The 121,896-nt window shown below is 39.9% G+C and overlaps 1 protein-coding gene and 1 non-coding gene across 6 annotated transcripts; both read left to right on the top strand.

The window, feature by feature from the left end:
- The first annotated feature begins 51,610 nt into the window (after positions 1-51,610).
- ESRP1 (epithelial splicing regulatory protein 1) lies at positions 51,611-116,745 on the top strand. 5 transcript variants are annotated; one of them, XM_047841875.1, is made up of 16 exons: positions 51,611-52,968; positions 53,481-53,609; positions 54,863-54,976; positions 57,994-58,108; positions 70,921-71,019; positions 71,157-71,211; positions 72,882-72,992; positions 73,102-73,234; positions 73,329-73,371; positions 75,516-75,817; positions 79,162-79,380; positions 81,599-81,785; positions 85,898-86,066; positions 101,798-101,948; positions 106,350-106,459; positions 116,216-116,745. In XM_047841875.1, the coding sequence occupies exons 1-15, from the start codon at positions 52,837-52,839 to the stop codon at positions 106,422-106,424; spliced, it is 2,034 nt and encodes a 677-aa protein (XP_047697831.1). In that variant the 5' UTR covers positions 51,611-52,836; the 3' UTR covers positions 106,425-106,459; positions 116,216-116,745. The 5 variants fall into 5 exon arrangements, with proteins under 5 accessions (XP_047697831.1, XP_047697834.1, XP_047697835.1 ...); XM_047841874.1 differs by having other exon boundaries at positions 51,614-52,968; positions 81,599-81,797; XM_047841878.1 differs by lacking the exon at positions 101,798-101,948 and having other exon boundaries at positions 81,599-81,797.
- A 4,723-nt stretch (positions 116,746-121,468) lies between these two features.
- LOC125156797 (U2 spliceosomal RNA) lies at positions 121,469-121,652 on the top strand. The gene has a single exon (XR_007148781.1). It is a non-coding gene; the product is annotated as a U2 spliceosomal RNA (small nuclear RNA).
- The last annotated feature ends 244 nt before the right edge of the window (positions 121,653-121,896 follow it).

The raw sequence follows: 121,896 nt of genomic DNA on the forward strand, positions 1-121,896 counted from the left end.
ATGCTCTATTCCAGTCCATCCCCTAGGGTGACAGATACAGATTTGACTAGCTTATTCCCTAGATTAAATGCAGATCTGGAAAGAGAGCATTTAGAAAAACTTAAGTGTTTAGAATCCTTGAAAATTTTGGTTTGCTTTGATTTTGGTCTTCAGATTATAATGCTTTCTTGGGGCATCTGGGTGATTCAGTCAGTTGAGCATTCAACTCTTGATTTTGCCTCAAGTCATGATCCCAGGGTCATGGGATCGAGGCCTGTGAGGAGCTCACATCAGACTCTGCACTGAGCATGGAGCCTGCTTGGGATTCTCTCTCTCCCTCTCCCTCTCTCTCCCTCTGCCCCTCTCCCCTGCTTGTGCTCTCACAAATAAAAATAAAACAGATATTATGCTTCCATGCTTCTAATCATGCTCTATGTCTCTCTATGTAGCTGTTGTCTACTTTGCCAGCTAATCCTCTATACACCTTTGAGAACTTGGGAAAATTTCCCTGACCACCACACCCAATACAAGCAAGGGGCGGGTATATGCTTTTATTGTACACTTTATTACATCATTTATTTCTGCATTGTAATTAACTTTAGCTTTAGAAACTGTAAAACCCTTGAGGCACCTGGCTGGCTCAGTTCGCAGAGCAAGTGACTCTTGATCTCAGAGTTGTGAGTTCAAGCCCTATATTGGGCATGGAGCCTACTTAAAAAAAGAAAAGAAAAACAAACCATAAACCTCTTGAAGAAAGGAACTACACCATTGTCATGGTTGTATTTCCATGCCTAATATTACCTGAACACAATAAGTGCTCTCTTTATGTATTTGTTGAATGAATGAATAAATGAGAATTGGGGTGGTCAGTTGATCTTCATGGACATAGAATTTGAACTAAATTCTGAAGGACATAAGAATGAGATGGCCAGAGCAATCTCAATCGAAATAACACCAGCATTCTTCACAGAGCTAGAACAAACAATCCTAAAACTCGTATGGAACCAGAAAAGACCCCAAATAGCCAAAGCAATCGTAGGTTTGAGCCCTGCGTCCAGCTCTGTGCTGACAGCTTGGAGCCTGGAATCTGCTTCAGATTCTGTCTCCCTCTCTCTGCCCGCTTGTGCTTTCTCTCTCTTTCTCTCTCTCTCAAGAATAAACATTATTTTTAAAAAAACAACAGTGGTCTCCTATGATGAGCATAAGTGCATGCAGCTTATCATTTACTGATTGTTTGACACTGTAAAATCCTGGTCGGTACCAATGACAGAAATAAAGATGGGACAAGATGATGACACGATGAATCCATCTGGTTCCTAAAGTATACTGCTGTTATTATTTAAATATAAAAAGTTATGTTGAAAATTAAAATCTCAGGCAAAAGATTTTACATTTTGAACCCCAAGGACTAGTTACAATATCTACTGCCACCTGCTGGCAGAGGTACAGTGACTATAGTCTCTTAATTGTGAAACCTGCAAGTTATGGTTAACATTATATAATCATCTAAATGTCAAGCATCTGGATGGTAATAGGAGTTTCTGTTCTTTATTATATACACCAATAGCCATATCAGTACCAGCTCAAGGAGCCCTATGGATCTGCTACTGACTGATCAAGCTTGATGCCTTATCCCATTTTCATTTGACTATTCGTGAATGGTTTTAGGATTTCCTTAGATTAACAATGTCCTCACTTCTAAGACTAAAATAGTAAAGCATTGCTAGTTACTTTTACAATGTCGTAAAAAAGAATGAAGAAAAAAAAAGCATTGAAAAGTAAGGATGTTTTTCTTTTGTTTGTACCAGGCATCTGTTTTGTTCTACAAATTGATTTTTTTTTAACATTTATTTATTTTTTGAGACAGAGACAGAGCATGAACGGGGGAGGGGCAGAGAGAGAGGGAGACACAGAATCGGAAGCAGGCTCCAGGCTCTGAGCTGTCAGCACAGAGCCCGACGTGAGGCTCGAACTCCCAGACCGTGAGATCGTGACCTGAGCTGAAGTTGGACGCTTAACTGACTGAGCCACCCAAGGGCCCCTACAAATTGATTTTTTAAGAACTTCGATTCAGTACCTTAAAGTTTTTATTCTTGCCACGTTGTAGTAATATATTTTAAAATATACTAGTGTGAGGCACTTGGTTGGCTCAGTCGGTTGAGCGACTGACTCAATTTCAGGGTCATGAGATCAAGCCTTGAGTTAGGCTCCTAAGATTCTGCTTAATGTCCTCTCTGTCCCTCTCCCCTGCTCACACTCTTTCTCTAAAGTAAAAAAGAAAGAAAGAAAAGAAAAGAAATCAACGTAAAAATTTATAAATAAATAAAATATACTAGAGTGATCCTACGTTTAAATGAATATTGGTAGGTTGATATTAGTAATACTGGATCTAAACACATATCCATAAAAGATTCATGCCCTTTGACCCAATACTTTTCATTTTGGAAGTTTATCTTAAGGATGTAATCACAAAATGGTAAAATCAGCTTTATTTACAAAACATGTATCACATCATGTGTAATAACAAGAAATTAGACATGTTAAATGTCCAATAAAATAGTAGTAATTTTAAACAATGTTATAATCATAAAGTGAAGTGTTTTACAGCCATCAAAATATTTATGAATAACTTAGAATCACATAGGAAATGTATAATTACAGCTATGTAAAACTAAACAAAATTTTAATAATCCATGAATATAAAAAAGCTAGAAACAAATATACCAAGAGGGGTGTTTCACAATGAATCTCATTTTAATTTTTTTCTATATTCTAATTTTTTAATGTTTATTTTCAAGAGAGAGGGGGGTGGGGGAGGGGCAGAGAGCGACAGAGACAGAATCTGAGGCAGGCTCCAAGCATTGAGCTGTCAGCAGCACAGAGCCCAACTCGGGGTTTGAACTCACAAGCAGTGAGATCATGACCTGAGCCGAAGTGGCTATTCCCTGAGAGTATCTGCAAGAAAAAAGTACCTCTCTGTTACTACAAGTGTGCAATTCTCTGTTATATGAATGTTATGATTATTATGCTTTGTTATATTGAGACAGTACTATGCTGTAGGGATGAAGCTACATTCTTGCAGGTCTCCCAGGAAGGGTAAGGTCACTTCTGATGTCAGATATGAGGGAGGAAGTGTGTTTTTCAGATAGAAACTTGAAACAAAGAGGGAAGTCCAAGATAAATAGTTAAGGTGGTTTTGCTGAATGAAGGGTTAAATGCCTAGGAACTAAAAGATGTTATCAAGAAAGTGAAAGGGTAATTTACAGAACAGGAGAAAATACTTGTAAATCATATACCTAATAAGGGCTACAATCTAGAATATATAAAGAACTTTTATAGCTCAACAACAAAAAGACACTTTAATTAAAACGTCCAACTTTAGTTAAGCGTCCAACTCTTCTTGATTTCAGTTCTGGTCATGATCTTGAGGTTCATGGGTTAAAACCCCCATGTTGGGCTTTGCACTGATGGCTCAGAGTCTGTTTGGGATTCTCTCTTTCCCTCTCCTCTTTGCTCCTCCCCCACTCCCTCATGTGCATGCATGTGCACATGTTCTCTGTCTCTTTCAAAATACATAAACACTAAAAAGAAAAAAAAATGGGCAAAGGACTTTATAGATATTTCTCCAAAGCAGATATGCAAATAATCAACAAACACATGAAACGATGCTCAACATCATTAGTCATTAGGGAAATGCAAATCAGAACTACAGTGGAAAAAAAGAAAAGAACTACATGAAGAGGGGAGGGGTGGAGATATGAATTAAATAGATGGGGATTAAGAAGTGCACTTGTCACGATGAGCACCGGGTGATGTATGGAATTGTTGAATCACTGAACTCTACACCTGAAACTAATATAATCACTATATTGTACACCTGAAGCACTATATTGGACACTTGAAACTGATATAACTAATATAAGAATTAAAATAAAAACTTTTAAAAACCAAAAAAAAAAAAAAACTACAATGAAATACTGCTTCACACCCAGTAACATGGCTATAATGAACAAAATATAATTAACAGGTGTTGGTTAGGATGTGAAGCAATTAAATGTAACTGGTGCATCTATTGTGGAAAACACTTTGGTCATTCCTCAAAAAGTTAATCACAGAATTACCATGTGATCCAGAAATTCCATTCATAGGCATACACCCAAAGAAATGGAAATAGAGACTGAAATATTTGTATGTTCAGCAGTATTCACAGTAGCTCCAAAATGGAAACAACTCAAGTGTCCATCAACTGATAAATTGATTAATTGTAATGTATCATACAACAGGCTATTAATCAGCCGTAAAAGGAAATGAACTCCTAACATATGCTGTAGTATGAACGAACATTGAAAATATTATGCTAAGTGAAAGAAGCCAGGCACAGAAGACCACATATTGTATGATTCCATTTATATTAAATATCCAGAATAGGTAAATCCACAAAAGTAGCAAATTGGTAGTTGCCAGGGACTGAGGACAGGGTGGGAAGGGACATAACTGCTTAATGGGCACAGGGTTTTTTGAGGGAAGATGAAAATGTTTTGAGGGTAATAAAATGTGGTTGTGCAACACTGTAAATGTACTAAGTGTAAATGTAATTGTTCACTTTACCTTTTTTTTTTTTTTTAGAGAATGAGAGAGAATGCATATGCACGAATGGGGTAGGGGCAGAGGGAGAGGGAGAGAGCTAATCTCAAGCAGGCTACACCCCCAGCGAAGAGGAGCCCTACTCGGGGCTCAGTCTCACGAATTGTGAGATCTTGACCTGAGCGGAAGTCAAGCTTAACTGATTGAGCCACCCAGTTGCCCCTGAATTGTTCACTTGTAAGTGATTAGTTTTAGGGGCACCTGCGTGGCTTGTCAGTTAAGGGTCTGACTCGATCTTGGCTAAGGTCATGATCTCTTGGTTTATGGGATGGAGCCCCACCTCGGGGTCTCTGCTGACTGTGAGGAACCTGTTTGGGATTCTCTGTCTCTCCCTTGCTCTCTGCCCCTCCCCTGCTCATGCGCACAAGTGCACTCTCTCTCTCTCTCTCTCTCTCTCTCTCTCTCTCTCTCTCTCAAAATAAATAAACTTTAAAAAATAATTAATTAATTTTATATTATGTGAATTTTGCCTAAAAATAAATAAATAAAACCAAAACACCTAGGAAGTTGCTTCTGGGTATTAAATGAAGACAGCTTCTTCCACGGAGAGAAAAGGGAGGAGCCAGGAGGTGAGGGACCTAAGCAGGCTACTTTGGGCCAACTCTTTGGAGCCACAGTGAAAATATCTCAAAAAGGCAGTAGAATGACAACTGTGCCAACTGTGGAAACTTCTTTGTAAAACAGACTTTTATAATGCTTCCAATTTTTATATTTATTTCCCATAATTTTGAGTAAAATTGTTTGGAAAATTTGAAACTCTTAGACTGAGCTTCTTCAAAATCAAGAACTGTCATATTTTTGAACCCTTCTTTCCTGGTACAGAGTAGGTTCTATAAATGCTGATTTGATGACATTGGAGCAGGAGGGTTTGTTTACACTTATACAGGAGCGTAAAAATGAGAACAGCACACTTTTGGAACATCGTTGTCATAGCAACAATAAACAATTACAGATCCCAAGGGAAAGTGAAACTCTGAAAGTCAACTTCAAGAGGAGGGGAGAGAGGAGTCAATCTTCCTTCTATGGTTAAATAGGTATTTATTTTCTTAAAAGGGTCTGCAAACCTTTATAGTGTATGTCTGACTATGGTAAGCAAACTCTCATCAGTTAGTAGGAATTTCATCACAAATAATAGAAAACCAAACTTAACTGGCTTAACAATAAAGGAAATCTATTGGGTTGTACATAAGATGTCCAGAGGCAGGGCTAGCAAGCTCCACGTTCCCTGAGGACCAGTTTCTCACTGTACACTCTGCCTTCTTTGTTCTTGCCTTCGTCTTAAAGCTGGCTCTCTGCATTTCCAGGATGATAGCCTAAAGTTCCTGTGATGGCTTACTTTCGTACATCCAACAGGAAAAAGCCGGCACAATTCTCCCAACATGAATTTCCAAGAAAATTCTGATTGGATTGGTTTCGCTATCTGCCCACCCCTGAACCCATCACTGTAGTCTGTTGGATGGAACACACTGAATGGGATTAGCCTAGGTCATATGTTTCATCCCTGGATTGAGGGGCAGAATCAGCCTCCCTAGAATCTTAGGATCTCAAAATGGAAACTGAGGGTTGCAAGAAGGGAGAAGAGGAAAATGTTGCTAGGAAGGCAACTGACAAAAATGCTTACATAAACTGTCTCAAAACCACATTGTAAAATCCATCTTTTCTGGTTAAATGTTAGTCCTATGGGATGCTCCTCAAAAACAAAACAAAACCAAAAAAGGAAAAAAAAAGTCCTATGATCAAATGCATTTGACAAATAGTATATACTGTAACCTCCTCTTAGAGGTTCCCATTGCACATTAATATAGTGAAGGCTTTAAGAAATGCTTCAGCAGAGAGAGTGTTGAATTTTGTGTAGTCAATTGTTTCAACAACTTCTTTGGAGAAACTTTTTTCTGAGGAACACCTTTAATAGCCTTGGAACATGTTTTGGAAAAGACTGTGTCAAGGCAAACATCTGACGTCTTCAGACTTGGCTGTCTCTGGTGGTTGGAACTGGTCTGTACTTAGTTACCAAGTCAACAATTACAGAGCCATACTAATGTAACATTGTATGTCAAATATCCTCAAATTTAAAGAAACAATGTAAAACCAAACAAACAAAAAATTACAGAACCAGGAGTGAATTTAGCAACCATAAGATTAAATGCCATTTTATAATTTTTTAGCAATATGAAGTGATTGTTTCATAATTTCACTAGACTTTTGTCTGCCAAAGAGTTCTGTGCCAAATCTTTTTGTAACTGGTTTTGTTACTGTGGTTAGAAATAAATGAATCAACATTAAATAGTTATCTCTGGGAATGGCAAATTGTTAAGGGCACTGTCACAGTGTAAATTTTAGAATCTAAATGCACAAGAGCTCTAAAATCACAGGAGAATGGCACCCATACTTTCTAATATTTCCAGAAAATGTTCCCTATTAAAAATCATCTTTGGAGCACCTGGGTGGACTCAGTTAAATGTCCAACTTCGGCTCAGGTCATGATCTCTTGGTTTGTGGGTTTGAGCCCAGCTGTGCTGACAGATCAGCGCCTGGAGCCTGCTTCGGATTCTGTGTCTCCCTCTCTCTCTCTCTCTGCCCCTCCCCTGCTTGTGCTCGCTCTCTCTCTCTCTCTCTCTCTCTCAAAAATAAACTTAAAAAAAAAAGTCTTTAATCCACCTTATCCCTATTTCACAAAATGAAGAGGTCTCATACGTGTCTTTGTAAAAAATCCTGTGGGAATCTTTTTAAAATTAAACTTAACATGTGTTTAAAAAAAAATTCAACTGAGTAAAATTTAAAGATCTAATTGGCTTTACTCAATGAGTCATGAATCAGGCAGCATCCCATATAGCAAATAGAAAGGCACAGCTTGTCCAAACTGCTGCACAAAAGGGGAGACTTCTACAGGCAGAATGGGGCGGGGACAAAGAAAGAGTGGATTACTCATCTTTCTTTGGGGGGATGAAAGGGGTCTATTAAGTGAATTACCTCACTACCGCAGACCAGGAAATTCCAGACTGACCAGTTAAAATTATATTCCTGGGGGAGGTTGAAACTGCAAAGTAGGTTAGGTATTAAGTTTCAGTTTGGTGATATAGTCTTAGCACAAGTGACTCCATTTTGATGCTGTTGTCTTTTTTTTTTTTTTTTTTTTTTTAACATTTGCCATTACCATTTGAAAACTTCTTCCCCAAATATCTCATTGATTTAGAGGGCACTGGAGAAAAAAATCTGGGAAGTGAGTAATGTATAAAAGAAATGTGAAAACCATGATTCTCCATCAAAAACCAGAAGAGGGGCCCCTGGGTGGCTCAGTCAATTAAGCATCTGACTCTTGGTTTCACCTCAAGTCATTATCTCACCGTTCATGGGTTTGAGCCCCGCATCAGGCTCCATATTATTATCGGGATCTTTGGGATTCTTCCTCTGCCCCTCCCCCGCTTGTGCCTCTCTCTCTCTCTCTCTCTCTCTCTCTCTCTCTCTCTCTCTCTTAAAATAAATAAACTTAAAAAAAAAAAAGCAGAAGCAATGTGGGCACAGATGAAATTCCCTTTGAATATCCATCAAAGAGATTGAATGGTGTCAGCTTCCCAGTGTGATGGTGGGTAATAACCTCAGATGGTCTGAGGCCTTTATTTTCTTCCTGCCTTTATTCCCTAGCTGTCGTAGTTCTCTCCATCACTATACTTTGGTCTTCAGTTGTATATTTGTATCAAATGTCCAGTTTCACACGAAACTCTGGTTTCAGAAATTTTTCAAAACATATCATAACAGGCCAATCAACAAGTGCCCAGCTAGGTATGTGGTTTTTTATAGACAACGACAGCTGCTGATTTGCTTATTTCCTCCACTAAACATTGCTTAGTTGATAGGTCATCTGGCTTTAGTTGTTTTATTGCAATGGTGATTGAATCAATCCTTTAAAATCTATTTTCTTATTCATATCTCCATGATCCAGGAAGAGCAAAGTGTGAGAAGGATCAATAATATTTGTGGAATGAGTTATGATCATGTTAGGCAGATTTTCCAGTTTCTCTTATTTAGCAGCATATATATTCTTGCTGTATTTTGCATATTTGTGAAATTATTGCCTGGAACTCCAATATGCATGATGAACAGTTTCAGATACTAAAATTCTAGTTATATAATGCATTTAGTATTTTTGGCATATGTCTCAATCATTAAAATTTATGTAATAAGCATAAATTTATGTAATAACTAGGGGTGCCTGGGTGGTTCAGTCAGCTAAGTGTTTGACTCTTGATTTCAGCTCCGTTCATGATCTCACAGTTCATTGGATCGATCCCTGCATCAGGCTCTATACTGACAGCACAGAGCCTGCTTGGGATTCTCTCTCTCCTCCTGTATCTGCCCCTCTTCTGCTCGTGCTCTATCTCTCTCAAAATAAATAAAATAAACTTAAATAAATTAATAACTACAATGAACTCTGGAATTTTTTTAAAAAAATCACCACTTGTTTTAAAACCCCAGAAAATCCAAAGATTGAAACTACAAATTAGGGATACCTGAATGGCTCAGTCGGTTAGGCATCTAACTTTGGCTCGGGTCATGATCTCAAGGTTTGTGAGTTTGAGCCCTGTGGGAGGCTCTCTGCTGTCAGCACAGACCCACTTCAGACCCTCTGTCCTCATCTCTCTCTGCCCCTCTCTTGCTCTCTCTTTCAAAAATAAATAAACATTTTTTAAAAAAACCTCCAAATTTAACTAAATTTTTTAGTGACTGATAAATTACAAAACTGGATGAAATTCATATGAAATATATCTTTCAAAATGCATATTAAGCATGATATGATTTAATCTTTGTTCCTTTGAACCACTGGAGCATGACTTCCTTTTAGTTAAATTTTTACCTTTTTAAAAAAAATTTTTATGTCTGTGTCTTCATTAGGATAAATAGGCTATTTGGGCCAGAAAGGATCACAGAATGTTGAATCTCTATACAAATAATCTAAACATTAAGAAGGGTATTCAGACTGAAATTTTTACGTTATCAATGTGAAAAACCCACAAATGATAAACTTATCCCTGAATTATTGAGTGCCACTTCATATGTTTTTCTTTCTGTTTCAGTAGACTATGATTTTGTTAAGAAAAGAAATTTGGGGGGTCTCCTGGCTGGCTCAGTGGGTAGAGCATGTAATTCTTTATCTTGGGGTCTTGAGTTCAAGCCCCACATTGAGCATAGAGCTTGCTTAAAAAGAAAGAAAAGAAAAGAAATTTTTGTATTCCTTTCCTAGACTTAGTATAATTAGGTGGTTAGTTGGTGTTTACTTAGCACTGGTTAAAAGAACAATGAGTTTTAAGGGCACACACACATACACACACACGCACACACAAGTGAAAATGAACATTGGTCAGAGCCTTTCAGAGGTAAAGAGAGATTTAGGTCATTTGAATCTGGGGCAGCTGTTGATACATTAAGAATTGAAGAAGTACCAAAACAGCTTGTAAGAATTGTGGTATATTTTTCAATGCTTATATTTAACACATTAATGCTTTTTAATACAAAATATAGAATGCAATATAATTAATTACATAAATCACAAAGTAATTAGGGGGGGTTAGTTAAGAAATATGTATAGTATCCCCTAGGCTGTATGGTCTGGTAATAGGACAGGAATTTCAAGTTCCATGACAAATCTCTTCTGTCCTTGTAACAGTATCTCTCTGTAGGAATCATCCCCATTGGGCAGGTTGAGCCCCACTGTGAATCTGTGGTCAGCGCCAGGAAAGACCTGCTGGAACTACCTGCGAAAGAACACTTTGATATTAGAGAATCAAAAGATGGCCTTCATCATAACCATCACAACCAACCACAAAGAACAGTCGAACTACATGAAATTGCAGCTGTTTGACACTTTTTGACCTGAAACATCCACAGTTTTAGCCTAAAAGTATGCCCTATGAGCCGAGTTGCTGAGGACTCAAGGAGGTACAAGACATGTATACAGCCCTCTGGGGCACTGGGGTAACTGGATTAGAATGAAGGTTCTGTCTCCCTCCACAGAATCTAGCCTAGGTTTGACAAGGAGTAGAGACTCCCAACAGGAGAAGGGCAGCTGGATCTCGTTGCCTCCAGTCTTGTTGACCTCACATCATGTTCCCCTGGATATCTTCAGTGCTAGCCTTCAGGTGCACTCCTTGAAAACTCTGACCCCTTCGCAGACACGCTCCCTTCCTCCTAACTCTCGGTGACAATTACAGATGTCTTCCTTTTATTCACAGAGGTAGCTAAACTTCTGCGAGTTTGAGACCCACCTTGGGTGTAGAGATTACTAAAACAACAACAACAATAACAACAACAACAGCAAGGCAGGAATTAGTGAATTAGGGGCAAAAGACCAGGGAGAAGAGGGGAGATTAGGAGACAAGAGTTGGGGTGGGCTGGGACATACCTAGCATTTTTGACACCATGGGTAGATCATTTTTAATAATCAAGAAATTTATGGGGCACCTGGGTGGCTCAGTAAATTGAGTGTCTGACTTCGGCTCCGGTCATGATCTCACAGCTTGTGAGTTTGAGCCCCATGTCGGGCTCTATGCTGACAGCTCACAGCCTGGAGCCTGCTTCAGATTCTGTGTCTCCCTCTCTCTCTGCCCTTCGCCTGCTCACATTCTGTCTCTCAAGGTCTCTCAAAATTGAATAAACATTAAAAAAAATTTTTTTAAGTGCAGACCACACACTGCTTTATTACAAACAGAAATAATAATAATACAATTTCAACTTGTTTGCTCTGTTGTATAGTTAAGGTACTATTCACTATAAAGTCTTTTCTAAAGATTTAAAAGCAACAATCGAGAAATCAAGTAGAATATGCACAACTAGAGAATGTAATCTACAAAATCTCTCTCAAGTGCACAGTACACACCTGTGTAGTTCAGGCTCTGCCTGCTGTGGACTGAATTGTGTGTCCCCTCACCCCCTGAAAATTCATATGTTGAAGTCCTAACCTCCAATGTAATTGTATTTGGAGATAGGGCCTATAAGGATATAATTAAAGTTAAATGCGGTCAGAAGAGTGGGATCCTAATCCACCCGGTTGTAATTCTGAAAATTACTGTACTGACTCCATGTGGCCACCAGAGGGAGTCAAACTATTGAGGCTCTGTCTATCACCAGAGGCATTAAATGTGATCTATGCCTTAGACTTGCTCCAACCCAAACATAGATCTAAATTAGGGGATCAAATTGCAAAAGGCAGTCCAGTCCTGTTTTCCTCATATAAAAGCCTGGGAGATTTTCTATGTATTTACTGCTCCACCAAAGTAGTTAAGGGGCCAGTGTGACAAAGTAAAAGTTCTAAACGAAAGTGTGGTCCTACAGATCCAAATCCTAACCACTACTTGCATGAAGACATTGTTAAATTCAAAGAGGTTATAGAAGTTTATGTATATATACACACATACAGATAAAACAGTTTATACATATACATACAGATATACATATGTATACATACATGATACATATATATGATATAGATGAAATGTAAATAATTGAAAGGATATACACCAAAATGTTACAGTTATCTCTCTTTGGATAATGGGATCATAGGTGATTTTTATTTCCTGGTTACCTTTTTTTTTTTTTTTCCTGGTTACCTTTGTTTTCCAATTTTTAAATATTTTTAATTTATTTTTAATGTTTATTTATTTTTGAGAGAGAGCACAAGCAGGAAGGGGCAGAGAGAGAGGGAGACACAGAATTCAAAGCAGGCTCCAGGCTCCGAGCTGTCAGCACAGAGCCCGATGTGGAGCTTGAACTCACAGACTGGGAGACCATGACCTGAGCCAGAGTCAGATGCTCAACCAACTGAGCCACCCGGGTGCCCCTAAATTTTTATTATAATAACCAGAAGTTATTTTTGTAATTAAAAGTAAAAGTTTGGATTTTTTTAAAAAAAATTTTAACGTTTATTTATTATTGAGAGACAGAGAGAGACAGAGCATGAGCATGGGAGGGGCAGAGAGAGGAGGAAACACAGAATCCAAGGCAAGGTCCAGGCTCTGAGCTGTCAGCACAGAACCTGACGTGGGGCTCGAACTCACAAACCACAAGATCATGACCTGAACCAAAGTCAGACGTTCAACCGACTGCGCCACCCAGACACCCCTAAAAGTAAAAGTTTGGATTAAAAAATTTTTTTAATCTACAATATATTACCTCTAGAGAAGTCCCATATAATTACCAGTTACAATGCACACAGTTCTGGGTTTTTCCCAAAGTCCTAATTTTTTTATTAAATAGCGTTTTCGTTTTCTAGGGGTTGCTCCATTTAGTAATAGTAATTCCCACTACAGGCAGAGGTTTGGGAAGACAGATTCAATCTCTTGTAGGTCCTTGAAGTTGAAGCAAACACAGAGCTGGTTCTGAAAGCCTAGAGATGGCCCTTGTTAGGAAGAGGTATTTAAGCAGAATCTGGGCTGGCCAGATTTGTGTGTGTGTGTGTGGCAAAATATACATGACATACAATTTACCTTGTAATAATTTTTAAGTATACAATTCAGTGGCATTAAGTAAGTACATTAACAATGTTGTACAACCATCACCACTATCCATTTCCAGAACTTTTCCATCTCCAAGAACCCAGTAACCACTTTTCTGTCTCCATAAATTGATGACTCACGTAAATGGAATCATACAATATTTGTCCTTTTGTGTCTGGTTTATTTCACTTAGCATAATGTTTTCAAGGTTCATCCATGTGGTAGCATGTGTCAGAATTTCATTCCTTTTTACAGCTGAGTAATATTTCATTGTATGTGTGTTCCACATTTTGTTTATCCACTCATCAGTTGATGAACACTTGGGTTGTTTCCATATATTAGCCATTGTGAATAATAGTATTACAAACATTGGCATACAAGAATCTGTTCAAGTCTCCGCCTTTTAATTCTCTGGGGTATATATCTAGGAGTAGAATTCCTGGGTCATAGAGTAACTCTATATTTAACACTTTGAGGAACTATCAAACTATTTTCCATAACAGCTGTAACCACTTTACCTTCCCTTCAGCAATGCACGAGGGTGCTCACTTCTCCACATCTTTGTTGTTTCCAGTTTTGCTTTTTTTTTCTTTTCATTATAGTCACCCCACTGGGTGTGAGACCCACTCACATTTTCTATGCCTTATATATCCTTAGCAGGCACACTACCAATAAACAATTATGCTTGTTGGTTAAGATTTGTCACACTAAGTGTTATTTGACCCAGGGAATTTAAAAAGCAAAGTTTACTGTTTGCTTTCCCACCCCTAGACACCTCCTAAACACTTTGTATAGGAAAACAAGCATGGAACCAGAGAGCCATAGGAAGCATCACAATTGAGGGCAGGAAGAGTCTGAGGGAAACATGGAAGAAGGCAAACATGGAGCCCAGGAGAACCAAGAAAGCCAAAGGATGTGACACAGAGATAAAAGATAAGAAGAAAAGAGAAAGATTACAGAGTTAAGGGGGAGGAGCAAGGAGAACGAAAATTCAAAGGAAGATTTTACCCAAACAGAAATATCACTAACTGTCACTCATCCGGACCAAGCCTGCCTCCAGAAAAGCCAGTTTGGCAGCTTGGAAAGAGGAGAGGGTAAAAGTCAAAGTTTCAGATTTGAGCGTTAAAAAACATATCTGGACACGACCCTTTTACATTTTCATCTTTTTTGGTTACTTTGCTAATCCCCACCCTACTTTGAGTGATTTCTGAAATTAACCTGGGCATTACATAATCACAAAATTATTCAGGCATCTACAATGAAACCCCTTCCACTAGTTTTTGGAAATAGATGTCTGGGTGTGGCAATCAGGTAATTACCAAACTTGCATGTCTCTTAATGCCATTCTATCTCATAAAAGCATTTGGTGGATCAACAACACACTTTACATTTTAAAAGATTAAAAATTTTTTTGCATTTCCTAATGTTTTGCCAGAATTGTTAGATTTTAACAGAAGCCTTCTGTTTTAACTGTAAAGAATTAACTTCTGGTGGGGCACCTGGCTGGCTCAGTCCCTGGAGCGTGAGACCTCGATATCAGGATTGTAAGTTTGAGCCTCATGTCGGGTGTAGAGTTTACTTAAAAATAAAATCTTAAAAAAAGAAAAAAATAATTAACCTCTGGGGCACCTGGGTGGTGCAGTCAGTAGAGTGTGCAACTCTTGATCTTGGGGTCATGAGTTTGAGCCCTAAATTGGGTAGAGATTATTTTAAAAGAAAGAAAGAAAGAAAGAAAGAAAGAAAGAAAGAAAGAAAGAAAGAAAGAAAGAAAATGGGCTCCTGGGTGGCTCAGTCGGTTGAGCGACCGACCTTGGCTCAGGTCATGATCTCACAGTTTGTGAGTTCCAGCCCCTCGTTGGGTTCTGTGCTGACAGCTCAGAGCCTGGAGCCTGTTTTTGATTCTGTGTCCCCCCCTCTCTCTCTGCTCCTCCCCCTCTCATGCCCTGTCTCTCTCTGTCTCAGAAATGAATAAACATTAAAAAAATAATTAACTTCTAAGCCTCAAATACAGTAAAAATATATGTAATATATTCTGTTGCAAAAATTAACTCCTATTCCTAATGACTCACTTCCTCTGTTTCATATTTGAACTTGGTGGTCTCAAAAGAGATTTTTTTAATCTTAAAATTAAAACATTTATGAAAAATATTTTAAATTCTTTTGAAATATTTGTCACGGGGGGAAAAAAACTAAATACAAAATAGAAAGATTCTAAATGGAGCCCTGATCTTGTATGCTATTCTCCCAAACTAATTTCTTTTCTAGACATGACTAACTGGACATCTTTGGAGTCCTTCAGGAAAACCTAGTGTGCTCAAGGACATAATACAAGTGATTTAGTAAGACAAAAATCCCTTCTGAGTTGGCACTGGGACAATATTGTTTATACTTAAAAAGATACATAAGACATAATCTCAGGCTGAAATTTTAAGGTGCCAAGTAAGCATTATCTCATCTATTACTATGTGACATTTCACAACATATTTATTTATAACTCATTCTCTCTTTCTTAGTCTCTGCTGAGGGTACTTTTTTATATCATCTGCCAGTTTCTCTGTACCAGAGAATCAATCAAACACTACTCATTGAGCCTCTTTCATAAACATCACACTGGCAGACATTGTGAGGGATGGAAATGAGGGAAAGTATAACTTTTGGTGCTTAGAGAAGTGACTTTTTTTGTTTGTTTGTTTTGTTTTAATATTTCACAAGAGCTGGGAAACTGGGTGGCTCACTCTGTTGAGCACATGACTCTTGATTTCGGCTCAGGTCATGATTCCAGGGTCATGGGATGAGCCCCACGTTGGGCTTCCACTGAGCATGGGTCCTACTTGAGTTTCTCTCTCTCCCTCCTTCTGCCCCCCTTCCCCACTCGTGCTCTCTCTTTCTCTCTCTCAAAATAAGATAAGTTATTAAAGGAATATTAAATATTTCACAAGAGCTATGTAGCCTGTGTTTGTGTATGTTTTGCCTTCTGTTATATTTAGTTATTTAAATGCCTGTCTCTCCAAATAGAATCTACATGTAAATTCCTGAAGACAAGAATAAAAACTGTCCAGAAAGCAGGTTTTATTCTTCCATGAAGTCCTCACAGTGAAGCCCTCATAGTACAGGGAATATTTGTTGATATATAGAAACAGATGGGCCACAACTTACAATATCATGATGTTCTATAACTTATTAGTTAGTTTTAGGGACTCAGCGTTAGATTTCTAACAGAAACTTTTAAAATTGGTGGTTCAATGGCCAAACTGGTAAAGATGGGAGTTTAGTGGCCAAACACACAACACTGAAAATTGAATTTTAAAACTATACAGGTCTTCCTTCTAAATTGTAAAAGTATCGGGGCGCCTGGGTGGCGCAGTCGGTTAAGCGTCCGACTTCAGCCAGGTCACGATCTCGCGGTCCGTGAGTTCGAGCCCCGCGTCGGGCTCTGGGCTGATGGCTCAGAGCCTGGAGCCTGTTTCCGATTCTGTGTCTCCCTCTCTCTCTGCCCCTCCCCCGTTCATGCTCTGTCTCTCTCTGTCCCAAAAATAAATAAACGTTGAAAAAAAATTAAAAAAAATAAATAAAATAAATTGTAAAAGTATAGCCCTAAATTAAGATAATCATATACTTCAATAAATAAATAAAATGTAAAATGTAGGAGAGCAGAAAACGTGTCTGTCTTGGTGTATCTGTAAGGATGCTTTTGCTACAAACAGTAGGAATCAACTCTAGGGAGCCTGATGTGTAAAGGAATGTAATCAGTGAAGAAGTGTGACAGAGGAACACAGAAGGTACTAGAAGAGTACAAGATGGGAGAGGCATGTGGAAAGTTTCCAAGAGGCGTTGTTTCATTTAAGGTGAATCTTAGAGAACAAACACATTCCTAGGCAAACAAGAGAGGAAAGACCACCCAAACGGAGGTGGCAGCCCATGCAAAGGTCAGGGAGAAAGAGGTCAACTGAGACATCCAGTGAATGGCTGCAGTTTAGTAAGGCAGGAAATAAAGCTTTCAAGTATTCATTCATTGCTTTACATTAATATGTTTATTGAGTGCTTCCCATGTGTCAGTGTAATGAATGTCTTTTTAGCTACCATGTATCCATTTGTCCTATCTAACATTATTTTATTCCTTTCAAGAAATTACCTCACCTCTATTGGCCAGTTATATGGGACTTCATCAGGGACCTTTCTGTCATGGCTAGGGATGGGCATAGCTATAATTGGGTAATCCTTTCTTTTTTTTTAATATTTTAATTTATTTTTGAGAGAGACAGAGAGGGTGAACAGGGAGGGGCAGAAAGAGAGGGAGACAAAGGATCTGAAGTGGGCTCCACACTGACATCAGCAAGCCGAATGCAGGGCTTGAACTCATGAGTTGTGAGATCATGACCTGAGCCACCCAGGTGCCCCCAGGTATTCCTTTCTTGAAGTCTGCCCAGCCAAAGAGACAAAAAATGGTTGGAGTCCATTTAGTTTGCTCCAGTTACAAGATTTTCTCTCCACCTCTGTTTCCTATCTCTTAAGAACAGCCCTAAGCCCTTCCTACTTCCAAATTGACTCTTCCCATTGAGTCTGTGAACTGATATCCCTCCTCTAAATCCCTTTTGGTTTACGTTGATCAGAGTCAGGCTTCCACGGTCAATAGAAGACCCTCACCAATACAGCCAGTCTCTGTGTTAGCAATGAAAAGATACTACTAAAAAAGATGTGGGTCTTATTCAGAAGGAAGCGTATTTTCCAGAATGGAATGGGGGGAGTAGTGAGGATTATATAACCAATATAATTGAGTTATGTAAAAGATATAATGGGAGCAAAAGAGAACAATCCTAAGACCCTCTGAGAAAATCAAAGTAGGCTTCAAAGCAGAGGAAGCTCTTGTGCTTTCTCCTAAGGGAGAAGTAGGAATTTATGGATAGAGAAGTGTAGAAGGACTACCAAAAAAAAAAAAAAAAAAAAAAAAAAGAACCATATGCAGGAAGGAAAAATCATGACTAATCTGATGACTAATCTGGGGGGACTGAAAGGATATTTTGGAATGTGGAGAAGATTCTGTATAGGATTCAGATATGCCTGGAATTTATCTCATAAACAGTGACAGGTCATTCGAGAATTTTAGGCAGAATTATATGACCTGATTTTTATTTAGAAAAATAACTCTGCAGACCACTGAGGATAGAGTGAGAGAAGGTAGGAGATGAGAAGGTGGGAGAAGAGTGTGAGGAGGAAGGCAGTGATAGAGAGGAGGGAAACATTAGACTGGAAACAGAGTCTAGAGAAGCAAAAGCGTTACTTACATGAGAAATGGCAAGGGCACAAACTCAAAAAATTGCAGCGGGAAGGACTGAGTCCAGCGATATTTCAAAAAGTAACTGATAGATGGGGCGCCTGGGTGGCTTAGTAGGTTAAGCATCCGACTCTTGATCTCAGCTCAGGTCTTCATCTCAAGGTCATGAGTTCAAGCCCCGCATTGGGAAAAAAAAAAAAAAAAGGTAATTGATAGACTTGAAATCTGTTGGCTGTAAGAATTGAGGGAGAGGTGAGGGTGATAGTCTAAGATGAACGATAAATCACTGGGTAATTGGTAATAACTAAGATAGGGTATACAGGGAAGGAGCATCTTTGGGAAAAGATAATGTGGCTCCTTTAAGAGGTGATACCTGTATGTCAAGCCTTGAGCTCAGGAGATAGGGATGTGGGAGTCATCATGAGCCAGTAATTAAAGGAAAAAAAGTAGGTGAACTTTCCTGGGAGAGTATGTATAATGAGAAGGAAAAAGGGCCCCAACAGAAGCCTGATGTGTTGCAAGTCTTCAAAGGTGGCCCCAAACTGCCTAGGTGGCTCAGTCGGTTGAGTGGCTGACTTCAGCTCAGGGCATGACCTCATGATCCATGAGTTCGAGCCCTGCGTCAAGCTCTGTGCTGACAGCTCAGAGCCTGGAGCAGCCTGCTTTAGATTCTGTGTCTCCCTCTCTCCCTGCCTCTCCCCTGCTCATTCTCTCTCTCTCTCTCTCTCTCTCTCTCTCTCTCAAAAATAAATAAACATTAAGTTAAAAAAAAATTACTAGAATAAATTTGAAATATTGTACCGGTTAACTTGAGATTTCACTAGACTGTTTACAGAACTGGCCGAAAGTACACAGCAGTTTTTAGAGAAATAAAAAGTCATGCCTTGCTAGAACTGACCAATCTTGAGTGATTTTGTGACCTGATTGTACAATTTGTGCTGTACAACTAAAAGATGAGCCTCCAGCCCCAAGACCTTTCAATTAACGGTTTCCTGGAGTCTGATGGCCCTAACCGATGAACTTCTTATACTGAAAAAAAAGTATAGTGAACTAGTGACTGAAGGTGAGTTATTTCATTATCTCAATTTTAAAGTTTTTTATGTCTCCTAAAATATAAAGTGACACAACCACCTTGGAAAACTGGCTCGCTCTTTCTTTCTTTCTTTCTTTCTTTCTTTCTTTCTTTTATGTATATTTATTTTGGGGAGAGAGAGACAGAGACAGAGCAGGAGCGAGGGAGGGGTAGAGAGAGCAGGAGACACAGAATCCAAAGCAGACTCCAGTCTCAGAGGTGACAGCAGAGAGCCCTACGTGGAGCTCGAACTCATGACTTGAGGCGAAGTCTGATACTGAACCGATTGAGCCACCCAGGGGCCCTAGAAAACTGACACTTTTTAATAAACTCAAATATTTGCCCTATGACCCAGCAAATTCTGTTTCTAAGTAATTTTCCAAGAAAAATTAAAACATAACATCCGTGGGACGCCTGGATGGCTCAGTCGGTTTTGTGTCCGACTTCGGCTCAGGTCATGATCTCACGGTTCAGGGGTTCAAGTCCCGCGTCAGGCTCTGTGCTGACAGCTCGGAGCCTGGATCCTGCTTCGGATTCTGCGTCTCCCTCTCTCTCTGCTCCTCCCCTGCTCTCACTCTGTCTCTCTCTCTCTCTCAAAAATAAATAAAGATTTTTTAAAAATTAAAAAAAAACCCATAACATCCGTGAAGAGCTGTACACAAGTGTTCATAGTAGCTTTATTTATTTATAATAGCCTGAAAAGATCTGGAAGCAGTCTGAACATCCATCAACAGGAGAATGGATAAAGAAATTATGCTATGTCCATACAATGGAATTCTACTGAGCAATAAAAAGAACTATTAGATGCAATAACATGGATAAATCTCAAAAATAATCTGAATGAGGGGCACCTGGTTTGGCTCAGGCAAAGCATGTGACTTTTGATCTCGGGGTCGTATTTTCAAGCCCCACGTTGGGTGTAGAGATTACTGAAAAAAAAGGTTAAATGAAAGAAGCCAGAGGCTCCCCCCCATACATATTGTATAATTCCATTATATGAAGTTCAACAACAGACAAATCTAACCTATAGTAATAGTCAAAATTCAGTTTATCTCTGGAGAGTAAAAAAAAAATTATCCTTCCCAGGATGGTTTAGGAAATTACATGTTATAAATCCCTTAGTTTGATTAATTTTTATGAATAGGAAATTAGTTTCTCTTCATCCTCACTAAATAAATGTTGAACACTTACAGAATATCTGTTAATTTGAAGAGTTACCAAATTCTCATTTCAGCCCTGAGAGCTCCCTGTCGTGAACAAGGGACACGGAGGAGAAAAGGGAATATACCATTGATGGGGTGATGGGGGTAATTCTGAATACAGAAATAGCTTGACTGTCACCAGGACACAGAGAGAGCCAGTTCTCCTGAACCCCCTTGAGTGGAGAGATTCTCCAGCAATTGGGTTCTTCTGGGAATGGAAGCTAGCTGCTCTAGAAATAGGAGTGCTGTGGTTTCCATCCGAGATGTGTTTCCAATTTCAGCTACTAGGGGGCAGAACTGCAGCAGCGGGAATGGTGGAATGGTTCCAGAAATGGAGAAGCTGGAGGCAAAATTAGGCATCTAGCCAGTAAAAAAGCAAGAAAAGGTATAGGCCAGAAAAGGCACAGGAAATATGGGCTCAGCTGAGCTGGTAAGCAAGAATGAGGGTGTGGACAGACCAGGAACATCACGCTGAGGTGGCAATAGGCTACTGAAAACTGCTGAGGTGCAAGGTGGACAAAGATCACCTGACCCCCAGAACCTGACATTGCCTCTGAGAAGAGTACCCAAGGTGTAGCTACTGCAAACAAGAATCTGTAAGCTCGGATGTTCAAACATCTATTAATGTTGGGGTGGGGGGTGTGGAATTCAACTAGGGAAGAACAGTTTTCTGAGGGAACCTCCCAGGAAAGTTGGAGGGGATCCAGAAGCAAGTACAGACATTAAACAGGGGTGGCCTATAAAAATAGAGGTATGATTTTTCAGGGGAGTGGTGAAGAAATTCTCCTCAGTCAGTAAATTGATAATTAAAATCTTACCAGCTTGCTTTTTTCCTGATCTTAAAGCTTTGAGCCCAATTAAAATGTAATGCCCAAGAAAAATGGAGTACTTGAAGCATTTGTCAGACATTTACACTCTGGTGTGAATAAGTGATCTATTAAGCAAATGTTAACTGAACATCTACTTTGTGGAGCTAGAGCTTGCATTCCAATGGGGCTGGACCAGCAATAAGCAAGTAAACAAATACGTAAATAAGAATTTCAGAGAGGGAAAGGGCATTGGAGAAAAGCAGTCAGGTAACGACAAAGCGAAAGACAGGGCAGGTTGAGAGTCTTCAGAAAAGTATCTCTTAGGGTGATATTCAAGCCAATACCTAAATGTTGAGGAGTCCATAATGCAAAGATCTCTGGGAAGAATCTTCCAAGCAGAGGGGAGAGCAGTACGAGGGTTCAGGGCTGTGTTGTTTAAACTTTGTAAGCTCCAAAATAAGGAGTTGGATCTTATTCAATTTGCAGTGAAAAGTCATTAGAATTTTATTTTTTTATTTTTTATTTTTTTTTAATTTTTTTTTTCAACGTTTATTTATTTTTGGGACAGAGAGAGGCAGAGCATGAACGGGGGAGGCAGAGAGAGAGGGAGACACAGAATCGGAAACAGGCTCCAGGCTCCGAGCCATCAGCCCAGAGCCTGACGCGGGGCTCGAACTCACTGACCGCGAGATCGTGACCTGGCTGAAGTCGGATGCTTAACCGACTGCGCCACCCAGGCGCCCCGAAAAGTCATTAGAATTTTAAATGAGAGAGTGGTCTGACCTCATTTACATTTTTAATAGTGTTCGGTAGAACATCAACTCAATGGAAGCAGAGAGACCAATTAGGGAGCAATTGCAATCACTGCTGAGAGATCATGGTGGCATGGTCAGAGAAGTAGCTGAGAGACAGTAAGTGGAGAGGTTCTGATGGGATTTTGTAGGTGGATGGAGAGGTAAGCAGAAGCACAGATGACTGCTAGATGTTTACCTTGAACAACTGCCTGGATAGTGGGGCTATAACATGACAGGAGTAAGGCTGCAGAAATAGCGGTGGTGTTGGGGGTGGTCAAGAGTTCTCTTTTGGACATGTTAAGGTTGAGATGCCTAGTAGATCACCAATGGAAGTGTTGAGCTCTGGTAGAAGATCAGCTGCGGAACTGATCCCCCAAAGGGAACACAACAGATGAATGGTATTGAAAGCCATCTGCCTAACTGGGATCACATAGGGACAGAATGCAGGCCAGGCAGAAAAGGGAGGCCATCAGGAGCTCTAGGAAAGGGAACTGGAGGAGTGAGGCATGGGAGGTGGAGCCTGCAAAGGAGCTGAGAGGGAAGAATCTGAGAGGTAGGACAGCCCAACATGGCAGAAATCAAAAGGTGAAAGTATTTCAAGCCAAGAGGGTGTGCCACCAAGTTAAAAGCTGCTGAGTTGTTGAGGAAGAAAAAGAAGTGATAATGACCTTGACAAAGGTAGTTCCAGGGAGTGAGGTTGAAAACCAACCAGAAACCAGCTTTCGATAAAAAGGAAAACTTTTGCGAGGACAGATCTTCCAGGAGAGAGGAAGACCCAGGGATATCAGAAAAAGTCCGTAAGAGGCATGAGAAATAGAGGAGGTTCTCAACCTGGCTGAATGTCAGAATCATCCAGGAACTTAAAAAATAAAACAAAGGGCACCTGGGTGGCTCAGTCGGTTAAGCATCCGACTTCAGCTCAGGTCACGATCTCGCGGTCCATGAGTTCGAGCCCCACGTCAGGCTCTGGGCTGATGGCTCAGAGCCTGGAGCCTGCTTCCGATTCTGTGTCTCCCTCTCTCTCTGACCCTCCCCCGTTCATGCTCTGTGTCTCTCTGTCTCAAAAATAAATAAACGTTAAAAAAATTAAAAATAAAATAAAATAGGGGCGCCTGGGTGGCGCAGTCGGTTAAGCGTCCGACTTCAGCCAGGTCACGATCTCGCGGTCTGTGAGTTCGAGCCCCGCGTCAGGCTCTGGGCTGATGGCTCAGAGCCTGGAGCCTGTTTCCGATTCTGTGTCTCCCTCTCTCTCTGCCCCTCCCCCGTTCATGCTCTGTCTCTCTCTGTCCCAAAAATAAATAAACGTTGAAAAAAAAATTAAAAAAAAAAAAGCTTTTAAAAAAATAAAATAAAATAAAACAAGTTTTGGGGTGCCTGGGGGGCTCAGTCGGTTAAGTGTCTGACTTCGGCTCGGGTCATGATCTTACAATTCGTGAGTTCGAGCACGGCATCAGCCTCTGTTCCTACAGTACAGAGCCTACTTGGGATTCTCTGTCTCGCTCTCTGCCCCTCCCCCACTCACTCTCTCTCTCTCTCTCTCTCTCTCTCTCTCTCTCTCTCTCTGTCTCTTCTCAAAAATACATAAGCCTAAAAAAATAAATTAATTTAAATAAATAAAACAGGTTTCTGGTCCCCTCCCAGATTTACTAAATTAATAGGAGTGGGAGTTGAAATACATATATATATAGATTATAATACATATATACATATATACATATACATATATATACATACATAAATACATATATATAGATTATAAATACATATATATGTAGATTATCTTTTATTGCCATTTAATTTTTTAAATGTTTATTTATTTTTGAGAGAGAGAGAGTGCAAGCAGGGGAGGGGCAGAGAGAGAGACACACACACAGACCCTGAAGCAGGCTGCACACTGAGCTGTCAGCACAGAGCCCGATCCAGGGCTCAAACCCCCAACCATGACATGGTGATTTGAGCCAAAATCAAGACTCGGACACTGAACTGCTTAACCGACTGAGCCACCCAGGTGCCCCTATTGTCATTAGATTTGAATTTAGTTTTTACTAATGGAATCTATATATTTCTTTAATTTTTTTTTTGTTTTTAATTGAGGTATAATTGACATTGAGTCTATATATTTTTTAAAACTCCTTCAGTAATTCTGATTTAGCTAAATAGAGTAGAGGTGAGATGTGCAAGAATATTCCCCCAAAACAAAAGAAATACCTTCTGAGGGGAGAGGTTAATAGGAAGAACTTTCAAGTTTTAAGTTTACCTCCCCTAGGGGGTGCCTGGGTGGCTCAATCAGTTAAGCGACAGACTTGGGCTCAGGTCACTATCTAGTGGTTCCTGAGTTTGAGCCCCACATCCAGCTCTGTGCTAACAGCTTGGAGCCTAGGGCCTGCTTAGGATTCTGTGTCAGTCTCTCTCTCTGCCCCTCCCCTGCTCACACTCTGTCTCTCTCTCTCTCTTAAAAAAATAAACACTTGAAAAAGAAAATAAAATAGTTTATCTCCCCTAAACTTTTCACAACCTTTAGAGCTTGATATCACTTGTCTTCTGCTGAGCTTCGAACACAAAATGAGTATTAACAGAAAGACTTAGAAACAGGCAGCCAGGCTTAGATATCCTGCTCTTTTTCAGGGATATGAGGGCTCATGACTGTGATTTTATACTGCATATACAGAATTAAGTGTATTTTCTTCTGCCATTGAAATTGGTTCTTGTATTGGATCCCGGAGCTGTTTTTAGCAATTTTGGCAGCGTTTTGCAAATTGCTAGTAGATTTTGAGGTACTCTGTCATCAGAACAGGTTTGAGAATGCTTCAAAAGAGCCCTGAAAGCTTCATGCACTCTCCTTCTCCCTCTTCCTCTCTCTCTAAGCCTCTCTCTCCCTCCCTCCTCCTCTTCCCCACCTCTCTCTCTCTCTCTCTCTCTCTCTCTGTCTCTCTCTCCCTTGTTCCCTCCCCACCCTACCACCTCTCTCCTTCTCTGCTCAGGTTAGCAATTTCCTCAAGGGAGGGCTGAAAGTTGAACTTGAGTCCCCCTTGAGTTCAGCTGGCAGGAAGAAAATCCCAAAATGGGAGTAATTTGATATGTCTGGAAGCAGGAAAAACAAAATTTAAAATAGAAGCTTCCTTCCAAGAGGCGATTATAATAATGTCTCACATGTATACATCACTTTACAGTTCACAATACACTGTTGTGTCCATTACTTTATTTGATCTTAGTATCAGTCCTGAGAGAAGCTCTGCTCTTATCAACTTCACACCATTAAAAAAAAAAAAAAAAAGACAGATGAATACATGGAGGCTTAGAAGGGTTAAGACCATTTCCAAGGTCCCTCAGGTAGAAAAGTATAAACTTCTTTTTTTTAATACTTATTAATGTTTATTTATTTTTGAAAGAGAGAGAGAGAGAGAGAGAGAGAGAGAGAGAGAGAGAGAGAGCACAAGTGGGGGAGGGGCAGAGAGCGAGAAGGAGACACAGAATCTGAAGCAGGTGCCAGGCTCTGAGCTGTCAGCACAGAGCCCTGTGCGAGGCAGCTCGAACCATGAGATCATGACCTGAACTGAAGTCTGATGCTTAACAGACTGAGCCACCCAAGTGCCCCAAAAAGTATAAACTTCTAAGTGACTTGTTCACTATCACAGAGTAAAAAAGTAAATGAACTCAACAATGAAAAGGAACCGACTACTGATACTTGAAACAATTTGGATGACTTCCCAAGGACTTATGCTGGGTGAAAAAAGCCAAGCCCCTAAAGTTTACATCCTCTTTGGTTTCATTTATATAAAATTCTTAAAATAATAAAGTTTTAGAAACACGACAATGGTTGCCAGGTTGCTATTCAATATCTACACTACGATGGTGGATACAGGAAACTTCATGTGTGAGAAAATTGCATAGATCTAAATACAAGTGAAGCAGGAGAAGTCTAAATAAATGAACTACACGAATGTCGATATCCTGGTTCTGATGTTTTACCATAGTTGTGCAAAATGTTCCCAATGGGAGAAACTAGGTAAAGGATAGACAGGAGCTCTCTGCTTAATTTCTTACAACTGCCGATGAATGTATAATTATCTCAATAAAAACTTCAATTTAAAAAAGTGAATGAGTCAGGATGTGTCTCTGCTTCTTGCTTGTGCGTTATTTACCTTCCCACAGTGTAATGGAATGAGAGATGACCTTGCTCTTGGGATCCCCAGTTTGATTCGATACTCTGTGAGTGAGTGAGTTGGAGATGGGGGTATATCCAAATTTGACCCCGATTATTAAATTAGGTAAGGGAATAGTGTCCCCAGAACGTTTCCTACATTGAGAGTCAGGGGAAGCTTAATTCTGTACCAAGCACTGAAATGTGTTAATTTATCTGAGTCACCTATTCCAGCACACACACTCTTAAGTCTTTCCTGGCTTTTTGGTCTCACCTGCTGATGGGGGGCAACGTTAAGGGTAGAGAAAGGAGGGAATGGGAACAGAGCCTCAGACCTGTGGGGTGGGGCAGTGGGGTTGCTGGTAGGGTTAGTGATGTTCTCTCGGTGATTGTGCATGCAGAGCCAGAAGCTGAGGGTCACCTCTGATGCCTATCCATTCCACGCCTCAGATTTTGTTTACCCTTTCCTTCTCCTGTTCTCTTCCTGTCATTTAATTTTAGCTGCTTCTCTCTACCCTGCCCCCACCCCTGCTGTCTTTTTGTGTCTCTTTCTCTTGATTTTTCTTTCTCTTTTTTACTATATTTTTCTACTATGGTCACATTTTATTATTTTTTTTAATGTTTTTTTTAAAAAGAACTTATTCTAAATTTTTTTTTTTGTTAATGCTTATTTATTTTTGATATATAGAGAGAGACAGAGTGCAAGCAGGGGAGGAGCAGAGAGAGAGGGAGACACAGAATCTGAAGCAGGCTCCAGGCTCTGAGCTGTCAGCACAGAGCCCGATGCAGGGCTTGAACTCATGAACCGTGAGATCATAACCTGAGCCGAAGTCAGATGCTTAACCGACTGAGCCACCTAGATACCCCATGTTTATTTATTTTTGAGAGAGAGAGAGCAGGGGAGGGACAGAGAGAGAGGGAGACAAGAGGATCTGAAGCGGGCTCCGTATGCAGGGCTTGGACTCACAAACAGTGAGATCATGACCTGAGCTGAAGTCAGTGGCACAACTGACAGAGCCAACAGGCACCCTGACTGTATTTTAATTAGTACACAATTTTATTTTATCTTATTTAAAAAAAATTTTTTTCAACGTTTATTTATTTTTGAGACAGAGAGAGACAGAGCGTGAACAGGGGAGGGGCAGAGACAGAGGGAGACACAGAATCCAAAACAGGCTGCAGGCTCTGAGCGGTCAGCACAGACCCCGATGCGGGGATCAAGCCCACGAACCGTGAGATCATGACCTGAGCCGAAGTCGGACGCTTAACCGACCAAGCCACCCAGGCGCCCCTAGTACACAATTCTAAAATATTAACTAAAAAATATCAAGAAAGTCAGTGTAACCTAGTACAGGTCTTGCTGTAAAAGCCACATGACTACAACTCAAGTCCAGAGGAGTCTCTACTAAGACACAGCTTCCTGGTGCAGGAGTGCTTTTTGCAGGGTAAGAAAACCCAAATTAAGGTCTGGGTTCCACCACTGACTTTCATTTGATCTACCACAGTTTGTTTCCTCAGCCACAAAACAAAAGGGACAGACTCAAAATTCCCTCCCTAAATCCCTGCAAGGTTTGTCCGAGTCTAGAGAAACAAGCCTTCCTGGCCAGGCGTGGTGGAATGCTAAAAAAACAAAAATTAAAAACTGGTGAATCTAGGTAGAGAGCGAGATGTTCGAAGATTGCTTCATTTGGAGGCTTTCCCAGAGGCTGGGTATTCCAATGGGCCCGGAAGTTGTGATCCAACCAGGTGCCATCAACCCAAGGCTGTGCAGGCCAACACTGTAATTACGCTAAGGCCTCAGTAGCAGGCAAGGCCTGTGGGCATTGGACCACAGAGAGGGGTGGGTTAATCAAGAGAAGAGGAGGGATCTGGCCTGAGCAGAATGAATGTCTAACTAGAAAGGGAAGAGGTGAAAAAAAAAAGAAAAAAAGAAAGGGAGGAGGTGATTTGGTTCATGCATCTGGGCAAAGATTTGGGTAGGGTGATTCAAACAGTGGCAAGGAGAAGAGAGAGCTGGCTCTGGTGAGGGTCAGAGTGGAGAATAGAAAGTGTAAATAAAGGGGAGCCTGGGTGGCTCAGTCGGTTGAGCATCTGACTTTGGCTCAGGTCATGATCTCAGTTTGATACCTGCGTGGGGCTCGGTGCTGACAGCTCAGATCCCAGAGCCTGCTTCGGATTCTGTGTCTCCCTCGCTCCCTCTCCTACTCTCACTCTGTCTCTCTCTCTCAAAATACATAAACATTTAAAATGTTTTTTTTTTTTTAAATGTAAATAGAGTCAAGCAGTGGAAAACATTGAAGAAAAAGAAACTACTATTCCCAAGGCAACAACAACCCATAACCACTAGGCTCTCACAGGTTAGGGTCAAGGTGGAGAAGGAATTTTTATCACTGGGGCAAGGTAGATATTTGTTGTGATCTTAGTATGTGCCAGGCACTTTCACGGGTGCTACCTGCCTTGATCTTCACAGCAGTTCTACTAAGTATTAATATCTCCATTTTATACCTAAGGAAACTGACCTTCAGGGAGGTTAAGTCCCAAAGTAGGACCTTGGGGAGAGCCAGCATGAAAGCTGGGTTTGTCTGAGTCCCAAACCTAACTCCCAGGATTACTGAATGCTTTTTTTCACGTTTTTTAAAAAAATTTATTTGTTTATTTTGAGGGTAAGGGAGGGGCAGAGAGGGAGGAAGAGAGAACCCCAAGCAGGCTCTGGCACCAGAGAGCAGAGCCCGACGTGGGGCTCAAACTCACGATCATGACCTGAGCCGAAATCAAGAGGCGGACACTTCACAGACGGAGTCACCCAAGCACCCTTCGGGTGCTTTTTTGGAGCCGCTGAAGTCCCCAGTGTCACTTTGCCACTGACCACATGCGCTCGTGTGCTAACAATAACACCAAGAATGCTGTGTTATCTAGCAGTGGGCAGGGAGCTGTGGCCCTGATTTTGAGTCAGAAAATCCTGCATTTGAATCCTGACTCTGCTAACCTGTGCCTGGGGGCAAGATAAAAACTTCACGAAACCTCAATATTAATTTCTTTAAAGTTTTTTTTTTTTTCAACGTTTATTTATTTTTGAGACAGAGAGAGACAGAGCATGAACGGGGGAGGGGCAGAGAGAGAGGGAAACTGGCTCCAGGCTCTGAGCCATCAGCCCAGAGCCTGACGCGGGGCTCGAACTCCTGGACCACGAGATCGTGACCTGGCTGAAGTCGGACGCTTAACCGACTGCGCCACCCAGGCGCCCCAATATTAATTTCTTTAAAGCGGGAGTAACAATACTAAAGTTCTAGAGTTGTTGCAAAGATTATATGTAAATGTAAATGAGAAGTTCAATGCTTGGCACATTATAAATGCTTCATAAATGATAGCTATTAAATTATATTAGCGTGAGCCGAGGCAGTGGGCTTCCAGCTTGGGTTGCACGTTGGAATCACCTGGGGAGCTCTAAAAACACTGAGGCCTGGGCTGGCTCCACCCCCCAGGGATTCTAGTTTAATGGGTCTGAGGTGCAGTCTGGGTGTGGGAATTTACAGACTCTCCAGGTGATTCTAATGTGTGTGGTTTGCAAGACTTCAGCACGTGCATCAGAATCACCTGGAGGGCGTGTTACAACAGAGATTCCTGGGGTCCCGTCCCCGTCTGAAACCTTAAATCTTTCAGGAAACCTCCAAACTTTCCAGCTGCCTTCATGAAAATAACATTTTTATTGAATACCCATCATATGCTGGATGGTGATGCTAACTGCTTTACGGGTAGTATGTCTCATTTCATCCTCACAACAACCCTGTGATTATTTTTCGTTTTACAGGTGAAGAGTCTGAGGCTCAGAGGTTAAGTGATTTGTCCCAAGTCCCATAGCTGCTAAGTGGATAGGGCCAGTTTGGACTCCCAAGTGCATCCTCTTAATCGAGACCTTGCAGGGCTGCTTTTCCTCTTAAAGCCCTGTTCTTTGATCTTACTGAGACCTCCAGGCCTTAGCCCCTTTTTTCTCAGTCTCTCAGCTATCATCCTTCCATCCTTCCCTTTCTAACTTCTAGCTGTGCCAACGGTGGAGCCTGAGAAGTTGCTTTTCCAAGTTCCTAAGGTAATGGTGATGCTGCTGGCCAGGGGACCACGCTTTGAGAACAACTAGCCTAGAAGAAGTGGGGAGGGATTGAAAGGAGGAAGAGCACTTGTTTTAAAATCTCACACCCAGGAATCACAGTAGGTCTTGAGTGACTCACAAATTATTTGCTTCCAAGAGCAGAACAGGGTTCCAAGCCTGGATTTCATTGCCTGATAAATGTGTTGGACACTGTTGTTGGGAGATGTGGTTAAAGTGTGCAGGACCTGGTAGGTGGCATTGAGTGGGCAACTGACATCTGTTGTATGTGGCAGAAAGGGCCACCTTTGCCCTAAGACCCAATATCTGTAGAACAGATGGTCCAACCAGGAAATAAAATGTTCTTACAAATTCTTCACACATTCCTAGACAAACACTCATGCCTTCAGCACAGTTTTCCTTTAGTGCTCCCATTCAGGGAATCCCACACAATGGCTTTCTCTCCAACTCTATACAACAGGCATAGTGGGTTTACTCTATTATCCCTCCCTGGAATGTTTGCAATTTAAAAGAGGTCGATAGAGAGTATGAAGTTAATCACAAAGAACTCAGTTACTATTAGATGCAAACGTCTAGAACTAATAAAAATGCCTTTCATGATGGAGAAAGAGAGCTGAGCAAGAAGCCTTCAGTCTGTACCACCGGTGCACTGGTCCTTCCTTTGTTGACTCAGAATCACTGTAGGGTTTAGAGACAAGGTGACCCAGCCAGAGTAGTGTTTTAGGGAGGTCACTGGAGCGCAGTGGGATTTAAGAGGGCAAACCTGGAGCTCCTGAGGTCAACCCAGAGGCACCTAGAGTATTGAGATGAGCATACAGAAGGCCTGCACCAGACAAGAGGAAGCAGAAATAAAGAGGAGTCGCTGGGCAGGAGATTTTAAGGAACAAGAATATGCAGGGCCTTGTGATACATTGAATAAGAGGAGCGCCAGGGAAGGAAAAAATTCTAGGCATGGTGCAGGATTCTAACTAGCGTGGCCCAGGAGGGACTTTAGAAGGATGAGTGGATTTATAGGTAGAGAAAGTAATCCGTTTACTTTGGAACATATGGAATTTTTGTCTGTGTTTGGAATAGCTGAGTGGAGATGCCACGTAGCTAACATTTATTGATCAAATATGATAGATACTGTGATAAGTGCTTTACAAACTTATTTCTCAACTGTTTGGAGAGGTACTCTTGTTTTCAGATGAGACAAAGAATTAATGGATTAAACAAATGGCCTAAGGTAGATGGTAGAGTGAGGACTGAAGCCCAGCCTCCAACCTAACGGATATTAGCATTGTGAGGAAAGGTCTGCATGGAAGACCAGAGACTTGAGGGTCATCAACAGAGTATAGCTAGAGCCATGGCAGTGGAGAGAGGTGCTGTGCAGAGGAGAAGAAAGCCACACAGGCCATCAAGAAGGCCTGGTCAGAGAGCTAGAAGGAAAATTAGGATAGGCTGTTTCCTTAGAAACCAAACAAAAGGCAGTAATACACCATGTGAAATGCCATGTAGGAAGGGACAAAACAGTGGCCTTGGGGTTTAGCAACATCTCATTGGTGACCTTTGCTAAGGTAAGTTTCAACAATGTGTGGGTACCTAAAGCTACAAGATTATTGCTAGGTTGAAAGAGGGACTGGGAAAGGAGGAGGAAGATGCTGTTTTTTTGAGATACTGGCTTAGAAGAGCAGGAAAGAGCAAATGCTTTATCTTGAGGAGACCCAAGAAAAGGTTTCCTTAATGAGAGGGAAAGTTTGAAAATACAAAAAAAAAAAAAATTATATATATATATATATATATATATAAAGTTTGAAAATACAATTAAAAAATATAAAATTATATAAATTATATAAATATATTATCTTTATTAATATTAATATATTACATTTATATCGTTTTAGTCAATGTATATATAATATATATTATATAGAATTATATATTATATATATAACAATATATAAAACAAATATATATATAAAACAAAAATATAAATAAATATATATATAATTTTAGTCATCTAATCTTTTGTATTTTTTTTTTCAATTTTTAAAAAAATTTTGGGGCACCTGGGTGGCTCAGTCAGTTAAATGTCTGACTCTTGGTTTCAGCTCAGGCCATGGTCTCAAGGTTCCTGAGTTTGAGCCCCGAATTGGGCTCTGCACTGACAGTGCAGAGCCTGCTTGGGGTTCTCTCTCTCTCCCTCTCCCTCACTTGTGTGTGTGCACATGCTCTCTCTCTCTCTCACTCTCTCAAAATAAATAAACTCAAAAAAATTTTTTTAAATTTTATTTTAAGTAGACTCCACACCCAATGTGGGACTCAAACTCACAACCTTGAGATCAAGAGTCACATGCTCTACCTACTAAGCCAGCCAGGCATCCCCTAATCTTTTGTATTTTGAAATACAGAGCATAATGATGTAAGGAACATCAGTGCATCCTCCACCCACCTTTATCATATCTTAATGTTTTGCCACATTTTATATGCATATATACATTTTATATTAAAAAAAAATAATAACCACATCAGGGCTGCCTTGGTGGCTCAGTTGGTTGACCCTTGATTTCGGCTGGGGTCATAATATTGAGGTTTCATGGGTTTGAGTCCCTTGGGCTTTGCGCTGGCAGTGAGGAGCCTGCTTGAGATTCTCTCTCTCTCCCTCTTTCTGCCCCTCCCCCACTCTCACTGTCTCGGTCTCTCTCAAAAGAAATAAATTAAAAAAAAATAATAACCACATCACGCTTAAGTTTTCAAATGGTATTATTATCTGCCTTCTTAGAGTCCACTGAGATAATGATCTGATTTATTTTCACTCCTTAAGTGCAGTGGCCCCTTGCCTTTTGCAACGCTTGTGGTACAAGCCTGCTTAGACAGTGTGGGGAGGGCTCAGCTATGTCTGTGTAGCAGAGTTCGATTACACCCATATTCAAAAACAGGATTAACCAGTACATTTTTTTCTTTCTGGTTATTCTTCTCAAGTTTTTAGAGTTAAAACCACACTAGCCTCAGAGTGACCAAAGTGTACCAAAGTACAAACTTTCAGTTATATGATAAATAATTTACAGCATGGTCACTATAGTAATAATAATACACTACATACTTGAAGTTTACTAAGAGTACATCTCAAGTGTTTTCACTACACACACACACACACACACACACACACACACACACAGTAGTAACCATGTGAGGTGATGGATAGGCTATTAGCTTCATTGTAGTATCATTTCAAAACGTCGTGTTGTACACCTTAAAAATATTGCCTTTATGTATTTGTCATACATCAATAAAACTGGGGAAAATAAAAATTTAAAAAATGCATTAATTTCATAAAAGAAGCAAAATTGTAAAACATGTCCTTATCTTTTTGTTAAAAAAAGATAGTATGTAATGTAATGTAATATGGGGATTGTACAGTTTTTTTTTTTTTTTTTTTTTAAATTTTTTTTTTTTTTCAACGTTTTTTATTTATTTTTGGGACAGAGAGAGACAGAGCATGAATGGGGGAGGGGCAGAGAGAGATGGAGACACAGAATCGGAAACAGGCTCCAGGCTCTGAGCCATCAGCCCAGAGCCCGATGCGGGGCTCGAACTCACGGACCGCGAGATCGTGACCTGGCTGAAGTCGGACGCTTAACCGACTGCGCCACCCAGGCGCCCCGCAGTTTTTTAAAATTTGGAAAAGTCTTCTAAGAGTCTTTCAAGTGATCCTTTTTCCCCTAACAGAAATACCTTCATTGACTTTACCAATTTTAGTCACCGTAAAAAAATCAATTAGAAATGCTTTAAGTAAAAGGGAAGACTTCATTCATATCTCATTCACTAGAGATAACACTATTAAACAGTTTCATATACATCTCCTTAGCCTTTTTTTTCTTTTTAAATTAGGTTATATGTGCATACCTTCTATAACCTGCATTTTTCTTTTATCAATAGATTTTGGTCATCATTTACGTCAAAACATAGAAAATTATACTGTTTCTACACCACATCAAATTAAGATAGTTGCTAAAGTTTTATTCTTTTTTTAAAAAATGTTTTATTTATTTTTTGAGAGAGAGAGCATGAGTAGGGGAGAGGGATAGAAGGAGAAAACAAGACAGAGAGAGAGAGAGAGAGAGAGAGAGAGAGAGAGAATCTCTAGCAGACTCCATATTCACCGTGGAGCCCAATGCAGGGCTCTATCCCACGACCCTGGGGTCATGACCTGAGCCAAAATCAAGAGCTGGACGCTCAACAGACTGAGCCACTCGGGCACCCCCTAAATTTTTATTCTTAAAAATATTCTGTGGTGTGGGGCGCCTGGGTGGCTGGGTAGATGGACTGTGCGACTCTTGATCTTGGGGTTTAAGTTTGAGCCCTATGTTGGGTGTAGAGATTACTTAAAAATAAAATCTTTTAAAAAATAAAAATTATGTGTGATGAGCAATCTCTCTTTTGAAACATTCATATTTAAACATTTCTTCAGTAAAACTTTCTAATGTACAATTGCTGGGTCAAATGGTAACCACAAAAAAACTGTGATATGTCTAAATGGTACTCCAGAAAAAAATTTCTATTCCCAGCAATAGTGTATGAAATGGTCACCCTTTTTGTTGTTGCTCTATTAATAATTTGTTAAGTACCTATTTGTTTCTCTGCTGTATGTATCTTCCTGGTTTCTTTCTGTGACCCCCTTGAGTTTGGTGTCCTTACAGTATCATCAGCTGGTCTTCTCTTCCTCTTCTTTAGCATATTCTATAACCTTGTGGCATAATATAACATTACTGTCGGGGCGCCTGGGTGGTGCAGTCGGTTAGGCGTCCGACTTCAGCCAGGTCACCATCTCGCAGTCTGTGAGTTCGAGCCCCGCGTCGGGCTCTGGGCTGATGGCTCAGAGCCTGGAGCCTGTTTCCGATTCTGTGCCTCCCTCTCTCTCTGCCCCTCCCCCGTTCATGCTCTGTCTCTCTCTGTCCCAAAAATAAATAAACGTTGAAAAAAAAAATTTATAAAAAAAAACCATTACTGTCATTAAAAAATATGTTCGAGTTATGAGACCTTTTTTCTGTCCCTGATTCTGTTACTTCGAATTTTTCTTTTATTAACTAATCTGGTGGTTTCTCATTTTTCCCCCAAGGCAAACTGTTGATTTGTCATCAGTTATAAAATAAACACAAAAAAACCCCACAGTTATAAAACAAACACAAAAGTTGGTGGAGCATGCAACTCTTGATCTCAGAGTTGTGAGTTCTAGCCCCACGTTGGGTATAGATATTACTTAAAATCTTTAAAAATAGGGGCGCCTGGGTGACTCAGACATTTAAGGGTCCGACTTGGGCTCAGGTCATGATCTTGCGGTTCATGAGTTTGAGCCTCATGTTGGGCTCTGTGCCCAGAGCCTGAAGCCTGCTTTGGATTCTGTGTCTCCCTCTCTCTGTGCACCTCTCCTGCTTGCGCTCTGTCTGTCTCTCTCTCTCTCAAAACGAAACATTACGGGGCCCCTGGGTGGCGCAGTCGGTTAAGCGTCCGACTTCAGCCAGGTCACGATCTCGCGGTCCGTGAGTTCGAGCCCCGTGTCAGGCTCTGGGCTGATGGCTCAGAGCCTGGAGCCTGTTTCCGATTCTGTGTCTCCCTGTCTCTCTGCCCCTCCCCCGTTCATGCTTTGTCTCTCTCTGTTCCAAAAATAAATAAACATTGAAAAAAAAATTAAAAAAAAAACAAAAAAAATGAAACATTAAAAAAAACTTTTTTAATCTTTAAAAATAAAATAAAATTGGGGTGCCTGGGTCGTTCAGTTGCTTCAGCATCCAATTCTTCATCTCCGCTCAGGTCTTGATCTCAGGGTCTTGAGTTCAAGCCATGCTGGGTGTGGAGACTACCTACCTACCTACCTACCTACCTACCTAAATGAATAAATAAAGAAATAAGTAGGGGTGCCTGGGTGACTCAGTTGGTTGAATGTCTGACTCTTGATTCTGGCTCAGGTTGTGGTCTTGGGGTCATGGGATCAAGCCCTGTGCCCAGCTCTGTGCTGAGCATGGAACCTGCTTGAGATTCTCTTTCTCTCCCTCTGCCCCTCTCCTCTGCTTACACTCTTTCTCTCTAAAATACAATTTTTTAAAGTTAGTTTAATTAATTAATTAATTAAAATACAGACAAAAAATAAAATTGATAAGCAAACCAATATAATTCTTTAAAAATTAACAGAACATGGGAGCCTGGGCTTAGTTACTTGAGTGACCTGCTGACTGACTCTTGATTTCGGCTCAGGTCATGATTTCAGCTTTGTGGGACTGAGCCCTGCATTGGGCTCAGTCTGGACAGCACGGAGCCTGCTTGGGATTCTCTCTCTCCCTCTCTCTCTCTCTGCCCCTCCCTTGCTCACACTGTCTTTCTCTCAAAATAAATAAATAAATAAACTTTAAAAAAATTAACAGGGGCGCCTGGGTGGCTCGGTCGGTTAAGCGTCTGAATACAGCTCAGGTCACGATCTTGCGGTCTGTGAGTTTGAGCCCCATGTCTGGCTCTGGGCTGATGGCTCAGAGCCTGGAGCCTGCTCCTGATTCTGTGTCTTCCTCTCTCTCTGCCCCTCCCCCGTTCATGCTCTGTCTCTCTGTCTCAAAAATAAAAAATAAAAAATAAAATTAACAGAACCGATTTTTCAAACCTGTAATTTCATATAAAATATGGCAAAATGTTAAGATACAACAGAACTGGACTGTAAAGAAATACTGTTTCTTTTCATAGTCTTTAGAGAAAGACTTAATTTATCATGCTTCTTTCTTAAATTTTTCTCTTTTTGCTACGGGGCGCCTGGGTGGCTCAGTCAGTTGAGCATTCTACTCTTGATTTTGGCTCAGGTCATGATCCCAGGATTATGGGATTGAGTCCTGAGTTGGGCTCTGCATGGAGCATGGAGTCTGTTTAGGATTCTCTCTTTCCCTCTGCCCCAGTTCCCCACTTGCACTCTTTCTCTTAAAAAGAAATTATTTTGCTACTATAAGCATTTAAGAGCAAAGAGGTTTTCTACCAAATACTGACTTAATAAATGATATGTGTATTTTAATTTTGTTGTTTAGAAAACTGATTATAGTGTGAGCTGGTTTTGCTTTATGACTTAGGTTTTATTTAAGAGTATATGCAGGGTGCCTAGCTGGCTCAGTCCTTAGAACATGTGAGTCTTGATCTCTTGGTCATGGGTTTGTGAGTTTGAGCTTCATGTTGGGGGTAGATATTACTTAAAAAAAAAGTCAAAAGTATATGTGTGGTGTATGTGTATATATATACAGATACATATACATGTTCATGTGTTTATTTTAAAAGATATTACATTAAGAATGTATTTAAAATTTTGTTTCATCATTGTCAAAGAATACCATATATAGAAATAATATCTTGAAGGGTGCCTGGGTGGCTCAGGTGGTTAAGTGTCTGCCTTCAGCTCAGGTCATGATCTCATGGTTCGTGAGTTTGAGCCCCACATCAGGCTCTCTGCTGTCAGTGCAGAACCTCCCTCAGATCCTCTGTCCTCCTCTCTCTCTGCCCCGGCTCTGCTCTTTCTTTTCTCTCTCTCTTTCTCTTTCTCAAAAATAAATAAACTTAAAAAAAAAAAGAAATAATATCTTGAGATATTAACTATGTGTATCTTTGTCCTGTAATACAGGATCAGATTATATGAATCTTACAACTGCATCAAATAGAGTGTGTTCCCCAAATTCTACCAGTAAGATATTTTCACATGTAAAGTCTACCACAAATTTTCTAGTTCTGTAGTTTCCTTAGTTCTTTTGGTATTATGGGACAGATGTATTAACTTTTCAAATATACTTTAGTGTTACGGTTCCTTTTCATCTTTCACTGTCATATTTCAAAATGGGTTTGGTAGCTCTGTGATTTGGCTCATCCAGGCAGTGGGAACAATGTGCACAAAGGAAAAGTGCTATACCACACACCAGGTGGGTTGCTATGAGTGGTTTGGTGTGGCTGGAGGATAGAGAGTAAAGAAAGGAAAAGTGACGGCCAGCAGAAAGGGAAAAAAAGGAAACCAAGGCTTCTGAGTTCTCAGTAAGATCAAAGAACAGTTGCTTTAGGAGGAAAAGAGGCTCTTCAGGGTCTCCATTAAGAGGACGTACTTGGGATCCCAAACTGGCTCCGTCTACTTACCAGCTACGGGACTTGGAACAAGTCACTTAACCTCTCTGAGCCCCAGATTCGCCATGTGTTAAATGAAAAATACTCACAGGGTTCTTGTGAGGATTAAATGAGATATAGGACCTATAAAGCAGTTAGCACAGTGTTCAGTACGTAATAGCTAGTCAATAAAATGTTATTTTCTATAATTAAAAAAATGCTTATTTATTTTGAGAGAGAAAGCTTGAGCAGGGAAGGGGCAGAGAGGAAGGAAGAGAGAAAATCCCAAGGGGGCACCATGCTCAGCTCAGAGCCCAGCTGGGGGCTTGATGTGGGGCTCCATCCCACGACTGTGAGGTCATGACTTGAGACAAAATCAAGAGTCGGACGCTTAACCAACTGAGCCACCCAGGTGCCCCAAATATTATTTTCATTAAGAGAGCTGGAAAGCTTGGAGGTTGTCAGAAAGATTTAAGATTTTAATGTAGAATTATCTTTATAAGTGATTGTTTCCTAACTCTGGTTCTTAAGCAAACTTCCATTATCATTATAGCCCTTGCCCATTATAGCATGTATTTACATTGTATTCTAATTATTTGCTTCCCTATGTAGACAAGGGGCCCTGAAAGCTGGGGTGGGGCCTCACTTCTGTTTATATTCTCAGTGCACCAGTCATTTTGTCATTCCCACAACATTTGTTGAATTGAATTTGGAAATCATTCCCAAAGAGGCCAATAGCTGACATAAATGAGAAATATCTCTAGGAGAGAACTTTGGGTCAGGAACTACACACTTAGCTAGGGTTTGATTTCTGTTCTCACTAATTACGCACTTACAAGTCTTACAGAAACATATTTTCACAATGTCCCCATCTGCTGGGTTCATTATTTTGCTTCTCAATGGCTGCTTGTTTATACAATTGACAACAAGCACAGTGATGGTTTATTAAAAATTTAAAAAGAGGGGTGCCTGGCTGTCTCAGTCAGAAGAGCATGTGACTCTTGATCTTGGGGTGGTGAGCTCAAGCCCCACATTGGGTGTAGATATTACTTAAACTTAAAAAAAATTTAAGGGGTGCCTGGGTGGTTCAGTCAGTTGAGCGTCTGACTTCAGCTGAGGTCATGATCTCATGGTTCATGAGTTCGAGCCCCATGTCGGCTCTGTGCTGATGGCTCAGAGCCTGGACCCTGCTTCGGATTCTGTGTCTCCCTCTCTCTCTGCCCCTCCCAAGCTCACACTCTGTCTCTGTCTCTAAAAAATAAATAAACATTAAAAAAATTAAAAACTCAAAGGGAACAGTTCTCTACCGCCTTATTTACACACAGAGTGAGGTAGCTGCCTCCTAGGAAGTCAGACCTTCCTGTCCCAGTAAGGGGTGATAGAAAAAGCAACCAATCAGAAGGAAGAGCTGAGTTCCCAAGCCAGCTTTGTTGCTTACTAGCTGTGTGACCTTGAAGGAAATCATCTAACCTACCTAAATCTCATTTGTGTCATCTGCAAAATGAAGATAATATTTGCCCTACCCTTTTTTCTTTTTAATAGATTTGAGTATAAAATGGAATCTTGCATGTGAAATCCTTAAATACTATATGGTTCTATTCAAATACAAGATAGTATCTTGCATTCACTAGAACTGGTTTTTTAATCTTTCTAAAATATTGCTACTAATAGTCCAATAGAAAGGCTTCAGCCCAACATTGGATACTATACACATATTAACATAGTTTACTTATTTGCTGCTATATCCAGCGCCTGGCATAACACCTGGCACAAAGTAAGTGCTTGATAAATATTTGCTGAATGAAGGAATGAAAGAAGGAAGGAAAGAAGCTGGGCAGACAGGTGCGAACAGTAGGTTTTTGGCTTTAGAACTGTGTGAAAGTAGGGCAGAGTAGTTGTGTGAAAGAAGCATGATGATCACCTGGGCTTTCAAAGCAGGCTTTCCAGTGTGGCCAGAGCTGGTCGTGACAGCCAACGATAAAAATGTTTTCCTCCTCTGTTTTGCTCTAATTGGAGCACTCTCCCTTGTAGGTTTTGAGTAAACTAATGGAGTAGGAAAAGGCATAGGGAACAAGTAAATGAGACCTAAGAACTGGCCTTTGGTTTCAAATATTTAATTTGTTTCTATAAACCTTAATAAAAACAGTAGATCAAAAATCAAAAAGAAAAGAAAAAAAAAGAAGAAAAGGTGTAAGGGAGAACGGTTGAATCAGCATTTTGTTTGAAAATACTTTTCATTAGCAAAACACCACCAATTAGCCAAAATATTGAAGGACAATTAAAAATGGCACATGTTTGGGGCCACCTGGGTGGCTCAGTTGGTTAAGCTTCCAACTTCGCCTCAGGTCATGATCTCATGGTTTGTGGGTTTGAGCCCCTCATGGGGCTCTGTGCTGACAGCTCAGAGCCTGGAGCCTGCTTCGGATTCTGTGTCTCCCTCTCTCTCTCTGCCCTTCCCCTGCTCACTCTCTCTCTCTCTCAGCAATAAACATTAAAAATTTAGGGGGAAAAATGTTTTGGGGCACCTGGGTGGCTCGGTCAGCTAAGCATCCAACTCTTGATTGTGGCTCAGGTCATAATCTCATGGTCCGTGAGTTTGAGCCCTGTATCAGGCTCTGCCCTGATAGGGTGCAGTCTGTTTGGGATTCTCTCTCTCCCCGTCTCTCTGCCCACTTACACACTCTATTTCAAAATAAGTAAATAAACTTAAAAAAATGGTACGTGTTTACTAGGTAGTACCACCCTTACCACCCATATCTGGACAGCTTCCTTTTCTATGTCTCCTAGCCAGATGGGATTTCAGGTTGCCCAAACTCGGTGCCTTTTCTTCTCTATACCTCTGCCCAGCCACCAATAATCTTTTCATCCCCACTGCCTGTCGAAGTCTTAAACTTCTTTCAAAGATGTCAGTGAATGAATTATTGATCAACAGGTATTTATTATTTTCACTGAGTACCTACAATATGTAAGGATGAAGGGAGTTCATAGTCTAATTCCAGTAGGAGGACAAATACATAGAAAGACATAATTTTAATGTTATATGATAGGCTTTTTTATATAACAGCTTTATTGACATGTAATTCACACACCATAAAATTCATCCTTTTACAGCATGCAGTCCAGTGGGTTTTAGTGTATCACAGAGTTATAAAACCAACATTACTATCTAAATTTCATTGTCCTCAAAAGAAACTCCATGTTTTTTGTTTTTTGTGTTTTTTTGAAACTCCAAATTTATTAACAGAAATTAGCCATTTCTTTCTCTTTCCCAATCCCTAGAAACCACTAATCTACTTTGTGTCTCTATGGATTTGCCTATTCTGGGCATTTCATATAAATAGGATCATATAATATGTGGCCTTTTGTGACTGGCTTCTTTCATTTAACATAATGTTTTCACGTTTCACTTAGATCGTGGCATGTATCAGTACTCCACTCATTTTCATGTCCTTCATTCGAGATCATGTCCTATGTATCTGTAACTTCTATAGAGAGATTTACTGATATCAAAAGAATGCACCCGTTAAACTTTCTTTGGACAGCTTTATATTTTTTTTTTATAAAGTTTATTTGTTTATTTATTTAGAGTACACGAGCAGGGGAGGGGAAGAGAGAGAGGAAGAGAGAGAATTCCAGGCAGGTTCTGCACTGTCAGATCTGAGCCAAAATCAAGAGTCGGTTGCTTAACTGAGCCACTCAAGCACCTCTGGACAGTTTTAAACTAAAAATGGCTCTAGGGGCACCTGGGTGGCTCAGTCGGTTAAGTGTCCGGCTTTGGCCCAGGTCATGATCTCACAGTTCGTGGGTTCGAGCCCCGCATCGGGCTCTGTGCTGACAGCTCAGAGCCTGGAGCCTGCTTCAATTCTGTGTCTCCCTCTCTCTCTGCCCCTCGCTTGCTCACACTCTGTCTCTCTCTCTCTCAAAAATAAATAAACATTAAAAAATTAAAAAAAAAATAAGAATGTCTCATTCAGGGGCTCCTGGGTGGCTCAGTTGGTTAAACATCCAACTTCAGCTCAGGCCACAATTTCAATGTCCGTGAATTTGACCCCATGTCAGGCTCTGTGCCAACAGCTTGGAGTCTGAAGCCTGCTTTAGATTCTATGTCTCCCTCTTCTCTTTAGATTCTATGTCTCCCCATTCACACACTCTCCCTCTCAAAAATAAAACAAAAGTATAAAAAAAAAAAAAAAGAATACTTCATCCAGGGATGCCTAGGTGGCTCAGTTGGTTGAGCACTTAACTTCGGCTCAGGTCATGGTCTGGCATTTTGTGGGTTTGAGCCCAGCATGGGGCTCTGTGATGTCAGAGTGGAGCCTGCTTTGGATCCTGTCTCCCTCTCTCTCTGCCCCTTCCCCATTCATGCTCTCTCTCTCAAAAATAAACATTAAAAAAAAAAAGAAAAAAGAATGGCTCATCCACCCCCCACCTGCTCTCTCCCCACCAAAACTCTTCTAAATTCTCAATCCATAGGCAGTAACTATGGAATCAGACTCCAGGACAGCAAGTAGACATGAGTCAGCATCAGACACTCAAGTCTCTCTCTCTCTTTTTTTTTTAAATGTTTATTTATTTTGAGAGAGAGAGAGAGAGTATGCACAGGTGCATGAGCAGGGAAGGGGCAGAGAGAGAGAGAGAGAGAGAGAGAGAGAGAGAGAGAATCCCAAGCAGGCTCTGTGCTGATGGCACAGAACCCCACCTGGAGCTGGAACTCACAAACTGTGAGATCATGACCTGAGCCAAAACCAAGAGTCAAATGCTTAACTGACTGAGCCACTCAAGCACCCCTCAAGGCCTCTTTCTATCCCCTAAGTTGCAACCAAGATGTCTTTTCCCTACCAAAACCTTAACGATAAAGGTCATTTTCACCAAAACCAGCTACACAGACATTTCTGAGTCCCATCTAGAAAGCCTATCATATTCTCAGAGGGAGCACACTTTCTGGGTAGTCATGGACACAACAGGGAAAGAGCATTGGGCTAGGAGCCAGGAGACCTGAGCTCTGAGTACAGCCCTTCTGCTAATTAGCTATGTCACCTTTGTTGGGCAAGTCACTTACTTCTTTGGCCTCTTGTGAAAAGGAGTTGGAACAAAATTTACAAAAGTCTCTTCCAAATATGAAAATAATAAGCCTTGATGACAGATTTAATGCTTGTTTTAACTACCATGTTATTTATAACTGTTGTAGAATATTATATCCTCGATTGGTCTCAAGTATACTTCATAATACATGGTTATTTTGCAAGCAAGCTGAGGTATAAAATGCGGGCTATTTTATAAAATTTAAGGTGTGATATTACTAAAACTATTAAATCAGCTTACCGTAGCTTTGTTTTTGTGGCTTCTTATTGGCCATGTGTATGTGTTATAACCCAGTTTTCACAGGGAGATAGGTTTTACTTTGTGACAGTCTGCTTTATTTTAGTTTATTAATAAAATTTCTAAAGTACAAATGTGGTTCGTGTTAAGTACAGAGTAGTAGCTAAATGTAGTCTCTGGTGTCAGACTACCTAGGTATAAATCCCAGCTCTGCCAGTGCCCCCCATGCTGTTTTCACCAAGTTCTTTTTTTTTTTTTAAGTTTATTTATTTATTTTAAGGGGGTGATGCAGAGAGAGAGGGAGACAGAGAATCCCAAGCAGGCTCTGCATTGTCAGCACAGAACCTAACGCAGGGCTCAAACCCATGAACAAGATCATGACCTGAGTCAAAAATCAAGAGTTGGACGGTTTAACTGACTGAGCCACCCAGGCTCCCCACCAGGTTATTCTCAACCTCTGGTTTCATCAGTTGTAAAGTGGGGGATTAAAAAAAAATGTACTTTTACCTTATTTGGTTGTTGTGAGAATCACATGAGATAATATATATAGTGTCAATTTAATACATAAAAGCTATTTTATTGTCATTTATGTTTATTAAGAGAAAGATCTTCCTCCTGCCCCCTTTCCCATCATGTCCACTATTTACAAGGAGTAAGTGCTAATGCTGTTTTTTTGTGTGTTGCCTTTCAGCATGATGATCTGATTCAAAATATTGTTTGCAAAAATGGATGCTGATTTAAATAGATTCTAAAGCAGAAATACAGATTTGAACAGGAAAGGGATGTCCTATTGCTGAGAGCAGTGCTTCCATTTTGGAAATGTTATTCTTCTAAGGCCAGCATAATTGATGGGTACCCTCACCAAACATCTTTCCCAAGTTCAAAGCATGAGCAAGTTCTCCAGGTTGTTACAGTGCATAGAGGGATGACAGTCTGGCTCAGTCAGAAGAGCATGTGACTCTTGGTCTTGGGGTCATGAGTTTGAGCCCCACGTTGGATACAGAGATTACTGGAAAACAAACTTAAAAAAAAATAGAGTGCACATAAAGAGTTTAATAAATGGGAATAAAACCACCCATCCAGTGACCATTGAGAGTCTAGAATTTTAAGAAAAGAAAGCCATTGCCTACTTGAAATAAATAATTTGGACAGAATTTTAAGTATATATTCTATTGTGGTAATCACTGAGGGCTTGACTCTGGGAAGCATCATAGATGGATTTGAGATTTCAGTTAAATAATATACAATTTATCCCATACTTCTAATTTAATTTGAAAAGAGAAGCAACAAGATTGAACTAGGCTTCGACCTTTCTGAGTCAGGTGGCCTGAGCTGGTGGGACTGTGCCGAGGTGCTTAAAAGCCTTATTAAAAATGTTGCGATCCCTATGAAGCTCTACTACACCCAAGTTTACCAGGAGATTTGGGTAGCATGAGGTTGATGGGCTTCATGACTTATAAAATCAGGGTTACTGATTTAAAAAAAAAAAAAAAAGTAAAGCTTTGAAAGCTCTGAGTCCTGCACCTGCTCACAGTCATCTTTAATCAGCTTTACTTGAAGTACACATCAGAGGGACTATCAGCCTGACTGTAAACTTCAGGAAGCTCTGTTGGATGGGAACATGGAACATCATGTGTACACTTGTAGGAGTGTTGTTCCCTTTGTGGCATGAACAAATGTACCTGTGAGATACACTTAAAAAAAAAAAAGATTGAAGTAGGATTTTAGACTAAATTTATTTGTTTGTTTATTTATTTATTTATTTATTTATTTATTTATTTATTTATTTATTTTAGTATTAGTACGTGCATGTTATTTGTAAATGAGGAGGTCACAAGAACAGAAAACAGCTGGAAGTCGGTAGTGGCTGCCTCTGGGAAGCAGGAATCAGAATTCAGGGAGAGACAGGTAACTGCAGTTTTTTTGTTATAAACATGTAGAAGGATTAGACTTATAAAATGACATATTTGGTTTTTTTTAATGTTTGTTTTTGAGAAAGAGACAGAGCGTGAGCAGGGGAAGGGCAGAGAGAGAGGGAGACACAGAATCTGAAGCAGGCTCCAGGCTCTGAGCTGTCAGCACAGAGCCTGATGCGGGGCTCGAACTCACGAACTGTGAGATCATGACCTGAGGCGAAGTCGGACACTTAACCGACTAAGTCACCCAGGTGCCCCTAAGGTGACATATTTGAATTACTTTAAATATATATTAATTTTAAAAACACATGAGTTTTAGGGAAAAGTTTTTTAGTACACTCAATGTACTAAACTCACGACCCAGAGATAAAGAGTTGCTGGCTTCACTCACTGAGGTAGCCAAGTGCCCTAGAAAATCAATTCGTTGATAATTTTCAGAAGGGATGGAGGCAGTGACTTCAAAACCCTGGTATATGACTTTTTCCTATAGGAGATTCAATGAGACAAAAAAGGACCATGTGGAGGGGTGCCTAGCTGGCTCAGTCGATGGAGTGTGCCACTCTTGATCTCAGGGTTTTAAGTTCAAGCCCCACGTTGGGTTGAACTTAAAATATTTAAACAACCACTCCTGTCAACCCAACTTGACTTAAAAGATAAGGTTTGCTGCTATGCTTCCCTCTCTAACAGGATTTTGGGAGGGACAGGGATGTGCTTCTGGGCAAACGGCATGAGGCCAGGAGTAGGGAGGAATTCTCTAGGTGGCATAATTCCCTTGTATGCCAAGTTGAATCTGTTGTTCCCAAGGAGAAGGTTCATCTCGTCTAGATTCATGGAGTATTTCCCTGCATATAATTTTTCTGTGTATTTCCCTATGGCATGGGAGTCAGTAAAGTCTTGTTTAAATGTTTCAGCCTGCCTTCAAGGCTAGGGTTAGAAGGTTAAGGCCTTTGTGGTTGTCTGAAGACACCCCCATCCCACCTGGATATTGCTCTTGAGTAGTAAACTTCCTGGTACTCATGTTTGTCTTCTTTAAGGAAGACACTTCTTTTTAAATTTTATTATTATTTTTTTATGTTTATTTTTGAGAGAGACAGAGACAAAGACAGAGACAGAGCAGGGGAGGGGCAGAGAGAGAGAGGGAGGCACAGAATCTGAAGCAGGCTCTGAGCTGTCAGCCACAGAGCCCAATGAGGGCTCAAACCCATCAGCCTCAAGATCATGACCTGAGCCGAAGTGGGATGCTTAACCAACTGAGCCACCCAGGCACCCCTAAGGAAGACACTTCTTTATACATTTCCTCTAAACTATGAAGTGTACATTGTCATCATCCCAATTTTTACAGGCAAAAAACTGTATCCTTGTCAAGCTAAGGAACACATTCAAGGGCAGGAGGTAGCAAATGGCAGGGCCAATTAATAAACCCATACTTTTTCCATACAGACCATCTATAATAGTTGCTATAATAAAGGTTCAGACCAGTAATTTGTTTAAATATGTGATGCACAGAGTAATTCACAGGAAATTATAATGTATCTAATTACCTTGACCATCACTTCCTCTTACCGCTCTATTTCAGAGAGGTTGGATTTGTCCATGGAATATAAAATGTGATCTTTTACAACTGTCTCTAAAACAAATAACTAGGAAATATCAATGGCTTGTGGTAGCCTCAGAACACAGGCTTTTACTTTAATTTGCTTTTAAAAAAACTGAGATATAGGGGCATCTGGGTGGCATAGTCAGTTAAATGTCTGACTCTTGGTTTTGGCTCAGGTCATGATCTCAGGGTGGAGATCTCAGGTTCAGTGAGATTGAGCACTATTTCCGGCTCCACACTGAGCATGGAGCCTGCTTGAGATTCTCTCTCCCTCTCTCTCTCTCTAAAAATTAAAATAAATTTTAAAAACACATATAATTCATATGCCATAATGTTCATTTTCAAGTGTACAATCCAGTGGTTTTTAGTATATTTACATGTTTGTGCAACCATCACCATTATCTAACTCAAGAACATTTGTTTCACTTTTTTTTTTTTACCATTACAAAAGTTTATTTTACAAAAAGGTTCAATATGAAAATGCACATGACCTGATTTTTATATCGTAGGAAAACAGGTGCTATGGAGAGGGGAAATGTAGAAGCAGAAATCAACTGATTTCTTCCAGTGAACACACCCATTGTTTATACTTGTTCCAAAGCTCTAACATGATACTATTTCTTCATATCATCACCATTCCAATATTGTTCTGTTGCCCACTGGTTGACATCTCCACACATTTCATCTGTCACAAGATTTATAAAGGGATCGAACCCCCGCAATATTTTTTGGACACGTCTGCCAACCTTTCATTTTTTTTTTTTTTTTTAAAGTTCTCCACACCCAGCATAGAACCCAATGTGGGGCTCAAACTCACAACCCTGAGATCAAGATCTGAGCAGAGATCAAGAGTCAGATGCTTAACAGACAGCCACACAGGTGCCCCTGCCACCATTTAATCTCAATGATAAGTTCTTGTACATAAATTTTTCAACTCAGATGGGTGAGCTTTGCTGTGGTACCTATTTGTTAGCTCAAAGATCCATACTTTGATTCACTTTTGAAGGCTCTATTCTAACACATGCAAGAGAACAACTAGGTATGTGCAACTGAGAACTCCAAGAAAGATCTAGAGATCTCAAACAAAACTGGAGCCAGCAAATGTAATGCTACTGTAGTCTTAAAAAGGGAATTGTATGACAAGTTATAAGAATATGACATATAGATACCACTGTGTCAAAGGTCAGGCCATGGTAGACACATTTGAATTTTGTCTAGTTCAAGAGCGGCTCTTTAAAAGTGATAAAAGGAAAAGGGTCCAAGGAGTATAATGAAGATCATTAAAAGAAGAAAAGTAAGATTCACAATGAAAGCTTTAAAGAGCTTGGAGTAATTCAGTCTAGGAAAACTATTTAAGAACAAACTTGGGGCGCCTGGGTGGCTCATTAGGTTAAATGTCCAACTTCAACTTCAGCTCAGGTCATAATCTCAACAGTTGGGTTCGTGGGCTGGAGCCCTGCGTCGGGCTCTGTGCTGACAGGTTAGAGCATGGAGCCTGCTTCAGATTCTGTCTCCCTCTCTGCCCCTCCCCTGCTTTCTCTGACTCTCAAAAATAAATAAACATTAAAAAAAAATTCTTTAAGAACAACCTTAAAGTATATAAGAGGATTGTTATACAAAAAATGTGATGACCTTTATTTCCTTCTTTCACTAAGGAAAAGACAAAGAAAATGGATTCATTCTACAGGAGGAAGGATTAGGTTAGCATAGAAAGTCATCAGAGCCTTATTAAACACCAAATGGTAGTTGCAGCAAAAAGTCCTCCGAAATTTTTTTAAAAAGTTTTAAAAGTTAAAGGATAGTATAAAAAATTCCTTCACCCAGATTCACCAATGTTATCATTTTGCCACATTTGCTTTATCATTTTCTCTCTTCTGTATGTATATTTACAATCATTTGAGAGTAAAATTATTTATATGAATCCCCCTTTATCCCTAAATACTGGGTATTTCCTAACACAAAGCACATTCTCCTGCCAAGCCACAGTAGTATAAAAATCAGGAATTTAACAGATACAATACTATTTTTTAATCTATAGCCCTTATTCAAATTTTCCCTATTGTCTTAATAATGTCTATTAAATTAAGAAAAAAAGAAGTTTTCAGGTCCAGGGTCCATGTTGCATATAGTTGTCATGTCTCATAAATTTCTTTAACCTGAAATTTAAAGACTGAGTTCTTCAGTCTTTGTTCTTCCCTTAATACTGGCAAGTTATGTAGCCTGTCTTGCAATTGGGTCTCTGCTGCTTTAAAAAACAAAAACAAAAGAAACAGATTCTCATTTGTTTTGGGAGTTTTAGGTGTGGTCTTGAGTGAAGATCACAGGTAAATGAGCCATTCAAGGCTCCTTCCAGCCATTTCCTACTGCTTATTGTTACTAAGCCAGAATTATTCTAGATGGTGGGGATAGACAATAAAACATATTTGTATTCAGAGCTGCAATGTATTTCGTAGATTTTGTTTCCTCGGCATGCCTGTATTTTATGAGAGTTTAATGTCTTTAACAAAATTAGGTTTGGTGAAGAATTAGCACCTACTCTTTTTAAACACTTGAGACTTAAATTCCCGGTAGACTACCATTTTCAGAATTTCACCTTCGCAGTGATGAACTATGCCCTCGCTAGGAAACAAGAGCTGCAAAGATGGGTGGGTGTCACTCATTAAAATCTTTCAACAAATATTTGTTGAGTGCCTCGTAGGTGTCCAGCTCTGTTCCAACCCTGGGAATACATTAGAGAGCAAAACAAAACAAAATCCCTGCCCTTGTAACCTAATTGTCCAAATTTAAATTAAAAAAATCAGAGCCCAGGCACCCGACTTCCTTAAACAGGAAGAAGCCAAGCTCTGAAAAGGGGCAGTTCGGTGATTCAAATCGAATATGGATAACGCCGCGGAATCCCCGACAAACGCGCGGATATTTAGTAAAGTTCCCAGTTTATCCAAACGCGCTATACAAATGATTAATCCGAAGACCAGAGGCCACAGAGGACAGGCGGAGCAGGACTTCAGACCCGTTCTAACCACTTTCTCAGCCACAGTCCGCCGTCCCGCCTTGGGCCTCCGGGCGGTCGCGGCTCGCGCTCGGGTCCGCCCCGCAGGGGCCACGCACCCAGCCCCGCGTCCCCTCCAGGCGGCACCTCCCGGCCCAGGCAGAGCCCAGCACCTGGGAACCGCGCATCGAGAACGCCCCGCGGGGAGGCGGCTCGGGGGAACCGGCTCCTCCGGCGGCCTCGCCCACTGCAATGCAATCTGGGTGGTTTTTCCAGGTCCCTCCCTGTCTTGTTCCGCGCCCAGTCCCTGCCCCCGCAGCGCCTGCGGGCCGGGGAGCGCGGCTCGGGGATCGGGGGTGAGGGGCGAGCCCGCCGAGAACCGCGGGGGGCGCCTTCCCCACCACGCGCTCTGCGGTCCAGGAACTGAAAGCACTCGCCGCTGGAGCTCGAGCTGCGGACGAGGATGGCCCCGAGCACTCTCGTGGGCCGGTGAAGCGCTACCTAGCCCCAGCCTCCGCCCGCTCTCTGGGGACGCGAGCTGCTACCTGCGCCGCGGGCGGCAGCGCCTCCGCCCGCACAGTCCTGCCGGGAAACGCAGCGGCGCGGCCCTGGGCTCCTCAGACTCCCTCCTCCCTGCCCCCGGAACGCTCAGCCGCTCCCCACTGTGTCCGCGCTGCCTCGCGACGGGGAAAGTGCGCTCTCCCGCCTTCCCGGACACGCATCCCGACAGGTTCTCAGATCTGTACCCGGAGCGGGTTCCGGCAGTGACTATATATATGCTTGCCTGATTTCACACCATGAACACAAAGGGCTGGACACCTTGGGCCCAACTAAGTAATACTTCGGACCGATTTCGGTTCTCCAATAATAGATAAGTTGGAAACATAAAACTCCAGGAAACGTCACCTCTGGCTCTTTCCTTTCCCACGTCAACAGGTCCCAACCACATTGCCTTCTGACTTGGTGGCTGGGTGGCGATAGTGGGCGCATAAGCCTCTGTGCAGACCTAGCTTAGCTAGAGAAGGGAAACTGCTCGCAAAGTTGGCCAAATCGACACATAAGTACAAAGGCAAAGGTATGAGGAGGGACGTAGGGGTCAGAACTGGGAACTGAGGGAAAATTTGCTTTGGCCTGATTTAGGAAAACATTAGTGTGTATGTTTTATTTAGGGCCCAGAGCAAAACAAAGTTTGTGGGCCCAGCCATGGAGAAGGTTCTAGTCTCAAGCTAGCAGCCAGAACCAAACAAGACGTGGCAATTAAGAAGTAGAAGAGAGACAAGGAAGTGGGGTCCATTGTGCCTAAATTTCTTCGCGGGGACTCCCTGCTCCGTAGCGCGCAACCTCTGCGCCTTTGGGCGAAACTTGGTGGCTGGGCGTGTTGCCCCGGGCGTCTGGCTGTGTCTCCAGAAGGTGGGTAGCGTCCCGGGGTTTGGAGGAGCTCAGGCCTGGGCTCTGGCCGGGAAAGAGGGAGGGCCCACAAGGTTTCACCTACTGTTTGCACTTAAAGGTGTGTTGGGCTCAGGAGCGGCTTTCCCGGTGCTTGGCAATTGCCCCTGCCGCTTCCCGGCTATGGTTGGCCGGTGCCTCCCTCCGCGGTTCGCCCTCTTGGGGCGCCGCGCCCTGAGCAGCTCCGCACCCCAGGCTTCACCTCTGGCCTCTTTTCTCCTTCCTGCGCCAGGCCTTCTCCCTTGACCCTTTAGAACCCCCGGCTTAGTTCCCCCACAGTCGACATTTTTCCATGCCCCCCATCCCTCTCGATTACCTCCAAAGGGGTGACCCCCACAAGCGACTCCGGCCCTCCCCTCCGCGCCCTTCACCCCTCACCCTTTTCCCGTCTGGCCTCGGCTACCCTTCGGGTGGCAACCGCCTCTTCCCCGCCCCTCACGTCTCCCCCTCCTTCCTTCTCGCCCTCCCGTCTCCATTCATCCAGCCATTGTCTCCCGCCCCCTCCTCCCCTTTCCCCAGGCGGCCTCCACCCCCACCTCTGCCACGTCGTGGTTTGAAGGAGCCAATGGGCCGGCGCCGCCAGGTGTCTCTTACCTGCACCACGTGGGGGAGGGGGAAGGGGCGGGCAGGTAGAGCCACATCCCAAAACAGAAAAGCTTTCAGCCATTGCGCGCTCCACCCGGGGTGCAGCCCAGCTCCTGGCTTTTTGCATAGACTCACGGGCAATTGAATACAAAAAGGGCAGGCCTCCTGCGCCCTCCTTCCCACCCCCTTCCTGCCCAGGGTGTGGAGCACCGACCAGGTGTGGGCTAGGGTGGTTGGTTACCGCCTTTTGCACCGGCGGCGGCGAGGAGGGGGGGGCGGGCGCTCTTTCTTCTTTTTCTCTTGGAAGAGGTTTTAGCACGGGTTTTCTCGTTCTCACTTCCACCCCGCCTCACCGCCTCCCGACCCCCCTCTCCCCCTCCCCACCTATCGTCATGACGGCGTCTCCGGATTACTTGGTGGTGCTTTTTGGGATCACTGCTGGGGCCACCGGGGCCAAGCTGGGCTCGGATGAGAAGGAGCTGATCCTGCTGTTATGGAAAGTCGTGGATCTGGCCAACAAGAAGGTATTCCTCCAGATTTCTGTCCAATTGATAGGTGTGGGGCAAGAAGTTTATTGTAGAAGTTTGGAGAGTCGGTAAACAAGTGCTCTCGTTTAGCCACTTATGAGGCTGGACCCGAGGCCTACAGAATCCAGAGTAAAACCAAACTTGTTGGCCAACGGCCTGGGAACCGTTTCAGTAATCTGAAATCTGGCTCAGGTGGAGCGGCCGGGCGCAGCCGAGCCAGGTTCTCTGCCCGTCGGGGGACGCCCCGCGGAGCCGGGGTGAGATCCTTGGGGCTCGGGTTCCCACTTCTGGGCCTTTCCGACCTGATCCGGGTGGGGGTGGGGCCGGAGGCAGGGCCGTGCCGACCTCTCTGCCACCGGAGTCGCTCGCGACGAGTGAGCTTTGATTCTGTGGCCAGACCCCTGCAGCAGCGCTGGCCGCCCCAGCAGGAGAGCGAGGAAGGAGGGTGAATATGGGGGCTTCCAAATTGAGGAAGGGGAAACTGACCCCAGTTTCTTTCCGCCCTGGAGGTGGGACAGTTGCATGAAGTGCTAGTTAGACCGGATCAGTTGGAGCTGACGGAGGATTGTAAAGAAGAAACGAAGATCGACGCGGAAAGCCTGTCCTCCGCGCCGCAGCTGGACCAAGCCCTTCGACAGGTGACAGCCTTGGGCCGCGCGGTCCACCTTTATCCAGGCCACTCCGGCGTCCCCCGCAAGGCAGCCCAGCCACACCAGGTCCCACGCCCTCGCCGGCCGGTCCACGCACATCCCCGGGGCAGAATGGCAAGACGCCCAACCGCGTGGGTGGAAACCCGGCCTTGGAGGCCGAGGTGGACCTCTTGGGAGGAGGTCGCTGCTCCTCCAAGCCTCCCAGCCCCTAGCGTCGTGGGCCCAAACTCGCTAGTTTTCGAGTCTTTCCTGGGGCTTCAGGAGCAGTCGGGTTTTACCAATTGAGGAGCAGAGGTTGAATCCTAGCGCCCCCATCCCGAGGCCCAGACGCCCGACGCGCCTGTCCTCTGCGGGGCTTTGGGTGTGTGGCTCAACGCTAGGACAGAGGGCGCTGTAGTGTAGATGAGCGGGTGGGCCCCGCGAGGCGTGCCAGAGGCGGCCCCAGTTCGGTGGGAAGCTGAGGGTGCCTGCTTGGCTTCAAGCTTCTGAACTCCTAAAGGCTCGGTTTGGGTTCCCTTATTACTTCTTCAGTGGCTTTGATCCTAGCTGGGGAGGGCTTGCAGACCCGAAGACGTAGGGCTGATCGTTGGGTCACTGTGAAACTGGTGGAACCCCCTTAACAGAATTGAGATGACCTAAAAACCTGCTGCTTCCTGGTTCTGACGGGTACTGGATCAGGGATAGGGCGGGGCGCTAAACACCTGTGCACAGGTGTGTGTCCGGTGCTCTCTTGGCCTGTGCGCCAGGACACGAGGTGCGAATTAATAGGGGAAAGTTATCATTTGGGATTGTGTTCCAGGGAAAGTGTTGCCAGACTTCCCAGAGGTCTGTATACCCATTAACCGCCTTTGCTTATCAGAAACTGGCATCTTTCTTAATCTTGAAACATCCGAACATAAAATAACACCAGGGAATGATGTAATCTGAAGGCAACCTGCTGATGAAACGAGACCCGACTTAAAAGTCTTGAATGTGGATTTAGCGCAAAAGTAGATGGGGGCACTGAAGGGAGAATGTCTATACTAAATTCTCCTGCGGGTGAACTGTGGGTTGATTGGAAAGCTTGTCAATCCAAAGGATTCTAGATAGCTTGTGGGAACGGAGCCTTTCTTTCTAATATTGCCCCAGCACTGGTGTCCTCTTTTATGGCAGCGTGGTTTTCGTTGGTTACCAACACGTGGGGCCACTTTGCCGGAGTTTGTAAATCCTGCTTAAGTTGCATCCCTGTGTCTTGTTTACAGTTTAACCAGTCAGTAAGCAATGAACTGAATATTGGGGTTGGAACTTCCTTCTGTCTGTGTACTGACGGGCAGCTTCATGTCAGGCAAATCTTGCATCCTGAGGCTTCCAAGAAGGTAAGAGTGCTGGCTTCTCGGAGAATGATTGGACCTTCCTTTGGGGGTGACTGGAGGCTTTTTTTTTTTTTTCCCCATGGTTTATCCAAGTTTCTCCATTTTAAAAAGATGTGTGTCGGGAGTTATTGTTTCCTGACAGAATTTCAGTTTGAGAAGATAACAAAGGAATAGTGGTAATGGTTTCACAACAGTGTGAGATGTAGTTAATGCCACTGAACCGTAAATATTGTGTTGTGTATATTATTGAATGTTAAAATGGTAAATATTATGTATATGTTACCACAAAAAATCATGACCCTTTAATAGAGATCTTTGAGATTGCAGTAATTTTATAGATACCCTCTGGTGACTTAACAAAAGTTTCTCTTTTTGTTTTATGTTAAGTTTTTGAGATGGTTGACGTTCCCCCTTTTCTAAGCATATTAGCTGAATTTTGACGTTTAAAGTAACAGCAAGTAGGCAGGAGAGAACATTTACTTTTAAATTTTAAGACATTGTAATATTCCCTTCTGTAGAAAATGCTTTATCCTAGAAAGGAAGGAGCAAAGAAAAATAGTTTAATTAAACCTTGTTAATCGTAACTAATTTCATTAAAGAGCTTTGTACTGTGTAAAGACCTAGTCATATAACTAGTGAAACATTAATTATAGCATACTGCACTTTGACTTAAAGTAAATATTCAAAACTGATTAAATACTGTATCATAACAGTAGGGTCAGCCTTCATCTTTTACCTTTGCTGGTCTTTCTGACATAGAAAAGGGTATGGAGTGAAAAAAACATAATCTTACTGTAAAAATGTGACTCCTCTCTGGGAAGAATACTGAGGGGCTGTGGGGAAATGGAGACAGCAGAGGGCAGCCCCAACGTAGCCAATCATTGCTAATATAGTTGATCTTATCAACTTAATTAGTTTGAGCTGTAACTTTTTATTGTGGTAGGCAAATACTGAACTTGAAAAGATGAAGTATTTTCAGGAAACTGGATGAAGCAAGTCTTCAAAGAAAGATTCAGACTGACAATTGATGTCCCAAGTATAGTGACTAGTCAGTACAGATTTTTCTTTTTACCTCACTAGGGAAATGGAAAGAAAGGAGTTAAATATATGATGACAATTTCAAAAATTCAAGGGAGAAACTCAAGTTCCTAGATCTTAAAGGTTGAGAAAATCACTCCTCTTATAGCAACTTTTGTAATAACTTGGCTAAAGGGGTGGGCATGGGGAATGTTTTTTGTTAATTAAATGTTAGACCAGTTGCTATCCCCTTGATCCAGAAATAGACATATGAGGATTTTTTTTTTTTTTTCCCCTTTCAAATTCTTTTGGAGAGGGATAAAACTTGATACTTTCCCTATTTGGCTTGAGGAAAACAGCTGTTTTTGTTATTTTAGATGGGCTGCTTTAAAATGTGGGGAAACCTCCAGAGAACAATTGAGACATTTTCCTGAATCACTTCTATTAGGATTTTCATAAAGAAACCTGAACCAACTTAGTATCCTAAAACCAGAAACTAATTTAGTATCATAAAGGAATTCTATTCATGGCAGGGGGGAAGGGGGAGAGAAAATGGTAAAACATAATAATCCTGCCATTCAGAAAACAATATTATTATTTTTCTCTAATATAAACATATTTGAAAATATTCTTCCAGGTTTTTGTAGAAAAGCCTCATTTTTACAAGGAGCATTCATACTACACACACTTTTTAGCCTATTTTATAATTAGTATAACATCAATATCTTTTGTAGGAATTAAATGTTAAGTATTTTTAAGTGGATACAGCTATTTAAAATCTTTTATTGTAAAATGTGAGTTATCAACAGGTTTTAAATGAACATTTTTGTAGATAATCCTGAAGATTTCACCATTTTTTTAAGTAACTGTTTTGAAAACTCTGACCATGGTACAATGATATCTATTTCATTTTTTTAAAGATTTTATTTATTTTTTTGTGAATCTCTACACCCAACATGGGGCTTGAACTCACAATCTTGAGATCGAGTTGTAGGCTCTACCAATTGAATCAGCCAGGTGCCCCTGCCAGACATCTATTTTAATTACAGCATGAGCAGGTGTACATCTGATAGATCCAATGAGGAAATCTGAATAGAAAGAGACATTGTATAAATGTTATGGTTGCAAACATTAAGTCTTTATTTCCTTGACTTTCTAATGTATAAGTAGGTAGAAATTCCCAGTAAATCAACAAACTATTTTGAAATTGTAAGAAAAATCTAAATTAAGTTTTAAAAAATTCATCTTTGACAGTTATTTGATGGGGCTTTTTTCTACTAAGGGAAACAAAAATGCATTAGTACAATATCTGCCCAGACAGTTGAACTTGCTTAATAAGTACGAGAGTAGTACTAGTAGCTAAGAACAGTAGGTAACTATTTCTTCTTTACCCTTGAGATTTGTGATATCTTTTTTTTTTTTTTTGAGTCTAATTTGAGTTCTCAGGTATAGCTAGAATATTGGTCACAAAACTAATGTGGGACTATAATTTGGCACAAAATCATCCTTTTTAGGTAATCAGGAATTTACTATCTTGCTCTGATTTTAGTATAAAAATATGAGTATTATATGAGCCTAGTATTTAACTATGTTTTGTAACTGAATCCTGTATCTGGGTAGACACTGTAAATATAAGCATCTTTATGAGAACTGAGAGGGCTAATGTTGCTGCCTGAAAATATAGACTGTATGAAATGATTATGGCTGAAAAGAGTGTAATTTTATCAATTGGAAAATGTATGACAGCCCAAATATAGCTTCAGAAGTGTTTTGAATGGAATGTGTAATGGAACACAAATGTAATCTATTGCCTTAAAATAAGATAATTTTTTTCCATGACACTTGTATATAGGATATAATACAGTACTAGAAAATAGTCACTCTTATATTTAATTTAAAAAATTAATTTTGGTAAAATATACTCCATGCAATTCTTAGGTTCCTAATTATTAGAGAAACATTAAATTCATTGAGTTAACAGTGTCTACCTTGTCCTTCCTCAGAATGTATTATTGCCTGAATGCTTCTATTCCTTTTTTGATCTTCGAAAAGAATTCAAGAAGTGTTGCCCTGGTTCACCTGATATTGATAAACTGGATGTTGCAGCAATGACAGAGTGTATCCTTTAAGTGATTACCCAAGAATCCTTTGAAAAGGTAGCTCCAGATAAAATGGCAATTCAGGAAACTTTAAAATCCTTTTGTTAGTGTATGAATGAAATTGACCTGTCCAAAATTTGTCTACTGTGCTAGGAAGAACTAATAGTACAGTTATAGGCATCTTTCAAAGTAGCTTTTATTTTTATTTTATTTTTTTTTAGAGAGCGCACCTGCATGAGCAGGGGAGAGGGGCAGAGGGAAAGAGAGAATAAGAATCTTAAGCAGGCTCCCTGCTCATCACGGAGCCTGATACAGGGCTCGATCCCATGATCCAGGGATCATGACCTGAGCTGAAATCAAGACCCCGATGCTCAACCAGCTGAGTCACCCAGGCGTCCCTCAAAGTTATGATTTAATTAATTTAAATATTGATTTAGTGTGATGGATTTAGAGTTGGATTTTTGTGAGTTGAACATATCTAAACTAGTTTTCAATTTCACATTATGGGAGTGTTTTTGGTTTTTTGGTTGATGAAGAATGTGAAGACTACCTTCTTTGATAACTGATTCCAAGGCCACTTATTCTTGATTATCTTTGTTTTAGGGCTTATTTTGACACCTTTCAAATGGATATGCATTTTTTTAAATAGCGGAATATATGCTCTTTACAAACGTTTCATTGGTATTTCTTTTAACCCTCCTTGGGTTTCTCAAATACATATGGTGATTATAATGAGTCCTCTTTTGAGATGATACAATGAGGTGGGGACTTTACCCCAAAATCCTTTCATTACCAAAATAGCATATTTGATGCAATATGTATCTTAAAAGTAAATTTTATAATCACAAATCTTGTAGTCATGAATGACTGACTTGTCATCTTTCATCCAGTAAGTTTTAAAAGTGCTAACTAATAAGCAGTCATGTGCTAACATCAGATGTGAAATTGAGTAATAGAAAGGTTGGGCAACTCACCCAAAGCCACTATGAGAACCAACTTAAAATTGCATTTAAGTTCTTTCAGGAACCTGTGGGTCATAGATGTTTATTCGTAAACTTTCTCATTTTTTAGGAGCCAAAGCCTGATTCTTGTTTTATTTCAGAATTTCCTTTCCTGATTGGAAAATGTTTGCATGTTTTTCTTAACCCCTTGTAAGCAGGTCAAACCCATTATGTCTACCTTCTTTCTGGAAGTAGTTAGCTGGAAATTTGCTTTAGCGTCCCTAGTAGTGCTGGGAGATGGATGTAGTAAGCTCATTTTGAGGGAACTTTTGTAAGAATTAAAAGGTTTGGACACCAGAAAAATTCTTACTGATTGTTTTGTTGGTTTGAATGCTGTATTAGCCTGCTAGGGCTACCATGACAAATACTATATAGACTATGTGGCTTAAACAACAGAAATTTTATTTGCTCACAGTTTTGGAGTTTGGGAAGTCTAAGGTAGACAAAAAGAGATCCAAAAAATCAATAGATGGAGGGAAAGTCTAATAAAGTTATCTTAATTTAGAAAAAGACAATTTGAGTAGAAAAGGCAGTATATTAAGAATTGTTTATCCTTGACAATTCAGTATCCTCTTTTAGCAAAGAAAATCTTCCCCTAGTGATTATAGGGCACATGGTAGTAAAAATTTCCACAGCTACAAGCAAGAGATGCTTATATTTGGGTTTTTTGGTTTTTCTCAGTGTGTTGACAGTTCAGGGAAAATTTATTAAAAGTTCATCCTTTTTTTTTTTTTTTTTTTTTCCTCCTTGGCTTCTTGTGACCTTCACATGTATAAAATTTGGGGCTATTAGTAAGCATTTTCATTGTGGTGATCTGGACTTTTTACTTGCTTTCTGCTTTGCAGTGGTATATAGTACTTTTTAAAATAAAATTGAATTATCTGACATTAAATTTTTTTTTGTTTTTATATTTGAGAGAGAGAGCATGAGCAGGGGAGGGACAGAGAGAGAGAGAGAGAGGGAAACACAGAATCCAAACCAGGCTCTAGGCTCTGAGCTGTTAGCACAGAACCCTATGTGGGGCTTGAACCCACCAACCTGAAGATCATGACCTGGGCCGAAGTTGGATGCTCAACCAACTGAGCCACTCAGGCACCCCTGAATTATCTGACATTTAAGTGAATAGATATAGGATGCTATGACAATTATTGTTGTTTTCTTGTCATTCATATTAATCCTAGCTCTAAAACTGTTGTTGGTGGTTCTTTTTCAAGTGCCATGAAGATGAAAATGAGAAATATTTGACTATAGTAAACAAAGAAATTGTGAATAAAGCAAACTTGGACTCCATTTCAGACATATCGCACTTGGAGTATGATCTCATGGCCCTTTAGTAATGCATTCATTGGAAAAACTAAGGTATTTTCTTTTTTCTTTTTTTAAGTTTATTTATTTTGAGAGAGAGTATGTTCAAGTGCATGAGCAGGGGAGAAGCAGAGAAAGAGGGAGAGAGAGAATCCTAAGTAGGCTCCACACTGTCAGCACAGAGCCTGATGCTGGGCTCGATCCCATAAGTCATGAGATCATGACCTGAGCCAAAACCAAGAGTCAGCTCAACCAACTGAGTCACCCAGGCACCCCACTATTTTCTGTTTCTTAAATAGCTTAATTATACCCTACTTCCTTTGGGCTTACATTGGAAAAGTCTTAGATTTATAGTTTTATTACCAATCAGAAAATTGATTTTAATCTTAAATGTTCTTTTTTATCTGCATATTTTTTCCCCACTTAATGGGTAAGAAACCTTAAGCTTTCCTAACAGTGGTTTTTATTTTACGTTGCAGCTGTGACGAGTTATTTTATGACTCCTATTCAGAGGAATCATTATTTCCTTGACTAGACCACCAAAGTCCCCAGCTCAAAAGTCATAATGGGGCTTCCGGGTAGCTCCGTCAGTTAAGCATCGACTCTTGATTTTGATTCAGGTCATGATCTCATGGTTCGTGCTTGGGTTTCTCTCTCTCTTTCTCTTTGCCCTTGCACTGCTCATGCTCTCTCTCTCAAATAAATAAACTAAAAAACACAAACAATCATACCAAATATGACTATCTACTTGTCCTTATCTATGCATAGGATTTCTACAATGTCTGGACCAAAGAGTTCTTTCAGTTCACTAAATATTTCCCTTTCTAATATGGAAATGACACTGGCTTTGGAAACCTAAAGATGGTCATTACACATCCTTGATGGTTTTGCCAAGTAGATGGAGAGTCATTTGCTCCTGAGGGAATGAATACCTGTTGGACCAGGTAAACCAGCAAGGGAGGGAGAGGCTCTTGCCAACCCTTGGAAAGGAGCAAGTAAGAGAATATGTAGCTTTACTTTCCTGGGAAAGTTACTTACCTTCTCCAAGCTTTACTTTCATCTCAGGTATTCCCAAATGAAAGCTTTGTAAACCACTAGGAGCTATGTAAATGAAAAAGTATGACCACTTTGATAAAAGAAAGGGTTTAGGAACTTCTTGAGTGCGGTTCTCGTCCTTATTTTAGTGCTTATTTCCCTCTTTTGTCTTTGTGTTGGTTCTGAGACCACTTCTGGTGTTAGTTGTTGGGTCTCTCTGAGTTCTTCAAGTTGCAGTTTTGTTACCTGCTTTTTAAATTATGCAGTCTCAGCAGACAAAAAGACCTCATTTAGCAGATGAATGATGGGTAGCATTTTGTAAGCTTTTTATTTAATCGGGTGAGGTGGTGAGGGTGTGAAATAGGGATTGAGGCCTCAATTTTTATTTTTTGTTTTTGGAAGGAATTATCTTAGATTTTTTTGGAAATTAATAGTTTTCTCCTGTGGAAAAGACCTTTCGATTATGGGACTATTTGTATAAATGACTTCTTTTATCCATTTAAAAAAAAGAACCCTATTTTCCCCCCAGTGGTGGATGGAATTACTTCCTCTTGGTTTCTTAACCTATTTTTTCTTTGCTTTGTTGTTCATTAATTTATTTTCATTAATCAAGACCTCTCCCATTTTGTTTATTGTACTTAGCCTTTGGCAAGAACTTTTTAATGAAGTCTGGCCTTGTAAGGAGAGCAGTGAGCACTTGTGAATTAAGTGCTTACTGTATGCGCCTCCAGCAGCCTCATAACCAGTGGGGGAGTGTCGCCCCCTTTTTACAGCTGGGAAAACTGAGGCTTAGAGTTAGAAGTGTCAGCATTTGAGCCAGAGTCCTTCTGAGGTAAAAACCGTGCTCCTTAACTAGGGGGTAATATTCTAGAATTTACAGAGCTCACTTGAGGGTGGTGTTACATGTTTAAATAGATGATCTCCCTTGTAAGTTTATATTCTGTTTCCTGAGCACGTGTTGAACTATTCGGCAAGAAAGAGGAGTGAATAGAAATTTTGAAAAATTTTTATCCATTTGGATCTGTAGGTGCCGTTTATTATTAGCAAATGCCATTTCACTAGTACAGCTTTCTATTATCAGGATAAAAAAAAAAAAAAGTCACTAAACCACTCTTGTCTGCCTGTCCAAGGGTTAGTAGGGGTGTGTGTGTTTCACCACTTATTTATTTTTTTAATAAATATGTCATACTCCTGTTCTCCCAATCACTTTTTTTTAAATGTTTGTTTATTTTAGAGAGAGAAAGAGACACAGCACAAGCAGGGGAGAGGCAGAGAGAGAGGGAGACACAGAATCCAAAACAGGTTCTAGGCTCTGAGCTGTCAGCACGGAGTCCAGTGCTGGCTTGAACTCATGAACCCCAAGATATGACCTGAGCTAAAGTTGGATGCTTAACCAACTGAGCCACCCGGGTGCCCCTGTTTCACTACTTCTTGATGAGGGTGAAGGATTGTATGTGTGTATGCATGTGCTAACACAGTGATATTGGCCTGTTTTCCCATATATTAAAGATCAAGATAAAGCCTTACAAGCAGAATGGTTGAGAACACAAGCTCTCAAGTCAGATTTATTGGGGGTGAATTTACTATACCTCTTAGCTTCATTTTCCCCATCTTAAAATGGCCATGCCTATTATAAGGAATAAGAGGGGCACCTGGATGGCTCAGTTGGATGAGTGTCTGACTCTTGGTTTCTGCTCAGGTCATGACCTCCTGGTCCAGGGGATTGAACTCTGTGTCAGGCTCTGTGCTGGTGGCAGAGAGTCTTCTTGGGATATCCTCTCTCTCTCCCCCTCTCCCCCTCCTTCCCTCCCTCCCCCCCACCTCTGACCCTATCCTGCTCATGCTCTCTCTCTCAAAATAAATACACATTAAAAAAAAAAAAGAGAAGAAGAAGATAGTATATGCAAACACGTAGCCAGTGCCTGGTCTCCCACACACTTTCCAATGTTGCTGTGATTATTCGAACCTCACCAGGTTGTTGGGGATGAAGAAAAACAGCTTCAAAGGACTTCCTTGTTGATTTAAGACCTTATTTAAACTATTTTACACTTAAAACATTTTTTTTAACTTTGAGCGAGTTTGGATATAGACCTTTTAAAGCCTCAGGTACATGTTAGTACAGCTAATCTTCAAGGTTCACTTAGCTTCTCCAGTTGTAAATAGTGTGTGTGGTTCATTCTGCACTTACTCGCTTATTCTGATAAATCCAACAATTGCATAAACCTTCATTGCCCTTCTTAAAAGGGGGAGGGAAGTACCAAATCCTCCTTGGTACTTTTTTGCGTATGAAAAGGATTTTACATATCCCCAAGTGTACAGTTAAGCTAGGTTAGTAGTTGACCTTGTTCACTGGAGGGGGAAAATTATCTTTGGCATCTCATCGGCATGATATGAGCCAAATCCGCAAATACTCTGGTTTGTGGTCTGTAGTAAGTGACTAGAAATACTGTATATTCTTGGCCAGCACTCAGAGTTATGTTAATTTTGTGTGGTTATTTTAATTATAAAATAATTTACTTTTAAAATCGGAGTTTGGGAATTTCAGGATAATTTTTTTGGTTTGTTTTAGATGGCGTTAGAAGACTTTGTTACCATAGAGTCTCTCTTTTCCTAATTTGTTTATCCCACATACGTGTCTTTTTCTAAAGTAGACATTTTCACTCCTTTGTGGCATTAGCCCATACTTCTATTTTATTTCTTTGAGATTACAATTGAATCATCAGTTTTGTGTTTTGTTAAAATAATACCTCCTGAAGTAATATTCGTTAGGATCGGTCTTATTTTTTCCCTTCTTGGAAAGAGTAAGCTTCTGGGAAATACAGTTAGAAAACTATGGGTTTTTAGATTCTTTTTCCAGCATTTTATTACTGTTATGAAAAAGGTTTTGTTGCCTTGGCTGTTAGTTCTGTTTGACAGTGGCATTCTTGATTTGCTTTTTTCAAAATTTTTTTTATGTTTATTTATTTTTGAGACAGAGACAGAGCATGAATGGGGGAGGGTCAGAGAGAGGGAGACAAAGAATCTGAAACAGGCTCCAGGCTCTGAGCTGTCAGCACAGAGCCCGACGCGGGGCTCGAACTCACGGACCGCGAAATCATGACCTGAGCTGAAGTCGACTGAGCCACCCAGGCGCCCCACTGATTTGCTTTTTTCAAAGCCTACTTTAGTATGAAAGGTTACTTACAGAACCTATTTTTTTAATTATGGAACTCAAGGGTAATTTATCACTTGCTTTTTCCCTTCTTTCCTTCACATAATTGTAGGAAATTCAGTTCTTTGTTGGAATACTAATCCAACTTTTCTCTTGCCATATTGTTATTCTTTTTGTTCATTAGCATAGGTATTTTATTGTAATATGTCTGGCAATTAGGCAATTGGTGTTTTAAATCAAAGAGTAAGAATAGAATGGGAGGAAACAAACTTGTCTTCTGAAGGGTCTATGACAGGAAAAAATGGCGTGGGGTTGGAATTTCTAATTGGGATGCAATTATAATGTAGCTTTAGCTTAAAAAAGAGGTTACTTAAAAGTGAAAATTAATAACCAAATGAGTATTTTTAAGCAGTCAGAAAAGGTAACTTTTTGGCTGGATAAGCTAATAGTGGCGAGTTTTTGGTGATTCACCCCGCCCCGAGAGAGTTAGCTAATATTGATGAACTCTAAAATCTCACACTGAATTCCACCTTCAGCTATGGTATAAGTTTGGGTCAAATCCTGAAATCTGTTTCACTGAAAAGAGTGCTAAGGAAAATGTTCCCCCCACTCAGATGAAGGCAACAGCTGGACTTCTGTAAGCTCAGTGTAAATGCAGCACTTTGCTCAGTTGTAGCCCGAAATGTTAGTTTTGTTCCCACCATGTCTGGCTTTACCCTTCCTCATTTCCTCATGGCATTTCTCATTTGTAAAGCTGGCTGAGCCTGTTCGTGCTGTTGTGGTTGCCTCGAGGGCAGAGTGAGTAAGTTGCATGATGAGCCATAAATCAAGGGGCATAGACTCATCTTTCCTTTCCTCAAGATCAGACGTGCAGCAAGTAATTCAATATATAATTATGAATTGATAGAGGAAAGAATTGGTACTAAAGCATTTTTTTTTTTTTTTTTTTTTTTGCTATTCTTTATTTGTTATTCATGTTAAATTCTGGTAAGGATTATGGACTGAGCAAGCCTTTTGAAGAGAGGGTGTCTGTGTGTGTAAGTGTGTGTGAGTTTTGGTTTAGGTTTGGGCATGCAGGAGGTTGGGTGACTTTTAAAAGTTGTCGGGAGCTTAGAGCTGCTGATCCTTGGTGTGTGATGTCTTGAAGGGAAACATGTTGGGACGTGTTATGTGGAACCAAGTTAGCCAAATGTCTAGAACATATTCCTACTTTAAATGTAGAATTCAGTAAATAATCCTTCATCTACCAGTCTTTGTCTACACAGACAGAATACTTTACATTTTTACTTTTGATCTTTTTTCATTTGACTTTGATATATACATTTAGAAAATCTCTCATAAAGTATTGCTTAAAATGAATTAAGCAAAGCTGCTTCTCTTGGTTCAGGGAATTATGTACACATAGTCAGATCAGAGCTGTATTGTAATCCCAGCTCTCTTACAGATGAGCTAGTGGACTGGGTAAGTTATGGAACTTCTCTAAATCCTAGTTTCTTCATCTGTTTGGTTTTACTCTTCTCTATCTGGTAGGGCTATTGCAAAAACTGGAGGAAACAGTGTGTGTGGGGTGTGAAATGTTTAATAAATGTCATCATTTATGTCACTAGATTCTGGGAAATGATAGGTGCTGTGATAGATGGATAGAGAACAGAAGGAGGTAGGGGCCTGTGCTTAGGAAATATACAGTACAGTTGAGGACAGAAATATTTTATGCGAATGGTAATATCTAATCAACTCTTAAATTGACGGTTGCAGCCTAGAGCAGTTAGGGAGGGTATTGGTGCTGGGTAGGAGTTACCTATGGTCTAATTTGGTTAGGGGATTAGAATGATAAGAGAGCTTCATAGACTAGTTAACTGAGGAAAGGTGGGAAGGCTAGAAACCTCTTTATAGAAGAGAGAAAACAGTGGTTTGAATGGAATATACTCTCCCCATTCCTATTCCTTCAAAGCCTGATTTCCAACCAATATTCTGTTTGGGGATAGAATGTTGTGATGTGGTAAACATTCCTGTGCTGTTCTGCTTTTTGGCCATCTTCAAGCAATCGCTTTTCCTTTAGGCCAGAGGTCAGCAAACTTTTTCAGTAAAGGTCCAGATAGTCAATAGTTTATACTTTTTGTAGGCCACATATGGTCTCTGCTCATATTTTTCTTTTTATAATCCTAAAAATGTAAAATCCATTTTTCTGTTTTTGATCGTCCAAAAACAGGCTGACCATCAAGGGTTGACTTTGCAATGTTTTTCTTTCATTTCCTAAGATTGTGTGTGTGTGTGTGTGTGTGTGTGTGTGTGTGTGTGTATGTATGTGTATGTGTATTTACTGATAGGGGTTTTGATACAGCACTGTACAGGTCCTTACATGGGATTTTTTTAGCCAATTTTCTTGAAACTCTGTTCAGTAATGATCTCCTATATTATAAAAACTTTCTAGGGGTGCCTGTGTGGCTCAGTCGGTTAAGCATCCAACTTTGGCTCAGGTTATAATCTCAGAGTTTTTGGGTTCAAGCCCAACATCAGGCTCTGTGCTGACAGCTCAGAGCCTGGAACTGGCTTTAGATTCTGTGTCTCCCTCCCTGCCCCTCTTCTGGTCATGCTCTGTCTCTTTCTCAAAAATAAATGTTTAAAAAAAAAAAAACAAAAAAACTTTCTTTGATCATTCAGTGGATGGTGAGGGGTGAAGTTGGAACAATTGGGAACCATTAGCCTATACGAGTGGTTCTCAACCCGGAGTGATTTTTGCCCACTTGGGGACATTTGGCAATGCCTGGAGATATTTTTAGCCAGAACTCAGGTGGGTAGAGGCCAGCATGCCAGTAAAAATCCTAGAGTACACAGGATCCCCACCCTATGCACACCACCCACCCACCCCAAACAAAGAATTGTCTTGGCCAATAGTGCCAAGGTTGAAATAAAAGTGATTTATACAGTGGGATTGGTCTCCATTTCTTGGATACTTTTCTCTTGATTCCATCGTAGCCCCTGACAAGGCCAAAAGCAATTATTCTAATTGCAGGGTTCCAGGGGTGCCTGGGTGGCTCAGTTGGCTAAGTGTCTAATTCTTGAGTTTGGCTCAGGTCCATGATCTCACAGTTCATGGGATCAAGCCCTGAGTTGGGATTCTCTCTCTCCTCTTCATCTTCCCTGCCCCAGTTCGCATGTGTGCGCTCTCTCTCAAAATAAATAAACGTTAAAAAAAAAAAAAAAAAAAAAGAATTGTAGGGGTGTGTGGGTGGCTCAGTTCGTTAAACATCCAACTTTTGGTTTTGGCTCAGGTCGTGGTCTCCCATCTCATGAGTTCAAGCTCCGCATCTGGGATCTGGGCTCCATGCACTCAGTGCAGAGCCTGCTTGAGATCATCTCTCTCCCTTTCTCTCTGCCCCTCCCCCTCTCACTGTCTCTCTTGAAATGAATAAATAAACTTAAATATTAAAAAAGAATTGCAAGGTTTCCAGGGACTGTTCAGTGGCAGGGTTTGCGTGGTAAACTATGGCTAGTCACAGCTAGTCCTTAGTTCTGTAAGGATTCTTAAAGTACCCCTCCTCACCCCTCCCTTGCCTTCCCAGAAAATTTAGGGCAGTTGTCTCCCCAGAGTATCTTCATCATTTGTTTCTACTGTTTCTGTCCTGTCGTACTTTTTGAAAACAACACTGGATTAATACTTACTGTATACCTCCCATGGATAATCATTTCATCTTATTTTTAAGATTTTATTTTTAAGTAATCTCTACACCCAACATGGGGCTCCAACTTACAGCCCCACGATCAAGTGTCACATGCTCTACTGAGCCAAGCAGGTGCCCTGATAATCATTTTAATGACCCATTCCATGGTCATTGCTCAGGTGGAAGCATCTCCTGGGATTGATTTTCTAATTCCTGAGGGGTCAGCACATTTATTTCATCACTAGATGATGTAAACGGTGGGATTAGGGGGTGGGGAGTGTAGAAATTATCTACCATTTCAGCTTGATGATTATCCTGTGAGTATACAAATAGGCATCTGGTGAGTTCAGAATTTTGGTCATAAATGTGACTCTCAAAGTGTGATTATTGTGGGTTATGAAAGTTGGTTACCCAAGGGTTCTAGGATGAGGGGGAGGACATCGCTTTTTATAATGCCTGCTTTGTGCCCTGGACTTGTTTTATCTCATTTAATCTTCACAAAAATGCCCAGGGAGGTAAAGATTATCACAGCTTTGGCTTTTCAGATAAGCTGAAGTTTAGTAGGGTTAAGTAATTTGCCAAGGAACATATGCCTGCATTTCTACATGTAGTATATTTAACTGCAGAGAAATGTAGCCGGATGAGGGGCAACACAAAGTGAATTTGTGCAGCACTGTGGGAAAACAACGTCTCTTTAGTGGAGAAAGAAAGGAGGAAGGGGGGGGTGGAGCTTGTGGAAGGATGAAATGGAAAGGGATTTTTAATTGAATGGAAAAGGATATTTATTGCTCATTGAATTAACTCCTCAGATGATTGGTTATAATGCTTGGTGGAAGTTAGGCTCTCTGAACTGTTTGAATCTTGTATCCTCTTTGATTGCTGTGAAGTAGTGCTTTGAAGTTTTTCTTAATGTCTGTCTTCATTTTTTACCCTTATTATAAAGTACCAGTTAGAAAACTAAAATAAAGGCAAACAACAACCCAGATTGCTGTTTTCATTTCAAATTGGAGGAAAGATAGGTCCCACAGTGTTATCTATTGTATATGTTGTGTACTATATTATGAAATTTATGCAAATTTATACATAATACAAAGTATGACTGTGGTATTGAAACTTAGAAATAACAAAATTAAACATTTTAATAACTTCTTAAGCAACCATTTTGTCAAAGATACATGCTTCTTTTAGAGAGATTATAAATTTGTAAAACTTGATGTAAATCTCTTCTGGTCCCACTCCCCAACCCAACTTAAGCCACGCATTTCTCAAAATCCATGTATCCTGGCTTGCTCAAAGCATGTATTCACTTGATTGAGAGGCATATTAGCCATTGTTTGTTAGCTCTGAGTATTTGAATTCTTTCTACAAATTTACTCTCAAAGGACAAGCATTTGCTGCCATCTAAGAAGGCTATACTATATGGCTCTATAAATCTAGTAGGGAAGTTCTGAGTAAAGGTGGCATAGAAATAGTGTCATCACTAATCTGAAGTTGTTTTTTTTTTTTTCAAACAGCCTTAAAAAGCCTTTTGATGCGTCATGATCTTGACTGATGTAACTATCTTTTTTTTTTTTTTCCTTTGAAAAAGAGAAAGAATCTAGCAGGCTCCATGCCCCGTGCAGAGCCTGATGTGGAGCTTGATCTCACAACCATGAGATCATGACCTGAGCTGAAACTGAGTCAGACACTTAACTGATTGAGCCACCCAGGCACCTGCCTATCTATCTACCTACCTACCTACCTACCTACCTACCTACCCATCCATCCATTCATTCATTTGAGAGAGAGTGGGGGATATTTACTTATTGAGAGAGTGAGAGAGATGTAACCATATCTTTAAATTTTTTTTAATGTTTATTTGAGAGAAAAACAGGGGCGCCTGGGTGGCTCAGTCGGTTAAGCGGCTGACTTCGGCTCAGGTCATGATTTCGCAGTCCATGAGTTCGAGCCCTGCGTCGGGCTCTGTGCTGACAGCTCAGAGCCTGGAGCCTGTTTCAGATTCTGTGTCTCCCTCTCTCTGACCCTCCCCCGTTCATGCTCTTTCTCTGTCTCAAAAACAAATAAAGGTTAAAAAAAAAAAAAAAGAAAAACAGAGCTCATGTGGGGGAGGGGCAAAGAGAGAGGGAGACACAGAATCCAAAGCAAGCTCCAACCTCTGAGCTGTCAGCACAGAGCTGGACGCAGGGCTCGAACTCAGGAACCATGAGATCATGACCTAAGCCGAAGCTAGATGCTTAACCGACTGAGCCACCCAGGCATCTCTAGATGTAACCATATCTTTAAGTCAGTATGATCACTGCCTTGGATGTGCTATAATGATAATAGGATGAAGAGGTTTACTAACTTTGGTGTATACTAGGTAGTTTGAAACTAAACGAAAGTGCTTAGTATTCATGCCTTTGCTACTACTCAATAAATAGAAATTTTATTACTAGTAGTGCCTCAGGATAGGATTGATTAGGCCACTTTTTAATATATTTGCCCAAGAGGGAAATTGGAGACTCCAAAAAGTGTGGGTGAAGTCCAGACTGACAGGAAGCATCTATTCTGTGATTTCAAATAATTCTTGATCTCAGATGTGTTTTACTTGGCTTCTTGGCTCTGTGTAAGTTTAATTTGGGGTTAGAAGCAACCTCATGTTACTTCCTCAAAATGTTTCCTTAACTTAATATCCCAGGTTTAAACTTTGAGAAGAATAGTTCAGTCTCCCGGTATGGAGCCTCTCAAGTTGAAGATATGGGGAATATAATTTTAGCAATGATTTCAGAGCCTTATAGTAAGTATTGCTGTTTTAACAGTTGCAGACGTAGAGTTTGATCCTGCCATTTTTCCCTCATGTATACTTTTAAATCTCCTGCCATATCTTTGTCTTCCTAATAGGTAAAATGATGACTTCTGTTTTCTCGTTTTTAGATCATAGGTTTTCAGATCCAGAGAGAGTAAATTACAAATTTGAAAGTGGCACTTGGTAAGTACTAGAGTGGTATTCAGTTTGAGCCTTTTCATTTGTTTTATTCATATTGTGATATTTAACTCTTCTTGTAACTTCACTAAACCTTTTGGCTATCCATTGTTAAAAATATTATGTTATTTATAAAAGAAAGTTGTATCAGGGCGCCTGGGTGGCTCGGTTGGTTAAGCGTCCGACTTCGGCTCAGGTCATGATCTCGCGGTCCGTGAGTTCAAGCCCCGCATCGGTCTCTGTGCTGACTGCTCAGAGCCCGGAGCCTGTTTCAGATTCTGTGTCTCCCTCTCTCTCTGACCCTCCCCCGTTCATGCTCTGTCTCTGTCTCAAAAATAAATAAACGTTATAAAAAAAAAAAAAAAGGAAGTTGTATCTTAAAGTGAGCTTGGATGTTGGCATTACACTTAAGTGGAATATTTGTATCTTTAGTCACTATGACCCATAGGTGTTGTATCTGTGACTCTTGCTTTAGCCTCTCAGAACTATTCATCCTCTCACCAGAGAACTTCCAAAGGAAAAATCATAGGCTTTAAAAGAGTTCACAAGGCCCTTACGGAGATAATTTTAAGTATGTTCTATCAACTTCGACTTTAAAGCAAAGGAAATAACTGACAAGAAGTATGAAATGGTGGGATCTCATTCTGATGACAGAACTGTTTGTAAATCACAGCAGTGAATCCCTGAGATTGCCTGCTGCCTGAAATGAGCAAAAACTTTGGACATCTTTGCCCAGCGAGAGACTTTGAGGCCTATTTAGTTGGGGAGAAAGTGACTCATTCTGAAAGTGTCCTAGGACTATTAGAAATATGAATATGGGAGGAATAGCACATCAAAAGGTGTTAAAATATATAATAGGTGATTTGCAAATGACTCAGTAAGGTGTGGGAACTCCCATGCATTTCCATAAACACTCTGATGGCTCCCCTGTTTGATAGGGGAGATATTGTAATGGCAGTATTCTGACTGCATGCACACATTCCTGATGTGGGTTAATTGTCAGCTTTATGCAGATCTTAACTTTTGCTGTCAAACTGGATTTAAACTCCACTGGTATACTGGCCGGATCTCATAATAAATTTAAACGTATTCTTCTTGGTTCTAGGAACTTACTGGCTATCAGGGTATTGGGAGAACTTTGCTTTCTGTGACTTGATCCTAGGTCTTTTTGAGTTTATGGCAAGCAGGCAAGCAACTCCACTGATAGATGGTTTGTTGAGTGAGCTACCCATGTAGGACCTGCTTTGGCACTTTCCTTTCTATAGTGAACCACCTAAAGAATACTTTGTGCCCAGATAATTTGTTTTTAATATTTTTATTTATTTTTGAGACAAAAAGAGACAGAGCATGAGCAGGGGAGGGGCACAGAGAGAGGGGGACACAGAATCTGAAGCAGGCTCCAGGCTCTGAGCTGTCAGCACAGAGCCTGACGCGGGGCTCGAACTCACCAACCGTGAGATCATGACCTGAGCTGAAGGTGGATGCTTAACCGACTGAGCCACCCAGGCGCCTTGAGTGCCCAGATAATTTTTGAGGTTCTGAAATAAATGAGGCAGTATTACAAGTCTGTCTGAACACCAAACAATACCTTATGTGTAACTAGGAAAATGGTGGGAGGGAATAGTTTGGACTCCCTAGTGCTAATTATGCAAACTGAAGTTTTGCTTGACCCACAGCAGCAAGATGGAACTTATTGATGACAACACCATAGTCCGGGCAAGAGGTTTACCATGGCAGTCTTCAGATCAAGACATTGCAAGATTCTTCAAAGGACTCAATATTGCCAAGTTGGTTTTCTTTAATTCTATTTTGTTTAGTAATCCCAAAGGGATAATGCGTGTCCTATCATTTTTCCTCACTGTGTTTTTCCCCCACTGCTGTCTGTCCTTTTCAAAGGGGAGGTGCAGCACTTTGTCTGAATGCCCAGGGTCGAAGGAACGGAGAAGCTCTGGTTAGGTTTGTAAGTGAGGAACACAGAGACCTAGCATTACAGAGGCACAAACATCACATGGGGACCCGGTACATTGAGGTACGTCCTCACAATCTGAGATCCTTGGCATCTTGAATGAATATTAATGTTGGAAGGCTCAGAAACTGTATTTAATTCCCCTTTCTTTTCTTAGGTTTACAAAGCAACAGGTGAAGATTTTCTTAAAATTGCTGGTGGTGAGTGCTTTTTATATAATGTGGCTATAAGAAGAATCTAAAATTTATTTAAATACTAGAATAAATAAGTAGGGTCATGAATGGTTTCTATTGCCTAAAGAAACAAAGGAATTGACTTTTTTTTTTTTTTTTATAAGTTGGAAACAAGACCCATATGGTATCAGTGACTAAATGTATACACTCACCCTAAGGCTTGAGTCAACCAACTGTAGTTAAATAGCCATTAACAATAGTAACATAAGGGAGAGTCTGGCTGGCTCAGTCAGTAGACCATGTGACTCTTGATCTTGGGGCTGTGAGTTCAAGCCCCATCTTGGGTGTAGAGATCATTTAAAAATAAAACCTTTAAAAACAAAATAGTATCATAAAAAGGTGAAAGGGTCATTGTAAAGTCTTGTACTTCTTGAAAGAAATTAAATAGTCTGAAAACTACTTTGAAACAATCACAGAATACCACACCAGAATACCTGGAATTGTTGCATATCTGCTTATGGTTTTTCTCTCAAGCTTCCTTAACTCATCAATGACCAAAAACATAGTACTTTTCTTGCTCTAATATGTTTGAGTATGTAGTGTTTTGTTTGCAGTACTATGGTCAAAAATGGGAACAGATATTTATCTAATTATTGAGTAATTTGTTACTTTAAAAGCTGTAAGTAATGAATAAAAAATGTTAACTATGGTTTGTCTGACAGATTTTTTCTATACATAAAACTACTTTGTAAGTTTCTGTTGCTCTGTTCATACAGCTTTATAACTTTCTCCTTTTAGTATATTATAAATATTTTCCCATGTAACTAAATATTACATGTTAATTACTATACAATATTAAGTACCATACATTATTTTAAAAACACCCCTGTTGGGCATTTAAAGCTTATTTCCAATTTTTCATGCTAAGTATGTTGCAGTGAATATTTTTGTGTCTCCGAATATACCACTCATTAAGATACCTCTCTAAAATTAGGATGGCTGAATCAAAGAATGTAGGTAGACCTTTTAAGAGGCTTTTGAAAATCTTCTATTGCCAAATATATACTAGGATGACTTTTACTTAAATATAGAGAACTTTTGTATCTCTGCATTATATAGCCCTGGTTAAAATCCTTGCAACTGTTGAACTTGTAGTAAAAACATCCTGTTTTCAATTTGCTGGTATATTTCTATTCTGGCACTTATTCCTTTAGACAAATGAAGGCTTCCAAATTCAGAGCTTCAAATTTAATAGTGCTTCCAGAATCTCAAAGTGATGTTTGATACTGGTTGGTGATAAAATACATTTGGAGTTGCTATGGCTCTGAGGTTCCATGATAGCTAATACTGTAAATTGAAGAAGCAAAGTTAACTAATACGTTCATGCCTGGGATTTCATGGCTTGTAGGTAGTATGATAGTTTGCTCTTAAAGGAAAATGTTCCTGGGGCACCTGGCTGGCTCAGCCAGTAAAGCATGTGACTCTTGTTCTAGGGCTTGTGAATTACTGCTCCATGTTGGTGGTAGATGTGCATTTGAATATTTGCTACGTGGCAATATTGTACAAAATGCTTTATGTCAGGCAGAATGTTGATAAATCTTGAAATTAGCTGCCATGTATGTTCATTATACTCCCCTTAACTTGATTATTTTTGAAACTTTCTTAATAAAACAGTCAGGAAAATAATAACAAAAGTCACCAAAGTGCTTCATGTATAGTAACTTATTTAATTACCATAATTTATGAAGTAGGTAATTTTACCTCCACTTTTAGATGAGGATACTAAAAGATAGAGGTTAAACTTGACTAAAGTCATAACCTAGTAAACGGCAAAGTCAAGATTGGGCCCAGACATTCTAGCTCCCTGACCTGTGCCCTTACCTATCACAATGACTTACTGCCTCTCTGTGAGAAGAATACAGTGGTTGGTGCATGATTTAACTGTCTGGCCACCTTCCTAAGTTAACAGGTATTTTATGAAAATGGTAGGGGAAAAGTTTCAAACTTGTGGGAAGAGAATTCTGATTCCTGGGATGTTGTCATGAATTCAGTGGGAGTGTGAATTTTAATTAAAAACTCAAGACATTGCCAAGAATTTTGCCATTTTAAATTTGGTAAAGTTGATGTCTTAACCATTTCTCCCCATGTTTCCTGGTATTTGTGTTCCCTAGGTACGTCCAATGAGGTAGCCCAATTTCTCTCCAAAGAAAATCAAGTCATTGTCCGCATGCGGGGGCTCCCTTTCACGGCCACAGCTGATGAAGTGGTGGCCTTCTTTGGACAGCATTGCCCCATCACTGGGGGGAAGGAAGGCATCCTTTTCGTTACCTACCCAGATGGTAGGCCAACAGGGGATGCTTTTGTTCTCTTTGCCTGTGAGGAATATGCACAGAATGCATTGAGGAAGCATAAGGACTTGTTGGGTAAAAGATACATTGAACTCTTCAGAAGCACAGCAGCTGAAGTCCAGCAGGTTGGTTTTTTAAGAACATTTTGGTGCTTAGTGTGATTTATTATTTATTTCCAAGAACAAGACTACATTATTTATTGTGCTAAAATAAAACTTGAGAAATATAGAAAGTGTAAGTGCATTTAAAAAATTTTTCATTCCATGATTAAAAGATAACCACTGTTATTTTCTATACGCATAGGAAAAATACTATGTTTTTATATAACTGGAATACTGCTGTATATCTACTTTATATTCTGTTTAAAACCTATGTTTAAAACCTACATATCTTGAGGAGTCTGAGTGGCTCAGTTGGTTAAGTGTCCAACTCTGAATTTTGGCTCAGGTCATGATCTTCCGGTCCATGGAATTTAGTCCCCCAAGTCAGGCTCTGTGCTGACAAGTCAGAGCCTGCTTGGGATTCTCTCTCCCTCTCTCTCTGCCCTTCCCCCGCTCACACGTGTGCTCTCCCTCTCTGTCTCAAAATAAATAAGCTTAAAAAAACCAAAAAAAGAAAAAAGAAAAAAAACTTCCATATCTTGGAAGTTTACCCATGTCTAAAAAGTTCCATTTTTGATATGTCTCAAAGGTACATGATTTATTTAGAGAACCCATTGTACATTTAGGTTGGGGTTTTTTTCTCCTATAAGAAATTTCTATATAAACATGCTTATAAAACTCAACTTCCGGTTGATTTCTTTAGAACTGGATGGTGTGAGCTTTTAATGTTTTTAATAACTTACCAAATTTATTTCCCAAAAGGCTTATTCAGTTCCATACTGCTGGTGACAGCATGAAGTGCCCTTTTGTCCTGTTATTGCCTTCCAGAATTCAGAGTTGTTTTTGAGGCACAAATGGGACAATTGTTTGCCCCACATGGTCCAGACATGAAGCCATCTGCAGGGTTTCAAGCATTTTGACTATTCTTGACTTACCAGCTGAATGGTCTTCAAGGGTCTGTTCATTTTTCCTTGTATCTGAGATCATGTGGAGTGCCTCACACATGGCTCTTCCAACTTCTTTTACTTGGGTCCCATAGTAGAATAGAGTCACTTTAATGATTCATTTTTGTCCTCTTTACAAGCAATTAGGACACTGACTCCACTATTATTTCTATGAGTTCATAAAATGATTTTGTCTAGCTTTTTTCTGCAAAGCCCATTGTGTATTGTGGTTTGACATCATTGCCCAAAGTTGAAAAGAACGTTTCACCTGGTAGAATACCAACATGTTTTTATACCTACAGTGAACAGAGGTGACATTCTGAGCTAGTTCTGCATCCTGATGTCCTCCTGTTCTTGAACCCTAATCTATGAACATACTTCTACTTTAAGTAATTCTGTACCTTGTTGAAAATTAGAATCATAAACTCTGAATTTCTAAAATATGCTAAATGTGCTTGAGGCTTCACATGTTACATTCATCAGTGCCAAACCAGAGGAGGTGAAAATGAGACTTTAGGTCTTTAATTGGAAGAAAAGTTTTATGGAAATCTTGGCCTAGAACAGACTACTCCAGGGCCTTGGCTACTGTATGTTGATTGGTTTGGGTATAGAGTATGCTGCCTCTGTATGACTTTAATGTGGTTTTGGTTATAGATGAGCTTCCTCTCTAACCCCATCCTACTGACTTATTTAAGAAATGCTGAAGTAATCATATGCTCTGCACTGTCATCTTCTCATTACTCATACAAGTAATCATTTCATTCAATAACTATTTGCTCACCTCCTATTTGGCAGTTATTGGAAGGTGCCTGACCGTGTCCTGTCCTGAGTTTGTCTACAACTATATTTATTTTCATGTTCATCCTGTAATGTTTGTTCTATGTCTAGATTATTTGTATAATTTCTTTTTATTTTATTTTTTTCTTTTTAAATCTTGCTGTCTCTTTAAAGTTTATTTGGCTGTGTTTGTATTTATTTTTGTCACCTCTTAGATAGCAACCAGACAGGGTGTGAGTGAGAAAATCAGGACAATTTTTGGGGGAGGGTTTTGATTCTATATTTCCAGTTTATAGGATGATGAAGGCTACCGTAGTAAGTTCAGAAAACCTAGGGATGTCACACATTGTTGCACAAGGACCTTCTAGTATTATAAACAAGTAGGCATGTTCTAAACTAAAACAAAAGTAGACCAGAACCTTACAATAAGGTTTTGCCTGGCAGTAATCCTTTCTCCTAAATATACCTGACCTCTCATTCATTGTCAAGATAGCTGAATTCCATGACTTTAAAAGATAGTCAAGGGGCACCTGAGTGGCTCGGTCAGTTGAGCATCTGACTTTGGCTCAGGTCATGATCTCGCAGTTCATGAGTTCAAGTCCTGCATCGGGCTCACTGCTGTCCATGCAGAGCCTGCTTCAGATCCTCTGTCCACCTCTCTCCTTCCCCACCCCTGCTTGCTCTCGCACACACTCTCTCTCAAAAATAAACATCAAAAAAAAAAAAAAAAAGATAGTCAAGATGTTCTGTCTTGCTACTATCACAAATTCACATGACAACTGATTATTTTGATGGTCACCAAATGATTTTTTTCTTTCATTTTTACATTACCAGTTATTCTGTTTTGGGCTTTATATGTTATTATAAATGTGGCGTTATATAATCCAGAGTCATTGTTTGACCTGTGGTTCCTTTATTATGTCATTCTCTTGCTTGAGTTTGGAGGTAGAATGTGATAACAGTATTAAGGGAAACACTGTGTCTGGTGAAATGAAATCTAATAGATTGCTACAACTGTCCACATTTAGCAATATGTCTGGTTTTTATAAAAGCAGTATACTTTCGGGGCGCCTGGGTGGCTCAGTCGGTTAAGCATCCGACTTCAGCTCAGGTCACGATCTTGCAGTCCGTGAGTTCGAGCCCCGCGTCAGGCTCTGGGCTGATGGCTCAGAGCCTGGAGCCTGCTTCCGATTCTGTGTCTCCCTCTCTCTCTGACCCTCCCCCGTTCATGCTCTGTCTCTCTCTGTCTCAAAAATAAATAAACTTAAAAAAAAAAATTAAAAAAAAGCTGTATACTTTCAGGATATGTGTCCTGAGACAGAGATGTACTTGTCCAGTAGACAAGTCCTTAATCTAAGCGTGTTGTATTGTGTGTGGCACATGCCTCAGCAGGCATCTGACAAAAGTAGGGATCATGCTTTCCCAGCTGAAAAGCATGGATCCCTTTCTCCATAAGTGCTTCTCAAGCTTTAATATGCTTATGAATTACCTGGGGATCTTGTTAAAATGCAGGTTCATATTTACGAGGTCTGGGTTGGAGCTGAGGAGACACATTTTTAACAGACTCCACAGCGCTGCTGGTGCTGGTTTGCAGACCATGTTGGAAGAGTAAGGCTCTAAATCACTTCTCTTTTGCTTTGAGTATAGGTGCTGAATCGATTCTCTTCGGCCCCTCTTATTCCACTTCCAACCCCTCCCATTATTCCAGTACTACCTCAGCAATTTGTGCCCCCTACAAATGTTAGAGACTGTATACGCCTTCGAGGTCTTCCCTATGCGGCTACAATTGAGGACATCCTGGACTTTCTGGGGGAGTTTTCCACAGATATTCGAACTCATGGGGTTCACATGGTATTGAATCACCAGGTAAGAAAGTTACTTTCGAACGCTGACTTGCTTATTTTTATGATCAAAGGCTCTCTTCCAGTAAAAAAAAAAAAAGAAAAGAAAAAAAGTACAAATGTTCATCAGCTGTGTAGTAAGTCTTTAAGGAAAGATTTAACTGTAAATGGAGGAGGTCTTTAAAATGGACTCCAGAAAGAATGCTATCATTAGCCTGGTAATTTAAATTCAGCTCTGATTCCATCATTATTTATATCGGTCAAATTATTTGCCTCAGGAAGGAGACAAATACATTATTAGTCTAATACAACATTTTTCTGAGCTCTGCTGTTGTAGTGTGAAAGCGATTATAGACTGTATATAAACCAATGAGCATGTCTGTGCATCAGAGTATTTTATATTTATAGACTGTTTAGAAATGGCTTATTTTATATGTATGACCTCAAATGACATTTAGTAAAATGCGAAGTTAGTAAGGATTTGTATCTGTACCACCTGGAACAGTATGTGATCATAACAGGTGCTCAAATGTATTAATGAATTGTGAGAAGTCTCCATCAAAGTGGAACCAAATTCTAACTGTATACAAGTATACTTATGAGTATATTAGCAGTAGTTCCTGGCTTGGTGTCCTTTGATTTTTGGTTAAATAAAATTAGTCCTATTTGTTGCTGAATAATTTACCAGCATTGTGTGCTATTATAAGCAGGACAAAATTTCTAAAAACCCCCAAGCCAAGCAATTCTAATTAAAATTTTGGAACTCTATTAAAAGCAAAGTTGAATTTTTGAAAATGTTTTCTTAGTATTATGGTTTAAATCTAGATTTGTATTGGAAGTTCCAACATTTTTCTAAATTGCTAGTCTCTGGCTTTCTCTTCTCATGTGGAGATTTGGTCACATTCATAACCATAATCCTGTCCCACTGGAAAGTACATCCCTCTGGGGATGAGGAAGCAGAAAACATCCTGAGCCTCTGGCTTGGGTTTCCACACCAGCACATGCTCATTCTTACTCGTATGTCAATATTAAGCTACGCAACTTTTTATCTTACACATCCTCAGCATGCTTCACTGTGGGAGTCGTTTTAAATAAAACCTCCCCACAATTCAGCATCACCAGGGGATTATTTTGTTTCTCTTCGAGCACCATTTCTAATAACCTAGGGGCTATTATAATTCTTTGATTAACCACAGTAGACCTATTTGTCTCTTATTGACCCACATGACCTATTATGATTGCACTTGGGAGAAATGCTTCTTTAATGATGAACAAGCTTTTAGCTGCCTCAAAGATGTTAGGTTTCCATCTTGGACTGGGTTTCCATGGTATCCCTAATTTCCCTGGTATGGTAACTCTTATGGTAACTTGCATGGTTATAATTTGCACTACATAGTCCCTTAGAGATTTTTAAAGAAATCCATAAAAAAGGAATCTTAAAAACTGACTGTGTCTTTTTCTCCCCCACAAAATGTCCATGTTAAATAAAGCCAAGGTGTTCTGGTTCTGTGAAACAGAAATCTAGTGTGGTTTTAAACAGGATTTTTAGCAAGCTATTAGTAATAGAGGAAGTGTCTATAAACACCTGTCTGACCAAGGTTTAAGATGGAGGTGCCAGGGAAGAGATGAAAGAAGGGCTCCCACGCAAGACTTTTAGTACAGCTTTCACCAACCCCCACGGTGCTTTGCATCTCCCGTTTCCTTATCCCCCTTCTCTATTCCTAAGCCCACTTCACCACCTAGGCTTCAGGGAGAAGGGAAAGGGATGTTGCAGGTCAATGATAGACAACTGAGAGCCAAAAGAGAACACTGGTTTACTCAGCTTCTTGTAGGAGGATACATAAAGCTCTTATACTGGTTCTATTCCTAGCTTTTCTCAATCAAATAAGATTTAATCAGGTTTCTCAGAAATGCAAAACCCAATGTACAATCCTATACTTTGAAACCACAGTTACAAGGAGACCCTTTCAAAACCCTGTAAATCTGATACTAACTAATAGAAATAAGAAAGGATCACTTTTAGCTACAAGCCCTCAAAACTGTTTCCAAGGTTTTGTGGGCCATTCTGGTGATTAGGTGATGAAATGCGAATCAGATTTCAGTAGACAACACTTGTCACCCAGATTTTGTGGCTAAAACGTCTGTACTATGGGTGATTGTCACTTTGCATGTTTTGTAAGCAACCATTTCCTTGTTGAAGGAGACAGTCTCCTTTTGTTTTTATTCTTCCCCCACACGCTCAGGGCCGCCCATCAGGAGATGCCTTTATCCAGATGAAGTCTGCGGACAGAGCATTTATGGCTGCACAGAAGTGTCATAAAAAAACCATGAAGGACAGATATGTTGAAGTCTTTCAGTGTTCAGCTGAGGAGATGAACTTTGTGTTAATGGGGGGCACTTTAAATCGAAATGGCTTATCCCCACCGCCATGTAAGTTACCATGTAAGTTTTTCTTGGGTCTTGGCGCTATTCTACGCTATATGCTGGTAGGTGCTTAAGCTGCTTTCATAACTTTCTGTGCCCCTGGTTCTTTCTAAGGCAGGTGAGATGGTTACATAAGGCTTTCCCATCTGAAATCGGTAGTATCTGGTAATCATTTAAGACCTTGGTTGTGGACACCCATAATTAGAGATGCTACGAATACCTCCTTTCAAATTATATTCTTGCTTTTCCAGTGATAAGCACTTGATTTCTGAAGCTTAGTGTGCTCAAGATAAGCACTGACTCTGAGAGGCAACCTGGCTATGTAGATATTTTAATACGCATTTAAAGGTAAAATAAATATGGCTGGATCCTTTTTCTTTTCCTTCTGCTTTTTTTTTTTTTTTTTTTTTTTAGAAGGGTGATTGATGCCCATTTTGCATTTTTAATTTTTTGAGCATTAAGTATGTCTTTGCAAAGGACAACCTGGGGAGCATTTCTCTTGCTTTCCAGGATATCTGTAATGAGTAAGTTAGTAAAAAAAAAAAAAAAAATATATATATATATATGTATATATATATATGTGTATATATATATATACGTATATATATATATGTATATATACACACACACATAAATGCGTAAATAAATTAGCCAAAGTTTCCATTGGATCGCAGGATCAGTGCTTAATTTCAAGCCATGCTCTTGCTCATTGGCACCTGGGTGCAAGCCATCTGGAATCCTGTTTGAGAGGAATAAGCCCTTTAGTCTGGAAACCACGTTCTGGATAGTGAGGGACATTTGGGGATCTTATGTTAAAACTTGAATCTTTTTGACACAGTTTTCACTTTTGAATAAGACATACCTTGTTAGGAGTCATACTGGGTATGTTCAAAGAATGTAGCACTTGGAATGTAGTTCAAAGATGACTGAGAAAGCAAACTGGATTATGTGCTTGATCCCAATAAAATGAGGAGTGTTAGGACATTGCTTTCTAATAAAGAGTATCTTTACCAATGAAACTATTTGATAAAGTATTTTTCATAGAAGATTCGGTGGGGCTTAATCCTTTTTTTCCCCCTTGGACTTCCTAAATGCTAATATTCCATTTACCTGCTGCTTGCTGTTGGTGAATAGGAGTTGATGACTAATGGCTATCAAGTTTTGAAAACTTGTGATTGGGTTTAAGCAGTATCTTAAAGTAATCTTAGTCCTATGTATCCTGTCCATAAACCACTGATAATATCAGTAACTTTCAATTTCCTTTAGTGATAATGTTATCAAACATTGTGAGATAAGGGAATTTCTTCGTGATGTATAACCCAAATTATTCTGCTGTGGTATCCTTTTACTTCTCTCTTCCTAGTGGAAAACTGGTCAATACAGACTTTCTTCTTAAGACTTCATTTTTCCCCCTTTCCTCCTACAAGTCCTAAAATAATAGAAAAAATTTAAATTTTTTTTGTAAAAATAGATTTCCATGTATTTTAATATTCTTCAAAAATTTTAACCCAAATTAACTACTTACAAGTGGAAGACATACTCATTTAAAAAATAAAAATAAAAAATAAAAGAATTCTAATCAATACATTGTAATATTATGCCTGTTCTACTGGAGTTTTTTTTCCCTGCCAACTCTAGGTGATTTCTTATTTTTACAGCAACCAAAAAACTTAGGGAAATTGCATATATTTTTTTATCTACTCTCAATGACTAAAGAAGTTAAAATAGTGATTGGAAATTCCCCACTGAGGAGTTTCTTGTTCAATGTGGAAAGAAATGCTGCTACAGTGTCAGTGGTTTAAAGTTTAAAACATTAATTTGTTCATTGAAATTGAAGGTGAATTCCACTTTTCTAACCTATGAATGTATACATCTGATTTTCTCTTAGGGGTATAAGAATAGCTCTTTTCAATTGAGGAAAATCCAAATCTGGGCAGCCTAATCTGTTTTGTTATCAAAAATTTCTACCTTTCTTTATATTGTCACATAATGAATTACTTGATAGTTCAAAAGCAAGATATAGGCATAAGCTTTATAATTTTCTGTATGACTTAATGCCTCAATTTGTTCCCTTTTGTGGAGTCTTGAAGGCCAGGAATCATAATTTTAAAATTTATGTACATTAAGGACCAAACATGCATCACAGTTTTTGTTGAATTATGAAGGAGATACCTAAAAGTTGAATAGGAGATCAATATGTTGGTCTTTGGTTTATGTACCCCCACTCAGACTCTTACTCATCACTATACATGTGTAGAAACTTTTAAGAAAAGCATAAGACAATAGAGATTTTCCTGTGAAAAGGTATCCCTTGGGCCTCTGTTATTTACAAACTGTATTAGATAGTTCCTGGTGTAGAAATTAAAGTCAGGAATTCCAAATTCAGGTCACCCCTCAGTTATCTCTTCTGTTGGGTGCAGATGGCCTGGATAGTTATATTCATCCCGCTTGATAAAGCCACTGTCTAGTAATGAGTCTGATTTAAAAGGGTTATGGGGCCTGGAAGATGTTGAATAACTGGAAGTTAATAGAATTTCATCCTTTTCTATTTTCTGTTTAAACTGAGCTTTTTATCAGCTGATGCTTGGAAGCCTTGAACATATATTTCTTGAGAGTTATTTTTCAGGTTATATGTGGTCTTTTGTTCTTTTTTTTAATTATTATTTTTTTATATTAAATATGATTTATTGTCAAATTGGTTTCCATACAACACCCAGTGCTCATCCCAACAGGTGTCCTCCTCAATGCCCGTCACCCACTTTCCCCTCTCCCCCACTTAATTATTATTTTAGAGAGAGCATGGGTGAACAGAGGGACAGAGGGGGAGAGTGAGAGAGTGAGAGAGAGAGAGAGAGAGAGAGAGAGAGAGAGAGAGAGAGAGAGAGAAAATCTTAAGTAGACTCCTTACTCAGCACAGACCCTGATGTGGGGCTCCATCTCAGGACCCTGGGATCATGACCTGACCCAAAATCAAGAGTCAGATGCTCAACCAGCTGAGCCACCCAGGCACCTCTGTTGTCTGTTTTTTAAAAACAGGTCCAAAAAGTTAGATTAGCTTCAAATCCCACCTTCTGGGTTTTGTTTAGGTGGAAATAATGCAGTTAATCTATTCTTAGATCCATTCACTCTGGTGTCATCTATGCTTGGGCATAATGCATGGAACTGGTTAAGTTGTTTTTATCATAACAATTTGCATCTCATGCTTACTACAGAGTAGTTAATAAGATGAAAGAACAGCATAGCTCTCAAAAGGGCAACAACAACCCAGCTTTTAATTTGAAGTTATACTAGATGTGAGTCCTGTGTTTGTTTCCTCAAAGGGTTAGTTTGTAGTAACTGGCACTCAAGAGTAGAAAATAAAAATCAGGGGTGCCTGGGTGACTCAGTCGGTTAAGCATCTGACTTGGGCTCGGGTCATCTCGTGGTTTGTGGGTTCAAGCCCCATGTCAGCTTCTGTGCTGACAGCTCAGAGCCTGGAGCCTGCTTCGGATTCTGTGTCTCCCTCTCTATCTGCCCCTCCCCTGCTCGCTTGCTTGCTTTTTCTTTCTTTCTTTCTTTCTTTCTTTCTTTCTTTCTTTCTTTCTTTCTCTCTCGCTCTCTCGCTCTCTCGCTCTCTCTCTCTCTCTCTCTCTTGCTCTCTTGCTCTCTCTCTTTAAAAAATAGACAAACATTTAAAAAAATCACATCATGAAATGGTTGAAAAGACGTAAAAGTTCACTTGCTAATTGGTTTCTCCCAATTTCCAGGTATTCGGGTTTTGAGATTATTTTTAGGTGTTATCTGTGTAATCAAAAGGAAGTTATTTGGACATTTTAATCAAATTTTGTATGAAGGATCAGGATTCAACGATTGATGAGTTGAAGATTCACCAAAAAATTACCAACCTTAAAAATGTTTTTACAGATTTGTAGGAGATTACACATTTGAGAAAGTTCACGTTGGTATAAAGAATTCAGAAAATATTAAATCTATGCAATAATAAAAAAGCTGCTTGGGATGACAGAGCTAGTCTCTTCAAAATGTATGGATGTGTGGAACGCTGACCTTATGGCTTTAGTGTTAGCATATGTGTCAGTTGTGACAAATGGGTCTTAAAGTCTCTCTCTTTGCTTATTTAGGCCTGTCTCCTCCCTCCTACACATTTCCAGCTCCTGCAGCGGTTATTCCTACCGAAGCTGCCATTTATCAGCCCTCTGTGCTTTTGAATCCACGAGCACTACAGCCCTCCACGGCATACTATCCGGCGGGCACCCAGCTCTTCATGAACTACACTGCATACTACCCCAGGTGAGGCTCGGGTGGAAGTGGAAGCGAAGGACAGAAACAAAGGACTCCTTTGATGGCCAGTGCCTGGGTTCACAAAAGAATATTGTCTGCCATTGAAGGTTAGGATGGCAGGCAGCAGCCTCTGTCCTATCTCTCTGACCACAGAGGTTGTTTCGAGACCAAAATAAGTTTATTTTTTCACCACGTATTGACAGGATCTTTAGGTTACTCACAGAGACAAATTTCCTTTGTTTCCTGCTCCTGTCTTAGGACCATAAGTAAGTAGCACTGTAAGTATCGCAACAGCGTGGCAATATCATGTAACTGGATTTTAAAACAGGAAAACCCATAAGAACAATTATATTTTTAAGTAGCATCAATTCATATGTCGGCCCATAATAAATAAAAACTTTTAAATTTTACAGAACTTGTATTTTGTTCGCCCCACCCACACCCCAAACCAGTACTAACAAGTCCAAGATGAGATTCGTCAGTACTTTTCTTGGAATCAACATAGTTTTAATCCAGTTCATTCTTTTGAGTTCTGTTCAATTTCTGGAAGGCAGGAGGTATAATGGAGAGAAAGCTGTTGGTCTGGAAGTTAGGAGACCTAAGATTTAGTCTCAGCTCTTATTCTAACTGGGGCAAGTCACTTAAGTTTTCTGGTTCTTAAAATATGATAAGATTGACCAAGTTTTTGAAGTCCCTTTCACGTCTGACTGCTTGTGAATCTAACTTGGATGTATAATGACATCTCAAAATTTTGTTAAATTTTCTTTTCAAAAAAACTGTTTAGCCAGTAACCGGTTCACGTTATTAGAATAAAATTTTACTTTGGTGCAAGCAATATTGCTCAAAAATTTTTAGCTTATCTCAGGCCTTATTTTTCCTTCCCAAGCTATTTGCATGTTTTGAGTACTTCCACCAATATGTAAGTGAAGTTTTTTGATAAGTGATCTGGAAGTAACCTATCCTATCCCCATAGTTGCCATGTCACATTGTAGTTTTCTTCCTTCTCCATCTAGTTTTTGAGAATGGAGCAGAAACTGTAGAATCTCTAGTGGTGAAGCTTGTAACCACAGTTCATTACATTTGTTACTTAATTAGGCATTTAAAAAATATTCACTAATGTTATTATACATGTTCTTTTCTTTCTTTCTTTAAGAGAGCACATGAACAGGGGAGAGGGGCAGAGGGGGATTGAGAGAGAGAGAAGGAGAAATAGAGGCTTAAGGAGAACCACGCTCAGTTCAGATCCCACCATGGGGCTCCATCCCATAACCACAGGGTCATGACCTGAGCCAAAAATCAAGAGTCAGACGTTCACCCGACTGAGCCACCCAGGTGCCCCACAGCTATTCTTTATTCTACTGGGGAAGAATAGGGAGGAAGCAATAATAGTCAGTTGGCCATCTTTTGAAGGTTTGAAGAAGCTCAGAAGCATGAATGATTGTTCATGGTTGAGTACTGTGTCAGGTGCCCAGCCGAGTCCCAGTCTGTCACCTTCTCTGGACCCTGTGACAATCACTTGGCTAGTAGTGGGTTCTGGTTATAAGAAAGATCTTTGTCTACACCATCAGAATGTCAGGAGTGAAAAAGCATTGTTCCTTTGGGTGCTATTTCTCAACTCTAGAATACATTTGCAGAGTATTCTATTCCACTGTTGACTTGTAAGCTGGATCCTATGAAAAGAAGGAATCCCTTAGAAATAGCTAGCTATCGTGGTAAGATGGGAACTTAAGTCTTGAATGGAAACCCCAAAGGCAGGAGGAACTGACATTTATGGCTTGATAGCTCCTGTAATTTCATGCCCTTGCCTGTAGGTTAATTTTTTTCTAGTAGTTTTGAAGTTGGTAAGGTCCTCTTGTTAAGTCTAAGAGTATAGAAATATAGTGAGTAAAAGTAGACTCCCATTTTATAAACCTCTAAGTCCAGAAGCAATCACTCTTATTGGTTTGAGAATACACACATATGTTTGCATTTCTAAATAGTGTGGCATACTTAACATGTACTGCTCATTTGTTCCTTTTTTATTTTTGGGAGAGAGAGTGGGGAAGGGGAGGAGAAGGAGAGAGAGGGAGACAGAGCCTGATTGGGGGGCTTGATCCCACAAACCTGGGATCATGACCTGAGCGAACATCAAGAGACAGTACAGTCAACCGACTGAGCAACTCAGGCACCTGTTTCTTTCCTTTTTTTTTTTTTTTTTTAACCTGCTATGAGAGGTTAAAACTTCTGCATGATGTCACAAGGGTGAAAATACATGAGAATTTAACAATTCCTTTATTTTTAGACCTCTAATTTTAAAAAATTTTTCTCAGGGCACCTCGGTGGCTCAATCAGTTGAGCATCTGACTTTGACTCAGGTCATGATCTCACAGTTCGTGAGTTCACGCCCCATATTGGGCTCGCTGCTATCAGCATAGATCCTGCTTCAGATCCTCTGTCCCCCTTCCTCGCTGCCCTTCACTGCTTGTACTCTCTCTCAAAAAAAAAAAAAAAAAAAAAAAAAATTTTTTTAAACATTAAAAAAAATTTGTTCTCTATTAAAGTTTTTATTGATCTTTAAGTACATCTATTTCTGTAGGACAATTTCACAGAAATGAAATTTTTAATCAAAGATCATGTGTATTAAATTTAAATTAATACTTTCAAATAACCCCTAATATAGTTCATTATTTTCATTGACATTTCCCTAATTGTAATGAAATTGCCCACATAAACAAGGTGTTGAAACATGGGAATGTCCTCTTATTTATACTGCAAAATCTAGAATAATTTTTAAAAATGAACTCCAAAAAACTATAAAATAGTTCACAGCTTTGGAATAATACCACTAAACTCTAATCTGACATGACTATAAAGCATTTGAGGCTATTGAAAAATTGCTGCGTAAGTTTTCACGTATATTTTGACCATATTCCCTGATAAATGGAGGAAGTCTTAAGAGAACACATGTGAGGCTAAAAAAGGATATTAATCAGAAGTGTTGGAGTTTGTGTCTCTTTTTAAAGATTTTTAAATTCCCTACTTTTTTATAAAATATGTCAGTTTGACTTGAAATTAATTTAATGTGTTCATTACTTTAAGAGTTTAAGATGCCAAGTATTTTGCAGAATTTATAAAGCATGTCCCTCAAAAAGAAGTGATTGGTTTTAACTGTTTAAGATTTTATTATTATTATTATTTTTATTTTATTTTGACTATTCTCTGCCCCTGACATGGGCCTCAAACTTAGGACCATGAGAACAAGAGTTGCATGCTCTACTGACTGAGCCAGCCAGGCACCCTGGTTTTAACTGTTTTTGACTTTCAATTTAACTGAGCAAACTATTACTTAGTACCTCTGTGTGATATCTGTTGGGAACATTAACAAAACCTGGACTCTTTCTGGTATAGAGCAGCTGACGGAGTATGTATGTAACCCTGTTCAAAGTCAGTGCTGTCAGTGGTCTCCTTCAGCTCAAGAGCATTTGTCTTTATTTTGTCTCTAACTTGGTCTCTTTAAAAATTTGAAGATAAACTCCAGTGGCTACTGCTCTGAGATATGGCATCTTTTATCATAAGGATTTGGGTTTCTTGAGGAACAATTTAAGGAGAAAACATGAATTGTTTGTTTGTTTATTTAATGTTTATTTTTGAGAGAGAGTGTGAGCGTGCCCACGCTTGAGCTGGGGAGGGGCCAAGAAAGAGGGAGACACAGGATCCGAGGCGGGCTTTGTGCTGACAGCAGACACAAACTCAAACTCACGAACCTCGAGATCATGACCTGAGCTGAAGTCGGACATTTAACCAAATGAGCCATCCAGACGCCCCATGAACAATTTAATACTAAATAAGTTTTTGGCAGTTTAAATGTGTGGCTGTGACAATAACATCATGAAGAGTAAGTGAAATAAAAGCATATGTGGTTTTTATTTTCTGTTTATGGACATTCTTTCTCCTCCTTTTTTTTAAGTTTGTTTATTTTGAGAGAGAGAATGTGAGCGAGCACACCGGGGAGGACAGAGAGAGGGGAGAGAGAGAATCCCAAGCAGGCTCCACACTGTCAGTGCAGAGCCCCACGCCTGGTTCGATCTCATGAACCAAACAGTGAGATCATGACTTGAGCTGAGATCAAGAGTCCAACACTTAACCTACTGAGCCACCCAGGCACCCCCAATTCCCCTCTTTTTGGAAGACCGTTCCAGTTCCTTAGTATCCTAGAGCTTAGCCAAGGGTACAAAGAAGTTAGGCCAATATGTTCATGCCCACCCTGTTTACCACTCAAAACTCTGTTAGATCACACCTTTTCCTCTCCAGTTGCATGAAGTCCCACCTTTTATTCTGATCTTTCAGTTTTCTAGGAAAAGCGTATTCTCCTTTGCATCAAAGCTGTAGCACCGGTGAAAAATCTGCTTTTTAACTCAATGCCATCTAATTTAAGAAAAGCCAGATTAACATAAATGTCTTTGTATGCATCACCTCACCTTTTGTAGGACACTAAAAAAGTAACATATTCCTTGGACCAAGAAAGAGGACAAGGGATATTTTATTTTATTCATGAGTGTGCTTCATTTGCATGCCCATGTGAAAGATTGGGGGTGGTAGAGATTATTTCTTTCCTGGGATAACCATTTGTTATACAATCAGCTTATTTCTACCTAAGCAATGTAGATTTAGTAATATTGAGGCATTCTGCACTGTTTGCTTTGTTGTACAGCATTATCGTATTCCATTCTGGAATTCTTTGCATTTGAACCAAAAAAAAAAAAAAAAAAAAAGAAAAAGAAAAACCAAGCCTCTGGGAGATGCCTATATTTCATATTTTCAAACTTAGCTTTTGAGAGAAGTATAATTTAATTCACATGCAATTGTAATAAATACTAGGGAGAGATCTCCTATACACCCTACCTAGTTTCTCCCAGTAGTAACATTTATCTTCTAGTCTTTAAGAAGAGCCCAGGTGTAGTAATCAGAGTATGGGCAACTGCCATACAAAATTCATAAACAGTGCTGAAAATTAACCTTGAGATTATTGATTTCAGATGAAAAAGTCAAGTCAGATCAAAAATTTCCTACATGAAAATTGACTCCAGACTTCACCCTTGCTGGAATTCAAAGAGTCACTTCTGAATACATGGTCTTTGTAACACTGTGGTGTTGATGAATGTTGTTACAAAGGTTGTGCAATAATTTTGGCAAGGGAATATTTCCTAGGTTAATGTGTTGTAACTCATCAGAGGGGAGAATGTATTTCATGAATCTTTTCACTTAACCTATTTCTCTAACAGACTACATAATGCTTTGATTTCTCTTTTCAAGAGAAATCTGGCAAGTCTTCAAATTAAGAATATTGTCACACTATGACTACCTTGATTTTGAATGTCATCTGATGACATTAATTTGTGTTACCAATGTTTAGTAGTTTGTAATTAGTAAATGAGGAAGGGTATTATGAGGCTTGTTTTCAACAGAGTGTGTATTATGAGTGTTCTGATGTGGTAGGCATCTTGGCCCCAGTATTTTCTTTCTTTTTTTTTCTTTTAATTTTTTTTTAATGTTTATATTTATTTTTGAGACAGAGACAGAACATGAGCAGGGGAGGGGCAGAGAGAGAGACACACAGAGTCCGAAGCAGGCTCCAGGCTCCAAGCTGTCAGCACAGAGCCCGACGCAGGGCTCAAACCCACAAACCGCAAGACCATGACCTGACATGACCAGACACTCAACCGACTGAGCCACCCAGGCACCCCAGCCCCCAGTATTTTCATATATCTTTCCCTGTTCTGCAAGAATTTTTGTAAGACTTACTCAAATACATTGGGTATTACAAAATTAGATATAAATTCGAATCTGGGAAAATAAAGGATAGAAAAGAAATGTTTGGGTAGTCTTGACAATAGACTCTTAGGCTATTGATATGGGAATAACAATCTTGAACTCTGAGCAGGTAGTCAGATGAAAGGAAACCTATATTCAAAACTCCTAACTTCAAAGGAAAGGAAGTCATAACTTCTCAGAAATATAGGTTTTCTCTACATTGGGTTTGAAAAAGTTTTTAACTGGACAGAGAAGACATGGAGTACTACAGTGGAGGGAATCTTCAACAGCTTTATAATACACTTATTCATGTGTTTCATTAAGCAATTTCTTAACACTGTCTCAGTGCAGCTTGTCCCAGCAAGTGGTCATAAATAATGTCTTTACTTCTTGTGTTCTTTTTCCCTTCATTTCCTCTGCCTCCCCTCATTCTTATTGGGGTTGCACCCAGCTCAAGTGCAGTCTCTCCCTTTTTTTTTTCTTTTAATATTATTTATTTTGAGGGGGGTAGAGAGAATCCCAAGCAGGCTCCACCCTGTCAGAGTAGAGTCCAATGCAGGGCTTGATCCCACAAACTGAGATCGTGACCTGAGGCAAAAGCAAGAGTTGGACGCTTAACTGAGCCACTCAGATGCCCCTCAAGTGCAACCTTCTTGCTTATGTGCCTACGGTACAATCTTTCCAACCACAGGACCTTTGAGTTCAGTGTTACCTTTTTAGTCCTATCAGTTTTTTTTTTAACCTTTGTGGCTTCTGAGTAGAAGTTACATTGTGGACCTCCTATACGCATGAGACATTGATAAACACTTGCACTTGAGAATCTGAAACCTCACTAACGGTATAATGGCAGCAAGAACCCAAAACAGTAACGACTGAACGATTGAATGTAAAGATTAAGATGAGTTACTAGTATAATCTGCTTTTGATGGGTAGCTCTTGTTTATGGTTTGTTTTAACGTTTATTCATTTTTGAGAGAGACAGAGTGTGAGTGGGGGAGGGGCAGAGAGAGGGGGACACAATCTCAAACAGGCTCCAGGCACTGAGCTGTCAGTACAGAGCCCGACGCGGGGCTCAAACTCAAGGACCGTGAGATCATGACCTGAGCTGAAGTCGGACGCTCAACCGACTGAGCCACCTGGGCATCCGTCTCATTTATGTTCTTAATTGGAGTGGTTAGAAAATTTCCTGCTTGAATTTCTTGTCTTTTTCTAAATTACTGCCATAAAGCAAATGCACATAATTTCTGTGTTCTCCTTATTCTGTTGTGGCAGATAAATCCATACATATTTTGAAGCTATTCTTATGTTGAAATTTCTCTTATCTTTCATAATGTTTTTTAATCTACACAGAATCTGATAAAAGACTTAAAATTTTTTTTTTTAAATTTTTTTTTTCCAACGTTTATTTATTTTTGGGACAGAGAGAGACAGAGCATGAACGGGGGAGGGGCAGAGAGAGAGGGAGACACAGAATCGGAAACAGGCTCCAGGCTCTGAGCCATCAGCCCAGAGCCTGACGCGGGGCTCGAACTCCCGGACCGCGAGATAGTGACCTGGCTGAAGTCGGACGCTTAACCGACTGCGCCACCCAGGCGCCCCAAAAGACTTAAAATTTTTTAAAGTTTTATTTACTTAAGTAATCTCTAACACCCCATGTGATGCTCGAATTTACAACCCCGATATTAAAAGTCTCATGCTCTTCCAAATAAGCCAGCCAGGCACATCCTAAGATTTTTTTATAACTCAGTAATTTATGTTCCATGAAAAGCATTGAATATCTCAGACATTGACTATAAATTGGTCTTTAACTCAATTAGCTGAAAAGTTAATGCTATGATTTTTCATATTTATTGAGGCACTTTATATATTGTAAAATTGACCCATTTTATTATTTTTTAAAATTTATTCAAATTCAAATTAACATACGATGTAGTAGAGTCTTTTATGGGGCACCTAGGTGACTCAGTCTGTAAGCATCCAACTTCAACTCAGGTCATGATCTCACGGTTCCTGAGTCTGAGCCCCATGTTGGGCTCTGTGCTGACAGCTCAGACCCTGGTGCCTGTTTCAGATTCTCTGTCTCCTTCTCTCTCTCAAAAATAAATAAACATTAAAAAAATATTTTTAAAAATCTCTTATGGTTTGCCTCCATCTTTGTTTTTATCTTATTTTTCCTTCCCTTCTTCTGTGTTCATCTGTTGTGTTTCTTAAATTCCATTTATGAGTGGGGCGCCTGGGTGGCTCAGTCGGTGGAGCGTCCGACTTCAGCTCAGGTCATGATCTCATGGCTTGTGAGTTCAAGCCCCACATCAGGCTCTGATAGCTCGGAGCCTGGAGCCTGTTTTGGATTCTGTGCCTCCCTCTCTCTGCCCCTCCCCTGTTCACACTCTGTCTCTCTCTCTCTCTCAGAAATAAATAAACATTTAAAAAAAATTTTTTTTTAATTCCATATATGAGTGAAATCATATATTTGTCTCTCTGACTGATTTCACTTAACATCCATGTTGTTGCAAATGGCAAGATTGCATTCCTTTTGATTGCTGAGTAGTATTCCATTGTGTATATGTAACACATCTTCATTTGTTACTTGATGGACATTTGGACTCTTTGCATAATTTGGCTATTGTTGATAGTGCTGCTATAAACATTCGGATGCATGTGCCCCTTTAATTCAGCATCTTTGTCTCATTTGGATAAATACCCAGTAGTGCAACAGATGGATCAGAGGGTAATTCTATTTTTAATTTTTTTTTTTAAATTTTTTTTTTAATGTTTTTATTTATTTTTGCGACAGAGAGAGACAGAGCATGAGCAGGGGAGGGGCAGAGAGAGAGGGAGACACAGAATCAGAAGCAGGCTCCAGGCTCTAAGCTGTCAGCACAGAGCCTGATGCGGGGCTCGAACCCACAGACTGTGAGATCATGACCTGAGCTGAAGTCGGATGCTCAACCGACTGAGCCACCCAGGCGCCCCTCTATTTTTAATTTTTTGAGAAACCTCCATACTGTTTTCCAGAGTGGCTGTACCCAGTTTGCTTTCCCACCAACAGTGGAAAAGGGTTCCCCTTTTTCCACATCTTCAACATTTGTTGTTGCCTGAGTTGTTCATTTTAGCTATTCTGACAGGTGTGAGGTGGCATCTTATTGTGGTTTTGATTTGTGTTTCCCTGATGATGAGTGATGTGGAGCATGTTTTCATGTGTCTGTTAGCCATCTGGATGTCTTCTTTGGAGAAGTATCTATTCATGTCTTCTGCCCCTTTCTTCACTGGATTATTTGTTTTTTGGGTGTTAAGTTTAAATAGTTCTTTATAGATTTCGGATACTGACCCTTTATGTGATATGTCATTTGCAAATATCTTCTCCCATTCTGTCGATTGCCTTTTAGTTTTGTTGATTGTTTCCTTTGCTGTCCAGAAGCTTTCTATCTTGATGAAGTCCCAATAGTTCACTTTTGCTTTTATTTCCCTTGCCTCTAAGACAGGTCTAGTAAGGAGTTGCTACAGCTGAGGTCAAAGAGATTGTTGCCTGTTTTCTCCTCTATGATTTTGATAGTTTCCTGTCTTACATTTAAGTCTTTCATCCATTTTGAGTTTATTTTTGTGTATGGTGTAAGAAAGTGGTTTCATTCTTCTGCATGTTGCTCTCCAGCTTTCCCAGCACCATTTGCTGAAGAGACTGTCTTTTTTCCATTGGATACTCTTTCTTGCTTTGAAAATTGACTCATTTTAAATGTATGATTCGATTTTTAGTGTATTTACAGAGTTGTGCTGCTAATTTTACAAGTTTTATAATCCAATTTTTAGATAATATAACATTCTAATTTTAGAGTAACCTATCACCCCAAAAAGAAACCTGGTGACCATTAGTAGAAACTCCTATTCACCTCCCTTCTACCCCCTTCACTCTCTCCCGTAACCCCATCCCTAAAGAACTACCAACTTATTTTTGGTTTCTGTGGATTTGCCTCTTCCAGATACTTCATATAAATGAAGTCATACCACATGTGGTCTTTGTGCCTGGCTTCTTTTATGGAGCATGTTTTGAAGTTCATTCATACTGTAGCATGGGTCAGTACATTATTCTTTTTTATGGCTAAATAATATTATGGCTAATAATATTGTAGGGATTTACGACATTTAGTTTGTCCATTTATCACTTGTTGGACATTTGAAGGTGTTTTGACTATTAAGTATAATGGTACTGTGTACCTCTACATTCAAGTTTTTGCATGTATATAAATTTTCAGATTTCTAGTATAAGGTTTACACCTAGGAGTGGGATTGCTGTGTCATACGTTAATTCTAAGTTTAACTTTTGAGAAAGAGCGAAACTGTTGTCCAAAGGAGCTTCACCAGTTTACATTTCTGTTTCTTTTTTTTTTATGATGTCTAAATTTTTTAATGTTATTTATTTTGAGAGAGAGTGTGAGCACACACGAGTGGGAGAAGGGCAGAGAGCAAGAGAAACAGGATCTGAAGCGGGCTCTGTACCAACAGCAGAGAGCCTGAGTGGGGGACTAAAACTTACAAACAATGAGATCACAACCTGAGCCACCCAGGCACCCCTTAAGACTTTATTTTTAAGCAGTCTCTATACCCAACTTCGGACTGAAACCCCCAACCCAAGACCAAGAGTCTAATGTTCCACCAACTGAACCAGCCAGGTGCCCTACCATTTTACATTTCTAACCAGCAATGTATGAGAGTTCAGTTTCTCCACAACCTTTTAATTTTTTTTTTTTAACGTTTATTTATTTTTGAGACAGAGAGAGACAGAGCATGAACGGGGGAGGGTCAGAGAGAGAGAGTGAAACACAGAATCCGAAACAGGCTCCAGGCTCTGAGCTGTCAGCACAGAGCCCGACGCGGGGCTCGAACTCACGGACCGCAAGATCACGACCTGAGCCGTAGTCGGCCGCTTAACCAACTGAGCCACCCAGGCGCCCCTCTCCACAACCTTTTAAACTTGATTTTATTTTAGTCATTTTTGTAGGTGTGGATTTGCTTTCTCATTATAGTTTTGATTTACATTTCCTTAATGGCTATTGATTTTGAGCATCTTCATATGTGCTTATTATCCTTTTGTATATTTTCTTTGGAGAAATGTTCAAATCTCTTGTGCATTTTGAAACTGGATTAGTCTCCGTACTGTTTTTCAGTGGTAAGATTTTTTTTATATATTCTAGATGAGAGACCTTATTAAGGTGTGATTTAGAAATACTTTTTCTCAGTCTGTGGGTTATCTTCATTTTCTTAATGATGTCTTTTAAAGCACAAAGGTTTTAAATTTTGATGAAATACAATTTATCAGTGTCTTATTTTCTCACTTACAGTTTCGTTGTAATATATCACCCAAGTTTCTGGAGATTTACTACATATTCTTGCAAGAGTTCTGTAATTTTACTTTATTTTTTTTAAGTTTATTCAATTTATTTTGAGAGTGAGTGAGAGAATCCCAAACAGGCTCTGTGCTCTCAGCACAGAGCCCAATGCAGGGCTCCATCCCATGAACCGTGAGATCATGACCTGAGCCAAAATCAAGAGTCAGTCACTCAACTGACAGAGCTACCCAGGGGCCCCAGAGTTCTGTAAACTTTGCTCTTAATTTAGGTGTCTTATTCAACTTAGATTAATTTTTTATATGATATGAGGTAGAGGCCTAAATTCATTCTTTTGCATGTGGGTATTACATTATTTCAGCACCATTTATTGGAAAGACAACAGACATACTTTGTTTTATTGTGTTTTGCTCTCTTGCACTGTGTAGATACTGTGTATTTCTTTTTTTTTTTTTAAGAAATTTTTTTTAATGTTTATTTTTGACAGAGAGAGAGACAGAGCATGAGTGGGGGAGGGCTAGAGACAGAGAGGGAGAGACACAGAATCCGAAGCAGGCTCCAGGCTCCGAGCTGTCGGCACAGAGCCTGATGTGGGGCTCAAACTGGGAGACCATGACCTGAGCCCAAATCGAGTTGAATGCCCAACTGAAAACGTCACCCAGGTGCCCCTAGGTACTTGTTGTTTTTGTTTTGTTTTGTTTTTGTTTTTAACAAATTGAAGGTGTATGGCAATCCTGCATCAAGCAAGTCTGTCGGCACCATTTTCTCAACAGCATTTGCTCACTTTGTTTCTCTGTCACATTTTGGCGATTTTTGAAATATTTTGTAGTTTTCTATAATTTTATTTGTTATGATCTGTGATCAGTAATTACAACTAGCTGAAAGTTTAGGTGATACTTAGAATTTTTTAGCAATAAAGTATTTTTAGGGACGTCTGAGTGACTCAGTCGGTTGAGTATCCAACTCTTGATTTTGGCTTGGGTCATGATTCTGGGTAGGTGGGATCAAGCCCCGAGATGCCCGAGATGGGCTTAAGACATATTCATTCTCTCTCTCTCTCTCTCCCAACTCATGCTCCCTCTCTAAGGTAAAAAATAAGTAAATAAAAATTTTAAACTTCTAAAAAATAGTTATTAAAAAAAACTTTTTAATGTTTGTTTATTTTTGAGAGAGAAAGACGGTGTGAGTAGGGGAGAGGCAGAGAGAGGGAGACAGAATCTGAAGCAGGTTCCAGGCTCTGAGCTGTCAACACAGAGCCTGATGTGGGGCTCGAACTCATGAACCAAGAGATCATGACCTGAGCCAAAGTCAGACGCTTAACCAACTGAACCATCCAGATGCCCCCCAAAATAGTTATTTTTAAATTAAGGTGTGTTTTTAAACCTCATGGCATTGCACACACTTAGTAGACTGCCGCATAGTCTAGACAAAACTTGTATGTGCACTGGGGAACCAAAATATTCATTTGACTCTATTTATTGTGATGTTTACTTTATTGCAGTGGTCTGGAACCAAACCCACAGGATCTTCAAGGTTTGCTTGTATTCTTTCCTCACCAAATTGTCTTCGAATCTTTGTCAAAATTCAAATGACCATAAATGTAAGGGTTTATTTCGGGCCACCCAATTCAATTCCACTGATCATTGCCTACCCTTATGGGAGTATCACACCATTTTGATCACTGTAGTTTTATAGCAAGTTTTAAATTTAGCAAACATAACTCCTACTTTGTTCTTTTTCAAGAGAGTATGGCTCTTCTGGGTCCTTTGCATTTCTGTGCACATTTTAGGTTCAGTTTTGTTGATTTTTGTAAAAAAAAAAAAAAAAAAAAAAAAGTTGAGATTTTGATAGCTTGTGAATTGAATCTGTAGGTCAATTTATTTTTTTTTTATTTTTTTTTTTTCCAACGTTTATTTATTTTTGGGACAGAGAGAGACAGAGCATGAACGGGGGAGGGGCAGAGAGAGAGGGAGACACAGAATCGGAAACAGGCTCCAGGCTCCGAGCCATCAGCCCAGAGCCTGACGCGGGGCTCGAACTCACGGACCGTGAGATCGTGACCTGGCTGAAGTCGGACGCTTAACCGACTGCGCCACCCAGGCGCCCCTGTAGGTCAATTTAGACAAGATTGCCATTTTAACCATATTAAGTCCTTTGTTTATGAACCTGACTGTCTTTCCTTGTGTTTAGATCATCTTTTGTTTTCAAATAATGTCTTTTCGTTTTCAGTAAGTCTAACTATTCCTTTTTAAATTTTTTTCCTAAGTGGTTTTTTTTTTTTTTGATGCTATTGTGAATAGAATTGCTTTCTTAATTTCATTTTTGTGTTTCCACTGTAGTGTATAGAAATGCAATTGATCTATTATATGTGTCGATCTTGTATTTTGTTACCTTGCTGGACTGGTTTTTTCTACCTTGTTTTTAGTAAATTCTTTTTTATTTTCTACATAGAGGTTTACCTTGTCAATATCTTGTCATTTTTTAATAAGTTATTTTTGTTGATTCTGATTTCAATAATCTGAAAGACCTTTGCATTTAGGTTGACAGAAAATTCTTATTCTCATTTCCTGTCAGGTACATACACAATTATTTAATTTTCCTTAAGATGCCTTGTGTACAGCAGAAATCCTAGTGCAAAAATAAGGATGTGATTCCGAGTTTAGGCTTCCTGAAAATAGGTGTTACCTTATAGATACTGAACATAATTGTCACTTAAAATGTTACATTTCTAGTTGGATAACTTTCATCTATTTTGTCTTGTTTGTATTTTGAAGGTACTAGACACCTGGATTTAATTTATAGGAGATCTTTAGCCAAAGGTATAGAATGTGCCGGGACAGAGTCATAGAATAAGTTGTATACTGTGGGAACAATCTGACTCTACTAGTTAGTAGGAAAAACCTAGTTACTCAATTAAATACATAGAGAAGTCTTGGTGGTTTTCGAGAATTAGTTATCAGGCATTTGACATGAGCAAATATGGTCTTTGAATGAATGGTGGTTAAAAACTCTGGGTGGTTCTGGTTTGGTGAAGAGCTAACTAGTTGTGTGACCTTTGGGAAATAATTTAACTCTTAGTTTCTGTTTCTACCTCTGTGAAAACGATGAGGTATGTCTGAGTGATTGCTAAAGTTCTACTCAGGCATAAATTTCAGCATTCCCTCTGTATCTGCTCTTATAGTTACATATAGATTGACTGTTAGTCTCTAAATAGACTCTCCCCACACAAAGTTAGAAACATCTCCCAACTATCTTTAATATGCACATAAGTTGAGGATCACTGCTTTATAGACTTAAAAGATTAAGGGCAGCTTGATGTCAAGTAATTTTTTCACGCTCTGATATTTTAAAAATGATGAAATGGAATGATGGTTATGGAAATAACAAGAATGAGGTAACAAATTATTTTATGATTTATGGAGTAACTTGGTATGTTCGGATTATTGAATCCGAAGAACAATTCTGTGAAACTAGGAAAGTGCTATTATCCCCATTTAGCAAATGATGAAATTGAAGTTCAGAGAAATTAAGTGACTTGCTCAAAGTTTCTGTACTAATAAAAAAAAATGGAGTCTGGAAATATATGCACATCTGGCACCATTCCTATTAACCCATCAGTTAGGATTATGTAGGATAAATAATCTCAAAGATTCTTAGCCCTTCCATTATGTGTTTACTGGTCTTTGAAGTTGGATAATTACCTACTTAGATTTAGAAGATTGAATAATCTAAAGCTGTGGGTCTTGATTGATCCTTAAGCTACTAACACCTTTATAATTTTTCTCTATGTATTTTCAATTATGGGTATCTGGCCACTGTGATGGAAAACAAATTGGGTAGGGGGGTAGGGTGAAACTAATTTCAAAATATGGTAATCACTTGCATTGCCACATAAAGAATAATTATGTATTCACTTGGCTTGTTCTTCTTGGAGGTAATTGCTGCAGATAGCACGGAGAGGACACAAGCATCAATTTTCCCTTTGTGTTAAGTGATTGATTTAACTTGTTATGCATCCCTTCCGATTTACCCACTTCGCTACCTTTTTTTCCAATCAAGGTTGGAAGAACTAATTCATGAGTGCTATAGTACTTTGTGTTTTATGCTGTACAATTGCTTGTATATGTGGGTAGAACTGTCTATTCTTTGGAGCAATAACTTTGGATTTTTTTTCTCTTTTTCTTTTCCTTTTGGTCACTGTGGCTGTGGTTCCTATTAGTGCTTTGAATTCATGCATTTTCATGCCTAACTATTCCTGGCAACTACCCAGTTAATCATCAATGAGCTGGGCTTTGGAAGTAGCGCTTTGTGGTTGAGTGACTATGAAGGCTTAATTCTCTCTTTCCTGTCCCTTTAAGAATCTCAGAACTGGATCTCTGGGGAAGACTTGCACTTAAGTCTGTATTAACCCTTTTGCTTTTCAACTTTGGACTTTTGTGGAAACGTGGGACAGACTAGCTATGGTATTCTTACCTGTCTTGGGAGAGATAACTGAGAATTCTAAGAAAGATCACCTTGAGGAAGTCTGTTTCCTTACATAACTGATGCTTTTAGAATAAATATTGGACATTGTCTATTCCTATTGGTTCACTGTGCTTTCTCTCCCTTTAGCCCCCCAGGTTCGCCCAATAGTCTTGGCTACTTCCCTACAGCTGCTAATCTTAGCGGTGTCCCTCCACAGCCTGGCACGGTGGTCAGAATGCAGGGCCTGGCCTACAATACTGGAGTTAAGGAAATTCTTAACTTCTTCCAAGGTTACCAGGTCAGTAGCTTGAAGAAGAAAATACACAGTGCCCTTATTACTTAAGTTGATTTGCCTAAAGAATGCAGCCAGGAAAGAGCAGATTTTCTGAACCTCATGTGTACATATGCTAATAGGTTTGCTTATAGAGGCAAAAAGAACCAGAGGCAAAGTCAGGGGGACTAGTTTTGAGTGCTATTTTCTTTTCCTTTTTTAATTTTTTTAATTTTTTTTTTAATGTTTATTTATTTTTGAGACAGAGAGACAGAGCATGAATGGGGGAGGGTCAGAGAGAGGGAGACACAGAATCTGAAGCAGGCTCCAGGCTCTGAGCCGTCAGCACAGAGCCCGACGCGGGGCTTGAACTCATGGACTGTGAGATCATGACCTGAGCCGAAGTCAGACGCCCAACCGACTGAGCCACCCAGGCACCCCTTGAGTGCTATTTTCAAACTCACCCATTTGACAAGATTAGGACTTTTCCAGGCTACTCTAATTGTCTCAATATAATCTGTTGGTGCTCTTTTTGAAAATTGGGCTACTTTGGGAAAGCTCTTCAGGGCACACAGCAATGTGGGTCTTTTTATCTAGAATAGGATTGGCTAAGAAGGAGTTTTCCTCTAATTCTTGACTACCCCCCCCCCCCCAAAAAAAAGTACTTAAACATGCAATTTGAGTATGTAAAAAGTAGTCAAGGCCTCTCTACCTAACCTGGAAAAAACAAAGGAGACTCAATGAATCTTTAGATGCTAACTTATTAAAATGAGCTGTAGGATATTTGGTGAGCCTTATATGAAATGATCTGTGATAATTCTTGTGAAACGAATGTTGGCTCTTACCAACTTTTTCTGCCACTGCCTATGTCCATCAATTGTTTTCCGACTCAAGTTACGAAATGAGATGTTTCTTGGTAAACTCTATAAGAGCTCTGTAAGAGTGAGCAAAATCTCCTCATTGCCATCTCCTCTGAGCAGAGACCTTTCTTTCCTCGAATCACATAATTACCTAGAACCCAAATTCCTTTCTTGCAATACCTAAAAATCAGTATCTTGAAACTCTTTTATTGTATTAATAGCAAAAATTATCTTTCTTCTTGAAGCTGAACTTTGCTTGAGTCTCTAGAGCCGAGAAGTATTTATGGATATAATCATCAAACCTAAAATAGGCCTTGAGCATTTACAGTACGGAGTTGTAAGGATTATGCCTACAGAGTCTGTTTCACCATTGGAATGGGTTTACAAGCTTGGCGTCCATGAATCCCGGAGGATTGTGGAGCTCGTCTAAAATTATCTCCGTGGGGATGCCCCAAGCCTACCAAGTTATTGTAATGTTCTTATGGGCTTTTAAAATTAAAAGTGTATTTTCTGGCAAATGAAGAATATCTAATGAAGGTTAGACAAAAGTTATTTTTTGTTATTGCCTGGCTTAACACATTCATACCGGAAGTAAGAGGTCTTTAGAGATCAGTAGATCTTTTCCCCTTATCTATGGGAGAAAACATTCCAAGACACCCAGTGGATGCCTGAAATTGCAGATAGAATCAAGCCCTGTAATTTCTTTTTTCCTATCCCTACCTACCTGTGATAAATTCTAATTCAAAGACAGAGATTAACAATAATAAAGCAGAACTGTAATAAAAGGGATGCGAATGTGGTCATTCTCTCTCAAAATATCTTACTGTACTACATTTACCCTTGTTGTGATGATGTGAAAAGATTAAATGCCTGTGTGGTAAGATGAAGTGAGGTGAATGACGTATGCATCGTGATGTAGTGTTAGGATTGTGTTAGGATCATTTGCTTCTGGTCAGTCAAGGGTAACTGAAACTGCTGATAAGGGGGACTATTGTACATACTTTGCTTCTTCCCTAAACCATTATGCTGCCTATTGGGAGCTCTTGCAGTGGGGGAAACAGTTACTCTAAACTTCACATAAGATTCATGAGATTCTGAAAGGAATAGAGAATTTTACTGAAGGCTATTGAGGAGGTTGCTTAATAAACTTTTGAGTTCGTGTTTTCTCCCAGTGTTTTCCAATTCTGGAAAGTACAAGCAAAGTTTCAGGTTCTAAAAGTCAGCTGATTTTCTATTTTGAAGTCAATTAATTTTCTATTTTGTTTTGACTGGTCAACATTTAGCTTTGCAATGACTAGAATTAAGAGGTCATACACATAAATTGGTTGTGAGATTAAGCAAAATTGCTCTTATTATGAAGTGTTCTCTGGCTGGCTTTTGTGGGTATTCTACCAGAAACAAGTAAAAGCAGTTATTTCTAGATTTATAGCTACAAGATTGATGTGCTTCAAAGTTGAGATAAAATAACTTCAGTTTATAGCAGTTTATCTTCTAGTATCTTCTAGGGAATCATTGAAGCCTGGAGTAGAGTTATCTGGTATAATCAGAAGTAAGAAGATCATACAAAATTATTTGATCTCAAGGAATTTGGCCTTCATTGCTGAAGTGCTTGGAGTTCGTGACCTGGATCAACCAATTAGGATTACGTAGGAACTAGGAGCACTTGTCTGGTTCAATCAGTAGACCATGCGACTGTTGATCCCAGGGTTGTGAGTTCAAGCCCCACATTGAGCATAAAGCTTCCTTGAAAAAAAAAGAAAAGAAAAAGATTATATATAAAACTCATTTATCAAATTAAGTATATCAAATTATTCCAATGTCTTTAGTAATTTGAGTTTTAAGGCAGTTACAAAATCCAAAATCTTTTGTATCTTAATTTTATATCACTCTTACATGAAGGCTCATACATTCAGTCTTTGAGAGTCCATATCCATTTTTTTGTTTTCTTTTTTTTTTAATGGTTTTGTTTTTTAAGTTTTTATTTTTGAAAGAGAGAGAGAGAATGAATCACAAGCTTGATTGAATGAATCACACAGGGCTTGAAACCGTGATCCTGAGATCATGACCTGAGCTGAGATCAAGAGTTGGATACTTATGGTACTGAGCCACCCAGGTGCCCCAAGAGTCTGTGTCTTCTTATTTTTTTCTGTCCTCAATTATTTTGGTAATAGTCCCTAGCTATAGGAATCCAGATTGGGTATAGATTTACCATAAGACAAAATCAGTAGAGTGTGACTTAAAACTATGTTCTCCTAAGTATATTTTGTATTTACCTTTATTTACAGTGTATTCATTGCTGTTGATGTATTGGGAGGTTTTCATTTTATTTCTGGTTATGTAATATGTTCATAAAGCAAATACTTAGTAATAATTGGTTGAGTGAAATCTCTTGATAGTTTCCGATTCTGCCTTCTAAAAAACATCTCAAGATAATAATGGCATATGTCATTTCCTACAAACATTATATTTAAACATAATTTTTGGATATATGTTTCTCCTACCCTTAGCAAAATTCCTTCTACTTCGACGTAATTTTTCTATACTTCACACTTGGTGGTAGTGGGGAAGGGGGTATGAAGCCAGAGAGGGCAAGGATTCACAAAAAGGGAAGAATTCTGATGTCCAAAACAAAATGCAGGACATGGGTTCTGTTGTCAATTTTGTAATTTTGTAGGGGCACCTGTCTGGCTCAGTCAGAAGAGCATGCTACCCTTGATCTCAGATTTGTGAGTTCGAACCCCACGTTGGGTGTAGGGAATACTAAAATAAATAAATAGGTAAACTTTTTAAAAATCTGTGATTTTATAAAGTTGAAGTGCCTGGGTTGGGCCCATTTTGGTAAATGAGATTTATAGAATGAGGACTGAATACATGAAGACAAACTACCATGAAAATATTTGATCAGGAGAATGTCATTCTGGTCGTGAAAATAAACCTGTATCTATATTTGATGGGCCTCTTATTCTGGACTCTCTGGTCTCCTTACATAATTCTTATAACTTGATTTGCCATTTGCTTTATCCTTTACTGTTAATGCTTTGCATTTTTAATGGTTTTAGTTTTTGTTTTTTCTCAGAATACTGACTTTAATCAGTATCTCTTTAAGCCTCTTGCCGCTATTATGTTTATCTGCTGTCTGCCTGAGAAAATTAGGTTGATATTACAAATACAATATTTAAAGTTCACAGAGTTGCTTGCAGATGCTGGGCTTATTGGACAATACTTTGCAAATAGTTGGTACTCAAACTATTTTATATCTACTCACACCTGTGATATCATGGAAACTGTACCGTTAGCACGATCTGACATGTTTGTTTATTGTGTTATGGGTTCTTTATCCCTGTGTTCACTCTAACTAACCCCTTCCCTAAAAGAAGGTTTTATTAAGTAGGAAGTGGTGACTTGGGATTAGTTGTTACATATGTGGCTCTTACCAGCATTTGAGCTTGTTTCCTACATTCTAAATGTCGTATAGTAGTGTCCGTAGATCTATTCAGTTGAAATGCTAATCGTCCATAGTGGCAGTTTGTCCATCTTATGATCCTGTTTGTTCTAACTTGCATTGTAGTACGCAGCCGATGATGGACTTGTACACACAAATGACCAGGCCAGGACTCTACCCAAAGAATGGGTTTGTATTTAAGGGCCCCAGCAGTTAGACCATCCTCAGAAAAGAAGGTAAGGCGCTATGATGTGAAAGCTCAATCATAAAGGGCCAAATAGAGATCGAGAATCTGAATGTATTTTTTATGAGTCGCGTAAGAAGTTCCCCCTTTTCTTTAGTGTGATGTAGGAGTGACAGAGATCCTGGAAGAAATGGGAGACTGGAATTCAGTGTGTCATCCAAGGAGACAGTATCTTAGAAACATTTATGGATCGTAGTTGTATGTTATTTGGGGGTAAGGGAAAACTTGTCAATTTAGAAATTCATTTGCTAGATTTAATGTGGAATACAGTTTGGGTATGCTTTTTTGTTGTTTTAATTTAGGTAAAAATCATAACAAAATCTACCATTAAAAAAAATTTTTTTAACATGTATTTACTTTTGAGAGAGAGAGAAAGAACATGAGTGGCGGGGGGGGGGGTGCAGAGAGAGGGAGACACAGAATCAGAAGCAGGCTCCAGGCTCTGAGCTGTCAGCACAGAGCCCGATGCAGGGCTCTAACACACGAACAGTAAGATCATGACCTGAGCCGAAGTAGGACGCTTAACTGACTGAGCCACCCAGGCACCGCCCTTAAAATCTATCTTTTTAAGTATACAATTCAGTGGCAGTTACTATATTCATAACATGTGCAACCACCACATCTATCTAGTTCCAAAACACTTTCATCACCCCAAAAGAAAACCCCAAACCCATTAAGCATATCTCCCTATTTTCCTTCCCCATAGACCCTGGAAACACCATTCCTGTCTGCTGGATTTGCCTTTAGTGCATATTTCATAAAAATGGAATCCTACAATATGTGGCCCTTTTGTGTCTGGCTTCTTTCACTTCCCAGGTTTTTGAGGTTCATCCTTGTTGGAGCCTGTATCAGTACTTCCTTTCTTTTCATAGTTGAATAACATTCCATTGTATGGATAGACCGCATTTTTTATTCATTCCTCTTTTGATAGACATTTGAGTTGTTTCTGCCTTCTTGCTATTGTAAATAGTGCTGATATGAACATTTACGTACAAAGATTTGAGTACCTGTTTTTTAATTCTCTTGGGTATGTATCTAGGAGTGGAATCACAGAGTCCTATGGTAATTCTGTTGAGTGTACTTTTTTCCCATTTCATTTTTTTTAATGGTGGTAAAGTATACATAACATAAAATTAACCATTTTTAAGTGTATGGTTCAGTGGCATTAAGTACAGTCACATTATTATGTAACCATCACCACCATCTATTGTCATCATCTCAAACTGACACTCCCCTCTTCCCTCACACCCTGGCAACTACCTTTCTACTTCCTGTTTCTATACATTTGACTATTCTAGGTAACTCAAAAATGGAATAACCTAATATTTGTCTTTTCATGATTAGCTTATTTCCATTAGCATATATTTTTTTTAATGTTTATTTTTGAGACAGAGCATGAGCAGAAGAGGGGTGGAGAGAGAGGGAGACACAGAATCCGAGCCAGGCTCCAGGCTCTGAGCTGTCAGCATAGAGCCCGACGCGAGGCTTGAACTCGTCAACCACGAGATCATGACCTGAGCTGAAGTCAGACGCTCAACCGACTGAGCCACCCATGTATCCCCATTAGCATAATGTTTTTAAGGTTCATTGTCTAAATCTAGAAGGAATCCTGATAGTTTTTGAAAATAGTTTTTTAATTGGTAACCTTTTCTTAAAGGATATTGGCTTTCATTAGCTAACTTGAACTTAAATAAAAACTTCGGGGGTGGGGTGGGGCATATGGGTGGTTCAGTGGGTTAAGCGTCTAACTTCCACTCAGGTCAGATCTCATAGTTTATAAGTACGAGTCCCACATCAAGCTGTCTGCTGTCAGCACAGAGCCCACTTCAGATCCTCTGTCTCCCTCTTGCTCTGCCCCTACCCTACTTGCATGCGTCCTCCCTCCCTCCCTCCCCCCCCCCTTTCTCAAAGATAAACATTTAAAAAATACACACATACATACATACTTGGAAGGGAAAAAAAGGATACTGGGTTTCTGTGTGAGCTTGCTCTAGAGATGGCATTGTGGGGACATGGTCAGGAATTGCTGTAACTTAATTCCTTCATTTTTTTTTGTTGTTGTTGTTGTTGGATTTGGTTTCCTGGTATGCCACTTTAAAATTTTGTTACTGGGGCACCTGGGTGGCTCAGTCAGTTGAGCGTCCGACTTTGGCTCAGATCATGATCTCATGGCTTGTGAGTTCAAGCCCCGTGTCGGGCTCTGTGCTGACACCTAGGAGCCTGGAGCCTGTTTCGGATTCTGTGTCTCCCTCCCTCCCTCCCTCTCCCTCTCCCTCTCTCTCTCTCTCTCTCTCTCTCTCTCTCTCTCTCTCTCTCTCAAGAATAAATTAAACATTAAAATAAAATAAAATTTTGTTACTATTTTCATGGCTGAGGACCCTATGGGCCTTAACTATATGAGTTCTAAATTGGAAAGTGTGGTTGCCAATAGTACAATATTGTCCTTGAGAAATGACAATTGGGGTCTTAGGCTCTCGTTTTGAAGTTGTAGAAACCCCAGTTCTGGGATGGAAGTGATGATTCTCTGCTATTTTCTGTGAGATTTCAAGATATCTTGGGTACTAAAGAACATTGTGCCCAGATACTTTGCAGTGGGTATGGAGTATTTTCTAGTTTAGTTCACAGGAATGAGAGCACATTATTCTAGCCTTTTGATACTTTTTTTGATCCATACTTCGTCATTTGAAATGTTCTTTATTCAACTTCTTAATGCTGTTTATGAACATGATAAGCATACTCTTCTATATCATAAAATGAATATATTGAATGAGAAATGACTAGAGGGGTGACTGGATGGTTCAGTCAGTTGAGTGTCTGACTTCAGGCACTCCCAACGTCATGATCTTGGGGTTCCTGGGTTCAAGCCCCTCGTGGGACTTTGTGCTGACAGTGGGGAGCCTGCTTCAGATCGTCTCCTTCTTTCTCTCTCTGCTCCTCCCCTGCTTGCACACACGCTCTCAAAAATAAATAAACATTAAAATCTTTAAAAAGAAAAAGAAGAAATGACTAGACGTGGAACTTTGTTCTTTTTTAAAAATGTTACTTTGAGAGAGCGTGTGTGCATGCACACACATACAAGACAGGGAGGGGGAGAGAGAGGGAGAGAGAGAATCCCAAGTAGTCTTATGGGCTGTCAGTGCAGAGCCCCATACAGGGCTCTATCTCACCAATGGCAAGATATCATGATCAAGAGTAGGATGCTTAACCAACTGAGCCACCCAGGCACCTCAGCTTTTTGTTATTATATGAGAAATGTCCTAACTTGACTATAACCATTACTCAACTCTGATTCTATCTTATGTTTATATATTTGAAGTCATGATAGAAATATCAGGTGCTCTGTTAAAATCCAGGTGTTTGCATTTATTATTATAAAATCAGATTGATCTACTTTTATATTGAAATTTTAAAAAATTCACATGGAGTACTGGCTGAAACACCTGGCTAAGTTATCAGTTGTTTAATGATCTCAGCGATCCTGGGAGGTAAGGATCATAAAAGTATTGTGTGCTCATTGTAAAGAATTTGGAACATACAGACAGGTGCAGAGAAGTCACTAATAATTCCACCCTCCAGAAATAACCATAATGAATATTTTCTTTCAGATTCTTTTTTTGTACTTCCTTATGCAATTTGGACCCCATTTATTTCCCTTTAACCTTCTCGTGCCTATATATTTTTTCTCATCATCTATATTAATAATCAAATTTATCATCACTAGTCATCTCTTAAACATCACTAGAATGCCTTATGCTCTGTAAGCAATTTTATATCTCCAGTGCCATTTACGTCTCATTGCAGCACTGTGAGGCATCAGGGCAGGTACCCATGGCTCCATGTGACAGATGAGGAAATGAAACCCAGAGAGGCTGGGTAATTTTTTGAGTCCTACAGTTAATGACCAAGCTGACTAAAGATACATCACTTTGAGTTTCAGTCTTGGTGCTCTTTTCTACTAAGCAAATAAGAGCCTGGCAGAGTAAGTACTTATAGTGGGATGGATGGTGGCCCCAAATAAATGTCCACATCCTAATCCCTGGAACCTGTGACTATTACCTTATCTGGCAAAAAAAAAAAAAAAAAAGTAAGGATCTTGAGGGGAGTTTATCCTGGATTATGTGGGTGGGCCCTTAATGCAATTATAAAAGAGGCAGAAATAGGGGCACCTGGGCGGCACAGTCAGTGGAGCACATGACTCTTGATCTCAGGGTCATGAGTTCAAGCTTTCACACTGGGTATGGAGCCTACTTACAAAAAAGGGCAGTGGGGAGGAGACCAGATGGACACAGGAGAAGAGGAGGCAATATGACCATGGAGGCAGAGATTTAAATAATACAGACATAAGCCAGGGATCACCTGCAACCATTGAAAGGTGGAGAAGGCAAAGAATTGTTCCCTAGGGCCTCTGGAGGATGTACATCCTGGCTGACACCTTGATTTCTGGCTGCCAGATATGTGAGAGAAGTTTCTGTTTTAAGTCATCAAATTACATTATTTTTTACAGCAATGACAGGAAACTAGTAACAGTACTTGAAAAATTTATTGAAAGCATGATGCCATTACTGGTTATGGAGTCAGATAAAGGTAGCCAAAGCCCATGATAAGGTCTGATAAAGAAGTTTCAGTATTCTGCCTTCTTGTATAGCCAACATTTGTCAGCTAACCCAAGAATTCCTCTAGGTATGCCTCTTTTTTTATCGTAAAAGATCCCCAACTACTGCTCACAAGCTGTTGAAGATGCCCTCTTGGGAAGGAGGTTTGATGGCTGTCTGGAAAAAAATGCCTCCTCAAAAGGCCAGAGTTCTTGTTTGTACCCCCAACTCCCTCACCATAAGCTCCAAGTGTAACTCTCCTAGTGTGTTGGGGGGGTGGGGGGGCAGGACCAGCTCATAAATTTGTCAACAAATGCTTGGCTATAAACATATTTTGCATACATATGGAGAGACAGTTCTTCAGAGGTAACATTTCCCTATTCTGTAAAATGCACATAACATCACTTCTTCATATGTGACTTAACTTTTCTAGGTAAGAATCAGGTGGGTTAATGAGCGTAAGCAAGTTTTACAAACTATAAAGTTCTGCACATAGACAAATAACTACTTTATTGCTATGATTACAATAATCAATACAGAAGCAATGTTGATGACTATTACCTATGCTCCAGACATTGTTCAGATTTCACCAATTTTTCCATTAATGTTCTTTTTCATTTCCATGATCTAGTTCCATGATCCAATCTATGAATCCATGTTGCAGTTATTTGGCCTGTCTCCTTAGTATCCTCTAGTCCATGTTAGTTTCTCAGTCTTTGCTTATTTTTCATGGCCTTGACAATTTTGAGGTATTCTGCTTTTGAGGTATTTTGTGGGCTATCCTTGATTTTGAATTTGTTAGATGCTTTTTTGGCAATTATACTGGGGTAATGAGTATTGGGAAAGAATAATACCATGGAGGTGAAGTGCACATCCTATCACATAATATCTGGGATGCTATTACCTACATAACATTACTGGCAGTGCAATCTTGATCATTTGCTGAATGTCTTAGTTCATTCTGGCTGCTGTAACACAATTCCATGGACTGGGTGTTTTATAAATAACAAACCTCTAATTTCTCACAGTTCTAGAGGCAGGGAGGTCCAAGATGAAGTGTTCACATTTTCCTTTGCTTTTTTTTGTGAGAACTTTTGTCTATACTGGGTATTTTTGGAAGTTCTTGTGATGTGTTAAGCCTGGTATTTTCACAACAGCTAGGTTTTAAGGAAAAACAAAAGAATACCCAACAATCAAACAAAAACCATGCAGCTTTCATTTGGAGAGTATCTTTTATACCTGGCCTCTTAAGTATATAGTTTAGATTACTTTGTAGTTCGAAAATTATCTGTCTTGCACTATCAACAATAGCCAAATTATGGAAAGAGCTCAAATGTCCATCGACTGATGAATGGATAAAAAAGATGTGCTCTGTGTGTGTGTGTGTGTGTGTGTGTGTGTGTGTGTGTGTGTGTGTACTGGAATATTACTCGGTGATCAAAAAGAATGAAATCTGGCCATTTGCAACGACACAGATGGAACTAGAGTGTATTATGCTAAGCAAAATAAGTCAGAGAATAACAAACATGATTTCACTCCTATGATGAATTTAAGATACAAACAGATGAACATAAAGGAAAGGAAGCAAAAATAATATAAAAACAGGGAGATAAACCATAAAAGACTCAAATACAGAGAACAAACTGAGTTGCTGGCGGGGTGGGAGGTGGGGGATGGACTAAATGGGTGATGGGCATTAAGGAGGATTTGAGATGGGATGAGCACTAGGTGTTATATGTAACTAATGAATCACTAAATTCTATTTCTGAAATTATTATTACACTATATGTTAACTAACTGGGATTTAAATTTTTAAAAAATGATATGTCTTTTGTATTATGTAATTATTTGTTTGGACCAATATAGTGACTAATATTTTAGTTTCTGGCCAAAATATTCAAGATGTTTCTTGGATAAATGAGATTTTAAAATGAAACAAGATTTTACTTTCTTTCTCTTTCAGCTAGTATTTATAATAGTGGGCAGCAACAGATACCTAAATGCCGATTAGTGATTTAAGTGACAAAAAGGCTATCAAAACATTTTTCTTTGATTAAAGAATCTGAGTTATGGGTTTTATTTTACCTATTATATAAGGAAAAAGAAACTATTTCTTTGTCCTAACAAAGAAATCTCACAAATGACTTAATTTTTTTAGAAAAGAGATGTCAAAATTACTACAAGGAAATAAAATATTACAACTAATCAGAATTGCAAGGTTTTTGAGGGGTTTAGCTTCATTCCATAAGATGTAACCCCAGTTGGTGAAATCCAGTTTTCTTAAATGATTTCTTTCTACATGGTACTTTCAATGTCCGTGTACAAAAAAACATTTTTTAACACAGATCTTACTGGAAAGGAAAGAGATTTGTGAATATTTGCAGTTGTAACTTCAAAATTGTCTTTGCATAATAGTTTCTTTATACTTTTACTCTTTTCTGCAGCTAAGGGAAAATAGGAAACATTGGTTGTTTTTTGTTTGTTTTGGGGGTTTTTGTTGTTTTGAGGGGGAGTTGAAGGTTTTGTGGGGTTTGTCTTGTTAACAGCTTGAAGTCTAAAGTTTGATTACTAAACACTAAAATTCCATTGGATCCTACTGGGATTAAAAAGCAAGGGGCACCTGGGTGGCTCAGTCAGTTGAGCGTCCGACTTCCACTCAGGTCATGATGTCACGGTTTGTTAGTTCGAGCCCCAAATCAGGCTCTGTGCTGACAGCTCAGGGCCTGGAGCCTGCTTCGGGTTCTGTGTCCCCCTCTCTCTCTGCCCCTCCCCTGCTCATGTTCTGTCTCTCAAAAGTGAATAAACACTAAAAAAAAAAAAAAAAAAAAAAAAAAGGCAAGCTTCAGAGGTGAGTGGGTCGCTCAGTCAAGCATCTGACTTCAGCTCAGGGACTTCAAGACCCATATCAGGCTCCACACTGAGGGTGTAGAGCCTGTTTGGGATTCTCTCTCTGCCCCTTCCATATGCACATGCACGTGCACTCTTTCTTGCTTTTCTGTCTCAAAATAAGCTGAAAAAAAACAGGCTTGAGAAAGCTAAACTTTTCATTTTTTCAGACTTTTCTACATTTTCACAGAATATGAAGGTATAGTTTTCAGCATCTACATTGGTTTCTTATTAGAATGATAATATGAGCTGGGAATGGGAAAGGTTTTATTTATTGACTCTGATAACAGGCCCATGGTTGACTGACTTGACTGGATCCAAGGGCTTGCTCTTTCCAAACTGTCTTGTAGGGTACCTCCAGCAACTCTTGGCTTACATCCTTCCATCTTAAATCCAGAGGCAGGCCAGGAATTGAGGTTATTTGGCCTGGCTTAGGTCCATTTCAGAAAGCACTGTGGCCAGGAACATGCAGGGCTCTGATTGGCCATGTCTGTGTCACTTGTTGGGCTCAGTTGTAAAGTTGCTTCATTATGGGCTTAAGATTAGGTTATGGGACAGTCAGTTATTTAAGGACAATTCAGATGCTATTGCCAAAAGAAGAATATAGTAGATCTTGGACAATTGTGTTGGTAGATCATTGATAGAGATTTTATTTGTACTTAGTAACCAAGGGGAAACTTGCGTGTCCTGTGTTTTACACTAAGTACTAAATTACAGTCACTTTGTAAACCACATTTTAAGAATGATTTCTAACAAGTATTTCCCTGTTTTATAAATACCTGATTCTAAATTTGTATCAATTTTAGAGTCTATTATTAAAGCAAATCTAATCTTGACCATGATTTCAAACTGGCCATATGAACAGATCTGAACTCTGAAGAACCATTTTTATGTCTATCTGCAGTCCAGTTTCTCATCTACTTGTGAAAGCATGCACAATGCCAAAAGTTTTCACTTGAAAGTTTTTGTGTGGTGGGGTACCTGGGTGGCTTGGTCAGTAGGGCAACCAACTCTTGATTTCACTCAGGTCATGATCTTGCAGCTCGTGAATTCGAGTCCCGCGTCGGGCTCTGTGCTGATGGTTCACAGCCTGCTTTGTTTTCTCTCTCTCCCCCATCTCTCCGCCTATCTCTCTCTCTCACACATCACACAATGAATGTATGTATGTATGTATGTATGTATGTATGTATGTATGTATGTTTTTGTGTGGTGTATAAGTGAAATAGCATAACAGAACCAATTTGTGTTCAAATTCTGGACCTGCCGATGACTACTTTAATTGCGCTGTGCCTCCATTTCTCCATCTGTATGATGGGGATAGCATGGTAATCTTTATAGGATGGTTGTGCAGATGAATGAATTCATATAAAGGTTGTCTATCAACTGTTCACTGAAAGAGTTGATGTTTCCTATAATGTCATGCCTCATTTCTTATTGACTCGAATATTTTTGTTTCATATTTGAAATTTCTTATACTAGACTTTAATTTTCAAAAATTGTCTTAATGGTTTTAATAATGGCATCAAGCCTCTTAATATCAGAAGAATTGCTATGATGGGGTGCCTGAGTGGCTCAGTCAGTTGAGCTCTTGATTTCAGCTCAGTTTGTGATCCCAGGGTCATGGGATCGAGCCCCATGTCAGGCTCTGTGCTGAGCATAGAGTCTTCTTGTGGTTTCTCTCTCTCTCCCTGTGTCCCTCTCCCAAGCTTGCATGTGTGCTTGCTCTCTCTCTCTCTCTCTCTCTCTCTCCCAAATAAAAATTAAAAACACAACAAAACAAAAAAACGCTGTTGTAACTTGAGGACCCAGACTGAGGAATGTCTATGTATAGACATTGTGAAATAGTCACTCCACAAAGGAGCTGAGTAAAGTATGGAGGTGCAAACATACACATCATCAACACATGGTAACACAAGGGAGGGAGCTGCGGGAATGCCAGTTACCATGTAAATTTCATCTGCCAACACTGCTCCTTGAGAACTTGCTGTAGAAATCCCAACTATGTGTAAAATAACGGCTTTAGATTCTGTGTCTCCCTTTCTCTCTGCCCCTCCTCTGCTCATGCTCTGTCTCTGTCTCAAAAATAAATAAAACATTAAAAAGAAAAAAAGAATCCCAACTATGTGTAAAATAAAATTGTGGACTCCCTTAAGGCTTTTTTTGGGGGGGGGGGCCTTTTGTAATTTGAAATCGTTTTATTATAGCTGCCAATAATTGAAAATTTAGAGACTGTAATATTTCCTTTTATTGTCTTGTGTTGTTTTTTTCAGTGTTTGAAAGATGTATGGTGATCCCGAAACTGTCAGATATATCAACTTCTAGCAACTTCAGGGGAAGTTTGTCTACACTCAGGCTGCAGTATTTTCAGCATACGTGATTGGACAGTGGGCCTGTGCCCTATCTTTTGGTAGAGGAAAAAATTTGAGCCAATGAAGCCAAATCCTTCTAGCAAGCAGCATGCCTGGCTCCTTGCTGATTGCAAATAGGCATTTAAAATGTGAATTGGAAATTGAGTGACTCTAATACTTACAGCTAACGTGGCATCATAGGTGTTTCCTAAGTTTTAAGTCTTGGACAAAAAATACTAGTGTCTACCGTCTCCATCAGGAACTCTGTTGTGGAAGCTTCATTTGTGTGTTTCCATTTTTCTATCTCCATCTCCCTATCTTCTGCACGAGTGTGCCCTCTTAACTAAGTAATTCAAGAATAAGATCTTGGAATACTTGAGTCACAAACTTAAGAAATAAAACTATTCTCCCACTATCTTGGCCATCATGGTGTCTTACAGTTAAAAACGAATGAAAATGATTTTTAAAACACCTTGGGATAAATTAGAAGATATTGTGCACCCACTGCAAAACATACATGGCTTAAAAGTTGCATCTTTTTTCTCAGCAGGTACCAGTTGTAAATAATGAACTAGGGGCCAAAATGCAAAACCAAAAATGAAGCAGCTATGTGTAGCTAGTAATTTCTAGTTTAAACTAACTGAACATTGTGGCTTCAAATGTATTATTTTATATTGTACTTTTCCCATTACTGATGGTTTGGACTTTAATAAGAGATATTCCATAGTTTTTAATATCGCAAAATGAGAATATTTGAACAGTGTATTCTAGAAAGCAATATACTAACTGAAGTGAATGCTTGTATATATTAAGATATAGCCTTAAACCTTTCTCTCTAATGCCTTAACTGTCAAATAATTAAAACTTTTAAAAGCATAGGATTAGAGTCAGCATGCTGGACTGAGAGGTAAACACTGAAGCAGTTAGAGCAGTTACTGATGCTGTCAGCGTTTAGCACTATGTGTTTAGCTGTGTGTATGCTACAAAAGTGCAATATTAGACACTAGCTAGCTAGTACTGCTGCCTCATGGAACTCCAAAGAGGAAAACAGGATTTGATTAAGTAAGTGCACATGTGTCTTTAAGTTCCTCCTATTGTCCTTGGCTTGGATGCAATGCCATGCAGATTTATGTGGCTGCTATTTTTTATTTACTTTGCATTACTTTGATTAACACCTTGAATGGAGAGCCAAACCTTCCCTCTTCACTTGACCAGCAATGGCCCTTTAACTGCAGTAGGAAAAAAGAAAAAAACAAAAAACCTTTTTGTGTGAAAACTGGTGACAACTGGCACTTAGGATCAGAAAAAGAGTTGTTTATACTTGATGCCTTAAGATGCTGTCTGCCCAAAGCTCTGAAAGCCTTAAAGATAGTAATACTTAACTACAATACTACTGAGAGTTTTCATAGAATTGTTACATTTGATAATAAAACATGCCTGTTTAATCTCAAAGTGTGTGTTCTTTTTTATTACTGAAACGGTTAGGGTCATGGAAAGGGTGTGGGTAAGCCATCTTTTCCTGAGGTGGTAAGGTTTTTCCCTAAGTTTGCTATAAGTATTTGCTCGCGCTCTCTCTCTCTCTAAATAAATAAACTTAAAAAAAAAATGTTTAGGGGCACCTGGATGGCTCAGGAGGTTAAGCCTCTGACTTTGGCTCAGGTGTCATGATCTCACAGTTAGTGAGTTCAAGCCCTGTGTCATGCACTGTGCTGACCACTTAGAGCCTGGAGCCCACTCCGGATTCTCTCTCTCTCTCTCTCTCTCTCTCTCTCTCTCTCTGCCCCTCCCCCACTCACACTCTCATTTTCTCTCTCTCTCTCTCTCTCTCCTTCAAAAATAAACGTTAAAAAAAATTTTTTTAACGTTTATTTTGAGAGCATGTGTGTGCACACGTGAGAGCAGGGGAGGGGAAGAGAGAATCTCAAGCAGGATCCTTGCTATCGGCGCAGAGCCCATCTCGGGGCTCCATCTCATAAGAATCGTGAGATCATGACCTGGGCCGAAATTGGAGACTCTTACTCAATTGACTGAGCCACCGGGGCACCCCTTCAAATCAAATTCTATCCATTGTTCAAGTCTTTCCTGAGTGGTGCTACTTCAGAGCTGTATATATTGTCAGTATCACTTGACATATATAATCTTGTTAACAGAGCACAAGTGTGTCAGTTCTGAATTTAGGTTATAACCTCGTGGACAGGAAGTATGCCTCTATTTCCCTCTGTTTAGCACATTTCTATTCACTCAATTAGCCCTTATTAAGCATTCACCGAATGAAGTTTAGTTCACGTGGGAAAGTCTCAGTCCTTGCCAATATCATTTACAAAAATGGAGCTGTTGCTTTCAGGTTTGTACTTCACCTTTGGGTGTGTCTGGCATCATTTGTAAGGAGGTGGTAGAGTTCTCTAGACAAGCTGAGATTCTGACCCATGTTCATGATCTCTGGCAGGCATTTGACATTGCCCAGTCTATTCCCTGCCTTCAAAAACAAAGTTGCCTGTGCTGAACTCATTTGTCTGTTTACCTCCTTGAAATTGTCCCACGTGTAGCTGCTGTTTGCATGGCAGAAAAGAAAAATAGGATGTCGAACTGAGTAAGGGAAGGAAGACAAGATGAGGGCAAAGAGGACCAGAATATATAAAATACCTTAAAGGTTCATCTTTTAGGATCATAGTTGATTACACAATTTCTCTTCCTTTCCCTGCTTTCCCCAGCGGTGGTTGGAAGGGGTGGGTAACCTGCAAAAGTAGAATGATGAACACTTTGTACCCTTTAGCCAGCTTCAACAATTATGAACTCCAGGCCCATCTTGCTTTATATCTCTTTCCTCCCCCCCCCCCCCCCCATTGTATTATTTTGAAACAAATGTTTTGGGTCAAGTTTAAAATGTATCTCTGGGGATGCCTGTGTGGCTCAGTCAATTAAGCATCCGACTTTGGTTCAGGTCATGATCTCACAGCTCGTGAGTTCGAGCTCCCTGTCCGTCTCTGTGCTGACAGCTCGGAGCCTGGAGCCTGCCCTGGCCTGCTCCCTCTCTCACTCTGCCCCTTCCCCACTCGCACTTTGTCTCTCTCTCAAAAACAAACATTAAGTATTTTTTTTAAATTGAACCACTGTAGGAGGTGCTGTTCTTGATGAAAAGAGTAGAAGACTGGAACTGAACTGAAGACATCTGTTTATGGATGTCTTTGGTTCAAGGTTGGATCTAATCTATGATCTATTCATGTTATAGTCTATGTGCTAATACAAGGAAACAGACTAGGCAGGAGGTGATCTACACTCAAGACCAGAAGGCCACCGGGATGAAATTCGCAAGCAAGACCACTAAATGGGTGCTATAGGGAGAAAACTGGTTTTTTTCATTTTTACTGCTTCCTTTGTATTGAGTGAATTCGTGAAAGCCAAGATCCCAAGGCGTGAACCTAAGGAAAAAAGGTTCAGAAGCAAACTACTTGACTTGCCCAAGCTCAGACCTCACTTTTGTCTTTATTTCAATGTGGTTCAGCACAATTCCATTATGTGGAATGTGGAGGGATATTTAAAGCCAAAAACCAAGCTAGGACTCATTATATTGGAAGAGTATACCATAAACTACAACAAAACAATCACTGAGAACACATTTTGTTAATGATAATAAGCATTATATTGGTTAAATGAATCTTCACAATAACCTATTACAGTAGGTACATTATTAATAGACTAGGAAATTGAAGCATAGGTCAAGTAAAAAAACTTCATGGTTGCACAGAAAGTAAGGGAAGGGATCTGGAAAATAAAGTGAGATTTGGAGACTGGTTGATAGGGTTACTACTCTCATAGTTGCTCCTTTATCCACTTTGGCTCTTTTTCCTAGCACTGCACAAACACAGTTCATTGTTTAGTGTCACAAAGTAGGGCCTTGTAATGTTCCTTTGGTCCACCTTTTTACCCCCTTTGGTCTGCCCTTTTATTTTATTGCCAGCAATGCATTAATTCAGCAGCTGAATTCGTAGCTGCCTATTGTTGCTGTTCTAAAAGTGAATGTAAACGGTAACAAAGCTGCTGGTTGCACACTTGAGTTTGAGCTAGTGTTTTATAACTGAAACCTGTATGATAGTAGAATTAAATACCGAGGCACCTGGGAGGCCTAGTCAGTTGAGCACCTGACTGTGGCTCAGATCATGATCTCACAGTTTGTGAGTTTGAACCCCACATGGGACTCGCTACTGTCCGAGCGGAGGCCACTTTGGATACTCTACCCCTTCTTTCTCTGCCCCTGTCCTGCTCACACACTCTCTCTCTCTCTCTCTCTCAAAAATAAACAAACATAAAAAATAAAAAGAATTAAGGGGCACCTGGGTGGCTCAGTCAGGTAAGTGTCCTACTCTTGGTTTTGGCTCAGGTCATGATCTCACGGTTTGTGAATCCAAGCCCCGCATCCAGCTCTGCGCTGGCAGTGCAGAGCCTGCTTGGGATTCTCTCTCCCTCTCTCCCTGCCCTTTCCCCATTCATGCTTTCTCTTACTCAAAAATAAATAAGCATTAAAAAAAAAAAAGAATTAAACACCAGAAACAACACATTAAAAAAAAAAATCAATGTAGTGGCGTCTGAGTGGCTCAGTCAGTTGAGTGTCCAACTCTTGATGTCAGCGCAGGTCATGATCCCAGGGTTGAGATTGAGCCCTGCATTGGGCTCCTTGCTGAGCATGGAGCTTGCTTGAGATTTCTCTCTCTGTCTCTCTGTCTCTCTGTCTCTCTCTCTCTCTCTCTTCCTTCTGCCCTCCCTCCCCTCCTCACATGTCCTCCCCTCTTTAAAATAAAAAACAGGGGCGCCTGGGTGGCTCAGTCGGTTAAGCGTCTGACTTTGGCTCAGGTCATAATCTCGCGGTCCATGAGTTTGAGCCCTGCGTCGGGCTCTGTGCCGACAGCTCAGAGCCTGGAGCCTGTTTCAGATTCTGTGTCTCCCTCTCTCTCTGACCCTCCCCCTGTTCATGCTCTGTCTCTCTCTGTCTCAAAAATAAACATTAAAAAATTTTTTTAAGTAAAAAACAAAAAATTTTTTAAAAATTGAAAAACATCAATGTAGGAGTTCCTGGCTGGCTCAGTCAGTGGAGCATGCAACTCTTGATTTCAGAGTTGTGAGTTTGAGCGCCACGTTGGGTGTGGAGGAGACTACTTAAATAATCTTTAAAAAATATGAATTGCTTCTCGGCCTTTTGGCTAAGATCGAATGTAGTATCTGTTTTTATCAGTTTAACATCTGGCATGTCCTATATCAGAGGACCATATATTAAATGGGTTTTTGGAGATGGAATAAGAGCTTGCTCCGTCCACTCCCCCCATCGACTTGCTACTGCAGTACTTCCAGGAACGGTGCACCCCCTCAGGGACAACAGTAGGGAAAAAAAAAAGAAAATCAATGTGAAATTCTTGGCTTGCTCTGCTTCTGGCCTCCCTTGTGATTCATCCTTCCCTACCTGGAGGTGTTTTTCATGGTTCCTTCCTCAGCTACCTTTTCCATCCATTCATTCTCTGAGCAAACTCATTTTCTTCCACACACACAGGTGTGCCACAGACTTCTATACTCAACACTATAATGGACATTTCCATTTGGACATCTCCCTGGCA

This window comes from Prionailurus viverrinus, chromosome F2, assembly GCF_022837055.1.
Source record: "Prionailurus viverrinus isolate Anna chromosome F2, UM_Priviv_1.0, whole genome shotgun sequence".
Lineage (NCBI taxonomy): Eukaryota > Metazoa > Chordata > Mammalia > Carnivora > Felidae > Prionailurus > Prionailurus viverrinus.

Bases quoted from the DNA above. Each gene is read 5' to 3' on its own strand.
- ESRP1 (XM_047841874.1), top strand. From the start codon at position 52,837: ATGACGGCGTCTCCGGATTACTTGGTGGTGCTTTTTGGGATCACTGCT. The intron at 52,969-53,480 runs GTATTCCTCCAG...TCCGCCCTGGAG, and splicing joins TGGATCTGGCCAACAAGAAG to GTGGGACAGTTGCATGAAGT. The intron at 71,212-72,881 runs GTAAGTACTAGA...CTTGACCCACAG, and splicing joins AAATTTGAAAGTGGCACTTG to CAGCAAGATGGAACTTATTG.